The 136,932-nt window shown below is 39.0% G+C and overlaps 5 protein-coding genes and 2 pseudogenes across 7 annotated transcripts; 3 read left to right on the forward strand and 4 right to left on the reverse strand.

The window, feature by feature from the left end:
* The first annotated feature begins 2,446 nt into the window (after positions 1–2,446).
* On the forward strand, positions 2,447–16,074 carry fam169b (family with sequence similarity 169 member B). Of its 3 annotated transcripts, XM_088339205.1 has the most exons (9): positions 2,477–2,529; positions 5,226–5,306; positions 5,371–5,500; positions 8,741–8,843; positions 8,926–9,011; positions 11,207–11,369; positions 13,692–13,874; positions 15,680–15,825; positions 15,898–16,074. In XM_088339205.1, the coding sequence occupies exons 3-8, from the start codon at positions 5,381–5,383 to the stop codon at positions 15,823–15,825; spliced, it is 801 nt and encodes a 266-aa protein (XP_088195331.1). In that variant the 5' UTR covers positions 2,477–2,529; positions 5,226–5,306; positions 5,371–5,380; the 3' UTR covers positions 15,898–16,074. The 3 variants fall into 3 exon arrangements, with proteins under 3 accessions (XP_088195330.1, XP_088195332.1, XP_088195331.1); XM_088339204.1 differs by lacking the exon at positions 5,226–5,306 and having other exon boundaries at positions 2,447–2,529; XM_088339206.1 differs by lacking the exons at positions 5,226–5,306; positions 8,741–8,843; positions 8,926–9,011 and having other exon boundaries at positions 2,447–2,529.
* Positions 16,075–18,985: 2,911 nt separating this feature from the next.
* On the forward strand, positions 18,986–26,663 carry arpin (actin related protein 2/3 complex inhibitor). The gene is made up of 6 exons (XM_088339207.1): positions 18,986–19,132; positions 20,062–20,137; positions 21,252–21,384; positions 21,482–21,688; positions 24,274–24,437; positions 24,536–26,663. Exons 1-6 carry the CDS (start codon positions 19,041–19,043, stop codon positions 24,542–24,544), a joined length of 681 nt encoding a protein of 226 aa, XP_088195333.1. The 5' UTR covers positions 18,986–19,040; the 3' UTR covers positions 24,545–26,663.
* A 2,597-nt stretch (positions 26,664–29,260) lies between these two features.
* Positions 29,261–78,050, reverse strand: anpeplb (alanyl aminopeptidase, membrane like b). Its single transcript, XM_088339705.1, has 21 exons — positions 77,449–78,050; positions 76,273–76,415; positions 76,050–76,183; positions 72,575–72,695; positions 70,946–71,100; positions 63,911–64,024; positions 58,807–58,950; positions 57,727–57,792; positions 49,614–49,683; positions 49,391–49,520; positions 45,466–45,545; positions 43,337–43,467; positions 37,538–37,593; positions 37,289–37,436; positions 37,084–37,154; positions 36,982–36,996; positions 34,690–34,806; positions 34,446–34,613; positions 31,666–31,806; positions 31,258–31,321; positions 29,261–29,990 (listed from the first exon to the last, which is right to left on the reverse strand). Exons 1-21 carry the CDS (start codon positions 78,048–78,050, stop codon positions 29,838–29,840), a joined length of 2,823 nt encoding a protein of 940 aa, XP_088195831.1. The 3' UTR covers positions 29,261–29,837.
* A 3,497-nt stretch (positions 78,051–81,547) lies between these two features.
* On the reverse strand, positions 81,548–88,419 carry LOC148362302 (uncharacterized). Its single transcript, XM_088339208.1, has 3 exons — positions 88,160–88,419; positions 84,759–85,381; positions 81,548–82,248 (listed from the first exon to the last, which is right to left on the reverse strand). Exons 2-3 carry the CDS (start codon positions 85,287–85,289, stop codon positions 81,661–81,663), a joined length of 1,119 nt encoding a protein of 372 aa, XP_088195334.1. The 5' UTR covers positions 85,290–85,381; positions 88,160–88,419; the 3' UTR covers positions 81,548–81,660.
* A 4,811-nt stretch (positions 88,420–93,230) lies between these two features.
* Positions 93,231–93,438, reverse strand: LOC148362303 (U2 spliceosomal RNA; annotated as a pseudogene).
* Positions 93,439–93,898: 460 nt separating this feature from the next.
* LOC148362304 (U2 spliceosomal RNA) lies at positions 93,899–94,032 on the reverse strand (annotated as a pseudogene).
* Positions 94,033–94,643: 611 nt separating this feature from the next.
* Positions 94,644–124,506, forward strand: chka (choline kinase alpha). Its single transcript, XM_088339707.1, has 12 exons — positions 94,644–95,147; positions 99,288–99,396; positions 102,922–102,975; positions 107,440–107,553; positions 108,588–108,721; positions 111,192–111,296; positions 112,562–112,620; positions 112,717–112,804; positions 117,655–117,763; positions 117,854–117,960; positions 120,056–120,137; positions 123,076–124,506. The coding sequence occupies exons 1-12, from the start codon at positions 94,912–94,914 to the stop codon at positions 123,133–123,135; spliced, it is 1,257 nt and encodes a 418-aa protein (XP_088195833.1). The 5' UTR covers positions 94,644–94,911; the 3' UTR covers positions 123,136–124,506.
* Positions 124,507–136,932: the final 12,426 nt, after the last annotated feature.

Genomic DNA, 136,932 nt, shown 5'->3' on the forward strand with positions numbered 1-136,932 from the left:
AAGATTACAGGTGGGGTGTGTCATTTGAGGTCTTCTTAAGAAGTCGAAAGTTAAATATTTTCTCTACTATGTGTTGACAATGCCCAAGTGAGTACAAAAAGCCCTTATGATTTATTTTCTATTGCATCGATCTGCTCTTATTTTACTTTAATCATCCTTGTTCGGGGTGGAACATATTAGGTTCAAGGAAAGATGTAATGATCGTCCCTGCATGTTTTCTTTTTCTTGTTTTACCCCTATTTGACATTAGACCAAGAAACTGTCACGGTTGCCCATGGCTGCGGATCGTTGACAGATTAGCTTCCCTCCTATTTAAGCTCAGTGCTCTCACTCACCCTTTGTCAGTCCGTCAATGAACCTCTGCACCCGCAAGACGTGTGTTTTGACTCTGTCCGGTATCCTGTTTGTCGATCCTGTCCAGTATCGATCCTGTCTGTTTTGTTCTGTTTTGATATCGGTCTCCGGTGTCTAGTGTCTGGTATCGTTCCCGTCTATCTCGTCCTGTCTGATATCTGTCTCCAGTCTCCTGTATCTGTTATCAATCCAGTCAGTCCCATTCTGTCCAGTATCAACACAATCTGTCCGGTATGGGCTCGTGTAACTGGTATCGATCTTGTTGGTCTCTGGCTTCCTGTTGTTCCATGCCGGACTTCTGTCTTTCTTCTTCCGCCCAGCGATCGCCGTATCATTGTTTTATTGTTAATGCGCATGACTGCCCCATTCCCGTGAAATAAAGCTTGTGTGACAAACGTTACGCATCTGGGTCCTCCTCCTGTTCCGGTTCTTGACACAAACATGGTGAAAGTAAGAACATGCCTGCTTTTAGTAGAGTCCAAATGCCAACACAAACCCCCAAAAAGATGGGAAGAAAAAAGAAAACGCCTTTATTTCAGCTCGTCGAAGAAATGTTTTCGTTCATGAACAATTTTTTTCTGAAGCTCTGTGTATCTGATCAGAGATCATACATTTTAGCTCCATTGCTCTTTTTTTGTAATATTCCAGGCATTCCTGTGCATCTTAGACACCTAGCTGGCACAAGCAGACAGGAAACCCACAGAGGGGAATAATAGATGTAGCGTTGTGATACCTGATTTTATCCTCATTAACTCAGCTTTCTGAAACATAACGCACAAAGGAATCGGGGGGAAGGGGGGAAGGTGGGTCTGAAAAGCAAATGGTCTTCCTCTTATTTGCCAGCTCAATTTAATTCACCAGATGTAGTTTCACTGAGGCCAGTGCCTTTAACTAAAGTAGAAATGAGAATGAAGCTAGCATCGGCAGCTTGTTAGCCACATACATCAGTAATATCTGAATAATCTTAAACAGGATTATTCTCCAGAAACAGCTTTTGTCGAGCTAAACATGCAAAAAAAAAACACACAAAAAAAACATTATCAAAAAAGGGTGGGACCTAACATTGCACTATCCCTCTTTTCGCCCCCACCCGACCAACTACCCAAGGCCCTGGTATCACCCAGGCACGCCACGACGTACGAGAAAATCTGTACGGAAAAAGGCAAATTTGTTAATTATGGGTACCATCCGGTATACACCGACTATCACGATACGGCAAATCAATCAAGTCAAACGACTTCGCCGCAGAAGCCTGTATCTCAGTATCGTTTTTTTTTCGTTGCAAACGAAGCGAGCGGTTTGATGTAGTGAAAGGAAGTCCGTCTCTTTTTAGAGAACCCGCTTTTTCGGCTCAACTCATTAAAGAGACCCGGCTCTCAAACGGCTCACTTGCTTTGATGCATTATATTACGAATTATTATGTTGTATAAAGAAGTTAAGAAAAAAAAGGAAGTCTAAAATGAGAAAAAAAAAATGGTTTGTGGTTATCCCTTCAATCAGTATATTACCAACAATAATTTGATGCAGGAAATGAATTCATAATTTGAATAAGAAAATGAATTATTCTACTTAATTATATTTGCATGTATTTTTTCCTTCTACAGTGAACGTCCAAGCTACTTAATTTTTGAACTTTATTTTATAATAAACCTCATTCATGTCGAGCAACTCAGGATCTCACAACAAAATGTTAACTAACAAAATATATGATATAACGAAACACATGTACAATATAACATGTTAAACTACATAAATAAAAACCTTTGAAAATAAATGGTGTAAGATTATTTTGTATTTTGTAAGGGAAAATATGACAGTTTGTAAGGGCATGGAGCCATGGAGGTTGACAGGTATGCTGATCTAAAAAAATTAAATCCAACACAATATTAACCTTTTTTATAATCAATAAATGCAATGTAAAGAACACGGAATCCATGGAAAAAAATGCACATTAACCAATCATAAGAGACAAAAAGCGTCTCAAAGGGAACCAACCAGCCTTTGATTGTTGGTGAGCCTGCTCCAGTCGCTTACTTCCAAGAGCCAGCTTATAGAGCCGTTTAGTTCGCGAATGACAGAACCCTAGTAATGACGTCACTAAACCGAGGGATCCGAACACCGAAAGATCCAGCTCCGTATTCTGTGTGAAGGAAGTCCGACCCAGCGGAGCAACAGGTGGATTACACATTACGCGTTACTTATCTTGCTATTCATTTTGTTGTTGTTGTTTGTCAAAAAGTGGTTACTCAATAAGATTGCAAAAAAAGTTTGACAACAAATGCATACCTGTCAACCTCACCCAATTGCTCCCCTAGTTATGATCGCACATCGCCTCAATAAGCGATAATAAACCTTATAAACACAACGCGGCACCTATCTACTCATATCTAGACAGACTATGTAGAATACTGCGAAAATATTAGCAATCTACGATGACGTTCTCGTCTGTTACCAGCAGTGTTGGGCGCGTTACGGGAAAAATTTTTTACCAGCTACCGATTCTAGTTACTTCATTTAAAAAGTAATTCTGTTACACCTCGGGTTATTGAAACCCAAAGTAGTTTTTTTACTCTGAAATTAACTATCTCTTTACCAAATTGCATTGAAGCCGAACACACATAACTGCTTAAAAATAGCCACATAATAAAGAAAATACCTCGGTTCTCGACCATAATCCGTTCCAGAACCCTGTTGGAAAACCGATTTGTTCGATCACCGAAATCGTTTTTCCCATTAAAAATAATGTAAATCGTTTTAATCCGTTCCAACACCCTGAATGTTTACCTTGAATGTTTAACGTAAACATAAAGCTAACCAAGGGTAATCGTACGTTTGCTTTATCGTAATCTTCCGTACAAAAGATTCCCCTAGCAAGAATTCCTCGAAATTTTTGGTCGTACACCGATTTGTTCGAACTGAGGGGCGTTCGAAAACCGAGGTTCCACTGTAGAAGAAAACATGTACACCAACATTTGGGAGCGGTGAAGCCTTCATATTGGTGTGCGGTAATCTTAAGCAATTGCAAACAAACTCTTAGCCGAGTCACTCCATATCTATTTTGTCTATGGGCTTCAAACCACTCGAAGATTTACTCTTACATTGCTGATTACTATCCAAGACGTTTTCTTTTTTTCTCTAAACTTGGTGTATTGCTAAAATAATTTTACAAAATTCAAATCACTTTTACCGTAAATTCTGTGTTTACAGTTTCCCCATTGATAACCTGTTAATTTATTGTTCCTGTATAAGCAACACCTCTTCCCCACGCACTGCCTACTTTTCGCTGCTGGTGACACAACCAAACTTATTGATTTAAGATGTGTCTTTGATTTCAGTATTTTATGTTTATACTGGTAAATACAGCATTGGCGTGATTATATACTGTATGGTAGGGAGAATATCAGTTGGGAAAAATTATTTCCCACTGAGCTTGAGACAGTGCCACAGTAACTGTATTGAGTTGTACTTAGTAGATCAATATAAAAATACCGACTGTTTTTGGACAATGTGATGCTAGCATACGAAGGGTTCTTTAATTTGTCCAAAGCGAGGGGAGAACAGGTACCAATTCGATTTTGTTGTAATTAGTGAACTGTTTTTAATAAGTAGCGGGGTAACGCACCATGTCGTAACCACGTTTGAGTAACAAATTTTCATAAATGACGCATTATAATCAGGGTTGGGTAGGGTTATTTTAACTGGATTACTTTCAATTACTTTTGGATTACTCCAATACCAAATATGATAATAAAAGACAAAAGAAACTAAATTGGAATAAAATGACTAAATTTTGTGCCGGCTTGGGGAGTAACGGAATACATGGAACGGCAAAAATGATGTTGGCAAGCTGTTAGGATTTATTTTCATTTTGTTTCTGTCGCATTTTATGTTAGTTTTGCCGGAGATCAAAGAGATCAAAGCCAGGAGAGAAAGCTTACCACGCGTTGTGAGTCATAATTGTATTCGTATTTAGTTTATTTTGTCTTTTATTAGCATATTTGGTATTGGAGTAATCCAAAAGTAATTGAAAGTAATCCAGTTAAAGTAACCCTACCCAACCCTGATTGAAATACTCATTACATAGAAAAAGCGTTTGTAATGCGTTACTCCCAACACTACCTACCAGTGACCACAACGATCCAAAATGGAGCCGAAATGGGCAAGGAGAAATCTGTAACAAAAAAAAAACGAGTCTTATTGAAAGACATGTTTCCTGTAACCAATTTTTTAAAAATGGCATACACGATTTGAAATGATCCACAAATGTCTAAAATACGGGTAAACCGTATAAACCACAGGTGTCAAACAGGCGGCCCGCGGGCCAGGCACGCTAAGGGATTGAATTCGGCCCGCAAGACAACACTCAGAGAAGCGCAAGAGAAAAACAAGCTGCAGGTTGAAATATGTCAACTTGATGTTGCCAAAGCCAGGTGCCTTTCACAACGACACTGTACTTGTATTTATTTCTCTCTCTCTCTCTCTCTTTTCCACCCCTTTTCTCCCACTCTCTGTCTCTGTCTCTTTCACTCTCTGTGTTTCTCTTTCTCTTCCTTTGTTGCTCTTTGTCTCTTTCTCTTTGTGTCTTTTTAAGTTCTTTTGCTCTAACTTTTTCCCTTTTCTCTCTTTTCTCTTTCTGTCTTCAAACCCTTTGCACTTTCTTTTCTCTTTTCTCTCCTTCTGTCTTTCTATTTCTCTTTGGATTTCTTTCTTTCTCTCCCTTTCTTTTCCCCCTCTCTCATGACTTTTTATCTTTGGTTTCCCACGCTCTCTCCCTCTCTCTCTATTTTTCTTTCTTTGTCCCACCCTCTCTCCTTTTCCCTCCCTCTTTCTCTTATTTCTTTATCTCTTTTTCTTTCTCTTTAATCTACTAGTCCGGCCCTCGTGAGAATGTTTGTTATATCGTGTGGCCCCCGAGTTAAAGTGAGTTTGACACCCCTGGTATAAACTGACAGGTATGCAAATGGTTGGGTGTCTGTTTTAACAAACCTACGTCAAAGTTATTAATGTCATTTTTAGAGACAGGACGATGTTCCCGATAGACCTCCCAAACTTGAATGAAACTGACCTAAGGTCCACGTCTGAAAAATATCTTCTGACGCTGGAGTCCAGACCAGAAGACAACGATCACGTCTTCAGAACTTCGAAGGTTTGGAACATAATTACCGTAATCTTCTAGGTAATAAGTTCTAGAAAGTGTTATTGATAACATTTTGTAACCAATGTTCCCTGTAATTTTCCACGGGTCTGAGCGTTCACACAAAGTCGGTGAGCAACGCTTGAAACAACAGTGAGCAACCATAATCCCAAGTGTGGCAAGATAATTCATTATCAAACATGTCCAAAACTTGACATCAAGTTACATTTTGCTGAGTTTCCGGCAATGCAAAATTATTTTTCTCTTTGGAATGAATTGACTCATGTTTTATTGCAAAGGTTGTTCGGCCTACAAACGTCGTTTGTTCTTACAATTCTTTCACAAGATATCCATTTCTTTTTATTTCCTGATATATTTTGTCGCATAATATTAACATTTTGGGGGGTTATTTCGTCGGTTGTAAGATACAGAACTGTACTTAATCACATTTTTTAGTGGAAGTACAATGTTGGCAACAAGATTCACATGATATAATTGGAAATTATTTGAATGCAACACAAACTTTTTCTTCTTTTTTCTGTGTTTTTTTTTAATTCCTTTAAAAAAAAATCTCATTGTGCTTATTTTTGCCGAGCTGTTACTTGTTTCTTTTTGTCCTCTATTTACTTTTTTCCTACATTTCTTTCTTTTCTTTTTTTCTGGCTTTTTTCTAAATGTTTCCTTCTTTTTTTCTCTTCCTTTTGTTTCTTTTTTTCTCAGCTTTTCACTACTTTTTCATTTTTTTCTTTATTGTTCTATTCCCCCCTTCCTTTAAGTTATTTTGTGCATAATTTTACATAATATTTGGTCATGTTGGGATTAAAGAAGCAAAAACAACCTGTAGAGCCGTTTAGGACCCGAAAGAGCCGGCTCCTTTTAGTGAGCCGAGCCAAAGAAGGCGGTTCTCGACAAACTCTACTAACTTTACTCAACTTCGTTCGACTTCAAAATACCGCATTTAGGACACAACATCAGGGGAACCCGTCAATTTTTACCTTCATGCACTGTAACTTTGACTTGAGTCGCTTCTTAATTAGTAATTTTGAGCCCTCATTTTTGTGCCCTGGCTAGATTTTCTTGTGCGCTGAGAATGTGCGAGCAGTGCGCAATCGCGCAGCTTAGAGGGAACACTGTTTGTAACACAAATATCGTTACAAAATGATGCATTACTCCAGAGCAGGATAGTCAGGAGTCAAACGAGCTTGCCTTGCGTGTAGCTCAGGTTCGCAGACGATCTGACGAATGTTGACAGGAAGGCGGGGGTTTGAAAAGAGGTCAACAGCCAATCAGGGTCCGTGGCTTTTGCCGCCAACGGGGCAGACTCAGGTGCCCCGCATCAGTAATCATGACAATACAATGTCTTCTATTCTTTTACTGTCACTCCTGTGGAAAACAATTAAAACAATAAGAGAGCTGGGCATGTTTATATCTCCCTACTTAATACAATTGAATAAGTACGGTGGCAGAGTCTCTAAACAGAGTACGAGAATGTTATTTTCCTGTTATTCTCCCTACCATATATACTCACATCTAAGCCGTATTTAAAACTATAAAATAAAATACCGAAATCAGAGAGCGTCAGAACCAGAAGAATGGTAGATCCAAACGCGTAACGTTTCACACAAAAGTTTATTGGGGTATCGAGGAAACAAACGGCAGCGATCCGGTGTTCGCTGGACAAGAGGAGCAAGCAGCTCACAGGATCGGAGCGTGATCGGAATGCGGAAGTGAGTGGATTTGTTGGGGCGGGAGATCGGAGCGTGGTCAAATGGGCAAAAGGGGTCAATAGCCGGAGCTGGAGATCAGAGCATAGTCAGTGGTCAAAAACGGGTCAATAGCACGGGAAATCAGAAACAGACGAGTAGGATACAGATGAAGATGGGACAGACGGAAGCCAGAGTCAAAGTGATTGCCTTGCGTATGCGGAGGTTCGATGACGGACTGACAAGGAGTGACTGGAGTACTGAGTAGTAATAGTAGGGGAATCAATCAGGCAACTAGCAGCAGCTGGCGCCAAACTAGCTGGCACAGGTGAGGACAATCATGACAGAGAGTCCGTTAACATGCACATATTGGTGTGTGTCACCAGTAACAAATGGTAGGCAGCGTGGCTTATACAGGAAAAACAAACCAATGGGAAATCAACTTGCGCACAGAGTTTGTGGTAAAAGAGAGCTGAATTGAGTTCTTTTTATTTGAAAAATTATTATTATTTTTTAATAGATAGATAGATAGATAGATACTTTATTTATCCCCGCAGGGAAATTCACAGTACACAATGCCTGAAGGAAGAAAAGAAGAGAAGAAAACATCTTGGATCTTTATCCAGTTTATTAGAGGGAATTATTCTATCGTTTTGAAGACAAAATGGATATGGAGTGTCAGGACCAGAACGGAAACAGGACCCAATTGCGTTACGTTTCTCACAAGTTTCATCAAAGGAAAGAGGAAGGGCTGCGCCCAAGAGCCGGAGTTCGCTAAGCGCGGGAAGCAGATCGCTCTGAATGCGGAAGTAGAACTTCCGTGGCAAGCGATGGCGGTGTCGGGAACGGAAAAACGGGTCAGTAGCCGGGACAGGAGAGCAAAAACATGGTCGGGGTCATAAGCGAGTTGTAATCCAGGAAAGGAGAGTAGACGTGGTCGGGGACAAAAAGAGGTCGAAAGCCGGGACGGCAGAGTAGACGTGGTCAGGATCAAAAACGGGTCGAAGCCCGGAGCAAAAAACAGGTGGGAGTCATGGTCGAAAAAGGCTTGCCTAGTGTTAACTGAGGTTCGCAGACGGACTGACAAAAGGCGACAGATAGGAGTGTATTTAAATAGGGACAGGGAGCCAATCAAAGTCCGAGGCAGTTGGCGGCAAAAGAGCGGGCACAGGTGATTCACATTGGTAATCATGACAGGCTGTGTTCGTTTACAAGCTCTCAAAATTGCACAAGCCAAAAAATAAGAAAGCTACACCACTTCCACTGGTTAATGTACACATTTTCTTCTATTTCTTTTATTATGTGGCTATTTTAAGCAGTTTTAGGGGGTTGGCTTCAATGTGAGTACCGGTATATACAGTAATTTGTAACTAAATTGTTACTATCAGAGTAATGCGCTACTATTGGGTTTCGATAATGTTGAGGTTTAAATGAAGTAACTAGTAACTGTAACTAATTACTTTTTTCAGTCATGCGCCTGACATTCGTGTGATCATAGAGTTATAAATTTTTTTTTTTTATTAAATGAATACTGTTTTGTTCCTCCTAGTTTCAAATAACAGCAAGTCACATCAAATGGTTGGAGATCTTTGCCAATGACCAAGCTAGATGTTCAGTATTGACACTTAATCCACCTAATGACTCAACTCAAGGTTTGATTTCACTTTCACAAAAGTATATCAACAAATGTACTCACGCATCCTCGGACACTCCATGTTCTCTTTCTCGTTCTAGTGGCGGCCTTGTACTTGCATGGAAGTTGGTGGTGTGTGAATGATGTTTTACGAACGTCCTCCAAAACAAGAGTTGACCTGCTTCCAGTAATCCTCTTTATGTTGTAGAGATTTTATGGACTTTATCCACAGAAAAGAAAATACTCTACTGTCTCGGAAAAATAGATTGTGAAAAAAAATTGTATTCTCTGTAATGCATGTAAAATAGTAAATGTGTTACATTCTGGATTCATTACAAATTAACTGAAATATTGCAGGCCTGTTATCATTTTGGTATTGCTGATTATAGCTTACAGCCTACTTATTTGTATACTTTTCCATGATATTTTGAGATGAGATGTTTTGCCATTTTCCGAGACAGTATTGTGTAGGATACTGAGGAATAGTTTGTATAAAAACTAAACCTAAAGCTTCATTTTGATTTTGGGAAAATATATTATCTTAACAGCATATCAAAACTGAAAACATCTTCAAAAGGTTTCCTATTTAGTGACCACGACATCCACAAAAGTACAATCTATATGTGTAACCCAATCATGTGTTTACACAAGTTGCTCAAACTCGTGGCCCTGGGGCCAATTACGGCATTTAGGATAATAATTTAAGGCCCCCCACCTTGTAAGTTAAAAAGGAACAGTATGTATTATTAAGCGCCTCCTGGTGGTAAGAAAAAAAACATTGATTTAAAAAAAACAAAAAAACAATACTGATTTGAAAAATAGGTAAAATAAATGAACTGTGATATAAAAGCGCAGGTTATAAAATACTTGTAGGTCGAGAAATTTTCATTCATTTTACATACCTTTACCCTTACATGACATACCGTAAATTCCGGACTATAAGCCACTACTTTTTTCCCAAATGTTCAGCCCTGCGGCTTATTCAGTGAAGCGGCCAATTTATGTCATTTTTCTAACGGCCACCAGCGCCACTCGAGTACAAAAGGTAAAATTTAGACCGGTGGAATTGTGCGCCGAGGTAGACTGCATCCTCTTAGTTTATGTTCGATTTGTCCGTATGACAGAGGACAGAGGTTTGTTCCGATTATGAGGAAGACGCCCTTGATGGCGACAGTTATGAGGAGAAAGACGAGGACAGTTTACCGTGAATTTCGCAATTGCGGTACGACTTTTATTAACAGCTACGCTTTGTGCGTTGCGAGCGTGTTAGGAGTAGCGTGGTGGTACCTTTCACAGGCACGGTTTGGGATGAAAGTTAGATTATTATTATTAAAGCTTTGAAAACTCTCTCGGTGTACAGTCATTCTTTGTAAATATGTGTAACCATGTATAATATGTATTTGCAACTGTATATTTTTGTAATGTATTTATTTTAGAGACTTATTGTGATATGTTTTCTACGAGAGAATCAAAAAGAAGGGGCGGAGCAAGCGCGGGCTGACGGGAAGTGGGGTAAAGCCGAGTTAAATCTCTTTGTTGTTGCAGCGGACAATAGTGGATATATATTTTTCCCACCCTTAACTTTGGAAATATACATTTTTTTTCGTTGGATTACTTTCAACGGGACCTGGACTTTAAAGGTTTGCATTCAATTCTAACTACCGGTATCATTTTCTGTTCATGTTGCCTATAGTGGTGGATGGATTGTGTACTATATTTGCAGTTACAATCGCGGCACCTAAAGTCAGGTTTGGGATAAACTTGCGACTGTGTTACATGTTTAAATGTTGGCGCTTGCGGCCTATATACAGGTACGGCTTGTGTAAAGACAAAACCAATAATGTCCGCAAAATGTGGTGCATGCGGCTTATAATCAGGTGCACTCCATAGTCCGGATTTTATGGTAATCGTCCGAAATCTTCTGCAACAGGTACCAGATAAAATACCCTGGCCAGAAAAATTGTGCATTATAAGTCCGTAGTTTTTGTTCTTCCTTGTGCTTTTTAGCAGTCTCTTTCAGCTGCAGTACACCATACAGTGACCTCTAGTGGTGATATAATACGGACTGCCTCTTTAATGTAACTGCAGCCCATGCAAATTATGGATTCATTTATTACTGATTGATTGTTTTCTTTATTAACTCTAAAGGATTTTTGTTTTTTTACCTATTTTGTGTAGCATTTTTAAAAAGATATTTGCAAGCAGGGGAATTTTTAATGCAGTTTTCTTGTCAAAAACCCTCACCATGGCCAGGCTCCGTAGGGCTCCAAGTAAATTGAGTTTAAGGCCCCTGGTTTACACCAACAAGAAAACAGATTATATTACTACTCGATGACATGTTTTCGCTGCGTTTTTAATTTTATTTTTGGTATCTTTTTCCAGGTGCAGTCGCTTATGGAAAGGCTGATTATGTTTCTGCTAAGTCAGGTAGTGGAAAAGCCCTCACAGGATGAAGCCCTCTTCTCCCTGCACCCTCGCACAGAGAGCGCCAAATTGCTGTGGAAAGATGGCCAAGCAGTCGGCTTTTACACTGTCAAACACAAAGGTCAGGGGTGAAATGTACTCTATGTGGTTTGCAATGTATTTATTCCCCTTCCAGCATTTGTGATCCATAAATTAATAATGTAACATTTGACAATATCGAAAGAATACAAACCCCTTCCTGTGTTTGTAAACAAGTGTTGAGGCAGAATTCAGTCAGTTTATACCAGCCAATCGATGGAAAATATTGTCGATCGTATCAAAACTCCACTTGGAGCATCCTTTCATCCAATAATTATTTATTATTATTCAGCCAGTATCAACCATCAACATGATATCTACCGGAAATCATTTTGTCACGCGAAGCTATCGACGTGACTCGTCGCCTTCGATCGGCGCCGGGTTTTTAGACCCAACTGCTGTGTTGGGAGTCATTAGGTGACCAGACCCCCCAATTCCAACCCTTAATGCCGAGCGCCAAGCAGGGAGGCAATGGGTACCAATGTTGTAAGTCTTAGGTATGACTCGGCCGAGGCTTGAACCAGCGACCTCCCAGTCTCGGAGCGGGCGCCCTACCATCTTGGCTACCGAGCTGGTTAAAAGGAAATAAAAAAAATCCAGAGAATAAATATCAATATTAAACCCAAGACCCCTAAAAAGCCCAACCAGTTCAGTTGTTGATAGTAGGTAGGTGTGATCTCAAATGAGCACAAAGTATGCAAAAGCAGCAAGATATCACTTTCTTTTAGCGAGTATAGAAACAGAAAGTGAGTTTGTTTGATTGGTGATACTAATAGATTGTGCGAGCCACTTTATAGAGCTTAGTTGTTTGACTTTTTTGGCTCATATTCAACACTGTTCCTTACTGAGTAAGTAAGGAGTTAAATACACTTTTATGCCAGCAAGTTGAATGGACATAAAAAACGTTTCAGAGGACCAGTTCATATTTACACAAGCTTGGTGCTGAAAGAAGTTGAAAGCTTTAGGCACTTGGGTTGTGATGTGGCTGCAGTCGGTGGAATGGAGTGTGAGGTATTGCACGGAGTGAATCGAGGAAGCAAGGTTTTGGGTGCTTTGAGGAGAGTGATGAGTAACAAGAGTATGCGTATGGATGTAAAGAGAGGACTGTATGAGAGTGTGATTGTGCCAACTGTGTTGTATGGTGCAGAGACATGGAGCCAGAACGCAGATTTGAGAAGGAAATTAAAGATTTTTGAGATAAATTGTCTGAGGAGTATTTTAGTAGTGACAAGATCGGATAGATTGAGAATTGAAATTGTGAGAGACAGAACTGGAGTAGTAGTGGAACTGCGCAATCGTTTGGATAAGAAAGTACTCGGTTGGTTTGGACACATGGAGAGGATGGATGAGGAGCGAATGTTGAAGAGGATCTACAGAACAGGAGTAAATGGAAGGAGACCAAGAGGGAGAACGTGATTGACATGGATGGATGGTGTTATGAGTGCACTGGAGGAAGGAGGTCTCAATGTAGTGGAAGCTAAAGCCCTTGTTGGTGATAGGAATGAGTGGAAAGGTGTTGTGAAAGGATAGTGGGATGTTTGGACACGTTCTAAGGGATAGGCAGGGCACCGGTATGATGTGGCAGGGGTAAACCAGCGAAAGCTGTCGGGCCCTGCTGTTGAACAGAAGAGTGTGTTGCGTCACCCTGACCCGAGTAATATGGCCGCTTTCTTGTGTCCCGTTTCATCTGGAGGGACGTAAGCATGACCAACTTGGGTGCCGAGGTGCTTAACTTGTTTGGGTGTTTGGGCATTTGGGTTGGCCATGGTCAAATTTTTTGTGTTTTTTGCTACTTTTTCCTTTGTTTTTGTCTTGCTGTCGGTCACCCCTCTCGAGGGATATGACATGAGTAGATAGATAGATAGATAGATAGATACCTCATACATAAGTTGAACTTTATAAGAATTTACTTTATTTGGCTTTGACCCATTTAAATACATTTGTCAGTGTTGGGATAAATAAATGATGATGATGACAATTATTTAAAAAAAATATTATTAACAACAATCAAAAAACCCTGGAGTGGTGCTGAAACTGAGGATTACAGAAGAACTAAAAATGATCCAAGAGAGTTAGCTGAACAAAAATGTCCTTTAATGGGTTTGGGATGGGCACAGGTGTGTGATAATTGGACACACCTGTGCACGGTTCAAAACCCAAGTTGGGGCCCTCTGGTGGTGGGAGGTATGCCAGACCCTAACAGGTAACGATGGAAAGTAAAGATGGCTATTCATTAGTTAAGTGAGCCCAAAGGAGCAAGCAGCTAATCTTAGAAAACATGATTATTGTCAACATGCTCTCCTGTATTGCTAATCCGGTCAACACCCCACCACTCCTCTGTACCTTAATCTGTATGATGGTCCAGGAACTTTGTGTGATAGCTGGAGCAGCCGATGCTACTTGCTGCCCGTGTTGGATACTGTGCTGGTGAGGAAAAGCTGGAGGAGAAGAGGACTGGGACTAAAGATGCTGACTGACTTCTGTTCGTCCTTCCCGAATGACGAGGTGCTCGGAATCAGCGTACCACTTTCAGCCAGCATGGTTGCAGGTTAGAGCCATTTCCATGGTTATGCACAACAATTTAAATTTCAGGAGAATACAAACGCTCACCTACTTACGACCATTCGACTTAAGTAAATCGGTAGATACAAACTTTTTTTTTCGGGTTGTCGAAATATATCTCAACTTTGCTATAAGCTAGAATTTGTGTTGTGTGCACCTTTTTCTGAGTACAGGACATTACTGTAGTGCTTCTTTCCGCCAGTAATGGCGCATAGTGGCGCTGTGAGAGGTCACCCAGCATCCACCCAAAGAGGAAATTTGCTTCCTCTTCCTAGTTCGTGTGTAAACATACAGTGCTACGTGTACTGACCGCACTCAGAACTTTGATGTTTTTATTGTTTAATATCTTGTGCATCCATTCAATATGGTTGGTGTAAAGTATAAAGTAAAGGCGAAATGAAAGTGGAATAAGAAAGCTTGATGCGGTTGAGAAAATGGTCGGAACGCTTTTTTCGGACACTTTTTACCACGGTGGAGGATCTCTCGAAGCACATCTTCCAAAAGTAAGTTACACTTAACTTTATTTATGTGATTAGAGCATATTATTAAATAAAATGTTTTTTTTTTAGTACAAAACAATACAGGTTACTTATACAAGCCTTAAAAAGTCTTATACAAACCTTAAACATACAAAATATAGCACTGAAGCAACAAATTCAACTTACGAACAATCATCCGGAACCTATCTCGTTCGTAAGTCGGGCAGGGTCTGTCACCACAAACAATTATATAGACAGTTTTATTTCAATATTTGACTCCAAAAATAAGGTGATTACAAGTTAAAACTATATGATATAGGTCACTTACGCTTTGAGACTGGGAGGTCGCTGGTTCGCGCCTCGACCGAGACATACCTAATTGGTATAATGGCGGCGCCCTCTGGCTGCGGCTGCACCGACTCGCTACAACGGGTCAGGTGTATCGACATTTCGTTCTGTGTACATTGTTACAAAGAATGACAATACAAAGGAAATTATTATTATTATTATTATTATTAAGTTATATTTTTTTAATGCATAATACATCTTTTCTCTGCAGTTTTACTACTGTTCTCAACATTTACACAGCACAATGCGTACAATGATGTATCTTGGACTGCATGTGTTGTAAAAAAATGGGCCGTTTCTATTTACCATATTAGTTCTGTATAGCGCACTCGTGTAAAACATACACCTCTAACTTTAGGTTAAGACTCGGTATACATTTTAGTTTTACTTTTTCAAACTAAGCATTGTAAGCGACTGTTGACTTTGTGCAGCTATGATGAAACCATTCATTGACTATGTAAACTATAAACAGAATACCAAAGTAAAATTCCAAATATTTATTTACTCAATTTCCTTCAAAGTGTGAATCATCATTAGATACACCAAAGAGTTGTTTCACTCATCGAGCTTTTTTTGTTTTTTTATAGCTTTTAGGACAAATTTCTGTTTTCTCCATTCTGGTACGGTGAATTTTTGGCTCAATTTCCATGAATTTAAGTATGATCTGCAACTTTTGAGCTTGTTAGTGGCATCATATGCAGAACATTTCCTCTTCGCAGGCCTGGTACCAATATACAATCGAAAATAAGAAGACTGAATTGTGAATTTGTGCAAAACGGCAATGCTTAACTCACGTTTTAGTGTGTGGGAGGAAAGAAATGAAGCGGCACCTCGCCTCTGCACATGAGCCATCGAAAATGACTGGGTCAAGAGATACAATTGCATTCAATCGTTTGTGATTTTTATCAGTAATATTTCGAGTGATCAATCGATGGAATTTTCAATAAATGAACGTTATGTAAAGTGTGTAGGCGCTTCATGCAACTGAACGAGGATCAGAGGGATCGCCTGTATGAGGTCGAGGCTCCAGGGTCGTGGCCTCAACGACGGAACATCTGGCTCAAGATCCAGCTATCCCAGTATCGGCGCAACAGAGATGAAGTTAGCTGAGTAAGAATGTTTTTTTTTAATCCAAGCCTCATTTTGTATGAATTGATAGTATCTAATACTTTACTTTTTTAGTTGAAGCCTATCCCAGTTGAACATGAGCAAGAGCTGGGCCGCTTTTTAGATGAGTTGCCTGTCCTTGCTGGCTGCTCCTTGGGGAGTTTGGTTCTCACTTTACAAAGGTTTACTTATCTAAATATAAGAAATGCACTGATACTGTGTATTTTTACCAGAAGTCAATAAAAATGCTTTGCAATAAAATGTTGATGTGAAAATTATATTGACATGCCTACAGGAACTTTGATTCAATAACACGTTTACTCTTATTTTAAGATATCAAAGTGAATACCATTAATGGTGTTATGTTTTGTGATCACAAATATTCATGATTAATTATAAAACTATTTTTTAAAAATCTAAAACGTTGCTATACTCATTTACAAAGTTCAAAGTTTAAAAAAAAAATGATTCGTCTGTCTGTCTGTCTCTCTATCTGTCTGTCTCTCTAACTCTCTAACCCTACCTACCTACCTACCCTGGTCATATCCCTCAAGAGGGGTGACTGACAGCAAGACAAACACAATACCAAAGAAAATAAAAAGGGTAAAAGTAGCAAAAAACACACCCAAAATTTTGTGGACCCTGGCCAACCTAAATGCCCAAACACCCAAACAAGTTAGGCACCTTGGCACCCAAGTTGGTCATGCTTTCGTTTCTCCAGATGAAACCGGACACAAGAAAGCGGCCATGTCACTTGGGTCAGGGTGACACAACACACTCTTTTGTTCCACAGCAGGGCCCGACAGCTTTCACTGGTTTACCCCTGCCGCATCATACAGGTGCCCTGCCCATCCCTTAAAACGCGTCTCAACATCCCACTATCCTTTTACAACATCTCTCCACTCATTCCTATCACCAACAAGAGCTCTAGCTTCCACTAGATTTAGACCTCTTTCCTGTAGTGCACTGCTAGACTTTGATAGCAGACTCAATTGGGACTTTTTTCAATTTCAAAATAAAACTTGTACTGTATACAAATTTCGAATTTGAAAAACAGGATATTGCATACATTATTATAATTTCTATGATTTTTTTCCCCATCATTTTTATTCTTATTTCAAAATGTTTGAATACTATCTACTATCTATTTACAAGTACACTGTTTTTACATCAGGAGTCGCCAACCTTTTACAAGCTGGGAGCTACTTCATGTAACTTATTAGCGCAAAAGGCATCCGTTTTGATATGCTATTGTATAGACGTAGGAGGGCTCTTGTCAGGAAGCACTGTACAGGAGACCCCTCCGCATCTGCTAGACCCCTCGACCACAGAGTCCCCTGTCACACAATCCTGGTGGGGGAAGCAGGTTCTGGATTAGGAGGGAGAAGTTTAGCTGGGGACCAGGAGAAGATGGGCAGTGACTGGCCATCACTGCCGACCGGCCATCTCAAGGGCGTTGTCGTTGAAGGCTACAGACACTTTTTTTTTTGACTGGAAGAAGTAACACTAATTTGTGTATGGAATAATTTGTATAACAACTTATCATGTTATTACTATGTTTTAAAATATGGTATTACCAGGTTAATTTTTGAAAATATGGTTAAATAAACTCGACCACTAAAAAAGCCATTTTACTACAAAATAACAATGACACAGAACTGGTGTGATATTTTCGGAACAGGTCTATGGGCACCTAAGTTGTAATAAAAAGGCCCCCCTCAGTGCCTACCGATAGACACGCTCGGCCCACCCAGAGAAAATTTGATGTAGTAATGAGGGCAGTCTAGGCAGTGCATATGCTATCCCAATAGGATCATCCCATTCAGATACTGTGTATGTCAGCAAACACTAGCATTCACTCTCCAGTGTCCTAGAGGACTCAGTGTCAGCTCATTACCAACTGACATCACCTTTCTTACCTGCGTGACTATGTCAATGTTGTCTTGCAAGTTAGCGTGTATTTTGGAATAACATGAATGAATCCGTGAGAGAAGGTGAGCGTATATGCTAGCTTCCATATATTTGAAACAATGCATATATGTTGTCAGTGGAACAACATAAGGAAGAAAAGTGTCCAAATCAGAGGACATGTCTACCTCCACTTAGAGTAGGTTAAATTTTGAGAAATTCCGTTCTCTTTTTAGAGAAGCTGCTTTTTCAGCTCGACTTGGCTCACTTGGGCTCCCAAACGGCACTTCAGATTTTTTGTTGTTGCTTGATTCCGTATATTACCAATTATTATTTAACATTATGCATAATAAATAAAGAAAACATTGTAAAGGGAAACAAAAGGAGAGGAAAAACAGAGGGAAATAAAGAAATTTTAAAAAATTAAAAAAATCTTTGAGAGAAAAAAAAAAAAAAGTAAAGATCAAGAAAAAAAGCTAAGCAAATGAAACAAAAGAAGAAGAAAAAGAAAAGGGGGAAATTAATAAAATAAGTAGAAAAGAAAGAAGTAACAAAGTACAGGGGGAAAATGAAACAGAAAAAAAGACAGGAAATAGAAATACAAAGAAGAAATAAAAGCAGGAAAAATACAAAAAAGCAAGAAGAAAAAAAGAAAAAGGACAGGTTTGTTAATCAGTAAATTGCCAATAATAATGTAATATTATTAATGTAAAGTAATATTATTGACAAAAGTATTGAATACATTATTTAAATGTATTATTCTACAAAATTATAAAAGCAATAAATCATTTGAACTTTGAACCTTTCTACACAAAGCAACCTTAAAGTCAAGCAACTAGAATCCCTGCGCGGCACAACAATACGTCATTTTCAAATATTGACTTTTCATTGTAACAATAAATAAACTACTAAATACAAGAATGAATAAAATGATTATTGTAATAATAATACATTTAAAAACCTCAATGTTTAAGTTCCCCATCCTTGGACCGATATATGAAGGTGTACGGTGGTCGGAGGATCCTTTAAACTACTCTCAATTCAGATTTATTTGCTGATTATAAAATTATTCTCGCACAAAATTTAAGAAATCAAAGTTTTGATAAAACACAATGCAATATTATCGGTAGTCTTTTCTGGATTTGTAAATGCTTTCATTGGATCATAGCATCGTATTCAGCTCTACTGCGGCATGTGCAGTTCAACAAAACAAACGTACTTTTTTAGATGGTTGGAACCGGAAATGTGAGTTTTAGGGAAAACATTGCTAACGAGATTTGTTGGAATACGCTCCCGAAAAACAGTGTAAAATGAGTCGAATCTATAATAACAGCGCTTTAAAAAACAAACCAGTACACAATGAGACATTTTGCAGTGTGTGGTCACCCAGCTCACATGAAAGGTTGGTCTAAAGTCTAAACAATAAGATGGGCTGCATAATTTTGTAACTCTTGATTCAGTACGTACACTTCTGTTGGTAGGGACTAACGACTGTAGTTTGCTGGCGTATTTCTGTGATGTTGTTTATACTTCTGGTTTATGGAGTTTTTTCTTGTGCAAACCTGGTAAACAAAAAGTCTGGGTCTTAAAATAAATTTATATTCGTGTTGCATTATTTTATTGGCCTCTAGGGGGCGCGCGTGCATAGTATAACTAACACATCACGCAAAGCAAGGAATTTGACAATACCGTCAATAATATTCTTGGATTTTTTTACAATGGCTATTGTGTTCTATTAGTGCAAATACAGTGGGACTTCGCGGTTCCACGTTCGCGGGTTCAGAGCTTCGCGGGTCTAAAAAAATAATAATACTAAAAGAAAATGATATTCATCTCATCTCATTAGCTACAACGCTTATCCTCAGTAGGGTCGCGGGGGTGCTGGAGCCTTTTTTAAAAAAAATTTAAGCATTTTGTAAGGGGCGTCGCTACTTCACAGATTTTCACTTTTTGTGGGTGGTTTTGGTCCCCATTAACCGGGTCTAAAAAATAATAACAATAAAATAGAATGAATAAAAAATAAATAAAAATGTTTCTCTTTAAGCATTTTTGAAGGGGCGTCGCTACTTCACAGATTTTCACTTTTTGTGGGTGGTTTTGGTCCCCATTAACCGGGTCTAAAAAATAATAACAATAAAATAGAATGAATAAAAAATAAATAAAAATGTTTCTCTTTAAGCATTTTTGAAGGGGCGTCGCTACTTCGCAGATTTTCACTTTTCGCGGGTGGTTTTGGTCCCCATTAACCGCGATAACCGAGGGATTACTGTACACGTAAATAGAAATACTGTTTTTGTATTGTAACGTTTTTTGTTTCTGTTTTTTTCACAGTGGTCCTGGAGTTCTTGTTGAAGGAGTGCTTATTGATTTTTCAAGACATGCACTGACTGATGTAAAAAATCAGAAGGTACTTAACACTTTTGTCAAAAATATTTATTCTAACTTGTAAATTACACAATTAGGACTGCAACTAAAGATTATTTTACTACTCGATCAATCTGAGGATTAATGTTTTTGTTGAATGGATGTATCGGTTTAAAAAAACGCAGTTATTAATTTCCTCTTCTTTATTCATATGTTGAGATTTTGTGGAAATAAGAAAATAGTTCACAAAACAGAACATTCTACAATATTAAATAATAAGAAAAAAATCTGTTGTCAAATAACAAACAAAATATATACAAATGAATGTTATACACCTGCAAATATATAGGTATTTTTTTTAACAAGTGAAAGAAAAGGTATCTGTGGTTTAAGGGACATGAGCTTTTGGAACAAGGAATCATTTCACAGCTTGCAAGAGGCACACTTATTTGTTTTGTGAAGCCTGGAATGCTCCCACGCTTCACTGACTTTGGTCAAACTGTTTTCTATATGTCCGTCATGTTTCATGAGTTAAGAGTACTTTAGCAATAAAAGTGGCACCTAAGTTCGCACTCCACCTCACTCTGTTATGATCGCCTCCTCGCGTGTGACGTCATTGGCTCAGTGACGCACAAATTGCGCGAGACAACGAATGACAATGAACTAATTCATTGCCAACACTTTGATTTATTGATTTTAATCGATTTTATCGATTCGTTGTTGCAGCCCTACACATAGTGCGTGTATACAAAATTGTGAAATACACAACAACAGCAAAAACTGGGCTGCAAACATTTTATTTTTAGATTTTGTTGGCAATAGAAAGTATCTTCTTATACCCTTTAGTGCTTTTGTGGTCCAGATGGCTTTCAGAGAAACCCCAAAATGAAAAAGATTCGCGCGTCAAGCTGTTTTACGTACGAGTCCATCATAAACCACAATGTTATTGACACACAGGCAGACATAGGCTGAAAAGAGTTGGGGCAACTATCTAGCCAATCTTAATGCAGAACACAATGCACGATGAAAATCCGGAAAGTAGCGAAATTGTGTAAAGCAAACCAAGATACAGCGGGAGATAACTGTACCGCAAAATATTACACATTGAATCAACATTGTAATATCTAACGGAAATAAATACGTTTTTTGGGGAACAGCTTCGCTACTACGTGCTGTACATCAAACCCGGACGTATTCATCGGCGGAAGTACGACCCCAATGGGAAGGAGATTGAACCAAACTTCAGTGACAATAGAAAGGTCAACACGGGCTTCCTAATGTCTTCCTACAGTAAGTACAAAAGAATCAACAGAAACAAATTCAATTAAGAGTCAACTCTGTAAAAAATGGAACTCTAATATCTGTGTTCACATGCATTTCCATGTAGAAGTGGAGGCTAAAGGTGAGTCGGACATCCTGACCGAAGAACAGCTCTCTGCCCTGATTCGTAAAGCCGAGCTAGTGAAGATAACTGACAAGCACAGACCTGTCGGAACGTGGGCCTTCTGGTATCCCGAGAGCGAGATGGACAAAATAGAACTGGAGACTGAAACAGAAATTCGACTGAAGACTAAAGGAAACAGCCCCTTTATATGTGAGTTCATGGCTTGATTGCAATGTTATTGTCATTATTTGACCCTTTTTTGTAAGCTCTACATGGAAAGACCTCCAACTAAAGGGACAATTTGTATTATTCGACCACTAGATGTCACTGTTATGTGTAGTGCGACCAAAAACAAGTGCTTCAAAGCAAAAAGAATAATACAAACTAAAGTGGCTCTGTGAATAAACATATTTTCTTATTATTTTGCCAAGCCTTTTACAAGGTTTTCAGTTTTTGGGAGTACCCGCAGCAGCAAGATTTTTTGCTTTAGGAGTTTAATTAATGACGTTTCTTTTATCACTAGGAAGTCCTAAATAATACACAATGTCCATTTTATACAGTGAGCACGCATAGTATTCAGACTCCTTATTTTCTGTCGTTGCAGCCATTTTCTGAAATATAAAAAAAATCTCCTTTTTTAAATGTACTCTAAGCACCCCTTTTTAACAAAAAGCAAACATATTTGTAAATTTATCAAGAAACTTAAAAATCACATCAGTACTAACAAATATGATGAATTATTATGATTTATGAGTTTTATCCACCATTATATACAGTGGGACCCTGGTTATCGCGGTTAATGGGGACCAAAACCACCCGCGATAAGTGAAAATCCGCGAAATAGCTGCACACCTATCAAAAAAAAAAAAAATTTTTTTTTTTTTAATTTTTTTAATTTTTATTTTTTAGATCCGGTTAATGAGGAACAAAACCACCCGCACAAAGTGAAAATCTGCGAAGTAGTGACGACCCTTCAAAAATAAAAAACGAAAAAAAAAACCATCTCATCTCATTATCTGCACCGCTTATCCTTATTAGGGTAGCGGGGGGGCTGGAGCCCATCCCAGCCATCTCCGGGCAGTGGGCAGAGGACACCCTGAACTGGTTGCCAGCCAATCGCAGCTGCAAATCACATTAGTTCTCACAGCTAGCTGCGTTCTTCATCGACGCACGAGCCGAGTGATCCACTGCTTAGAGTCGTACACCTGGGCGATTTTACGTCTGCCCGGGACGATCTGAGACAAATTCACGACAGGGTTTTTACTTGCGCCACACCGCGGGTGCCGTTCGGTCGCATCCGAGAGCGAGCCCCTAACCCGCAGCGCGGGTACTTTTGGGCGCGATACGCACGACACCGACACAGTTACGGGGGTCCCGCGCATGTCCGCCGCCTTTCACCCGCCGCGCGCGGACGGCCGTTTGTCGTCGCGCCGCGCTACTGGGGTCGTCGGACAAGCGGGCTCCCCCCAGTTACGGGGGTAGCCCGATCACGCCCGCCGCCCTTCTCGCGTCGCGCCGTGTGACGCCGCGTCGCGCCGTGTGACGCCGCGTCCGCAGAACTCGCTGACTTTTTTTTTTTAAACCATTACAGACCGCGAGAACCGCGAAGTAGCGAGGTCCCACTGTATTTTATCATTATGTTTGTATTATTATCGTTTGGCCTGATGGGCCGTAAGTGGCCCCAGGGCTGTAGTTACCCACCCCTGCCTTAAGGTGTCACATTGAGTATAATTAAGTCCAACTAGGAGCATTTCAAGGGAAAAGAGGAGAAATGGACAACTTGTGAGTTAAATTTTAAACTTAATGCCAAGAGTCTGAATATGTAGTTGCCATAACTCATAAATCAGTTTTCAGAAGCATTCTCCCTGAGTGCCAAAACATAAAAATAGATTTTTTTATTTTTATTTAAAAATATATTTATTATAAAGTGTTTGGCGCAGCTCATCAGTAAGTATCAAGCCTCTGGAAATAATTTCAGTATGATAAATCACAAACCATTTAAAGGAGTGGCTTTGATCAGATCTCAGTTCACACATTGAGGAAGCCCCCACTTCCCAGTTTTGCTTCCTGTATCCAGCGATTGAAGTGTGTTGGCGGCCCCATATGGTGCAGTGTGTGAAAAAGCGAAAATATAGATAAGTCATGTTTATTTGTATAACCTTAAATCACAAACAGAGCTTTTTTCTTTATAAAAAAGATGACAAAGTCCCTATGTCATCGTTGTGGTAGGAAGGTTTGACGCTCCTTGCACGTTCGCAGAAACGCAATTGCCATTGTGACCGAAATCGTGTGATCACATTTACCGGAAACATCGGGCCCTGAAAATTTCTTGCAAAGCGCATGCATCGTTCATGCATAAGTTCAGAGTTCTTGCAGTAAAATGTTGTTTTATTTTGAATGCAAAGCCCTCCCATGTTTATGGAAAGCATTGTTTAGATGTAAGAGATATCACAAATGGAAAAAAAGCACCAAAGTAAGCCGTTTTTCCTCTTCTTTTTTTTTTTTCAATATTTTCAAGAAACTTAGCAATGTTCAACTGGTGTTTACTAAACAATGATAAAAGCTAGAAACATATTTTCTTCCAATAAAAAATAAGGATTGAAGCTTTTGGTATGTCCTATGCTCATATAAAGTACCTAAATAACTGCATTTTTTAAAGCAAAATATGGCCGACACCGGCTCCTCCAATTTGAGAAAAACATCCGGCATTGAATGAGTTAACTAGAAAAAAATCCTGACAATGACACCGCTACTAAATACTTCACATTCCCACCGTCTTTGTTCCATCTCTACAGTCTCCTTAGCAAAAGTAGACAACGGCACAGTGTCCAAATGTAACTTTGCCGGAGACCAAAAGACCGGAGCATCTTGGACAGACAAGATAATGGCCAACAAAGCTGGCGCAGATGTTGGCCAGAAACCTGCAGGAGAAGGAGAGGGATCTCAGGAAGATGAATGGGTAAGAAATAACCTTGATCAGATTGTCAGACATTGATACAAAATGAGGCACGGGAAAATGGAACTTTTTATGACCATCCCTGTTCTATTCTTTCTCAGGATGACTAAAGAGAAGACTTTCAGCAGGTTTGATTTATTGGCTCTTCTCCATAAGGGACCCTGTCGACTTCCTCTGTTTTTTTCGGATCATATTTCTTCAGCACAGGCATATACATGTAAAATGTGTTCTCACCTTTGAGGATAGTAACTTGATACAAATTGTAATTCAGTTGCCTTCCAAATGACTGACTACGAAAAGAACGTGTTTCTCTGAAAGTATCCATCTAGTTACCGTAAATTCCGGACTATAGAGCGCACCTGATTATAAGCCGCACCCACCACATTTTAAGAGGATATCCGCTTTTGTACTTACACAAGCCGCACCCGTATATAAGCCGCATGCGCCCACATTAAAACATGTAGCACAAAATTAACCCAAACCCGACTTTAAGTCCTGCGATTGTAGCTGAATTTAAAGTACACAGTCCTAAAACCACAGCCGGCAGAATGAACGGAAAATGATACAGGTACTTAATGTTTGATGCAGACCTGCAGAGTCCAGGTACATGTTGAAACTAATCCAAGGAAAAAAAGTCTATATTTCCAAAGGTAAGGGTGGGAAAAATATATATCCACTATTGTCAGCCGCAACAACAGGCCTCACTCACCTTTACCCCACTTCCCGTCAGCCCGCGTTTGCTCCGCCCCTTCTTTTTGATTCGCCCTTGGAAAACATCAGAATAAGTCTCTAAAATAAATACATTACAAAAATATACAGTTGCAAATACATATTATACATGGTTACTCATATTGACAAAGAAAGACGGTACACCGAGAGAGTTTTCAAAGCTTTAATAATAATATTATAACTTTCATCCCAAACCGTGCCTGTGAAGGGTAGCAAAACGCTACTAGCAACATGCTCGCAACGCAGTAAACGGGCCTGTTTACAAAATCATACCGTACATGTAGAAATCACGGTAAACCGTCCTCATCTTCCTACTTATGACTGATGTCATCAAAGTCGTCTTCCTTCAGTATGGAAAAGAGACTTTGTCATATTGACGTCGTCCCACGCTCCCTTATTCAAAAACACGCTCGCAAAGTAAAGTTTACGTGCAGTAGCTCTGTTTCTTTCTTTATCGGACTGCTCGATTGCGTTTAGTTTGAAAGCTGCGTCATGTGCCTTTCTTTTAGCAATTTGCATGATGAGGATATGTCTGCGCTAATTTAATTGGTGCACAAGCTAAGAGGTTGCAGTCTTCCTCGGCGCATATATTCCACAGGTCTAAATCTTACATTTTGTACTCAAGCGCCGCTGGCGGCTGTTAGAAAAATTACATAAATTGGCCGCATCACTGAATAAGCCGCAGGTTTGAACGTTGGGGGAAAAAAGTAGCGGCTTATAGTCCGGAATTTACGGTACATAATGCCGTATATACTTGCATAGAGGCCTCCCCCTAAACAGAAAAATGGCCACATAGCAAAAATAATAGAATGAAATGAAATGAAATAATCTGCATTTATATAGCGCTTTTCAAGTCAAGATTTCCCAAAGCGCTTTACATTGTGCTTCACATTTCCCAATAGCGGCCGTGCAGCCATGTAAGGCGCTAATCTGCATATTGGGGGTATTAGGGGTTCAGTGTCTTACCCAAGGACACTTCGACATGTAACACGGAGGAGCCGGGATTCGAACTGCGATCTCTTGATCCCAAGACGAGCGCTCTACCTCCTGAGCCACTGCCGCCCCCAAGAAGAAAATCATGTACACTAAGCAGTGAAGCCTTCATATTTCGTGGCTTGTGTAATCCTGAGAGCTTATAAAAAATGACTGAGCCAAGACACTCCATATCAACTTTGTCTCGAGCTTCAAACCACTCGAAGATCTCCATTTCTGGGTACTGTTGAATGTGTTTTCTTTTTTTCTCAGCGTGGTGTATTGCAATTATTTTATAAATAAAAATACCAAATTTCAGCGCACTTTTACTGTAAATTCTGCTCACGTTTGCCCTATTGATTTCCCGTTGGTTTGTTGTTCTTGTATAAGCCACCCCCGATTTCGGTATTTTATAGTTGTAAATTTGGCTTAGATTCAAGTGATTCAGCTTATTTCATCCTACAGAAGTCTGTGTTTAATTTGCACCAGAATCCAAAGTATTTACTTAAACGCCTTATATTCAGTCCACTAGGAAAATACGAGAATGTGTTTGGAATGTTATATTTGTGTTTATCTTAGGTTTTTTTATGTTTATGGTTTTCTACGAGAAACTATATAAATTAATTACAATGAGAGCTAATAAATCCGGAATATAAACAAGAATACAAATGTATCGAAGTCATGTGAAGCGGCGGATGGATTAATCTCATCTCATCTCATCATTATCCTCATTAGGGTCGCAGGGGGGCTGGAGCCCATCCCAGCCATCTCCAGGCAGTGGGCAGGGGACACCCTGAACTGGTTGCCAGCCAATCGCAGGGCACACAGGGACAGACAACTCATTCGCTCATTCACACCTAGGGACAATTTGGACCGGCCAATTCACCTGAAATGCATGTTTTTGGAATGTGGGAGGAAACCGGAGTGCCCGGAGGAAACCCACGCAAGCACGGGGAGAACATACAAACTCCGCACAGGAAGTCTGGAGCTGGATTTGAACCCACGACAGGTTCCCATGACATGAACTGTGCCGCACAAGCGCTAACCACTGCGCTGCCGTGCTGCCCTGGATGGATTAATGTCACGTTTAAATAAACTAGGCCAATTCATATCTGCAAGATTTTTTTTTTACAAAGCATGTCCACAATACTATGCTAAATATTCTCAAATTCTGATTGACCCAGTAAACTTAATAAAGGCAAGAATTCACTATTTTCAAGGAACTACTAAATCTATGAGATGAAGAACTAGCATAATTGCAATTACGCACAGCAAATGAGTTGAAATGGAAAGTTTGGGACATGCTTTGTGTTAGGAATTAAATATTAATATGTACCGTTTACCAAATTGTTCGAATTAGTTATCGGACCCCATTAACCAAACACAACCTACATTCACATAACAATGCGCGCTCGTTTTTTGTTGGAAAAGATGAACAAGAGACCGGCATTTCCACACGGGGGCAGATTTAATTTCTTAAACAATTTAACTAAGTGAACTATGGTCGAATTAGTGTCGTTGGAGTCTCTGGGAAACCCTCTCTTCAAGTCCTCTCGCTTCTCCTCTCCGCCCATGTCTTTCCGCAAGATGGTGCCCCGGCTCCTCCCATGGGCGCGCCAATGAAGCCCCCTGGGCTCCACCATCTCTGAGAAGAGCGCCGCGATGTCTGGAAAAACTCAAAACAGCGGGGAGCATTTCTCAAAAAAATGCCTGCCGTCCTCTGTCATCAGGGCCCCTCCGCGTCTGGAAGCGCTGATTATTTTATCAGCCTCACGTCCCGTTCCCGCCATTCCTGTAAACAATATTCTCCACTAGGTTGCACTGACCTCGCACCACAGCCCCGCCAGTGAATATCTTTTGCGTTAAATGTAATTTGTATTCGATCGTACAAAATCCTTTTATAGTCAAATGTATAAAATCCTTCGTGTGCCATTTGTGTTACTATTTACTCAAGACTGAACAATGCGCAGGACCAAAGAAACGGCAAAGAAATTAATAAGTTGTCTCTTAAAGACACAGCATCTTTAAGAGCAGGGACAACTGCACAGTAGGCAAATAATCATATGCATTTCTATTGAAATATTTGTGCAGAAACATACAAAATACGACAAAAGCATATGGGTTGAAAGGTATGTTTATTTTACAACCGTTCATTCATTTATTTTCCAGCTCTTGTCGGTGAATACTCCCCACATTTCCCGCCTTACAAGACCACAAACAGATATTACAAAGACACTTTTTAAATAAAAGTACATACTTGCTTTTAAAAGCCATAAAATACCTGTTGATATTTTTTCCTAATAATAAAATATTGTAAACAAAAGGACTGATATTAAAATACCTGTATTTTCATTGGTAATACATATGGATACTTGTTTTTCTAGTAAAATGATCTGTAATATATCATTTATTTATTTTAGATAAGTGTACTCTGTTATTAATATTAAACACTTTCAGAGGAGATGCCAGGACATCATTTTGACTATTATACCTGACTGTTGTTGGTTATTTTGACTATATTGCACTTACATCCTCATCACTATCTGCCAATTGTGTTGTACAGACGCTGGCCTACTTATGACAATCATTCGCAAGTTGAATTTGTATAAGTAAACTATTGTTTTGTACTAAAAAATAATCATTTTATAAAATAATATGCTCCATAAAGATACATAAAGTTAAGTTTAACTTACTTTTGGAAGATGAGCTTCAACAGTTAGGCGACTTACTCCTCCATTGTAAAACCTGGCCGAAAAAAATGAATCCAACTATTTTCTCAACCGCATCAAGCTTTCCTATTCCACTTTAATTTGAAAAGAAACGTCTCGCCTCTCTTTCACACTTCTCACCAACCATATTGAATGGATGCACAAAATATCAATAAAAATGTCAAAGTTCTTAGCGCGCTGGAGATACAGTATAGAATGTTTACACACGAACTAGGAAGAGGAAGCAGTTTTCTTCTTCGGGGTGGATGCTGGGTGACCTCACAGCGCCACCACACGCCAACAGAGGCGGAAAGAAGCACTACAGTAATGTCTTGTACTCTGAAAAGGTGCACATAATACAAAATGTAACCGGATATTTTCCGACATCCTGAAATAAATGTTTGTATCTACCGTTTTTCGTGAGTCGAATAGTCGTAAGTAGGGGAGTGTCTGTATAACCATGTTTTTGTAACCTAGAAGATTTAATTAAAACCAATTCCGTAACAGAGGTTTCGGCTCTGTCTTTTTCGCATGTTCAAAACCCATTGATGTCTTCACTCCTTATTTTAAGTGTCTACTAACTATAAACATATTTTCTTAATTTACTCCATCAAAAATCATAATGGGAAATGTTTGTTATTATGATTTATTCCGAGAATAACACTTAAAATGAAAAAAATGTAATTCAACTTCAGCCAGGGATTATTTCTTTACTTGAAGAGATGATTATTTTTCAACATATCGTCCTCAATTTGCAACCACTTAGAAGGACACATTCTGAATAAATATTCGTCATTGTTTTTAACAGAAAAGAGCATATTTCGGTTGGTATTGGAATGTGCATTTCATCAACATTCCACATTCACCTCAGTAGTCGAGTTTTAGAAAAGTGCATCAGTCATTTAGTCGGTCCATTTAGTTGAACTTGTGTTCTGTCTTTAGGATCAGAAGGTTGCTTTTCCAAGCTTTCACAATGAAACAGAAAGGACAAATACTAAAAGTCATAATCAGTTCTACTTAGAAACCAGTCCAGGACAGTCTCCTTGTTCTCGCTGACCCACTCTATGTTGACCTTGACTTGTTCAATTGCGTGGTCCATAGCCTGGGAAGCAGCACCAAGATCGTGCTTTCTGGCAAAATTCTCCAACTGCAAAGGGGATTAGATTTAAAACAAAAAAATATATATCTTTAATCATTGGGAAACCAAACGGACATTAAAAAAGACCAAAAATGAACAAGGTTGTTCTTCAGCAGGAGTCTCCAACGTGGTGCCAGCAGGAACCAGGGTTCCTCCTACCTAAGGAGAGCTGAGGTGCCCGCAGACCTGTTTTGAAATTAGCTCACCAGTGCTTGGTTTTCAAGTAAAATTATTTAATAGTGGTTGACAGAGACTATTTAATCCTACTTCCAATAATCAACCTGCTAATGACATTGTAATACCATGATAAATTGTCATTTTAGAAATGCATATCTAACTGGGTGCCCTTTGCGCTATTTTGGTGACGAAAATTGCTTTCAGCTTGTAAAAGGTCGGAGACTCTTGTTCTATAGTTTGCCACTCCGTCCAGATTTAAAGTCAAGCCAAAGGTTTACCTGTAAAATGTTCCATGGAGTTACACTCGTCCTTATATGACATTCTGACTAATGTGTTTGTGGAATATGAGTTAAGAAGCAATATACATCTAAGGTTTTTATTTGTGTTTTTTTTATCAGTCTATTCAGTTTTCAATATTGCACACCTGCAATTTCAAGATTTTATAAGATTCCAGTTAGTTATTTTGACTATTATCTCTTACTGTTGTTTGTTGTTTTGATGATTATGCACTGTGTACACTATAAGCCAATCATGTTGCTGTTCTTTGATTTCTACTGTTTAGGGCGGATCTGCTTTTTCTAACCTAGGCGATTTAATGAAAAGGCCTCATGGTAGGGCTTTTAGAACAGTTTGGAATTTCTTATCTGAGGTATGGGTTCCCCTGTTCTCCTTGCAAGTTCAAAAATTTAAAGAAATTAATGGACTTCTTCTTTCCTACTAAACAACAACTTATTATAATCTCATCCTAAAACTTTCCTCCCACTGAAAATCACATCACAGTTGCTCAGCTACACCCAAACATGGCTCAGTTATTATCTTGGGCACATGCATTTATGGTTGTTACCTGAGCAACTAATTCTATCTTAATTCGTCACGAATGTCAAGATGGCCTCGCCTTGATCCGATGGATATTTATTACTCTTTAACTCCGCAAACACAATAATAATGAAAACGTCACGTCTGTTCAATAAATGAGGTCCTTTTTTTACCAGTAGGAGTCACTAAATATCACACAATGTCCCTTTAAATCTTTGAGTATAAAAAAACAATAATGAAAATGTTAATTGAGGGACTCATATGAACTTTGTCAAACACTTACCTCTTCCAGTTCAAATTGGGTCGAAAACCTTCTGCTCACTCCCTCGATCAGCGTGGCTCCATCTCTGATGACGAACAACGATATACAGTTAACAACATCATTGCAATGGTGAAAGTATTCGTTCGTGTCATTCTATTTACTGGAAACAAAATATATCTATCATTTCCGTGTGGCCTTTATGAGCAACAAATCAAGATAAGCACTGATTACCATCGACGACCTTTGTACGGGATGACAGTTATTTTAAACAAGCCACTGTGGTTCATGATCTTTATGAGTTTGTTCAAATAACTGCTCACTTCAGTGTTGGACACAACAGTTTAGAGGGAGGACAAAACGTGATCCCAAATGTGGTTTGTATTTAGAAAAGAAAAACAAACAACCACTGGTGTATTTGAGTGAACCAACCCCTGACTGACGTAGTCCCAATGAGCTCGAATAAAATCCCAGGCCAATCCGTGCCCCGCCACATTCGAGGCGATGTAGTTAATAGTGGAAGACACGTCCATCAGCCGTATCTTCTCGGGGTCCAAGGTGTAGTCCAGGTATCTGCAAGATAAACCAGGCTCTCTTGAGCTCGTCATCTAGGTAGAGTTGACCTTAAGCAAAGGCGTTACCGTTATAAAGATAATATTAAATCTACAGGGTTGTCTCAGAAAATGTTAATTGATAATGGTTTTTATTTATGTTTTTAGTGCACAGAAAGATGTGTTTTATAGCTATTAAGGATTAAGTTGGATGTTCTTGGGAGGCCGGGAACAGATTACCGTATTTTCACCTAAAAGCCTTTATTTTTTTCAAAAGCTGACCGTGCGCCTTATAATACAGTGCGCCTTATATGTGGATCAATATTAAGTCGCAAAGTCTTGCAACTAAGGCAAGCAGCCGCCGACTAGATTTTCCCCCGAAGGCGAAATTGTCCGCGGTGTATGCTGGGATTTATATACCGGCGTTTCATTTCCTAACCAATGTGTCAATCATCATTTGAATCAGTCACTATTGGCTAAAGTTATTCGGAAGTAAAGGAGGCGGATCCTTTTTATCATTTACAGGCTCGCATAGGCCAAAGGGGCGAAACAAAGCCTGCAATTGGCCAAAAAAGATGAATGTGAATCACACGTTGGGTTGCACTACGGCATAAAGAAAACATTTTTTACTATTCTGTATTTGTAAATATTTTACTCTCCTGGATTTACTACACTCACGGTTGTAAGAAGACCATGGTTACGTATCATTATTGAACGTGATGGCTGCAAGAGAACTTAGGTGAGCTATGCCGCTTTATATTTTCCCGGTATCTTGTTTTAGAACGATCTTGATGTTTCTGTGATGAGTCTATTTTTAAACTAAATTCAATTCAAAGTGTTTATTGTCATATGCACAGTAAAGAACCCCGTTTCCCTGCACAATAAAATTCTTACTTTGCTGTCCACACAGTTGCCAGAAAAAAATAAAATGGAAACTAAGAAATGTTTGGCATTTCTTGAATCCCAAGACTGACCTTCCGAATGATATTTGGAACGATGCATTTGAGTGATTGGTGACATCGTACGGACACCGCATCCGCACGTGTCTACGACACGTATTTGCTTCTTTGCAAGCTTTGGGAATGTTAAGGGGGTAATAAGTTTGACTGACCGACGTTCCCATTGTAGCGCCTTATAATCCGGTGCGCCTTATGTATGGAAAATATAGGACCAAAAACTATTTTTTGGGGGTGCGCCCTATAAGCCGGTGCGCCTTACAGTGCGGAAAATACGGTAATTGGTTTTTAGTTATTTAATATTGGGAAAAACTCGCTGGAGGTAAGAGCTATTCTCGATATGACATTGATCTGGGAATTAATTGATCTCGTATGTAGAGGTATCACAGCCTTGTGCTAATATTTGTTATTTTCTGAAGTGCAATTTAAAGTCACACAAACAACATGCTCATGTTTTTCTGTTGTGTCCTCCTTCGTTTCAATTCAGCTCATTCTCCTTTTTTTTCTCAGACACCTTACCACTTTCTTTTCAGAACTCGTGTCAGAAGTTGCCAAAGTCACAAAAAGGAGATGCAATAAAATTTGATTAAATAGATGCGTGTAGAGAATTTTGCTTTATAATTATATTTATTTGGTTCAGAATGAAATTCGGTGGTTAAACTAATTCCCACAGAAATTCGAAATAATCTCATATTCTTTCTAGCATTTGTCATGAAGGAAGCAGTTCTCTAAACATATTTTATTTGTAACTTTAAAATATCGATTTTGTCAGTTCATTGAAAGGTATAATGACTGATCCGTCCTAAAGGAAAATAATATTGACACAAATAACGCACGTGGTTTGATTCTAACAAACTATGTCTTATTTACATGACAAAGAAAATTGAATGAAACAAAAGAATAAAGAATATTGTTGACACAAGCATTAGCGGTGTCAGCAAAGGAGGGAAGGAGGGAAAATTCTGTAACCGGTTAACAGTATTGATCAATAAACCCAGTGTTAAGATAATCAACTCATTTACATGATCAGGAATTATTTTCATAGCGTGTCAGCATGGAATATTTGCCCAAAACACAAAAGACAGGTTTTTACGTTATCTTGCGTTCCGCTGCGAAAAAAGCAGGCCTCTCAGGGGAAATGAGTGGGTGCGGTAGCACATGGCCTCGAAGGAAGCTAGAGAAAACGATCATGAAGCTGTTCTCATCCAGACAATAGGGACATAGAGAACCACAGGCTCTCCAAGCCTTGTGGCTCCAGGGTCAACTGGCCCTTGGTCGCCCATCCTAATCCCAGCCCGCGTGACCTGCCACTGCATTTCTTCATGCACTAAAACATACATTCTGCGGAAAACAGGTACTACACAAGTAAAACCAAGTGCGCGGAATCAAGTGCCTGATGGCGCGAACCGCAAGCTGTAACGAACCGATGTTGGCGGTGAGCGGTCTCTGGTGGTAGCCTCTGGAAATGTTTGTGACTTGGATTTCCCCTGTTATGCGGAAGCAAGCTTTTTTTTCAAATAAAACTCAAATATCGAAATACTCATGTTTATTGGTGCTTGCAAAAAGAGGTACAACTAAATCTCTAGTTCTTCATATCTCAAGCAGCTTGTATGTGAAGGTATCACTCTATTTTTCTGAGACAGCCCTGTATATAGTGATTAATATAAACCCTTTCTAAGTTTAAGCATCAAATTCTTACTGTTACCTGCTTAGAAGCCAAATCTTCTTGGTGCACGACAGAGCTTGGCGAAGCTGTTCTTTCTCAGACATTTTACTACTGGTCTGGAACTTGTTCCAAGCAAACTCCCACTCCTTTCCTCCCCCAGCAGCCAATGCTTGGCAGTAGATGACAGACCGTAGGTTGGGGTGAATGCTAAGTCACACACACATGAAACAATCAGAATTTATCCGACGCTGATATCATATTACTCAACTCAAAGTGTCTATACCTGTTTGTATTTGTGTCGTTGCTGTTCATCCAGTCAGCAAACATTTGTGTAGCGCTATCAATACATTCTTGGAGTCCATTAGAACAAGCAACATCAATAGCCGTGATCTGGTTGTGCCTTGAAAGGAAACATGATGTTCAAATAGATTACTAAGTAAACATTTTATTTAAAGTCCTTACAAGAGGCTTTGAAAACTTGATTTAATACAAAAAATTTCACATTTTCCTAAAAAGATGCTGTGCGTCCATATGAAGGCAAAGGTATGGGCCCTATAGCAAAAAAAATAACCCAATAATTGATCACTCTGAACCACATTATAGGATTCAATCTTCCGACATTTCTTGTTCAAAAGATTCCAAGTATTTCTATTCCTTATTATAAACAAGCATGATGGCCCGGTGTTGCCGGGCTTGGCACTGTCGGGCATTCTACTTGGGCGAGGTCGTCGGGGCCGTGGTTTGTTGAAAAAGGGCGAGCCACTAGGCAAGAGCCTCTTGTACATGACAGTAGATGTTTATCAATTATGTTGGTATTTATTGTCTTGAAACAAAACCTAGCGGCCTAGCTAAAGGCACTCGCAGAGGCCTAAAGAACAACTACAAAAATTTCCATGAAAATTTCGTTTAGCCATGAAGTCTATAAATCTCATATAAACACACACATCGGGATTTATAAAGTAGTTTAGATAGGTTGGATTTCGATATATTAGATGGATTAGATATTATTGTTTTTTAATTATTAGTTGTACACCTTGGTATTGTCTCCTCTTTGCCTTTCCATAATGTGCTCAAGGCATTGGATTAAAAATCGTGTGGCTTAGGACAAGGTCTTCAACTTTTCAAGCTGTGAGCTACTTTTTGTTACTAATAAGCGCAAAGAACATCCAATTTCATATGTGTTCAAAAACATGTCATGTTATTACTATGTTGTTACTTTGTTTTACCAGTTTAATTATTGGAAGTAGGGTTTAATATACTCAGTCACCCTCTAAAAAAATCAGTTGACTAGAAAATGATAAATTACCCAGCACTGGCGAGCTATTTTCAGAACAGATCCATGGGCACCTCAGCTGTACTTAGGGGTCTTTGTTAGAGACCCCTGGTTGAGGACATGTACTGCATTGTTGTGATTGCATGGACATTTGTACTTTAATAAATACATTGATATTTTTGTTTATAGTTTGTTTTTTTGCAACCCACCTGCATGTCTGTGTTTGAACACCAGTCGATTTAAGATTCACAGGCATTCTTCATAGATTAATCAGAGTATTGACAATTGCAGGCACATAATGCAACTATTGTCTTAATCACAACACCATAAGTTACTTTTCTTTAGTAATTATTGACAATATGCAGTGTGTGTATGTTTATGTTTTGTTTTCCTTTATCATGTATTCACTGCAATAAATTGGTGATACGTGAGCCACTATTTGAAACCTTCGGAGCTGAAATTGGCCAAAGGTTATCTTTGGTTCATGTAGTTTCCCTATGTGTATGTGCATTTGTATGTTTGTTTGATTTGTATCCTACTTATTTTTTGTTTGGGATTATGTGAATTAAAACAAAATCATTTTTATGTATCTCTACAGGAAACAAATTGACGGATATATTAATAAATTATCAATACCCTTTTCGGAGCCATCCAATTCAATCAATGTGGCTGCTGTTGTGTAACACACAGTGCACTTAAAAACCCAAACTTTTTACAATAATCAAAATAGCGGTTGCTACATTTTTAAAGGAGATACAACGATGCACTGCTGAAGCAATGTGAAAAATAAAAAATAGCAGCTGGTTACATCACTTTGCAATGTGCAATCAAAATGGCCTGGTGTTGCCGGGTCAATAGAAGATCGGATTCGGCTGCATGGAGTGGTCAGTGGCTGGGAGGTGCAGTACCCAGAGGGGGGTAAAGATCCCATGAAATCAGACCACCCAAAAGCAGATGATCATAGATTTTATAGGTAGTTATTGTTATGTTTTTTACACAAAACCTAGCTAAGGACACTCGCAGAGGCCTTAAGTACAACTGGGTAAATTTCACAAAAATTGGTTCAGCCGTTTTGGGCCTATGATTCTTACACCAATGCATACAGCCCGAACACACATTCAAATCGGGATTTATAAAACAGTTTAGATTTAGATTGGATTAAATAGAAAGGATAGATTTTGGAATGTATATAAAGGAATTCCCTTGAAATATATGTGTACTTATGTATAATTAATAAGGGTGCTAGTCCATGAATATTACGCTGATAAGAGTTCAATTTAATTGCTCTGGGAAAATGCTTACTGTAAGGAGTGGTCCTTTGGAATTTCACAACTGTATGTGACGTTCCCAGTGTTGGCTGTAATGTTGCTGGAGTTGCCTGTGGAATTGTTTGGGTTGTCTGTGAAGTTATTTGAGTTGCCTGTGAAGTTGCTGAAGTATGTATACAAGTTTTTTACTTGTCCCCGAAGATAGGCCTGAAAGGATAAAGGCGACGTGAGGAGTACACCACTGGATCCAAGCATGCTTTGCAAGCACATTTTTGAACAAATCGTTTCATTTATACATTTGAACTGTATTAAACTGCTCCTGGTGTAGTCATGAAACATACCTGCATGGGTCCATACACCTCCGAGCGATCAAACATGAAGGAAATGTACTTGAGATTGTGAACTGCCGACTCCCAGGGTATCTGCGCTTTCTCGTTACGAAGGAACCAGGTTGTGTTTAGAGCCAAAGTCACATCAACAAGATTGGCCCTAAAAGAAAAATGAGGTAATGAGAGAATTAGACTGCATCTGACTGTCTAGAGATGTCAATATTCCAATTAAAAGATAGAAGACAATAATAACATCAGTACCTTGCCAAATTAAATGCATCGTCAATGAGTTGCCCTCTGTTCATCACCGGAATAAGCTAAAGAGTAAAGAATATGGGGAGACAGATTTTGAAAACAATGTGCTTGACAGGTTCAATTCACATTTTAGCTAAAAAATTGCATTCTAAAACATTTATTCAGACATTGTCGGTTCAGAGGCAGACTTAAAGAACACAGTTGAACCTGACAGCAGTGGTGAACCCTTGATTAGGGGCCACACAAGCAAAGCGACCATTATGGATGCACGATAATTATTACGTCAGATTTTTCATCCCAATAGCAAAAAAATAGAAATGCTAGTCGATCCCTTTGAGCCACGCAATTAGTTTGTATATCAATGACAATAATGACAATTCTAATTATAAATTTCGATCCGCTGACACTGCTTGTTAGGAAGATTTTAAGTGCTTATGACCAATGTTCCCTCTAATTTTCCACGGGTCTGAGCGTACAAAGTCAGTGAGCAACGCTTGAAACAACAGTGAGCAACAGAAATCCCAAGTGTGGCAACTAAGTCATTATCAAACAAAACTTGACATCAAGTTACATTTTGCTGAGTTTCCGGCATTGCAAAAACAACTTCACTTTTGAATAATTTGACTAATGTACTATTGCAGAGGTTGTACGGCCGACAAACGTCATTTGTTTTTACAATTCTTTCACAAGATATCCATTTCTTTTTTTTTCCTGATATATTTTGTCGCATAATACTAACATTATTGGGGGCTTATTTACTCGGTTGCAAGATACAGTACTGTACTTAATCACATTTTTAGTGGAAGTACAATGTTGGCAACAAGATTCACTTGATAGAATTGGAAATTATTTGAATGTATCACAAGCATTTTCTTCTTTTTCTGTGTGTTTTTTCTACTTTTTTAAAAATTCCTTTAAAAGAAATCTCATTGTATTTATTTTTTCCTAGCTTTTACTTTTTTCTTTTTGTTCTCTATTTACTTTTTTCCTTTGTTTCTTTATTTTCTTTTTTTCTGGCTTTTTTCTTAATTTTTCTTTCTTTTTTTTCTCTTCCTTTTGTTTCTCGTTTTCTCAGCTTTTCACTACTTTTTCATTTTGGTATTTTTTTCATTTTGTTCTATTCCCCCCTTCCTTTAAGTCATATTGTGCATAATTTTACATAATTTTTGGTCATGTTGGGATGAAAGAAGCAAAAACAACCTGAAGAGCTGTTTAGGACCCGAAAGAGACGATTCCTTTTAGTGAGCCGAGCCGAAGAAACCGGTTCTCGAACAACTCTACTGACTTTACTCAACTTCGTTCTACTTCGACATTGACTTCAAAATACCGCATTTACAACACAGCGTCAGGGGAACCCGTGTAATTTTCCCTTCATGCACTGTAACTTTGACTTAATTCGCTTCTTAATTAGGAATTTTGAGCCCTCATTTTTGTGAGCTGGCTAGATTTTCTTGTGCGCTAAGAATGTGCGGGCAGTGTGCGACTGTGCACGCGCGCAGCTTAGAGAGAACATTGCTTACGATCTTGGTTGTTAAATTGTGATTTTCTAAAGTACTATGGTTGGATCACAGAAACTTACAGCAGGGTTAGGCTTACAGGGTGCACGTCTCAGGGACTTCCCCAACGAGGCCCCTTTACCATCAGGGAAGTGTCTTGTACTCAGTCCAGGTAAAAAAAATAGAGCTCAATGACACTATGAAAATGATTGTCTTAAAGAAATCTGAACTGTGCTCTTACGTTTTCAACTTTTGGAAGAATACAAAATGTATTACCGTTCGTATACGTGTGGGATGACGTTTCATTTATAGACATATCTCAAGAATAATTCTAATACAGTACAGTGGAACTTCGGTTTTCGAACGCCTCTCAGTTCGAACAAATCGGAGTCTGACCAAAAATTTCGAGAAATTCTTGCTTCGCTGTTCAGTCAAAAAATCGGAGTTCGAACGCCGGTAATGAGTGAGTGCGTACGCTAGGGTGCGATGCTGAGCGGCGTACGGGTGTAGATCGCTCTTTTCCTGACCAACTGCTATCGCGTGCGGACGTGCTTCGTTTTGCTTTCGCTTTTAATATAGGTGTACGAAGTGTTTTAACCACTAATTATGCCTCAGAAGAAAGTCAGTGCAAGCAGCAAAGGTGAAAAAAGAAAAGTAGTGCGTACAACTATTGCATTTAAGAAAGAAATAATAGCAAAATATGAAGGCGGTGTGCGAGTGTCTGATCTTGCTAGGGAATACAGCATGGCTTCTACTGACCACCACAAAGGTAAGAAAACCTATTCATAATTCTTTTCTTTATCCTTTTTATTATTTTTACACGTTCATGTTAGCGTAATCTTTCGTACGGAAGATTACGATAACGCGAACGTACGATTAGCCTGGTTTAGCTTCATGTTTACATTAAACATTCAAAGTAAACATTCAGGGTGTTGGAACGGAGCCCAACATTCAGGGTGTTGGGACGCAGCCCCCTTTCCAATGAACCGCTCACCACTTGTTGTGGAGACCCGGGTGCTAAATGACTTGTAAACGACCTGATTCTTTTATTTTTACACGTTCATGTTAGCGTACTGAAGATTACGATAACGCGAACGTACAATTAGCCTGGGTTAGCTTTAGCTTTTATGTTAAACATTCAAAGTAAACATTCAGAGTGTTGGAACGGATTAAAACGATTTACATTATTTTCAATGGGAAAAATGATTTCGGTGATCGAACAAATCGGTTTTCGAACAGGGTTCTAGAACGGATTATAGTCGAGGACCGAGGTTCCACTGTAGTTGATTGGGATTTTATTCCACATGGTAGTGGTTGTCCAATTATTTAGCCATATGGCGTCTCAGATCAAATGATAAATTCATCCCATGTGGAGAAAGGTAAGAGAAAAGGAAAAACAGCAACTCTCAATTTTGCAGCTCAAGTCTCCATAGTCTGGACTGTTGCCAGGCTCTGGGTTTTTTGCTACAAGAGTATTTTTTGCCTGTTATTGTTTTACTGACACTGCTATGTTCAGTCTGAGTTTGAGCAGGGATTTCAAGTAGTGATCATTTTATTCTGATTTTAATATTGGACACCTGCGAAAGAGATTGCATAGGATGCCAGTTCCTTATTATGCGCCGTTGGTTGTTTTAAGACTTAAAAAGTGGTCGGCGGCGCCCTCTGTTGGCTGCGGCTGCATCGGCTCGCTACAACGGGTCAGGTGCAATCGACATTTCGTTCTGTGTACATTGTTACACAGAATGACAATACAAGGAAATTATTATTATTATTATTATTTAACTGTTATGAACTGTTTACATCATTGTCACTATCGCCCAATCATGTCGCTGTTCTTTGATGGCGGATCTGCTTTTGTAACCTAGGAGATTAAAAAGTGTTCAAAAGTTAAAAAAGAAGAGGTTTGCAAAATTTATGTTTTTTATTTGTAAAATATTTTTTGCAATACACCATGCCTAGAGGAAAAAAAGAAAATGCATCGGACAGTACCCAGAAATGGAGAAGGAGATCTTGAAGTTGAAGTTTGCAAGACTTCAAGATTACAAAAGGCAAGAAAAAAGAAAATAGTTCACTGCTTACTCAGGTTGGTGTAAATGTTTTCTTGTATTTCTTTCATTATGTTGCTATTTTATGGCAGTTTTAGGGAGTAAGTTTTGATGAAAGTATTTACGGGAATTTCTAACTAAAAAGTTACTTTCAGAGTAGCACACTACTTTTTGGTGTCAGTAATCTGGGGTGTAACTAAATTCCTTTTTAAATTAATTAGCTGGTAACATAACTAATTACACTGGTACCTCTACTTACAAATGTCTCTACATACAACATTTTAAAGTTACACAGTACATAAACGGGAAAATATTGCCTCTAGTTACAAAGATGTTTCAGGATCTCATCTCATCTCATCTCATTAGCCGTACCGCTTATCCTCATTAGGGTCGCGGGGGGGCTGGAGCCCATCCCAGCCATCTCCGGGCAGGATACAAAGTCAAAAATACAGTACAGTGCGCACTGCCATTTGCCGCTAATGGAGTTCTACCCGGCAACCCAGTGCGTATGCGTGAATCCTGGCATGCTCTTCGTGTCCCCTTCCTGCTATGTCAACAGTCTACTTTATGGTACAGCTATGAAGAGCTACCATTCACAATGGACCCCACAAATGACATGCAGAGAAGTGGACAAGGAGGAAAAAAATGAGACTTTTGCTGGCCATCAAAACAAAGCAGGAGTTAATAGAAAAGTATAAAAAAAAACACACACCGCCATGCAGGAAGCGATCAGAGACGACAAAAAGGAGGATACCGCAATTATTCCATCAGCCCAAAGTAAAGCCATTTTGTCAAAATTTCATGAAGTCTCAGAATTTATGGAAATGAATCAACTAGAAAAGGTGTTGACAGGTCAGGCAAGCGCTCATTTTGATGATGTCTGCCTCATGCAATTTCCACGGATTGTCAAAAGCCAGCAAGAGCTGACGTCATTGGATCAGTTTTTCAAGAAACACGAGGCAAAAACACTGCTGAGGACCAGTAGAAAAACAGAGGCCAGTTAAAAGGTAAATTTATATTTTATTATTTCCTCTATGTTTTTTCTCCATGATTTGCCTCAATTTATATGTTTACTGTGCAGTATTCTAATTTGAATACGTATTTGTTTCTTGTTCTGATGCTCTTATGATTTATTAAAAAATGTATAATACTTTTGCGGAGCTTGGAACGGGTGAGCACATTTACATTCAAAAAGGCGTCCGTACTTACAAATGTTTCAGGTTACAAAGCGACTAGATTGAATTAGATTCTTAAGTAAAGGTACCACTGTACTTTTTCAGTCACACGCCCAACACTGGCCCATAGTGAGAATAAACGGTTCAGAAAATTAATGAGTGAATCTGATTTTTGTGCGATGTTACGAAGACACTCAAATATTCCACGTTTTACAAGGTGGATTTTCACTCGGAGTCTAATTTAAGGCATAATGAGATTTTTATGCGTGTGTAGATGGCAGCATGCTCGAAATTACCAACAAAAATCAATTTCGTCTGTGTACAGAGTTGTTTACGTCACATGTTTTCAGATCATATGACCATTCATGAGATTCAATTTGTATGTTTACTGTGCAGTATTCTAACTTGAATGGCAATTACTAGGACGAGCACATATTTCGTAGCGTGCCAAAAGAAATCGCAAAATGAGGTCTGCGTGGCATAAATTGTGAGCTCTATATTTCTGGACGACAGCGTCAGGGAAACCATCCTGTGGAGAATAGTGCCATATTGCATCACAGACATTAAAAGTTGTCTTTTTGTGTTGTTATTGGTGGTTTGACCAATTTGCATTTGCTTGTCACTGTTACTCGAGCATTAAAGAAAACTTCAGCAGCCTGACACTGATCCCTAAGATACAGAAAGGGAAGCGTAGCGTTGTGGATGGATAACTTCTACTGCATTTCAATTTGAATGGATAAATTGAGGACTTGATTTGTGGGCAAAAATTTAAAATATAGTGAATATTTTGTTGATATAATAATAAAGTATTGTCAAACTTCCTGTTATGTATTATACGAATAAACATGGAATAATATCTTTGAAGGGCGTCATAAATGCTTCCAAACATCACTCCAGTGTTTTGTAGTTAGAGCACATGCATTGTAAAAAAGAGCAGCTTGCTGTTTTCCAAGACTAAGCCACAGCGTTAAAACCACATTGTTTAAAACGTGCAAAAAAGTAGTGGCTTGTGGTCCGGAATTAACAGTAAATGTACTCAATGCCTCCTGGTAGTTATACAACTCGATTTACTTGTGACTTAGTACCGACCTCTGGGTTTGAATCCAGCTGAAAGAGGAGCCGATTCCAATTCTCTTCATCGTAGTTGACTCGGTAATAGCCGGTACAATTGACATTTGCCAGAATCCACTCTCCGTGCTTGGAAATGAATGGGTCTTTAGCTGATCCCAAGGAAATGTTGTAACGGATTGAAATGAGAAAAAAATCAAGAAAATACAAGAGTGATGTAGTAGAGTACATAGAATACTGTAAAAAGTTATAGTCATTTAAACATCATAAAACAGGTCAATGTGCTGTTAATTTATAGTCTGTCAGCAATAATAATAAATTGAAAGCTGTGTTCAAACTAGTCCTTGGAAATAGAACATAGGCTTTAATTATACAGACAATTATTTGGGATTTATATACATTCTAAAACAGTGGTGGACAAACTATGGAGCGCAGGTCAAATGAGACCTATGAGGCTTTTAAATCCGGCCCGGCGATGCAAATGGTCAGAAAATAATGACAATGAATTTTATGTATATATATATATATATATATATATATATATAGCGGCGCAGTGGTTAGCGCATGTGCGGCACAGTTCATGTCTTGGGAACCTCCTGCGTGGGTTCAAATCCAGCTCCAGAATTTCTGTCCGGAGTTTGTATGTTCTCCCCGTGCTTGCGTGGGTTTCCTCCGGGCACTCCGGTTTCCTCCCACATTCCAAAAACATGCATTTCAGGTGAATTGGCCGGTCCAAATTGTCCCTAGGTGTGAATGAGCGAGTGAGTTGTCTGTCCCCGTGTGCCCTGCGATTGGCTGGCAACCAGTTCAGGGTGTCCCCTGCCCACTGCCCGATGATTGCTGGGATGGGCTCCAGCACCCCCGCGACCCTACTGAGGATAAGCGGTGCAGCTAATGAGATGAGATGATATATATATATATATATATATATATATATATATATATATAGTAGGGTCGCGGGGGTGATGGAGCCCATCCCAGCAATCATCGGGCAGTGGGCAGGGGACACCCTGAACTGGTTGCCAGCCAATCGCAGGGCACACAGGGACAGACACTCACTTGCTCATTCACACCTAGGGACAATTTGGACCGGCCAATTCACCTGAAATGCATGTTTTTGGAATGTGGGAGGAAACCGGAGTGCCCGGAGGAAACCCATGCAAGCACGGGGAGAACATACAAACTCCGCACAGGGAGTCCGGTAGCTGGATTTGAACCCACACTGGAGGTTACCAAGACCTTAGAACTGTGCCTGTATATATATATATATATATATATATATATATATACTCATAGAAAATTTCGTTTTTATTAGACGTCCCCATTGGGTGTCTACTCCCAAAATAGCACTACAGAAATGCTACAAAATTACTCCAGAACTAAATATCAAATTAAGTGCTTAAAACGGGGACCTAAAATTGTATTTTTCTTTCAATCTCAAAGGAAAAAAAACAAACTACAGAAATAAAACAAAAAGAATACTACATTGCAGAAATACTACTATAGAAACACAGCAAAATTACGACAAAACAATATAGCAAATTTAAAGCTTGATACGGGGATCTAAAATATTATTTTGTTTTAATCATGAAAAGAAAACTTACAACAGAAATACATTTACAGTAATACTACAATACATACATACTACAAAAAAAATACATCTACAGTAATACTACTCAAATAATAGTACGGAAATACTACAAAAATATGAAAATACTAAAACATTACAAAAATAAATATACATTACTACTACAAAAGCACTACGGAAATACCACAAAAATCATATGGAAACACGAAAAAGTCCCACCACAGGAATACTACAAAAATTCAACTATAGTGATCGTACAAAACTAAATATCAAATTTACTAAGGACCTAATATAATATTTTGCCTAAATTGTGAGTGTTTTAAAGCCAATTTGACGAGAATAATCTTTAATATATATATATATATATATATATATACATGAAACATAACATGTAGATGTCAGCATGTATATTTATTCATAAATGCCAAAATTGATGGGTCTCTGGGACCTTTCTCTTGGGCGATTTTGTTACTTTAATGCAGCCTAAGACTCATATGTTTTACAATTGCTTTTGAGACTTTGATTAAAAGAGAAAAAATGGAACTCGATGTTGATCTCTTACCTGCACTTCTGCTGTTCAACCAGATGAGATCAGTTCCCGATGTGTTTGACATCACTCGGATGGGGATATGCCACAAATAGCTGAAAAAAAGAGGGTTTTCTTTATCATACTGAGTCAAAATACATTCTGGTATACAATGTCTCATCTCATGTCATTAGCTGCACCGCTTATCCTCAGTAGGGTCGCGGGGGTGCTGGAGCCCATCCCAGCAATCATCAGGCAGTGGGCAGGGGACACCCTGAACTGGTTGCCAGCCAATCAAGGGCACACAGGGACAGACAACTCGCTCGCTCATTCACACCTAGGGACAATTTGGACCAGGCAATCCACCTGAAATGCATGTCTTTGGAATGTGGGAGGAAACCGGAGTGCCCGGAGGAAACCCACGCAAGCACGGGGAGAACATACAAACTCCGCACAGGAAGTCTGGTAGCTGGATTTGAACCCACACAGGAGGTTCCCAAGACCTTAGAACTGTGCCGCCCACGCGCTAACCACTGCACCGCCGTGCTGCCCGGTATACAATGTATTTTTTTCAAATATCAATGGTTCAATTGAGATTTTGTGATAGCCCAACACAGTATCGTTTGCACATTAAATAACAAGTTTTAAACATTTTTTCTAATCTACACTACTGTTCACAGGTTTGTGGTCGCTTAGAAATGTGATAAGAGGATTGGGTTATTTTTTCAATGAAGATAACATAAAACTAATCAAGTATGTAACCCATACATTTACTTAGTGGTAAATTACTACTTTAGCTGCAAATGTTTTTTTTTTAACGCAATATCTACATTGGTGTATGAAGGCTCGTTCCCAGCAACGGCATCAGCACTGCGTTCGATTGCTACATTGTGTTTGCTCTTGTAGTCAAAGGCTAATTGATAATTAGAAAACCCTTGTGCAATGGTGTTAACCCGGCTGTGAACAGTTTAGTTGACTAGAGAACCGACAAAACAGCTAAAGAACCTACAAAACCACCACCATGTGGAAAAACGGAGCTAGTCGAGTATCTGGAACATCACATTTTTGGGTGTAATTTAACTTTCAGAATGTTCAGAAAAAGAGAACTTTTGCGTGAAACTCGGCAGTCCATTCTTGGTCTAGGGATGAAGGCTATTTTTTGGGAGAAATTGCCACTGAAGATATCCTACAACAATGTGTACTACTCCCTTCAAAAAACAGCAGAGACAGGCTCTAACGAGAGTAGCAAGGAGTAGTAAGATGTCAAGTACATCATTTCTCAAATTAGAGACTCTAAATGCCTTATAGGTGTAGAGCAAATAGGCCCAGCACAAAAATGACTTCCACCTTCTTTGTTTCGGGTGGCTCGCTTTAGAATGGATGGAACGACGGCGTCCCCTTTTGGAAAGTACCCGAACGTATCAATTAACTATGTACTAATGAAATCTGGTAAGATGAAGGTTTGAATGTAATAAAACATCCAAAGGTATGTATTCATACAATAATGTTCTTACCGTACGAAATTATGACGATTGGAGGGGCATTCTCAAGTACAGAACATTACACAGACTTATCACTTCTTTGGCCTTTTAACAAGTTTAGCAACTTCAAACACCGTCATCCGATCCTGGTGGTCTCAAAAATCTAAGACCACGCCCATAGAGGCATGATCTGGTCGAGGGGCAGTGGTCCATATAAAAAGATTTGTCTCGGCTCATTGAATCCATTTACTTTGGATTAGTAATTCATATCAGAACTCAAATAACTCAAAGTACTAACTTTTTTTTTTTTATCAGTGTAGTAAATTTTAGGAATCTTCAGGGAAAAAAAGATTTATGGTGGAGCACAAGCAAAACCTAGAGGAAGATTTGTTTGCTGATTGTCGTAAAGAATCAATTGTTTTAATCTTAACAATTTTCAAAATTAAAGCCAGAAAGATCCCTACACAGCTCCACAACTAGCAGGTTGGTTAAATAGTACCTGCAAAACCCCAGTGTCAACATCTACAGTGAAGAGGTGATACCCAGATGCTGGCCTTCAAGGCAGAGTGGCAAAAAAAAGCCATATTTGAGACTGGCCAATAAAACTAAGAGATTAATACAGGCAAAAGAACACAAACAAATAAAAGTGTGACTTTTTCATGGAAAACACAAAATCGTCTGGGTGACCCCAAACTTTTGAACGGTAGTGTAATACTATTTATATTACTTTTCCCCCCCAAAAACGAGAAAAGTACTTGAAGTTAGAAAAAAAATTCTGATATAGCTGAAACATATCATTTTATCCTTTTTTACTTAATTGTTGGAATAAATCACATATAATTTAAAAAGAACAAAACTACCGGCCAACAGAACAAGAACTTTGAGTATCATTTTATTGAGTTGATACGTTTATTTCTGCTTGTTTACATTTTTACAAGTGGACACCAGAAAAGTAGATGCTAGAGTGGTACTTTATTTGGACTACTATCACTGTTATTCATTATTTTTTACTATTTTGCAATTTTTGCAACAGTGGCCCACTCGACCAATCATGTTGCTGTTCTTTGATTCCACACCTTTTTAGGGATGATTGGAATTTTCTTATCTGAGGTCTTTGCAACAGATTAAATTTTTCTTATCTGAGGCTTGTTTGTACAGTTCTCTCATGTTCTCCTTGCAAGTTCAACATTAATTGATGTCTTCCCTCCTTTTATTGAGTGTCTACTAAACTAAAAACTTATCACAAGTAGAAACAATTATCCCCTCAGGTTTGTAAATGAACTTTGTGAGACAGTACCGTGTAACTGTAAAGTTTACCTACCGTAAATTCCGGACTATAAGCCGCTACTTTTTCCCCAAACTTTCAACCCCGCGGCTTATTCAGTGATGCGGCCAATTTATGTAATTTTTCTAACGGCCGCCAGCGGTGCTCGAGTACAAAAGGTAAGATTTAGACCGGTGGAATATATGCGCCGAGGAAGACTGCAACTTCACTAAAACTGGCCGCATGCGAAAGGCAACTTTTTCGGACAAAGTCGAGGACGGTTTACCGTGATTTTTACAAGTACGGTATGTTTTTTTAACAGACCCGTTTACTGTGTTGCGAGCGGGTGTTGCTAGCGTGTTGCTACCATTAACTGCCCTGTCAGGCACCGTTTGGGATGAAAGTTATATTATTATTATTATTAAAGGTTTGAAAACTCTCTCGGTGTACCGTCTTTCTTTGTAAATATGCATAACCCATGTGTAATATGTATTTGCAACTGTATATTTTTGTAATGTATTAATTTGAGACACTTATTCTGATATGTTTTGCGAAAAAGAGGGGCGGAGCAAAGGCGGGCTGACGGGAAGTGGGGTAAAGTTGAGTGAGACCTGTTGTCGCGGCGGACAACAGTGGATATATATTTTTCCCACCCCTACCTTTGGAAATATAGACTTTTTTTCCTTGGATTAGTTTCAACGGGTACCCGTACTCTGCAGGTCTGCATCAAACCTTAAGTATCGGAATCATTTTCCGTTCCTTTTGCCGGCTGTGATTTTTGGACTGTGTACTTCAATGAAGGACATTTAGTTTCAACCGCGGGACTTGAAGTCGGGTCTGGATCAATTTAATGTTTGTGTTACCATTTTTTAAGGTGGGCGCATGCGGCTTATATCCAGGTGCGGCTTGTGTATGTACAAAATCGGTTTTCCTCTGAAAATGTGGTGGGTGCGGCTTATAATCAGGTGCGCTCTATAGTCCAGAATTTACGGTAATGTTAATTTTCAAACCACAATACCAGAGACACTGGTTTTCATCGATAGTTGCCCTCGGTTCGGGAAGTTACATATTATTTTGTATCATATGTTCCAAATTTCTATTTTTTAAATACAATTTTCAGTGTTGGTGGTGGTCTCTATGCTGGGTTGTCGGTCAAACCCCACCACTCACGTATATTAACAATAATAAAATAGCCAGGAAATGTAATACAACATACCGAGAGTCCAAAGAACTGTTGAAAAGGAATTGCCTCTGGGTGATCTTTCCATTTGTAGTGTTGATGGTAATGACAGGATATCCATTTTGATTCGTCCATGTACCCATCACCGTGGCGACATTGGTGTGACCTCCATCCTCAACAACAGCCTTAAAGGCATGGGAAATAATTAAAAAGTTGATTTTCGTTCTACGTGAAGGCTAACTGTTGTTATTTTGTGAACTTGCCTTTCGTATCTCGCCCCAAAGGTCATTCTGGTCAGCATTTCCAAATTTGAAGGAACTGAGGTAGTTCTTAAAAGAAGAACAAAATCAACTTGTTTTGCTTCTGTGTTCTTTCTGGAGTTGTTTACATGATAAATAGAAATCAGTAAATTGCAAGAGGGCAGTGTTCATTTGACCTGTGAAAAGTGATGGGTCCTAGGGACTCGCATGCTCAAAAATCTATGGGTCCCAACAGAGATCTATGGGTCCCCAAAATTTTGTGTGCTCCATGCCCTTACAAACTGTCGTATTTTCCCTTACGAAATACAAAAAAATCTTTTTTTTTTTCCAAACATGTTTATTTATGTAGTTTAACATGTTGTATTGTACATGTGTTTCCTTATATCACAGGTGTCAAACAGGCGGCCCGCGGGCCATATCAGGCCCGCTAAGGGATTGATTCCGGCCCGCGAGACAACACTCAGAGAAGCGCAAGAGAAAAACAAGCTGCTGGTTGAAATATGTCAACTTGATGTTGCCAAAGCCAGGTGCCTCGAACAAAGACACTGTACTTGTATTTAATTTCTCTCTCTCTCTCTCTCTCTCTCTCTCTCTCTCTCTCTCTCTCTCTCTCTCTGTCTCTCTCTGTCTCTCTCTCTCTCCCTCCCCCCCTCTTGATTTCTTGTATTTATCATGTTTATGGTTTATATTGGCTGAATAAATAAATACAATACAAAATAAATTTCCACCCCTTTTCTCCCACTCTCTGTCTCTGTCTCTTTCACTCTCTGTGTCTCTTTTTCTCTTCCTTTGTTGCTCTTTGTTTCTTTCTCTCTCTGTGTCTTTTTAACTTCTTTTGGTCTGACTTCCTTTTTTCCTTTTCTCTCTTTTCTCTTTCTCCTACCATTCACGCTTTCTTTTCTCTCTTTCTGTCTTTCTATTTCTCTTTGGATTTCTTTCTTTTCCCCCTCTCTCATGACTTTTTATCTTTTGCTTCTCACGCTCTCTCCGTCTATCTCTTTTTCTTTCTTTGTCCCGCCCTCTCTCCTTTCCCCTCCCTCTTTCTCTTATTACTTTATCTCTCTTTTTCTTTCTCTTTAATCTACTAGTCCGGCCCCCGACAGAATGTTTGTTCTATCGTGTGGCCCCCGGGTTAAAATGAGTTTGACTTATAAGGCTTATATCATATATATTGTTAATGAACATTTTCTTGTGAGACACTGAGTTGCTCGACATGAATGAGGTTTGTTATAAAAAAAAGTTCAAAAATGAAGTAGCTTGGACGTTCACTGTAGAAGGAAAAAATACATGCAAATATAATTAAGTAGAATACAGTGGGACCTCGCTAATTCGCGGTTCACCGTTCGCGGGTTCAGAGCTTCGCGGGTCTAAAAAATAATAATAATAAAAGAAAATAATATTTTTATTTATTTGTTTTAAGCATTTTTGAAGGGGCGTCGCTACTTCGCAGATTTTCACTTTTCGCGGGTGGTTTTGGTCCTTATTAACCGTGATAACCGAGGGATTACTGTAATACATTTTCTTATTCAAATTATTAATTCATTTTCTGCATTAAATTATTGTTGGTACTATACTGATTAAAAGGGATCACCACAAACCTGTCTTTTTTTTTTTTTTTTTAACTTTTTATTTCTCACACCCATTTTTGACAGAGGTTTGATTCCCCCATCTTACATCAACACAAAATATATACACTTGACACACTCATAAATAACAGAAGGAACAACAAAGAACAAAAAATGTTATTAATAGAAAATAAGAATAAATGCTCATACAATAAATCCATACAAAAAGAAATATATATATATATATATATATATATATATATATATACATATAAATTAATACATCAAAATATACACCCAAAAAAAACAACAACAAAAAAACAAAAAAAAAAAAAAACAAAAAAAAAAAAAAAAACACATAATAATTAGGGGGAGGTGTTTAGACATCAAGTAAAATTTGTGTGATAGGCTTCCATCTTTTCTCAAATTGGTCAAGTTTCAGTTGAAGTCTTGCAGTGATTTTTTCCATAATGTACATTTGCTTTAATTTGTCTCTCCATTGTTTTATGTCAGGCGGTTGTGGTTTCAGCCAGGACACTGTGATCATTTTCTTTGCTACCAGAAGCATTACCCTTAGTATATATTTCTGTTGACCAGATAGTAATTCTTCTGGCAAAATTCCTATTATGTAAGCCTTTGGGTCCAACCGCAACTCCCAGCCAGTGATTAATTTTATTTCTCTCTGGATACTTCTCCAAAAATTTGATATTACAGGGCAATTCCAGAAAATATGCGTAAAGTCTCCGACCCCCCCACAGTTACGCCAACATAGATTCGAGGTATTTTTATACTTTGAAGTGATAGAGGGTGTATAGAAGAATCGCATTTTTACTTTCCATTCAAACTCCCTCCATGTCGGGCTGTTGGTTATTTTGTGTCCCTCTTTCAATGTTTTTTCCCATTCGTTGTCTTTTATCGCTACATTAGTTTCTTGTTCCCATTTTTCCTTAACTGCCATGTCCTCATTACTGAGGTCCATTCTCAGGGCTTTATATAGTTTTGATATAACCCCCTTTATTGATTGTCCTTTTGTATACGATATTAATAATTGCTCTACCTTAGTCGGCTCCTTACATATTTTCCCCCATTCCTCGTGTTTCTGGAGGTAATGTCTTAGTTGCAAATATTTGTAGAAATCATTTCTGGGTAGGTCAAATTCTTGTTGGAGTTGTTCAAATGATTTCATTGCCTGTGCTTCCAATACTTGGGTAATCAACATCAGTCCTTTTTGGGCCCATTTTTGAAACCCTACCTCCATAACCCCAGGTTTAAAGTCTGGATTTTTCGCTATTTTGGTAGCCCTATTCACAGATCTTGATATTTTTAATTTTTTTTGTATTGTTGACCAAGTTTTAATAGTTCCCTTAATCCATTCATTCTGGATTTTTAATTTATTCCACCTCGTGACTGATATGTATGGTAACGATTCCACAGGCATATTTGGACAAGATCGCTGCTCCATGTCCACCCATATCGTATCTTTGTCTGTAGTAATCCACAAGATGAGTGCTTTAATTTGAGCTGCCCAATAGTAATATTTAATATTGGGTAGGTCTAGGCCCCCCTTTTCTTTAGGAGCTAACAGGGTTTTGTATTTTATTCTAGGTTTCTTGTTTTGCCAAAGGAATTTTGCTATCAACTTATTTAACATTTTAAATGTGGATGCCGGGATCAGAATTGGAAGGGATTGAAACAGAAACAATAGTCTTGGTAATATGTTCATTCTGATTGTTTCTATCCTGCCGATAAGACTTAAGGGCAAAATTTCCCATTTTTCCAAATCTTTCCTTATTTCTTTTATCAACATTCCATAATTTGCATCAAACAGCTGTGTGGTATGTGGTGTAATGGTCACCCCCAAATATTTAAACCCTTTATTTGTCCATTTAAAATCAAATCTTTCACTCACATCTGTTGGACATTTTCCTGATATCATCATTGCTATTGATTTGCTCTCATTATTTGAATACCCAGCTACTTCTCCATATATTTTAAGGCTCTCCAACAGTGGTGGTATTGATAACGAAGGTTCCTCCAGCATTACCAACAGGTCGTCTGCAAACAATGATATTTTATGTTCTGTTCCTCCTTCATCCAATATCCCCCTTATTTGCTCATTTTGTCTAATTGATTCTGCGAGTGGTTCTATGCTTATTGCAAACAAGAGTGGGCTTAAACAATCCCCTTGCCGGACTCCTCTTTTGATTTCAAAGAAATCTGAACAGTGACCATTTACTCTAAGGCGAGATTTAGGATTTTTATAGATTATTTTCACCCATTCAACAAATATTGGAGGGAAGCCAAAGGCTATAAGTGATTGATGTAAGAAGCTCCATTTCACCCCATCGAAAGCTTTTTGTGCATCCAAGCTCAGTAACATCGAGGGTTGGGTCTTAGATTTTGTGCTCGTAATTATGTTTAGTATCCTCCTAATATTGTTTGCACCCTGCCTTCCCGGAATAAACCCTGTTTGATCATTTCTAATTAATTTCGCTATAAATTTCTGCATTCTTTTTGCAAGTATGCTTGTAAGAATTTTTAGATCATTACAAAGTAAACTAACTGGTCTATAGCTTTCACACAATATTGGGTCTTTTCCTTCTTTGTGCAGGACTGTTATGATGGCTTCCGACCATGCTTTGGGGGGATCTCCTTTTGTTAGAGAATACCTATCTATCTATCTAAATACTTTCTGCAGTACTGGTATTAATTCTTCCTTAAAGCTTTTGTAGAACACCCCCGGGAATCCGTCCGTTCCTGGTGATTTATTTATTTTTAAGTTATTTATTGTGTCTTGTATTTCCTGTTTTGTAATGGGGCGAATAATTTCTAATGTATCCCCTCCTGTTAGTGTCGGTAAATGTAGTTTTCCTAAAAAGTTTTGTGCCGTGTAGCTATCTAAGTCATTTTCTGAGTCCTTGTATAATTCTTTATAATAATCTGCAAATGCTTCTGCTATACCTTTGGGTTTTACTAAACATTGTTTAGAGATAGGATGTTTTATTTGTGATATAATTCTATCTGTTTGGGCCTTTTTAAGTTGGAAGGCGAGCAGTCGACTGGCTCTATTGCCCATTTCATAGTATCTCTGGTTCACAAAGCGCAGAGCCCCTTCTGCTTTATTTGTCAAAAGTTCATCTAATTTGCTTCTGGTTATTTTTAATACCTGTAATCTGGATTCACTTGGTGTTTTTTTATGTTCTTCTTCTAGTTCCTTAATCTTATCCTCCAATTCCTTCTGATCCTTTAAGCGTATTCGTTTCAGCCGGGACGATATTTCAATTAATTTCCCCCTTATTACAGCTTTCCCTCCTTCCCATAATATTGATGGAGAAACCTCATTGTTGTCATTGATTTGGAAATATTCTTTTATACACCGTTTTATTTCCTGTACTACGTTTTTATCTGAGAGGAGAGATACATTCATCCTCCAATACCTAAAATGGGGTTCATTGTCTAAACTTAGTTTCAAAGTAATTGGAGAATGGTCACTTATAGTAATATTCTCTATACCACACTCTACTACTGTATGCATATGTTGTCTTGAAATGTAAAAGTAATCAATTCTCGAATAGCTGCCATGCGGGTTTGAATAGAAAGTATAGTCTTTAGTTTGGGGATTCTTCTCTCTCCATGGATCTATCAATCCCAATTCTTTAGTTATGTTATTCAACATCCTCGACCTCTTTGTGTTTGTTCCATGTACTGAAGGATACTTGTCCACTTTGCAATTCTGTACAGTGTTAAAGTCACCTCCTATAAGTAACATTCCCTTCGCACAGTTGGTTATTACTTTAGCTAATACTTGAAAAAATGTCCCCTTTTCCTCAACTGGTGCATAAACATTCATTATTGATATTTCCCAACCGGCCATTGACCCTATAATCATTATATATCGCCCCAGATTGTCCTTCACTTCTTTTTCGACTTTAAACGCCACCCCTTTTCCAAGTAAAATTGCTACTCCCCTCCTTTTACCATAGGATGCGTAGAACACCTGGTTCACCCATTCTCTTTTTAGCTTCTTATGTTCAATCTCGGTCAAATGTGTCTCTTGTAATAAGGCTATTGAGCTCTGCAATGTCTTGAGTTGATTCAATATCTTCTTTCTCTTGATGGGGTGGTTTAGCCCATGTACATTATATGAAACAATATTTAGATTGCTCATGCTTTGTATTGAGTCTCACTGATTTTTGAAGCATACAGAAACACTACATTAATTACTAACACCTCCATTGACAAAACAAACCAAATTACTAACAAACATATTGACAAGCACACATAATTTCTCACCAAAAAGAAAAAAAACACACCCAAAAAACAAAAACCCATGTCTTCCAAGAGTCCAATTGGAGAGTTGTCTTTATTCATTTTCTCCTTTTATACTTGCTTTTCTTCTTAACTTCTTTAAACAACATAATCATTCGTAATATAATGCATCAAAGCAAGTGAGCAGTTTGAGAGCCGGCTCTCTTTAATGAGTTGAGCCGAAAAAGCCGGTTCTCTAAAAAGACTTTCACTTCACAACTCGAACTGGAGATCGGCGTGCAGACGAAAACTCGAACCGTGAGACCAAAACAACAATGGCGGATCTGCCTGACGAAAAGTTTGGAGTGCGGTAAATCTTTGTTAAAAAATGATAATGACAATTTCGTCAAAAAAGTTGCGTCCCGGGGACGCACCTTGATTTGACACGATGCGTCCCCAGCAAAAATAATGCGTCTAGGACGCAGGGACGCGGCCAAACGAGAACACTGAAGAGGGTATGACTTTTCCAGCTTTTTGTAGGAGTTGGACATATGGCCAGAAAATATACAATCTATTTAGAGAAAAAACAAGACACAAAAGTCCTACATGACTAAGATTAAGTTGCTCTTTTTTTCCATAGCCAATGTTTTTGTCCAATGATACTGCAAGAAATAAGTAACACTGTACCGCCTTCGTGCAGATTGACTAATTCGGAAAAGATGAAATACTCAATCTAGCAAACACAGTACTTATGTTTGTGGTTAGTAACTGAAATTTGTATACTTAAATAGTAAATTAATTAAAATTATTTTCTCTTCATTGATAAAACCCCGTGTCATACATTTTACGATATATAAAGCCTACATTTCATTTGAACTCTTGATCATTCAATGCTTATTAACTCCTAAGTAAAAAATCAATACCAATTTCTAAACATTTATAATTGAAACAAATTACACCTTTCATTGAAAAAAATTGGAGTTCTCCATTTTGTTACTGCAGCATGAGCAATGTGACGTTCGTTATCACATGCTGCAATTGCCCACGAAACGACGGGGTAGCCCAACAAATACAGTTTACTGAATACTCTTACCTGTAATCTACCAGTACTACCTCTGTGATCCACCCGTAGATCACGATCTACTTAATGAGCACCCCTGATCTAGAGTATAAATGTTTGGCTTCAGATGTTCTGCAATGTTGTAGCTTGCATTTATGTAGAATTCTTTTTTTTTTTTTTACTTGATTACATTATTGAATAATTCTAAGGAACTGGATGACTACTTTTTGTAGATTTCAACACATTACAGATGCTCCCCTACTTACGACCATTCGACTTACGTAAAATGGTAGATACGAATATTTTTTTCGGGATGTCGAAAAATATCCGGACATCACTGTAAGTTAGATTTCGTATTGCGTGCACCTTTTTACGAGTACAGAGCAGTACTGTAGTGCTTCTTTTCGCCACTACCGGCGTGTGGCGCTGTGAGAAGTCACCCATTATCCACCCCGAAGAAGAAATCTGCTTCCTCTTCCTAGTTCGTGTGTAAACATACTGTACTGTATATCCAGCGTGCTAAGAACTTTGACATTTTTATTGTTTAATATCTTGTGCATCAGTTTGATATGGTTGGTGTAGAGTGTAAAGAAGAGGTGAGCCGTTTATTTTAAAATACAAGCGGAAAAAGAAAGCTTGATGCGGTTGAGAAAATGGTTGGATTCCTTTTTTTCTGCAACTTTCTTCCACGGAGGAGGAAGGCGCCTAACTCTTGAAGCTCATCTTCCTAAAGTAAGTTTAACTTAACTTTATAGAGCATATTATTTTATGAAATGTTTATTTTTTTAGTGCTAAACAGTACAAGTTAATTATATAAACAAACATACAAAATACAGCACTGAAGCAACTTACGAACAAATTTAACTTCAACAATCGGCCGGAACCTTTTGTAAGTAGGGCAGCGTCTTTATACAACATTGAAAAGCAGCAATTGAGTCGCTCTCAGTTTACAAGGAATGGACTACAACATAGTTCCATTTTGTGGAAGGCACAGCAAGAATAATGAGCCATTATCATAAAAAAATACTGACAATTAGCTACATTTACTTTTAATAGCATCTCACTTCCGATTGTTGTGGTGAGAAACACTGCATGTTGATATGTACTGTACATTTTTGATTGCCCTTTTGTGACACCTTTTAAATTTTACTGTTGGTCCAACTCATTTTTTAAGAAGTAATGAACATTTTTTTTCCATACGAAATTGGAAAATACAAATATGTGTGGGTCAACTCTTACTTTCATTCCTTTGTCAAAGATGTTTTGCTCCACAGCATCCGCCAGCATCCTCAGCACAGATGATCCCTATGGAAATACAGTGGAACCTCACAGTTTGCAGTTCAGAGCTTCGCGGGTCTAAAAAATATACCTTACCTCCTCAATAAAAGCATTTATTGACTTGCACCATTGAGCGCGAGCTTATGTCAACTGAGGACACGGTGTGGACACTCTTATTGTGGAGGGGAGGGGGAGGCCCTGACACAACGCTTAGTCATGGTGAGTTACTGCTTCGCTCACCCCCCCCTCTTTTAACTCCTCCCACCTCACCCCCTTCTTATGTGGCGCTCAGTTTATCATGGAGGAACTCGGCGACGCAAGTATATTCTCTTCTGTCACATTTCATCTCAAGTTTGACTTTATTATACCAAAAGCAAGCAGTTGTTTGTATTACCTAAACATGTCTAATTGTGTGTGGTTTTGTGTATTTGTTGTAAAAGCCGTTCGATGCCGCTAGCTAAAGTATGTTGTTATTGTCAGAGGGTAGCTCTTTCACTTTCATTAAAATGAACACAGACCATTTTTTTAACTGTTGTTTCCCAAAACGCTTTACAAACACTCATCAAATATCACATTTTCACTGTTTTTATTTTCAATATGTAACCGGTAGTGTTAACAAGCGAAATAAACTGCGATTGCTGCATGTGGTTGAGAGCGGTTAATATAATCATACTGAATGGTTCGTAGTGGTTTCGCCGCAGTCCTATTCCGTGTAAATACAACATATTTTACAGTTTGGTTTTTTTTTTTTTTGTTATAACATGAATTTCACTCTCTCTCTCTCTCGCTACCCGTATTCTATATGGTGTACTGTATACAGGGGGGTATACTGTTTACCTGTGTAGGTTTTTTTAAGCATTTTTGAAGGGGCGCCACTACTTCGCTGATTTTCAGTTTTCACGCGTGGTCTTGGTCCCCATTAACCGCGTTAACCGAGGGATGACTGTATACAGGGTGTTTGAAGGCAGACATCCAAAGTTCGTTTGGTCTTATCCATAAAAGTATACCCAAGTACTCTGTTTATTTCACTTAGTTGAGTACCTTGTAGTAAGATATGACGTCAAACATCTGAGTAATGTTAATGGTGGACTGGACATCGATTTGTGGGACGGAAAGAGGATGTGAAGAAGCCAACGCGTCGTGTTCAAGTGCCAGTTGGAGTTCACGCATGATGTACATTTCTCTCTGCGGGACACAGATAACATCACATAATAATGTCTCAAGGGAAGAATACTACTAGAAGGTAGCATCCTTTCAGAAATCAAATCCAGATTTAGTGACATTTCCATAAACATTCACAACATCTTAATCACTGAATAGATGAATACAAACAATAAAGATATACAGTGGCTTGCGAAACTATTTGGCCCCCTTGAACTTTGTGACATTTTGCCACATTTGGACTTCAAACATAAAGATGTAAAACTGTAATTACTTGTGAAGAATCAACAATAAGTGGGACACAATCATGAAGTGGAACACACTTATTGGATATTTTAAACGTTTTTAACAAATAAAATACAAAAAAGTTGGTGTGTAAAATTATTCAGCTCCATTGAGTTAATACTTTGTAGCGACACCTTTTGCTGCAAGTCGCTTGGGTTATGTCTCTATCAGTTTTGCACATCGAGAAACTGATATTTTTGCCCATTCCTCCTTGCAAAACAACTCGAGCTCAGTGAGGTTGGATGGAAAGCGTTTATGAACAGAGGTTTACAGTTCTTTCTATAGATTCTCAATTGGATTGAGGTCTGGACTTTGACTTGGCCATTGTAACATTCTGATATGTTTGTGGTGCTTTATGTTTTGGATCGTTGTCTTGTTGGAAGATAAATCTCCGTCCCAGTCTCAGGTCTTTTGCGGACTCCAACAGGTTTTATTCGAGAATGGTCCTGTATTTGACTCAATTTATATTCCCATCAATTTTAACCATCTTCCCTGTCCCTGCTGAAGAAAAACAGGCCCAAACCATGATGCTGCCAGCACCATGTTTGACTGTGGGGATGGTGTGTTGAGGGTGATGAGCTGTGCTGCTTTTCACGCCAAACATAACGTCTTGCATTGTTGCCAAAAAGTTCGATTTTGGTCTCATCTGACCAGAGCACCCTCTTCCACATGTTTGATGTGTCTCCCGGGTGGCAAACTTTAAACGACACATTTTATGGATATCTTGAAGAAATGGCTTCCTTCTTGCCACTCTTCCAGTATACGACTGGTTGTTGTCCTATGGAAAGATTCTCCCACCTCAGCTGAAGACCTCTGCAGTTCATCCAGAGTGATCATGGGCCTCCTTGCTGCATCTCTGATCAGTTTTCCCCTTGTATGAGCTGAAAGTTTAGGGGGACAGCCCGATCTTGGTAGATTTGCGGTGGTCTGATACTCCTTTTATTTCAATATTATTGCTTGCACAGTTCTCCTTGGGATGTTTAAAGCTTGGGAAATCTTTTTGTATCCAAATCCATTTTTAAACTTCTCCACAACCGTATCTTGGACATGCCTGGTGTGTTCCTTGTTCTTCTTGATGCTATCTGTGCTTTAAACAGACCTCTGAGACTATCACAGCGCAGATGCATTCATACAGATACTTGATTACACACAGGTGGATTCCATCGTTAGTCATTTAGATCAACATTGAATCATTCAGAGATCCTCACTGAACTTCTGTATAAATTTGCACACCCACTTTTTTGTTTTTTATTTGTTAAAAAAGTTTAAAATATCCAATAAAGTGTGTTCCACTTCATGATTGTGTCCCACTTTTTGTTGATGCTTCACAAGAAATTACAGTTTTATATCTTGATGTTTGAAGTCTGAAATGGTCACAAAGTTCAAGGGGGCCAAATAGTTTCGCAAGCCACTGTATACACAGTACCTTTTAAAAGTTTTTGGTCCCTCACAAATGTCTTTAGGGAAAACACAGTTTATTTCAATGAAGACAGACACCCATTTCTAGTGTTCTAATAGTACATTGTGTTTGCTAATTGTGTTAGCAAGCTAGTAGATGATTAGAATACCCTTGTGCAATGATGCTAACACAGTTGGAAACAGTGAAGCTAGTTAAAGAAGCAATCAACCTGACCTTCATCTGAGCTTGTCGAATATCTGGAGCAAGCTTGGGCACTCCAGTCCTTGAGGGTCATACCAGGTCCTGCATGATTTTTGAGGTTGCTCTTCTCCAATACAGGTTATTCCAATCGCAAGGATTATTAACTGGCTCCTGCCAGCTTGCTTATGATAATTTGTATCCCCTGAGTTGAAGAAGAGAGACCTCCATGTAGAAAATGCGGCCCTCTAGAACCAGAGTACCAAGGTCTGAACTGGAGCATCACATAAAACGTTCAGAATGGCCAGAAAGATAACTTTCCATTACTCCGTTCTGTGGTTTTATGTAGAGTCCTCATTTTCTTTTTTCAATTTTTACATGTTTTCATTTCCAGATTTTTTTTTACAATGATCAGGAAGCCTTGCACTGCTTGTGATGCATATTAAGAATAAATAAATGACAACAACAACAACTTGACAGTCTATTAGTGTTTCAGGAAACTAAAGCTACTCCATGTGAGAAAATGCCAAGAAACTGAAGATCACCTACAACCAATGTTCCCTCTAATTTTCCTTACGGATCTGAGCGTTCACACAAAGTCGGTGAGCAACGCTTGAAACAACAGTGAGCCACCATAACCCCAAGTGTGGCAAGATAATTAATTATCAAACATGTCCGAAACTTGACATCAAGTTACATTTTGCTGAGTTTCCGGCAATGCAAAATTATTTTTCTCTTTTGAATGAATTGACTCATGTACTATTGCAAAGGTTGTACGGTCTACAAACGTCGTTTGTTCTTACAATTCTTTCACAAGATATCCATTTCTTTTTATTTCCTGATATATTTTGTCGCATAATATTAACATTTTTGGGGGCTTATTTAGTCGGTTGTAAGATACAGAACTGTACTCAATCACGTTTTTTAGTGGCAACAAGATTCACTTGATATAATTGGAAATTATTTGAATGCAACACAAACTTTTTCTTCTTTTTTCCGTTTTTTTACTTTTTTTAAAAATTCTTTTTAAAAAAGTCTCATTGTGTTTATTTTTTCTGAGCTGTTACTTTTTTATTTTTGTTCTCTATTTACTTTTTTCCTACATTTCTTTCTTTTCTTTTTTTCTGTCTTTTTTCTAAATTTTTCCTTCTTTTTTCCTCTTCCTTTTGTTTCTTTATTTCTCAGCTTTTCACTACTTTTTCATTTTGGTATTTTTTTCTTTTTTGTTCTATTCCCCCTTCCTTTAAGTCATTTTGTGCATAATTTTACTTAATATTTTGGTCATGTTGGGACTAAAGAAGCAAAAACAACCTGAAGAGCTGTTTAGGACCCGAAAGAGCCGGTTCCTTTTTAGTGAGCCGAGCCGAAGAAGCCGGTTCTCGACATATTCTACTAACTTTACTCAACTTCGTTCGACTTCAAAATACCGCATTTAGGACACAACGTCAGGGGAACCCGTGTATTTTTACCTTCATGCACTGTAACTGTGACTTAAGTCGCTTCTTAATAAGTAATTTTGAGCCCTCATTTTTGTGTGCTGGCTAGATTTTCTTGTGCGCTGAGAATGTGCGAGTAGTGCGCAAATGCGCACGCGCGCAGCTTAGAGGGAACACTGCCTACAACAGTGTGTACTACTTCCTTCAGAAAAGGGCTCTAACCAGTGTAAAAAGAAAAGTAGCAAAATGTCAAGTACTGATACGTTATTTCTCAGACTGTGGACTCTAGATACCTCACATGTCCTCGACTATGAGCTTGGTTAACTACTGTAGTACTTGAACAACACCAGTGTCAACATCTACTGTTAAAAGGCAACTTCAAGAGGCTGGTCCTCAAGGCAGAGTGGCAAAGAAAAAGCCATACATATCGGAGACTGGCCAAAAAAAGGGAAGCAATTCATATGGTCTTCAGAACACAGACATTGGACAACTCATTTGAGAAATAAAAGTGTGACTTTTTCATGGAAAACACAAAATTTTAAAGGTGACCAATGTTCCCTCTAATTTTCCACGGGTCTGAGCGTTCACACAAAGTCTTTTTTTTCTGGCTTTTTTTCTGAAATGTTCCTTCTTTTTTCTCTTCCTCTTGTTTCTTTTTTTTGTCAGCTTTTCACTACTTTTTCATTTTGGTATTTTTTTTCCTTTTTTGTTCTATTCCCCCTTCCTTGAGGTCATTTTGTGCATAATTTTACATAATATTTGGTCATATAGGGATGAAAGAAGCAAAAACAACCTGAAGAGCCGTTTAGGCCCCGAAAGAGCTGGTTCCTTTTAGTGAGCCGAGCCAAAGAAGCCGGTTCTCGAAAAACTCTACTGACTTTACTCAACTTCGTTCTATTTCGACCTTGACTTCAAAATACCGCATTTAGAACACAACGTCAGGGGAACCCGTGTATTTTTACCTTCATGCACTGTAACTTTGACTTAATTCGCTTCTTAATTAGCAATTTTGAGCCCTGATTTTTGTGAACTGGCTAGATTTTCTTGTCCGCGGAAAAGCTCTGGGTAGTGTGCAATTGCACACACACGCAGCTCAGAGGGAACATTGCGCTGGATAGATTTTCTTGTGCGCTGAGAATTTGCCCTCAATGCGCGATTGCGCACGTACGCAGCTTAGAGGGAGCATTGTAGGTGACCTCAAGCTTTTGAACAATAGTGTATAAATCGAAACACACACACGAACACAAACACAGACCTTTCGCATTCTTTCACACCGACTACAGACGCGAACACGATTTTAAGTCCAGCAAAGTAGACAAGTGTATGTCTAAAAAAAACGTTAAAAGAAAAAAATATAATAGGTCAGATTAACAAATCAATCGCTTAACCAATCTAAAACAATCGTGAGTAATGGACCCTTAAGACTGTTGTCTTACTTTTCTGGATTTTAAAACCAAAAATGATCACTGTGCAGTGCACTCGTTGCAAATTTTGTGCTGAACTGAATACACTGTTGTAGAAAACTTGGAAATAATCACAAATATCTAATTTGTCAGTGTGATTTCAGCTGTATAATGACACAATAGTAGGGGTTCAAAAACACTTACCCAATCAACCCAAACTCTTGGTATATTAGTCGGCATATTACGCTCAACATACAACTTACAACTTTAAATGTGGGTTCAACGTCGTCCATTGCCAATGTTGACATGTAGGTGGCAAAGCCTTCACTTAGCCAAACTTCATTCCACCATTTCATTGTCACAAGATTTCCAAACCACTGTGAACAAAATGAGACAGAATAATAAATGCCAAAATTCAGAAATGAAATGATCTGCATTTATATAGCGCTTTTCAAGTCAATGACTTCCCAAAGTGCTCCACATTTCCCAATAGCGGGCTTGCAGCCATGTAAGGTGCTAACCTGCTTATTGGGAGTATTAGGGGTATTAAGGGTTCAGTGTCTTACCCAAGGACACGTCGACATGTAACACGGACAAGCCGGGATTCGAACTGGGATCCCTTGATCCCAAGACGAGCCCTCTACCTCCTGAGCTACTGCCGCCTCATCAGATAGATAGATAGATAGATAGATAGATAGATAGATACTTTATTCATCCCCGTAGGGAAATTCACACTTCCAGCAGTCTACCCCGTTGTTTATTAACAGATGAACATGATGCCCTAGGGGTGCTTGTAGCGGAGTGGATGACGTCACGCCAGTCCAAAAGTTCGACATCCCTGCGGCAGATGTAAAACTTTTCTTTGTGAAAATCCAGGGATACACCACCTCGTGTTAGCAAGTCCGCCTCCTCTCCGATTCCCCCCGGCTTTCGTGTCTCTGTTTAGCGGCGTTGAAGCCGGATAGCTCCGGGTAGCTCCGGGTGGCTACACGTTAGCGTCCGGAATGCTAAACGTGAGCCACGTTTCTGCAAAACACAGCAACTGCGCTCCCTGTGCGCTTCGATGTTTTCCACTAGCACTCGATGATCTTATTTGGTCGTGAGTTCGCATTTACCATGATTACGGATGGTACCGAAGACTTATAACGCCGCTAGCCGGCTCTTCTTCCACGATAGGCCCCTTCATCACACCAGCACGAGAATTCTTCAGGGCAAGGAGTTGAAATTCCTTGAATACACGCATTTTTTGTGCGCTAAAACCCATGTCCCATAGGATAGAAGTAATCCGTAGTGTAGTTGTCAAAGAGGGAAGAAAAAACACCGAAGATAGGAGCAGACAATAAAACAAGAGTGCAGCTGCTGGAAAAGGCAGCCGCTCGTGGCAGCGCCGCTTTAGCATCATCATTGCACATTCTTTACATAGTATAGGAAAATGTTACAGACCAACAAAAAAGAAGAACAGTGGTTTTATTGTTTAGGTACGTTAGAGAATTTGCACATGGGCATAGTATATCTATTCATATGAATTAAGATTTTACTCATGTGGCAACTAAGGGCGGATCAATCAAAATATGGGTATTATCGCTACTGAGCAAGTACTTGGATCGGATTGATATGATTGAGCTGGGATCGATACTATCTTCCTAGCACGATAATAATGTTGTTAGTGGATTGGAAGCCAATCAATTATACATTCTAACTTTCAAATTGGATCCAATTCTGTTTACACTTTATTTGCACAGCTGACTTTATTTTTACTATATTGTGCAATGGAAGGTACCTCAGTTCTCTTTTTGACATTGATATACAGAATTTGTATTTTCGTTACATAGTTGTTTTTTTTTGGCTTTGCCTCTGCTGACTTGTTCTAAAACAGTTGTTGTCGTGGAGGTCTTTTATTTTGTATTATTTACACTATTTGCATTCTCTGGCGTTATTTTCAAAGCATTGTGCTATATTAGGTAAAGTTGGCATGTTGTCATTGTTATATACTGTAAATTCCGGACTATAAGCCGCTACTTTTTCCCCAAACTTTCAACCCTGCGGCTTATTCAGTGATGCGGCCAATTTATGCGCTCGAGTACAAAAGGTAAGATTTAGACTGGTGGAATATATGCGCAGAGGAAGACTGCAACTTCACAAAAAACTGGCCGCATGCGAAAGGCAACTTTTTCGCAAGTCTGCCAGTGGATCCTGACAACGTGGGGCAGCATCAAAAAATCCACCATCACCAGCGGGTTTTGAAAAGCCGGTCTGCTGCGTGACGGAGAGAAGAGCACACTAGCGACAGTGACCGCGCGAGTCAGGCCGCGGGAGCTTGGGACGACGTCTATATGACACAGTTTCTTTCCGACACTGAGGAAGACGACTTTGATGGCTTCAGTTCTAAGGAGGAAGATGAGGACGGTTTACCGTGATTTTTACAAGTACGGTATGTTTTTTTAACAGACCCGTTTACTGTGTTGCGAGCGGGTGTTGCTAGCGTGTTGCTACCATTAACTGCTCTGTCAGGCACCGTTTGGGATGAAAGTTATATTATTATTATTATTAAAGCTTTGAAAACTCTCTCGGTGTACCGTCTTTCTTTGTAAATATGTGTAACCCATGTATAATATGTATTTGCAACTGTATATTTTTGTAATGTATTTATTTGAGACACTTATTCTGATATGTTTTGCAAATTAAAAAAGAGGGGTGGAGCAAACACGGGCTGACGGGAAGTGGAGTAAAGGTGAGACGTGTTTGTGGACGCGGCCAACAATAGTGGATATATATTTTTCCCACCCTTACCTTTGGAAATAAAGACTTTTTTTCCTTTGATTAGTTTCAATTGGTACCCGGACTCTGCAGATCTGCATCAAACCTTAAGTACGGGTATCATTTTCCGTACATTTTGCTGGCTGTGATTTTTGGACTGTGTACTTCAATGAAGGACATTTAGTTTCAACCGCGGGACTTGAGGTCGGGTGTGGATCAATTTAATATATGTGTGACAAATTTTTTAACGTAGCTTTATGCTGCTTATATACAGGTGCGGCTTGTGTATGTACAAAATCGGGTTTCCTCTGAAAATGTGGTGGGTGCGGCTTATAATCAGGTGCGCTCTATAGTCCGGAATTTACGGTATATTTTTTGTTACGTTATTGGTACTTTGGGTTTTACTCTATTAACTTTTGTTTTGAAACAGTTGTAATAGAAATATTTACATTTATTTTTCATACTGTTAATATTTGCATTATAGTTATCTAAAAAACAAACATTTTCAGTGCCTACAATCTTCTAGTTGGAGTGGGACATATTGCTACACATACACATACCGAGTTTATCACAAATGTAAATGACTAACTCAAGGGGAGGGGTTTAGTTATTCAATGTTCATGACATTATCAAGCAAAATGTATCAAATCAGTATGAATCGGTACTATCCTTTGTGTACTTGGATCGGATCGATACGAAAATTCCCAGTATCGCCCTCCCCTAGTGGCTGCAGTAATATATTCTACTTTTTATTCTAGTGTTATTTTAGTTAAGAATAAAGTGAGCAAAAAGGCCTGCAGCTGGTACAAATTGTGTGTGTTGTAATATGGAAATGTGTCACTGCATATATATATATATATATATATATATATATACTGGACTGTCTCAGAAAATTAGAATATTGTGATAAAGTTCTTTATTTTCTGTAATGCAATTAAAAAAACAAAAATGTCATACATTCTGGATTCATTACACATCAACTGAACTATTTCAAGCCTTTTATTATTTGAATATTGCTGATTTTGGCTTACAGCTGAAAAAAACTCAAAAATCCTATCTCAAAATATTAGAATACTTCCTCAGACCAAGTAAAAAAATAATTTTATAACAGCAAAACTAAATCAAACATTTGAAAATGTCCATTGATGCACTCAGTACTTGGCTGGGAATCCTTTTGCACGGATTACTGCATCAATCCGGCGTGGCATGGAGGCATTTAGCCTGTGGCATTGCTGAGGTGTTATTGATGCCCAGGATGCTTCGATAGCGGCCTTCAGCTCATTTGCATTTGTAGGTCTGGTGTCTTTCATCTTCTTCTTAACTATACCCCACAAATTCTCGATGGGGTTCAGGTCAGGGGAATTAGCAGGCCAATCAAGGACAGTGATGCCATGGTCAGTGCACCAGTTACTGGTGGTTTTGGCACTGTGGGCAGGTGCCAGATCATGCTGGAAAATGAAATCCTCATCTCCATAGAGCTTTTCAGCAGATGGAAGCATGTAGTGCTCTAAAATCTCTTGGTACACAGTTGCATTTACTCTGGACTTGATGAAACAAAGTGGACCAACACCAGCAGCTGACATGGCTCCCCAAACCATTGCTGACTGTGGGAACTTCACACTGGATTTCAAGCAACTTGGATTTTGCTCTTCTCCAGCCTTTCTCCAGACTCTGGCGCCTTGACTCCCAAATGAAATTCAAAAATTGCTTTCGTCTGAAAAGAGGACTTTGGACCACTCTGCAACTATCCAGTGCTTCTTCTCCATAGCCCAAGTCAGACGCTTCTTCCGTTGTCTTGAGTTCAGAAGTGGCTTGACTATGGGAATACGGCTATTGTAGCCCATTTCCCGGACACGTCTGTGAACTGTGGCTTTTGATACCTGGACTCCAGCTTCAGCCCACTGTCTTTGAAGCTCCCCCAAATTCTGGAAGCGGCTCTTCGTCACAATTTTGTTAAGGCTGCGGTCATCTCTCTTGGTTGCGCAGCGTTTCCGGCCACATTTTTCCCTTCCAACAGACTTTTTGTGGATATGCTTTGAAACTGCACTCTGTGAACAGCCTGCTCTTTGAGAATTTTCCTTTTGTGTCTTACCCTCCTGATGGAGGGTATCAATGATGGTCCTATGGACAGCAGTCTTCCCCATACTTGTGATTTAGTTTACTGAACCAAGCTGAGTGTTTTTAAGGCTCAGGAAACCCTCGCAAGGTGTTTCGAGTTAATTAGATGATTCAGGTGATTAGTTGAATAGCCTACTTGTATACTTTTTCATGATATTCTAATATTTTGAGATAGGATTTTTGAGTTTTCTTAAGCTGTAAGCCAAATTCAGCAATATTAAAATAATAAAAGGCTTGAAATAGTTCAGTTGATGTGTAATGAATCCAGAATGTATGACATTTTTGTTTTTTTAATTGCATTACAGAAAATAAAGAACTTTATCACAATATTCTCATTTTCTGAGACAGTCCAGTATATATATATATATATATATATATATATATATATATATATATATATATATACATATGAGTATTTGAACACCCTGCTATTTTGCCATTTCTCCCACTTAGGAATCATGGAGGTGTTTGAAATTTTCATCGTAGGTGCATGTCCACTGTGAGAGAGATAAACTAAAAACAAAAATCCCAAAATCATAATGTATGATTTTTTTGAACATTTTTCGCCCATTAGAAGTCCACTTGCTCTCAGATGCACCTGTTTGAGGTCATTAGCTGCGTAAAGACACCTGTCCACCCCATACAATCATTAAGAATTTGACTTGTAACATGGCGAAGAACAAAGGGCTGTCCAAAGACACCAGAGACAAAATTGTACACCCACACGGCTGGAAAGGGAGACGGAGCAATTGCCAAGCAGCTTGGTGAAAACAGGTCCACTGTTGAAGCAATCATTAGATAATGGAAGAAGCTAAACATGACGGTCAATCTCTATCGGAGGGGAGACCTATGCAAGATATTACCTCGTGGGGTCTCAAAGAAGTTTGCATATGACCATTTGGATGATCCAGAGAAGTCTTGGGAGAAAGTCTTGTTGTCAAATGATACCAAAATAGAACTTTTTGGTCATAATTCTACTAAGTATGTTTGGATGAAGAAGAATGAATAGCATGATCCGAAGAACACCATCCCTATTGTGAAGTGTAGGGGTGGTAGCATCAGGCTTAGGGGTTTTTCTGCACATGGGACCGGACGAGTGCACTGCATTAAAGAGAGGATGACTGGGGCTGTGTATTGTGAAATTTTGGGGAACAACCTCCCTCCCTTAGTCAGAACATTGAAGATGGGTCATGGCTGGGTCATCCAACACGACAACTACCCTAAGCACATAGCCAGAAAAACCAAAAAGTGGCTCTTTTAGAAGCATATCAAGGTTCTAGCATGGCCCAGCCAGTCCCCAGACCTGAACCCAATCAAAAACTTTTCTCAGCGGCAGCCCAGAAACCTGACTGATCTAGAGAAGATCTGTGTGGAGGAGTGGGCCAAGATCCCTCCTGCAGTGTGTGCAAACCTGGTGAAAAACTACAGGAAACGTTTGACCTCTGTAATAGCAAACAAAGGCTACTGGACCAAATATTAACGTTCATTCCAAGATGGCGGCGCGTGCAAACGCTGCGGCTTCACAGGCTCCAGTTTGTCTTTTGTTCATAACATCCACAACATCCCCGAGGGATATACAGAGACCACCGGATCTCCCTGGGCGATCTGCCTGCCAACAACGACGGAGCAAAAGGAAAAGGCTGCCAGTCGGGTCTGTTTATGGACTGTACTTCCCAAATCCATTCAATACGTGGACTGAGCAATTCGGGAAAAACACTGGACTGTGTGTACAGTAAGATCAAACATCCAGTTTGATCCCCCCATCTCTGTTTGTCCCTCACCCCCCTCATCACACCCCCCCCCCCCCCCCCTCCGGAGGAAGCAAAGCCTATTTACAACAAAGACAGTTAAAACATGTTTTTGTTCCTTTATCTCTTTGTTCTTTATCCTCACTGTAAAATGTGGAACTGGAGTCGTCCAATTTCGTTGTCACGATATATCCCATGTTGTAACAATGACAATAAGGCATATTCTATTCTATTCTATTCTATTTTCTCAGGTGTTTAAATACTTATTTCCAGCTATATCGCACAAATAAATATTTTTTAAAAATCATCGGCATTTCTGGATTTTTATTTTTATTTTATCCCTCTCACAGTGGTCATGCACCTACGATGAAAATTTCAGACCCCTCCATGATTTCTAAGTGGGAGAAATAGCAAAATAGCAGGGTGTTCAAATACTAATTTTCTTCACTGTAAATTCAGCTTTTAACTATTTAAATAATTGACTATCCTCATTATCCTATGCCTTAGAGTCCAGTGCGCCTTATGTATGAAAAAAATGAGAAAAGACCGTTTTTTGGGGTGTGTGCCTTATCATGTGCCTTGCTTTAAAGAAAAATAGGCACTTCAAGAGGACCTAATGAAAAAATGGACGTTTATCAGCTTTCAAAAATCCTTTATTGTATTTTTTTTACTAACCTGGTGTGCCAGTTCATGTGAAATGACATGAGAGATTGTTTCCTTGTGCAAAAGGGACGACACGCCCTCCTCATACAGCAAGGATCCCTGTTGATATGTGACCAGCCCCCAGTTTTCCATCGCTACAGACAATAAATCTGGCACCGCAACTTGATCTGGGGGAATGATTAAGCACAAGCCAACGCCACACTGTAAGTTTCAGAAAGGTTTTACGCTCAGATTTATTTAGAATTTCAAAAAAACATACGTTTTCATATTTTTGAAGATGTGTTTTGAATGACTGTACTATATATAATAACAGTTCAGCATGAGACAGCACAGCAAACATTTATTTAACATTCTACTTATTTTACAGCCCTCACTTTCAATACAGATTTTATGACACCTTGCTAAAAGAAAAGCAATTACGGGAGACAAATTAAGCAAATGTTTACAATAGAACCAAGGTTGGGTAGGGTTACTTTAACTGGATTACTTTCAATTACTTTTGGATTACTCCAATACCAAACATGCTAATAAAAGACAAAATAAACTAAATATGAATACAATTACTAAATTTTGTGCAGGCTTGGGGAGTAACGGAACACATGGAACGGCAAAAATGATGTTGGCAAGCTGTTTGGATTTATTTTCATTTTGTTTCTGTCGCATTTTATGTTAGTTTTGCCGGAGATCAAAGAGATCAAAGCCAGGAGAGAAAGCTTACCACGTATTGTGAGTCATCATTTTATTCATATTTAGTTTATTTTGTCTTTTATTTATTATTTTATTGGTATTCGGAGTAATCCAAAAGTAATTAAAAGTAATCAAGTTAAAGTAACCCTACCCAACCCTGAATAGAACTACTCGGGTCACTAAGATTACACACATGCACGATATTAAAGCACAGTTGTTAAAGGGACAGTGTGTATTATTTAGACTCTCCTAGTGTAAAAAAAAACTTTGTTCACTTCTAAAAAAAAACATTTGATTTAAATAATAAGCAAAAAAAACATGAAGTATCTTTCAAACATGCATTTTTTTTAATACACAAGGGTCGCAAATAAGCATTTATTATAAGTAACATGCGGGATATTATCTGCATTTTTTTTCTAATATAGCGATTTTCAAGTCAATGAAGACTTTCCAAAGCGCTTTACACTGTGCTTCACATTTTTACCCATTCACACACACACTCACACACCAATAGCGGCCGTGCTTATTGGGGGCATTAGGGGCATTCAGTGTCTTACCCAAGGACACTTTGACATGTAACACGGAGGGGCTGGGATTTGAACTGCGATCTCTTGATCCCAAGACGAGCGCTCTACCTCCTGAGCTACTGCCGCCCAGTAGCTCAGGAGGTAGATATGACATAACCATCTGTCATCTTGCGGTTACCAATGCCCGAAAACCTCAAAAAGGCTAGGTAAAAATGGTGCCTCTTGGTCACTTTGAGTTTGAGTAGTTTGTATTCTTCCTCGCGCCTTCTAGCCCTCTTTTTCGGTTGCACTACAGCGTACATCGGCATCTAGTGTTCAAATAATATACACTGTCCATTTAAACTAGGCGAAATTTGAATACTACAAAGTATATACCGTATACCTTCCAACAATAATTTGTATTCACGGAGACATTCTTATTACTTACCAAGTTTTTTTAGAAGGTAATTCATTTCAAAGTAATTTTCATAGTACTTGAGAATTTTCTGTGTAACATTTGCTGCATATCGAGTGTATCCAGCATCAGTGGCCTGTGGCCGAGCAAATATCTGCATGAGAAAGTAACAGACGGGAAAGATTTATTGGCATTTTAAAACTAAAACGTTTACATAGAAAGCCAGAGGTATAGATTCACATCAGAGGTAAGATCTTAAGCCCGAGCTTGAGCACGAAGCAAACCAAATTGAATTTTGGGCTGGATCGGGACTACAATGTCAATCGACCGAGTCAGGCCGGGCTTCTTTCTCGTTGCCTATTTTTTTAAATTATCCACCCATCATTGTTCTTCTTTGTCTCTCTGTTTCCCTGTGCTCGATTCCTATGGAAAGACTGCTGCTGTGATCTATGGCCCGATTCTCAACCCGCCAAATAGCTTTAAAAATTTCCCGTCAACTCTTAAAAAAAAATTCATCAATGACTAAAAATTGTTAATGCAACCTCTCCAGTCACCGAAATATCAAATATGCACATGCTTATACTGTCTTGTTTAACTTGAGTTTCTTTACAAAACACAGGCTCGAATTTATAAACATGAATCAGCTCTCCTACTTCCAAGTACTTACAAATAATATATGAAATCTCGGGTTTGCTTCGGTGCTCGGTCGTGCGAATCAAGTTAATAAAAATATATAAAAAAGAAAAAAGAGGACAGATGAACTCAAGGGCGGAAATCCTGCAAATCTTTGAGTTTCTTTGCCTTAAGACACGTGATTCATATGACCAGGATTTATACTAAACTCCTATAGAGTTCACTTACGAACTAATCGTTTTAATAACCTGTTTTGGAAAAGGAAAACATCCTGACAGATTAATTTGGGATATTAATCTCTGGCTGATATGAGAGTCAAGGAAGATCCAGGTTTGATATCAACAGGAGGCCCCCAGTTACCGCGGGGAGAAAAACGGAATGACTCCTCTTTCTCACCGTGGCCCAGTGACGCGATTGTTTTTATTTAGAAGAAGTCAAGCAGTTGTAAAAACATACCATGATGAGTTTCCTGTACCCTTCAAAATAAAGACTGAAAGTATGCGTGTTTTTAAACAGAATCATATAAAAGAGTAGAAAAATAGAGAACAGGTAATAAAAAACAGTATGAAAGCAAGTATATTCCATCAGAGCCATTTGTAACGTGAGTAATTGAGAAAATGACAGATAACTAGATGTAATATACCTTACACTCCAAAACATGCAAGACATACAGCCCTCAAGAACCCAGATAATTCCTGTAGTAAAGTATTACATAATTACATAATTAAGAGTTTTTAGGAACGTGTGCGTTTTACAATGTATAAACTCCAAGAGGGGCCGATATTTTTGCAATGCCTACTTTTGAATGTTTTATTTGTTAACTCAATACAAAAAGTTGAATAAATTTGTTTTTTTTCACATGTTATTGATCCTTAGATACATTTTTGAGTTCGAAGCCTTATATATGGCAAAATGTCAAAAAGTTTTTGGGGTGGGGGGCAATACTTTTGCAAGGCCTCGTAACAGTAATCCCTCGCTATAACGCTGTTCACCTTTTACTGTCTCGCTGCTTCACTGATTTTCATTGTGTCCTGCATTCCTACAGAGCAGGAGTGGGCAAACTTTTTAATTGGTGGGTCAGTTAAAAATAAAATTGGCAAAAAGGGTTAGAAGAAAAACAAAATATTGATTGCATTTTTTTTTACGATCTACCTATTGAGTCTACAGTCTGATATCTGGGCAACACATGAGGAAAAAGGATAATTTAAGCATGTTCCATTTATTTCATATTGTGGCTGCTATCTCAAAATCATGTATCTCATTTGAGGCTTTTTTTGTGAAAATTCTATTCATGCAAAAAAAATGATAGAAGTTTTTTTTTTAGAATTGCATCCATAAATAAAAATACCGACATCTATATTTAATATTTCTTATTTACGAATTCTATATATAGACCATTTAATCAAATTGCTTTTGAAATGCTCCAAATAAATACAAAGTACTGGTAATAAAAATGTCTCTTTTTAACCCTCTTATTACCACGGGGGCACCGGTGCCCCAGTTAGACAAGCACTATTTAAATTACCGTAACTCTCCGACAGTTCTTAACATATTATCAAATTCAATCGAATAGTTCTCCGAAACACTCTCTAGGCAGCAGCAACTTCCTACAATGGTATCTCACAGGCATCCATGTGTGGCAATAGACCAATCACAGGCAAGAAATGACACTGCCGGGGCATGATAAGTAATGCATTTTGTTAAGCATTTTTGGGATACACAACCAAAAAAAAACATTTGAATCCTTTGAACATTACTTTATTAGTTTTGATTGTTAAAGGGGCAATGAATTGCGAGACTGATTGGGCATGTATAATAAGGGTCTCTGTCTCCAGGAATTTCACCACCTACCACACAGGCCCATAAAACGCCTAGTCATGGTGAAAAATAGTTGACAATATATGGTCAACTAAGAGAGCAAGACTCAAAAACTTTTTTGTATCTATTTATAACAGTTCAAATTTCCAGTTTGTCTTAAGTGTGTATTTCCATGTCAGTCTCTATTTCATTATAACATTGAAAAAAATCGTCTATTTTTCATTTTGTTTTTCGTTTTAAACTATTATTCCATCGTCTTAACACATATTTATGGTAGATATGATATATTGAAAGTTTGTGTTTTTCGTAAAAAAGGGCCAAAAGTAATTACTCATGACATAATTTCCGACTCTTTCATGGTCAAAATAACAAAAAGATTTCAGGCGGCCTGTGCGATACTTGGTCAATAAAGGGTTAAGCACTAAATCTTATAATGTTTATAATGTGCATTGCAAACTTACGATGCAACAGATATAGCTCAGAAGTGTTTTCTTTTTTATTAAATTTGATAAATCTCATGATTGATAGAACAATTACCTGATTAAAAAATAGCAGGTAAAGATAAATGTAGCCAGCTTTTTCAATGTCCGTGACACTGGGTACCAAATAATCACATTTTTATTAAAGTACTTTTTCTTACCCTTTTATACATATCATCATATTTTTAACATTTGGTGGGCCGGACTAAAAATCGTAGCGTCGTTAAGCTTGAGGAAAAAGTGTCATCAGCACAACAGTGAAAAAAATGTGTGTGCGGAAGATGTGACAAAGTGGAAGAATGAATTATCAACAGGATGGGCCCCAGGACGGATCCCTGTGGCACTTTTGCCGTAAAGAGTAGGAATTGTTTTATTTGTTATTTCAACTCAATGTGTTGATTGTGATTTCAAAGAGAGATATAAGATTGTGCAAAAGGCTGCTGTTCAGTTACGTAGAATTAGGATGGGAAAAACTGTAGGAAAAAATATATTTTGGAGGAAGACACTGTCAGTTCTACCCTAAACAAATGGCAATATAAAACATAGAACACTCCAGTCAGTGCAGCAGAAAAACTCACTCGGATATCCACCCTGTCGTGTTTCGATTCGACAAACGTGAACTCTGAAACGGTGAATGCCAACAAGTAGGTTGACATTTTCGGTGTTGGATGAAAACGTGTGAATTCCCACTTGTCGTGAAGTCTTCCATTGTCTAAAGGAAGTTGGACATAAGTTTTAAGAACGCTACATCAAGTTCAAGTATAGCAATACTGTTTTGGTACTCAAACCGTTTTTATTTACCTGCCACCGCTTCATTTCCGAGGGCAGCCATGTTTTCTCGATGAATGATTGTCACATCAAATTCAGCTTTCATATCCGGCTCATCAAAACAAGGAAACACGCTTCTGGCATCTGTTGGCTGCAGATGTGTGCTGGCAAGAAATCTATGAAGGAATATTGTTTTTTCAATAAATGAAGTTTGTTTTACGACGAAGAGACGCTAAATCAGGGGTCGGCAACCTATGACACAGGTGCCAGCAGTGCCACGCGAACGCACAGCAAAATAATAATGATTGTTTTTAAAGCACATTTACCTGAAATTTAAACATTTTCAGTTGCGCCCCGTGTTTTTTTTAGAGGCTTTAGGTTAGCGCCTTTCCACTTCTGCTTCGTGTGTGAGCTTGTGTTTGCGCGGCGCCTCGCAGAGGAGAACTCCGTGTTTTAACCCAGCCAACGAAACACACGCGCACGATAAATGAACGAATCATCACGGCTCCTCGAGCGAAAACATCTCGTTCTTTTCAGCCAGCGTGGACAGTCGAATGAGGCTGTGTGCAGAAAATGACCGTGCTGTTTTGTGCATTATGCCTCGAGAGCGTTGTACCTCGCACAGCAAGTGTTAAACGTCGTTACGAGACAAAACATGAACATGAATTTAAGGATGAGTCCGACATGGCGGAGACATTAAAACGCGCTGTGTCCAGGTACGGCAAACAAACACAGACGCTGAAGACCTTTGTCACTGCTAAAAACACCACCACTGAAGCAAGCTATCGCATTGCAAAGCACAGAAAACGATTTACTGATGGCGAATATTTTTAAGAAGCGTGTGTGTGTGTGTATTTGGACTGGTGTAAAAGGACAGCTCTGTTGGATATTCGAAAAATGCTGTGCGAGGCATTGATCCTGGTGTGGCACACTGATTTACAAGGACATTTGAAAGTGGCACTCCACACCAAAATGGTTGCTGACCCCTGCGCTAAATAATACACACTTTCCCTTTAAATCTCACTTTCAAAATGGTTATGGTAGCACGCTGAATGAGATCAAGATAATTTTTTCCTTAAGATAACTTGCGATTGGGTAGTTTATGCAAGATCGGTATTCTGTAGTTTTTTTCTATTCCTTTCGAGTCAACTACTGCTAATTATATTTTAAAACTTACACCGAAGCAGATTTCAAGTCCTCAACACTTACCTCTCTGTGTTTTTATTGTCTCCAGAATGGGGAACACCTTTATATGTGCTTACATACAAGGCCTGAAGATTTTGCGAGAGCTCTCCTCGGAAAGCCAGAAACAAGCTGTAGTTCTTTTCCACCTCCAGCGCATCCATCAATTGGATCTCTAAAAAATCTCTGTGATCCGCATGAGCTTTCATGTATGATACATCAATCCTCTTTTTTGTCATTTCGTTCTTCACCACCGGAGAAAAAAGCCTCAGGTCTCGGCTGTGGAGGTAAATGCTCCAAGTCCTCTCAACGCAACGGAAATATACCGTTGAGTTACCATTGAACAGCAAACTCTGGTTTGGAGTGGTGACATTGACTTCTTCAATGATTCTGGAGTAGAGGTCAAGATGAAGGAAGATTTTGTAGTTCTCAGGCACCAAATTAGTCGGTAAACGAAAGACAGGCACAGGCGCCACAGTGGTTGTCGGGATGGTCGGACGTGGCGTCGGGTTCATGGTCGCAATCTGACTTTTATAACAGATGACCATAGTGACGATGCTCCCGATGACGGAGACAGTCAGGATGCCGAAGGCAATGGCAAAGGCCATGGATGTCGAGGTCTTGGGCATAGTGCCTGCCGTGCCGGAGGTCTTGTTTTGGCGAAGCTTCGTCTCACCGATCTTCGTACTTGTATAACTCTGATCTGCAAAACCTATCGGCATCCCAGTAGCCGCCCACTCATAAATAGGGCCGGGCCCGACCATCTCGAGTCTGCTTTCGGAATAATCATTAACCTGGACATTGCATAGGGAGCAAAGACTAAGTGATTCAATACAGAGATTATAAATGTCTTGCGGTGGGCTGTACTCATACATCTGGAGGTGGTGACTGTGGTCCAGCCACAAACTCAAGGGTTTGGGCATGGACAGAGGGGACGTGTCTTTACCAAAATCAAGCAATTAAGGTTTTGTCTTCAATAATATTATGTGGTCACTTTTTAAAATGTACCATGTCCCAACCAATGCAAGGACCAAACCTCCACCCTTGCACAAACTCCTACTTATCAACTTACCGTAAAAAAATATTGAAATGAAATGATCTGCATTTATATTGCGCTTTTCAAGTCAATGACTTCCCAAAACGTTTTACAATGTGCTCCACATTTCCCAATAGAAGCCTTGCAGCCATGTAAGGCGCTAACCTGCTTATTGGGGGCATTAGGGGTTCAGTGTCTTACCCAAGGACACTTGGACATGTAACACGGACGAGCCGGGATTCGAACTGGGATCCCTTGATCCCAAGACGAGCACTCTACCTCCTGAGCTACTGCCGCCTCTTTTATTCAGTGATGCGGCCAATTTATGTCATTTTTCTAACGGCCGCCAGCGGCGCTCGAGTGTTGCTACCATTAACTGCCCTGTCAAAGCTATATTATAATTATTAAAGCTTTGAAAACTCTCTCGTGTACTGTCTTTCTTTGTAAATATGTGTAACCCATGTATGATATGTATTTGCAACTGTATATTTTTGTAATGTATTTATTTGTATTTAATTTAGACACTTATTCTGATATGTTTTGCACGTGTGAACGAAAAATGAGGGGCAGAACAAACGCGGGGTGCCGGGTTTAAGTGGGGACCGCTAAAGGTGAGGGACAGACAAGGAAAGAAGAGAGGGTAAAAAGTTGGTTAAAGAAAAAGGAGTTGCGTCAGTAAATGTGTTCATCTGATATATTTTTCCCACCCTTACCTTTGGAAATATACACTTTCCTTGGATTACTTTCAACGGGACCCGGACTCTGCAGGTCTGCATCAAATCTTAAGTACCGGTATCATTTTCCGTTCATTTTGCCAGCTGTGATTTTTGGACTGTGGACTTTAATGAAGGAAATTTAGTTTCAATCGCGGGACTTGAAGTCGGGTTTGGGTTAATTTTGTGTTTGTGTTACATGTTTAAATGTGGGCGCATGCGGCTTATATACATGTGCGGCTTGTGTATGTACAAAATCAGTTTACCTCTTAAAATGTGGTGGGTGCGGCTTATAATCAGGTGCGCTCTATAGTCCGGAATTTACGGTATATGTTTCACCCGTATTTGACATTTCTGACCATATTCCCTGTGGCCTAGCCTAATAACAATAATGAAAATAATCTCAAATCCATTGTGCAAACAAAAGACAGCAGGGGATCATTATTACATAGGAAAAGGCATTAGATTTGATCTCATCATCACACTGTTTTTACTCATGGTACTACATTGTACATTGTTGCTTTGGTGGAACACTTTCCCCGTAATACTCGATTACATTGTAATGGTTGTTTATACAACATGGCACTGTGAGTAAAAATAGTTTAACAATGACATAAAACCCTATGTTATTGAATTTTCACCAATAATCATAGTTAGCTTGTGGCCAGGATTGGGCACTCTCAATGTAGGGATCCGGGTTTGATTCCCACTGCATCCAGTGCTGACCAAATGAAGTCAGCGATAGTTGATGACTGATGAACCATTGCTCAACTACAGTGATAACGTCCACCTTTATTTATTATATTTTTGGCCGGAAAAAAAGTGCTTAAAAAAAGTGCGTTAATACACAAATAAATTTAATATACGGGAAAACTAAGTCGTTTTTTTTCTTGGTGCTGGTCCTACAGCACACATGCTACAGTATCCTGCAACCTTGGTAGGAAAAAGCGATTAGGGAAATGAATATATTTAGTAAAAATTGTTTGGATAAAAATGTACTCATCTAAATTAAGTTAAAATGATACTTTAAAGAATTGCTAATTTGGCTGATGTTATTCGGGTTTGCATGAAAAAGACGCTATTCAACCTATTAGTGTTATTCACTACCATCTAGGGCTGTAACAACTAATCGATTAGATAAATTAAAATCGATTTAATATTAAAAGCATTAGCAACTCATTATATCATCAAATGGTTGAATCACGTGATATATGAGCCACTAAGTACGTTAAAACAATGCAAATAAGAGTGCACACAATTGTGTTGTGATGCTGAGAGTTGCAGTACCACTTTGGTCTGGCAGAGAGCGCCAAAACAGTTTTATAAAAGGTTATCTGGCATTTTTCATTTTATTGAAGTTTACCAACAAAATTGGCATGAAAGTTTCAACATTGACTGTTTCATCATGGAAAGAAGTTAACCATTTTTAAAGGAACAGAAAGTGCTGTAGAAGTACAGAGGAAAAGAAATCTGAAAAGAAGTAAATAAAATTAAAAACAGTAAAAAGGGAAATAATAATAATGAGATGTTTAACTCTAGACAAGGGGCAGATTCTGAAGCATTTATATATCATTTTTATATACGGAACATTTATCATATTTAAAGATTTAACCCCCCAAAGAAACAAATTTGTTAAACCAAATTTTGAAAAGTGGGTTTACATTTCTGATATATTTTTTGTGGATAGAAAAAAAATCGAACGCATAAAAAAATGGAATGCTCTTTCTTTGATTTGTTTGATAAGTTTAAATATAATTTGCTCTTTGGATCAGGTGAGATCCCTTAAGGATCTCATCTCATCTCATTAGCTACACCGCTTATCCTCAGTAGGGTCGCGGGGTGCTGGAGCCCATCCCAGCAATCATCAGGCAGTGGGCAGGGGACACCCTGAACTGGTTGCGAGCCAATCGCAGGGCACACGGGGACAGACAACTCACTCGCTCATTCACACCTAGGGACAATTTGGACCGGCCAATTCACCTGAAATGCATGTTTTTGGAATGTGGGAGGAAACCGGAGTGCCCGGAGGAAACCCACGCAAGCACGGGGAGAACATACAAACTCCGCACAGGAAGTCTGGAGCTGGATTTGAACCCACGACAGGAGGTTCCCAAGACCTTAGAACTGTGCCGCACACGCGCTTACCACTGCGCCGCCGTGCTGCCCCTTAAGGATCAAACCTTATTCATATGAGTGTGGTTACTGATGCTCATTTCCATCAAAGGTTTATAACATTTTATTTTCCTGATGTTTTCGCAGTTGCAAGCAAATAAGTCCCACATCGATTTTCTCTGTGATTGCTCCAGGCAACATGGTGCATTTAGGGTACTTTTACAAATTAAGGAACTTATAAAAGTCTAAAATACTATGGCATTGCTAATAATCATACGGCCATACACGGTGCAGTTTATTCAAGTTATTAATTTCCTATGAGCAGATTTAAAAAAGAAAAATGACATCCGAGGAATAAAACTACATTCAGTTAATTGGTCACCAAAGCCAGCTGTCCAGATGCTGGACACAATAACAGCAGTCTTCTAGGATGGCGGAAAGTTCCCCGTAGATATTTTCTCTCCACGCAGGAAGGAGTCTCTCATTGTTGAGGGTCTGGAGTTTTGGCGTTCCTTCCTGAAGGACATGGTAGAAACAGGGCCAACGGCTCTGGATCCTCAGCCTGGTGCGCCTATCCAATGTGATTCCTCGAACGGTCTTCTTGGCTCGGAGCTCACGCAAAGCAGGAAGTTTTAGACCAGAAAAGACCAGACCTCTGCTGGGTGAAACGTCTAAGAACTCCAAGGAAAGCGACTCCAGGGTATAAGAAATGCCGAGGTTCCTTAGTGGCACCAAGATGTGTAAGGTCAGGGATTTTAAGTTGGGTAGCGAAGTTGTTAGGGTCTGCAATGTGGATGGAGTCACTCCTTTGAAGACCCAGAAGTATTTAAGCTCCAAAACTTTGAGGTGCTTGAACTGGATGAGCAGAGACACAGACAAATCCGACCAGTCAAAGGGTAACCTCATCTTGGTGATACGAGGACAGCATTGAGTCAGTCTGGTAAACAGCTCCTGGAAATTGGTCACCTGTCAAAATAAAATCGATTTATTAGGGATAAATATGCAAAATTTGCCAGTTTACCGTAAGCTCACAGACTGTACTGAAAAATGAAGCATTTCAAGGGAGAATGTCATATACGACGGTACCGAGGCGGCAGTGGCTCAGGAGGTAGAGCGCTCGTCTTGGGATCAAGAGATCGCAGGTCGAATCCTGGCTCCTCCGTGTACATGTCGAAGTGTCCCTGGGTAAGACACTGAACCCCTAATACCCCCAATAAGCAGGTTAGCGCCTTACATGGCTGCACAGCCGCTATTGGGAAATGTGAAACACACTGTAAAGTGCTTTGGGAAGTCTTGACTTGAAAAGCGCTATATAAATGCAGATCACTTCATTTCATTTCATTTTACGACGGTACCTCTTTAAACGAGCACCTCTAAACAGGAGAATTTCGGTGTACGAGTTTTTTATTTAATATAAATCTTACTTGCTATACGAATGAAAATCCCATTCAAGTCCTAGAGGCTACCACTCGAGACCGCTCACCGCCAGTATCGGCTCGTCTTGTTTGCTCATGCAAACTTCCACTGGCAAAAAAAAAAGTGCTGTCATTTGTTTGTGTGTATATGTTCAGTTTAAGTTATAGTAACTTTAAAAAAATTGTTAAGCGTCGTACAAAATTTGAACGACCAAAATCGTATTAAATACTGGAAAAACATATACATTGACAGGTATGGTATCTCTGAGACTCCTCCGTGCAACCGCAACCCCACCCCTGCACACATTTGTTACGGTGCATTATATAAAACCTGCCTTTTATTTTGTTAATATCATCTATCTCATTACTGTATTTTTTTGTCTGTGTAAATGTTATTTGAATGTGTTTTTAGTGTAATTGGATACTTTTGGGAAGATGCGAGTGGACAAATTGGTGTGTATGTACGTATGCATGTAAATATCGGAGCCATTGTGGGAGGTGGCTTGTCAACAACACATTCCTGTCACTTTATGAGAGATTGATTCAGAAGAGGGGATTTCCAGCCACTCCCTCAACCCAACCGATGTGTTGCAACACCTGTCACCGGGAGTCATTAGGGAACCAAACCCCCCAATTCCAACCCCTAATGCCGAACGCCAAGCAGGGATGCAACGGGTCCCAATGATGAAAAAAAAGTTATGAATCGGCAGAGGCTCGAACCGGCAACCTCCCAGTCTATGGGCAGACACCCTACCCCCAAGGTCAAAATTTGGTATGTAATATTTTCTTCGCGGAAAATCCATTCGCTACACAAGCGATGTGAGCTACGAGCACAATTCTGGATCAGATTAAGATTGTAATAAAATGAATCCAAAAGCATACACACACAAAGTATATTTTATCGCAGATTGCTATTTTTTTTTCAAACGATAATTGTTAGCACATTTTATTGTTGCGATATTTAAAACACTGTTCCCCTTGGATATTGTTTATTTTCTTCAACCCTTTTACAGAAACCTGTCCTTTAAATGTATATACATTTTTTGCAACACCAATGAGATATGTGCCAATGCTTTTACCTCCATTTTTGTTCATTTTTTAAAACTTTTTTTGTCATTCATGATCATGTTTACAAAGGAAACAAAAGTAAAAAAAGTAAAAAAAATGACAAAAAATAGGATACCATGACTTTTTTCCACAAGCATGGTATGTAAAATGAAAAACTTGGTAAAATATACAAAGTACATTTTGTCCAGTATATTGCAGTATATATCAAAAATAAGAACCAGTTTGTCTTTTTTTATAAAGACACACCCCTAATTCAAAAACTTAAATAACACCAAGACAGCAAATCCAACTGCTAGACTCTAAATGCGCTAAAACATAATAAACTGGAACAAATTTGTTTTTAAATGTAAAAACTACAATACATTTATAAAAAAATACCGAAAATGCCCAGAAAAACATTGGCTGCTCTCTGCCTAGTTTTGGAGGACATTGTGGTTCCACAACAGATATTATCAAGAACTTCTCTCACACCGACCACCACTTCTTTGACCTATTGCCGTCTGATAGGCACTACATTTCCCTCAATACAAGGACAAATGAGCTCAGAGACAGTTTCTACCCCAGGGCCATCACCACCCGAAACTAAAATGCAGAACTGTGAAAAATTAATATCTTGCCAGGTGTATGGTATTGATGCTAAATATTTTTGCACTACTATTTACTGCACTATTGTGATGCTGCACTGCTTTTCATTGCAATATTATTATAAAATAAATTTCACTTTGGCCACTCTCTAACCAGCACCTAGTAAATATTTTGCCTATTTACCCTGATACTATTTTATCTTAATTTATTCTTTTTGGCCTTAATTACCACTTTATCTTGTTTATCCGGCAGTGCCATGTCTAGTCTTGTGCAAACAATGTCAACTACGTGGACGATAAAGACTATTTTCGTCTATTCTTATCTATAAATCATGCAAACCCTGACTGTGGGTGACTATCCATCTGTTTAATGTGTCTTCAAACATACAATTCCAAAAAGTGCTGTTACCTGCTCCATCTTGGTGATGCTGTCCTGGTGAGAACTGGAGCTGGAGTGCACCCTGAGATCAAGAGGTTCAAGAAGTGTAAAAGTCCAGTTGAGGCCCAGGTGACTAAGATCACTGCAGTGGACATTATCCAAAAGGTGTCTTAGAAGGTCACCCCACTTATTGCAGCGATCCCCTAGATCAAAGCTGGCCTTCAGTGTGAGAAGGCTAGCTCGGCGCGAGATGAGATGGTGAGTATAGAGGTGAACCCATGATTTCCATCTCTCAAACTCACGATTAGAAACAAGTAGTCCCTCTTGGCCCAGATGAAAGACGCCTCGACGGGAATAGTCGGCAACCCGCCACAGCTTCCATGAGCGAACGAGGCAACTCCAGCTCAAGCAAACCAGAGCGCAGCTACATTTATCCACCTCGTTCAGGAAAGACAACACATGTAGCTGGCACTCCACCGGTAGGAAGTTAAAGGTGAAGTAGTCATCCGCTACTTTGCGTCGGCTGCTCACAGGAACCAAGGTCGTCTTGCGCGGAGACATGTCGCCCGAACAGAACAGCAAACAACGTCGGATGTCGGGTTCTCCACCAGGACGTCTTGCGGTCTGGCGAGACCACAAATCAGTCCCTTCAGCTAAACGACAAGGAGAAAAAAAAGGGGAAACCGGGAGATAAATGCAGTTTTTCATAACATCCATATGCCAGTGGCAAAGTATGTAAAGTCAGTGGATAATTTCATTAATCCATTCGGTTACACAATAAAAAACAAGATTATTTTGAAAATTATAATTTTAAATTACAGAAGTTATTTGAAAAAAAAAATAGGCCATAGCGAGGGTTTTAATGTTTTTAATGGATTTATAAGTCAGTTGAATTTCTGGCTCTTTCTGCCTTGATAGGCAGGGGGATCTAACTGATTTTCAATCACAATCACCTCCTTTCCTGAGACAACTTCTGGCATTCATAGCCATGAGTTTGCAAACCGAAAATGTTCCAAGTGTTTATTGTGGTCTGACAAAATAACACTTATATTTAACCCCTGTCCTCAATGTAGTCGTTTTTAGTGTACTGTGATTTTTTGCTACAATGCAGTTTACTTTTCAGTTTCACTACTTCGCATAGTTGAATCATGCACTGTGTTCTGCTTTCAGGTTGGCTAAAGAGCCCCGAAGAAAGTGGTTATTGGTCATAAATAAATAAATATTTACAGTAAACAGTACTTTTCTTCTGAGGAGGCGGCATTAGCTCAGGAGGTGGAATGCTCGTCTTGGGATCAAGAGATCGCAGGTTGGAATCCTGGCTCCTCCGTGTTACATGTCAAAGTGTCCTTGGGTAAGACACTGAACCCCAATAAGAAGGTTGGCGGCTTGCATGGCTGCACGGCCGCTATTGGTGTATGAGTGTGTGTGAATGGGTAAATGTGAAGCACATTTGTAAGGCGCTTTGGGAAGTCTTCATTAACTGGAAAAGTGTTATATAAAATGCAGATCATTTCATTTCATTCTTTGTTAAAAAAAATGCTTGTACCTCTAAAAGGGTTTTGATTTATTATTTCAATGCATTGTGAAGTATTTAATTAAATAACAATTGTTGAAAAAAAAAAAAAAAATCCTAACACGGGGTTATTCTGAAACCTAACCCCTGCTATAAACAAGGGATCACTGTATTTCCGCAAAAGGGGTTTTCGACTTGTGGCGCGTTGTGAAAGCCTTGATCACTCATCACTCCATCCATTCATTCATTTTCTACACCAGAGTCGCGAGGATGCTGGAGCCCATTCCAGCCATGATTGGGCAGTGGGCAGGGGATACCCTGAACTGGTTGCCAGCCAGACGCAGGGCACACAGACACAGACAACTCACTCGTTCATTCAAACCTAGGGAGAATTTAGACCGGTCAATTAACCTGATATGCATGTTTTTAAAGAGTGGGAGGAAACTGGAGTTCCCGGAGAAAACCCACGGAGGCACGGGGAGAACATGCAAACTCTACACGGGGAGGCTCCGCACCGTGGGGCTGCACACTAACCACCCAGCCGCAGTGCCGTCCTTCATCACTCCATTTGAGACCCAATGAGATTTGAACCGACATCACAACATAGTCTACAATCAAAAACGCTTTAGTTGTCTTCCTGTGCTTTATTGGGTGGTTATAATGGCAAATGCATACCTGTCAACCTGTACGTTTTTACCGTATAAAGTACGTTCATTATGCATTTTAAGACGTGTACGACGTACAAGAAAATCTGTACGGAAAAACGCAAATTTGTCAATTATGGGTACCATCCGGTATACACCGACTATGACGAAACGGCAAATCAATAAAGTCAAGCGAGTTTGCCGCGGTAGCCTGTATCCCGGTATCGTTTTTTTTCCCCGTTGCAGATGAAGCGAGCGGTTTGATGCTACTGTGTGCATGCATCTGCCGCCTCGGATTTCCTCGGAAGTCTGTCTCTTTTTAGAGAACCGGCTTTTTTGGCTCAAATCATTAAAGAGAGCCGGCTCTCAAACGGCTCACTTGCTTTGATGCATTATATTACAAATTATTATGTTGTATAAAAAAAGTTAAGAAAAAAAGGAGGTATAAAAGGAGAAAATGAAAAAAGACAGGTCAGGTCAAGTCAAGTCACATTTATTTATATAGCCCTTAATCACAAAAATGTCCCAAAGGACTGCACAGGATTACAATTACAAAATTACACAATTACCTGATCTTAAACCCTAACAGGTTTGTGGTTATCCATTTAATCAGTATATTACCAACAATAATTGAATGCAGACAACAAATTAATAATTTGAATAACAAAATGTATTATTCTACTTAATTATATTTGCAGGTATTTTTTCCTTCTACAGTGAACGTCCAAGCGACTTCATTTTTGAACTTTTTCTTATAATAAACCTCATTCATGTCGAGCAACTCAGTATCTCACAACAAAATGTTAATTAACAATATATACAACGAAACACATGTACAATATAACATGGTAAACTACATAAATAAACATGTTTGGAAAAAAAAAATTGGTGTAAGATTATTTTGTATTTTGTAAGGGAAAATACAACATTTTGTAAGGGCATGGAGCCCTGGAGGTTGACAGGTATACAAATGGACACAGGAATGTGCAATTGAGGATACTGAGCATTATTTTGATTATTTTTTTCCCCAAACAGATTATGAAACATTTGTAAATGTTTTCCACCAACAGTTACTACATTGTAACACCTGCTAATTTTAGAATTTTTGAGAAAATGTATCTCGTTTTAAGTAATTTTCCAAGACAAACCCCATCCGTCCCGTTTACTGCGGTTCTTTTTTAGTTAATATGTATCTCCTTTAATTCTTTACAGAAACTTTTAACTATTGTGTTTATTTCCAATCTATTATATTGTAGAAGACAGACCATATTTACCTTTTGGTCCAAATGGCTCAGCACCGTCGATCCTAGCTAACTTGCTAATGGCTAAAACAAATAGGCAACAACCTCGTTCGTTAGTGACGCTATTTATGACCACATTCGGTAGCTAAATTGAGGCAATTCAAGCCTCGTGGGCAATAAAAAAGCCCTAAATAAGTGCGGTTTTTCTAATTCCTTCCTATGACAATATGTGCCACAACAGCTGACTTTTGTTGTTTTTTGTGTAGCGAAGGATGTATACGTCATCAAAAGCCGCCGCGTTGCACTGGGACAATTGGAGCCTTAGAGGGCGCGCTTGGCTCATAATTTAATGGGAAAGTTAAGTTAGCGTTAACAAATCGGTACAGTCTACACTCGGAACGTGAGCACACTTGCGACCAATTACTGTAACGTAACATCCGCATTTAAGTCACGATTCAAGTCGTTAGTGTAGGTTTTAGACCAGGGGATGGTATAATAATAGTATGTAATAATAGTCTGTGGTTTGCAATAACCTGTGCAGCCCTTTGAGACTCTCTGTGATAAAGGGCTATACAAATAAAAACGACTTGACTTGACTCGTTAGAAGAAAGAAAGAAAGAAAGAAAGAAAGAAAGAAAGAAAGAAAGAAAGAAAGAAAGAAAGAAAGAAAGAATGAAGAGAGAGTCAAGTTAAGTCATGTTAACTTGTATAGCCCTTAATCACAAGGAGTCTCAAAGAGGTGCACAGACTACTGCAAACTACGGACTATTATTACACCTTCCGATCAAAAACCCACATGAGGGCAAGGAAAAACTCAAAAACCTCAACATGAGGAAAATGAAAAAACCTTAAGACGGGACCGCACGTGAGGTAATCCCCCTTGCAGGATGACCATGTCCCAATAAACAGTAGAAGGAAGGAAGGAAGGAAGGAAGGAAGGAAGGAAGGAAGGAAGGAAGGAAGGAAGGAAGGAAGGGAGGGAGGGAGGGAGGGAGGAAGGGAGGGAGGAAGGAAGGAAGGAAGGAAGGAAGGAAGGAAGGAAGGAAGGAAGGAAGGAAGGAAGGAAGGAAGGAAGGAAGGAAGGAAGGAAGGAAGGAAGGAAGGAAGGAAGGAAGGAAGGAAGGAAGGAAGGACGGAAGACAAGTAGGGCAGAATGAAGGAAGACGGGCAGGGCAGAAGGAAGGAAGGAAGGAAGGAGGGAAGACAGGCAGGGCAGAAAGAAGGAAGGAAGACAGGGAGGGCAGATTGAAGGAAGGAAGACAGGGGGGGGCAGAATGACGCAAGGAAGGAAGACAGGCAGGGCAGAAGGAAGGAAGACAGACAGGGAGGGCAGAATGAAGGAAGGAAGGAAGGAAGACAGGCAGGCAGGGCAGAAAGAAGGAAGGAAGACAGGGAGGGCAGATCGAAGGAAGGAAGACAGGGGGGGGGCAGAATGAAGGAAGGAAGGAAGACAGGCAGGGCAGAAGGAAGGAAGACAGGGAGGGCAGAATGAAGGAAGGAAGGAAGACAGGCAGGGCAGAAAGAATGAAGGAAGACAGGCAGGGCAGAAGGAAGGAAGAAAGGGAGGGCAAAATAAAGTAAGGAAGGAAGACAGGGAGGGCAGAATGAAGGAAGGACGTAAGACAGGCAGGGCAGAAGGAGGGAAGGAAGAAAGGCAGGGCAGAAGGAAAGAAGGAAGGAAGGAAGACAGGGAGGGCAGAATGAAGGAAGGAAGGAGGACAGGCAGGGCAGAATGAAGGAAGGAAGGAAGACAGGGAGGGCAGAATGAAGGAATAGAGAAAACTATTTGAACTATTAATGAAATGATTGTATAAAATCATATTTATTATAATAATATGAGGGCAGCACGGCGGCGCAGTGGTTACCGCGTGTGCGGCACAGTTCTAAGGTCTTGGGAACCTCTTGTGTGGGTTCAAATCCAGCTACCGGCCTTCCTGTGCGGAGTTTGTATGTTCTCCCCGTGCTTGCGTGGGTTTCCTCCGGGCACTCCGGTTTCCTCCCACATTTTAAAGACATGCATTTCAGGTGGATTGGCGGGTCCAAATTGTCCCTCGGTGTGAATGAGCAAGCGAGTTGTCTGTCCCTGTGTGCCCTGCGATTGGCTGGCAACCAGTTCAGGGTGTCCCCTGCCCACTGCCCGATGATTGCTGGGATGGGCTCCAGCACCCCCGCGACCCTACTTGAGGATAAGCGGTGCAGCTAATGAGATGAGATGAGATAATAATATGAAATATTACATGTATGTAGAGTGGATTCATGAATACATGACAAAAATTTGACAGGTCTTTCTTCCTTGTGTCTTGCGGATATATTGCAGGATTTGATACAGAGAACTTTTTTTTGCTTTTTGCCCAAAAAAAGTGTCCACCCCTGTTGCAAATATTTTTCTAGTAATCCTGACATTGTGTTTTTTTAATTTTATATTTCTTGTTTAAGTATTTCAGTAGATGTTTATCCGTGGGTGCCACGTCTAATCTAGATGTAAACAATGTTCTCTACTCTGTTATCAATGTCAATAAAGACAACTCTATTTCTTATTTGAGCTATGTTTGAAAAGGCCGATGACTCACATCAAAATTAAATCACCTTGTCAGATAAGAATTGATGATTTAATCATGTGTAGTTTATTTTTCTCCCTTTTTTCTGATAATATTTTTGCAGCCCGGCCAAATATTAACATTAGTAATGATAACAATAACACAAACAAAATGTATAATTATTAGAATACTAAATTTACTTTGTGATGACTAGACCACAAGGAATCTGGATGACATTGAAAAAGGCATCCTGTTTTTACACATGGTACTCATTGTACAACATCGTTTTAGCTGAACTCTTTCCCATAATGCTCAATTCCAACAATTTACAATTTGGTATCATCTGGTAAAAAAAATGTGATGGTGAGATAAAATAGAATGCATTTTCCGATGTCATCTACATTTGTATTGGTGTAGTGGTTAGGATTCGGCACTCTTGCCCCCGTGATCCAGGTTTGATTCCTGTTGCATCCAGAAAATTTTGTTCGCGGTATTTGTCATTTGATATTGGTATTAAGGTAATATATTTCCATAAAACCTCGTGGCATACATCCACTTATGAGTTTTTGGGGTGGATAAAAAAATACGTGAATACTGTACACAATATGGTACCACCTAATTAAGGCAACTTTTTGTTCTTTCTTTGCAGTCCAGTAACCAAACAACCCAAGCCCCAGTATCCTTCTGCAGCCTGGTGGTTGTTACCACCGGTGCAAAGCTTTGCATTTCACACCCAGGCCTTTAGTGATGTATGGTTCGTGAACAAACCGGCTCTATGAGCTGACTCTCCACCAATCATGAGCCAATTCCCTTCAACAGTGTTCTCGTTTGCCCGTGTCCCCGCGTCCTAGACGCATAATTTTTGCTGGGGGCGCGACGCATAGTCTCAAATCTGCGTGCGTCCCCGGGACGCAACCTTTTTGCCACAAAATTGTCATTATTACCGGATTCCTTTTTTTTAACAAATATTTACTGCACTCCAAACTTTTCTTCAGGCAGATCCGCCATTGTTGTTTTGGTCTCGCAGTTCGAGTTTTCGTCCGCACGCCGATCTCGACCAACAAGATCTCGTTGTGTAGTGAAAGGAAGTCCGTCTTTTTTTAGAGAACCGGCTTTTTTGGCTCAACTCATTAAAAAGAGCCGGCTCTCAAACGGCTCACTTGCTTTGATGATTGATATTACGAATTATGTTGTATAAAGAAGTTAAGAAAAAAAAGGAAGTATAAAAGGAGAAAATAAAAAAAAGACAGGTTTGTGGTTATCCCTTTAATCGGTATATTACCAACAATAATTTGAGGCAGAAAATGAATTCATAATTTGATGATTAAAACTAAATGAATAAATAGATTTATATTATATATTTATCGCCGATTTACGACTTCAACCTCGATAACACTAAATTTTGGGGACCCACAGATCTCTGTTGGGACCCATAAATTTTTGTGCATGCGAGTCCCTGGGACCCATCACTTTTCAGAGGTAAAATGAACACTGCTTCAAGATACATTTTTTTCCTCTTGCTATTGGTCAATATGCACATTTTTTTCAGGGATTCCATGTTATTGTATTCAAATTTCTTAAGTATTAAAAATGTATTGTATTTTATCCTTTTTGGTACATCTGTAAATATTTGAATTTATGTCTCCTGTGTTTTTTTGAGAACAATTGTTTTACATAACAAAGGTAATGTTTGCCTTTTACAGTTTAATTGTTGTTGCACTGAAAAGTCAATACTTATATTTAAAAAATGTGTGTGTTTTTCAGAAATTAAGAGTTGCTTGACATTTTCATTAATTACTCATGGACAAAAATATTCATGTCACAAGACTCAGATATTTTTTTAGGCCAGCATAGAATGCCTTGCAGGCCCGGACGGCCCACCACTGATTTAGCACAACCACACTGAGACCTAAGCTCAGGTGGCCCTCAAGAAAGTCGAGTTTGAGACCCTTGCTTTGATTTGTTCGTAATACTGTATAATGCATCAAAGCAAGTGAGTCGATTGAGAGCCGGCTTACTTTAATGAGTTGAGCCGAAAAAGCCGGTTCTCTAAAAAGAGACCGACTTCCTTTTACTGCATAACTCACATCATTATACTATGATGACTATTTTGCACCAAATGCATATTGCACAAACCCTACAATACCAAACTGTATGTAACATCCTACATTCCGACATTTCTTGGGTAAAATGTGTGTAAATTATAACTATAACCTTATCCTCCTTGTTTTATAACCTTCTCTTCTCTGTTCCTTTATCTTCTTGGGTTTTTTACCTCACTGTGAATGTGTGACACTGGAGTGTCATGCCCAATTTCGTTGTCACAATATGTCAACGCATTTTGTAACAATGACAATAAAGGTATATTCTATTCTATTCTATTCTCTATCTATTCTATTCTATAACTGGGGGATTTTGTAAGGTTTATTGTTCTATATTATTTATCAATTATCCATTATCCGTAATCGGTCAAATCATAATACGCTACAAAGCCAAGGGGCCGAGACACTTGCTCACAGCCAAGAGGCCGAGTCAAGGTCCTAGCCACAGAGCCATGCAGCGATCACTGCGAATGCACCGTTCCCGGAGGTACTGCAATACCGGGCCGATGCGTGGAGTGGACAGAGCAAGCTCTTATTCCATCTCCGGATTGCAAAAATCCAACTTACAGCATTGCTGTATTTTAATAAAGCGCAACCGTAGAACACAGCCGCCACAGTTTGAATCCTGCAGCAGGGTTATTCTTAGATCTTAGCCAAAAGGCCGAGAACCGTGAATTACCACATGAAATCTGAGGCGGCAAACGCATGCGCACAGTAGCATCAAACCGTTCGCTTCATTTGCAACGACAAAAAACGATACCGAGATAGAGGATGCCTGATACTGATTAAAGAGATAACCACAAACCTGTCTTTTTTCATTTTTTCCTTTTATACTTCCTTTTTTTCTTAACTTCTTTATACAAGAATAATGATTCGTAATATAATGCATCAAAGAAAGTGAGCCGTTTGTCAGCCGGCTCTCTTTAATGAGTTGAGCCGAAAAAGCTGGTTCTCTAAAAAGAGACGGGGGGGTTTTGGGGTTTTTAAGGGTTATTGTTCTATCTTCGTTATTCATTATCCATTATCCGTTATCGGTCAGTTCATAATACGCTACAAACCCTAGGAGCCGGGACACTTACTCTCAGCCAAAAGGCCAAGCTAAGGTCCTAGCCCTAAAGCCTTGCTGCGATCATTGCGAATGCACCGTTCCCGGAGGTACTGCAATACCGGGCCAATGCGTGGAGTGGACAGAGCAAGCTCTTATTCCATCTCCGAAATGCAAAAATCAAAGATCATGGCAAGAGGTACGGCCAAAAGGCCAAGCTAGTCCTGACCGACACATCATCAAATGGCCAAGCTAAGGACCTAGCATCAAAGCCTTGCTTAAAGGCCAAATTAAGGTCCTAGCAATAAAGCGTTACTGCGATCATTGCGAATGCACCGAAAGATTTATTCGAAAAAGAGACAGACTTCCTTTCACTACATAACTACCACATCAAATCCGAGGCGGCAGATTTATGCGCACAGTAGCATCAAATTGCTCGCTTCGTTTGCAACGAAAAAAGACAATACCGAGATAGAGGCTACCGCGGCGAACTCGTTTGACTTGATTGATCTGCCGTTTCGTGATAGTCGGTGTATACCGGATGGTACCCATCATTGACAAATTTGCGTATAGATTTTCTTGTACGTCGTACACGTCTTCAAATGCATAATAAACGTACTTTGTACGGCAAAATCGTACAGGTTGACAGGTATGCGTGGGGTAGACGGTCGCGTTTCGTGTGTTACGTGACGCGTGATAGAAGTGGACGACGGAAGTCAGGTTTGTTTTGGTCCAGCCTCCAATTGGTATCCCGCTGACCTGCGCTCCGGCCGACCAATCCGTAAAGGAGATTGGCGTATCTGCGTCACGTGACTATAAAATCACCGCCTCTCCATTTTGGCTTTAAGCCCACACGACACAAGCATCTCACTTCTTTCTCAGGCTGCATTTATCCGCGTGAGGCAAGAGCTCGCTTATAAAACTCAAACGTTACATTTGATTTTTGTCGCAGTTATAATTAAGTGATACGTGACCACCTACTACTTGAAAATAATTTCGACAGCGAATCAACGGAACCTGGTCTATTAGAGAAGAAACGCACTGAATACTTGATTTGGGCCGTTTTTAAATTGGATTTTTTTTTGGTTGAAATATCTCAAAATGAAGACGAAATTTATGAACGGGGTTTCTTCTTCCCCCTCTATGTCGCTGGGTTTGCTGGTGACCGAGAACGCTCTGCAGGTTCAGCCCGGTTCTCAAGAAGACTGTAAAGAGCTAGTCCGCCCTGAGATTCCTGACCAGGAGACTCGGCTTAATGCTTATCTCTGGTGCAAGGAATTCCTCAATGGTAGTTGGAAAACGTTGGCAGAGGACGACTTCCAGATCAGCGTTATAAGGTAAATCATGTTTTTTCCCTAGTCGTTGCTTGATTTTTATGGATGCTACTCAAGGTGCGTTGTGCACATAGTCGGAGAAAGTCGTCTTCTAACATAGAACGGTATGTAACAGTATTTTAATTTAAATTGTGTTTGATAACGTAGTGAACATAGTTTACAACGAGATTATGCATGGCCCTCCAGGATAAATACGTAATAAAGGATTAAAAGAGATGATCAAGTCATGTTTATTTGTATAGCCCTTAATCACAAAGTGTCTCAAAGGGCTGCACAGAACACAGACTATTGCAAACCACAGACTATTATGACACCAAATTGTTCAAACGTCATATTGTTAGAAAATGATATAACCAAACTTCACATTGTTTATTTGCTGTTAAAAGTGTCAATAAAATTGTTCAAACAACAACAAAAAACATCCCCCTGATCTAAAACCTACATGAGGGCAAATAATACACAGATATTGTCAACATCAGCTTATTCATATGCTATAGAATATAAGCATGTTTTAAGCTTAGATTTAAACATTTCCACTGAGGTTGCAGATCGAATCTCAGGGGGAAGAGCATTCCACAGCACCGGGGCCCGAATGGAGAACGCTCTTGAACCTGCAGATCTCTTCTTGCCTCTTGGGATCACTAGTAGACCAGAATTTTAAGAGCGAAGGCTCCGGACCGGAAGATAGGGGGAAATTAAATCTGAAAGATATGAGGGAGCAAGATGATCAAGATTTAAAAGAATGTCAGGATAAATAGGCATAACTATTTACTGCAGAGGGATCCAACATTCTTAATATGAGGCGTGGAATATATATGTTGGCTTGGAGAGGGATGAGTGCCACCAGGGTGTATTTGCCCAAGACACACCACAGGAAAATGGCCTAGTGGTTAAGGGATACAAACAAACAAAACTTTTTTTTTTACTAATTAGTGCAAAAGGCACGCATTTCTAAACTAACAGCATAGCATGTTATATCTGTGTTGTGAATATGTTATCAACAGTGTGATTATTGGAAGTAGGGATAAATATACTCAATAACCCACTCAAAAAAATCATTTTACTAGATAATCGCAATGACCCAGCACTGATTAGCTATTTTCAGAACAGGTTTGCGGGCATTGGGAACCTCAGCTGTCCTTCTTGGGTATCCTGGTGCCCACAGCCACCATGTTTTAGACCCCTGATTTATTGGGTATTGCTTGGCGACTGGCCTAAGTTGTGATCACATTATAATAGCAGTGCAATTAAAATAGTGCAATGGTTTTTAAGTCAAGTCAAGCTATGTTTATTTGTGTAGCCCTCAATCACAAAGAGTCTCAAAGGGCTGCACAGGTTATTGCAAACGACAGACTATTATTACAGACTATTATTACACCATTCCCTGGTCTAAAACCTACACGAGGGCAAGGAAAAACTCAAAAACCTCAACATGGGGAAAATGAAGAAAGTTTGAGGGGGGACCGCACATGTGGTAATCCCCCTTCCAGGCTGACCAGGCTGCAATGGATGTTGCAATAACAAATAATACACAGATATTGTCAACCAAAAATATAGGTTATTCATATGCTATAGAGTAGAAGTGTGTTTTAAGCTCAGATTTAAACATTGCCACTGAGGTGGCAGATCGAATCTCAGGGGAAAGAGCATTCCACAGCACCGTGGCCCGAATGGAGAACGCTCTCGAACCTGCGGATCTCTTCTTGTCTTTTGGGATTACTAGTAGACCAGCACTTTCAGAGCGAAGGCTACCGGACCGGGACATAGGGCGAAATTGAATATGAAAGATATGAGGGAGCAAGTCCATGGATGATTTTGTATACTACCAACAGAACATTAAAATCACATCTTAAGCCAACAGGGAGCCAATACAGGTTAGCTAAAATCAGGGTCATGTGATCAAACTTTCCTGTCTTAGTTAAAAGCCTCGCTGCAGCATTTTGTACCAGCTGAAGGCTCTTGATTTTGGACTTCGGGAGACCAGAGAATAGTGTATTACAGTAATCGAGACGGGAGGTAACAAACGCGTGAATTATTATCCCTGCATCCGACTGAGACAGCATAGGGCAAATTTTAGCAATGTTGCGAAGATGGAAAAAAGCTGTTCTAGTAATATTCTTAACGTGTGTTTGAAAGGACTGATCGGGGTCAAATATGACACTTAAATTTTTGACCGAGTCACTCTGGGTGATATTACATTTGTCAATGTTCATAACAGTTTTTGAGAACAAGTCACGGCATTTAGATGGACCAATAACTAACTAACATTTCGGTCTAACATGTTTACACTTGAGTGCCATGTTTTATCTCGTTGCATACAACGTTACACCACATTAATAATATAATAATAATAATAATTTCCTTGTATTGTCATTCTGTGTAACAATGTACACAGAACGAAATGTCGATTGCACCTGACCCGTTGTAGCGAGCCGATGCAGCCGCAGCCAACAGAGGGCGCCGCCGACCACTTTTTAAGTCTTAGGAATGACTCGGCCGGGGCGCGAACCACCGACCTCCCAGTCTCAAAGCGGGCGCCTTACCATCTAGGCTACTGAGCTGGTACATTAACATCATTAACGATAATGACTATTATATTCTAAAAAACCCAAGTTAATAAATAAGATATAAACACCCATTTGTCTATACACAACGAATATATATATATATTTTTTCAATCAAGTGCGCTTGATAGTCCTGGGGAAGAAATTGTCTATGAACCTGTTTGTCCATTACTAAACCCCTTCCAATGGCCCGCCCATAGAGACGGGTGTGGCGGTATCGCAAACCAGAATTGTCCGCCTGACTGGGAGGAGAGCAGCTAATGATTTTCTGGGCTGTTTCAGTTACCCATTGTATGTTTTATTTCTGTTTATGTTCATGGTGTTTGTGCCACATTAATGACAATATAGAACATGGGCCATGTAGTATCTTCTTTTTGACTTGGATAAAACTCATTGGGTTCCTATCTCAGTAGCCTAGATGGTAGTGTGCCCGCTTTGAGACTGGGAGGTCGCTGGTTCGCGCCTCGGCCGAGACATACCTAATTGGTATAATGGCGGCGCCCTCTGTTGGCTGCGGCTGCATCGACTCGCTACAACGGGTCAGGTGTATCGACATTTCGTTCTGTGTACATTGTTACAAAGAATGACAATACAAAGGAAATTATTATTATTATTATTATTAAATGAGTGTGGCATCTTTATTGTAGAGTATACATTTAGTTTCTTAAAGTAATAGAAAAATCAGCTAGCTCAAGTTTCTAACTAGCTGCATACATTTTCATTTTTAGCCATTCACGCTGCAACCGATGACAATCCAAAAACGTTTTTAGATATAATTGAAATGTTTTGTTATGAATGGATTTGTTGTATCAAATATTAGTACTCCCTCTGCATTTCAATATTTCGCAAGGGACCTTATATAATCCTGTCCTCCGGTAAGTTTCAAAGGATTGTTTTTGTACGATAACTACTGCAGCTGAGTGCCTTACCTGCGATATTTGGCTATTCAGGTGTGCATTTGAATAATGAACCAGTTGAATGAAAAAGTTTTGGCACCCTTGATCATTTTCAAGATTTTTCAGTTAACTACATCTTTTGACAGACAAACACGGTGAAACAAAGTGACATTTGAGATGTGAAATGAAGTTTATATGATTTACAGAAAGAGTGCATTAATGCCTATGAACAATAAATCAAATAAACTTAATTTTCACTTCTTAATTATCACTGTGTTTTTACATTACATATTACATTATATATATAACTGAAATTGCTGATCCAAACAACCAATATGTTATAAAGGAAAAATCTTGAAAAGGATCGGGGAACGACTGTATATACAGAAGACGAATACACATTTTGGTTGATAATGAGCTAGAAGTCGGATTTAATTTCAAGACCATAAAAATGTTGCCAATAAATCAATGGAGTTTAATAAGCCTGGTTTGTATGTTTTTTGAACAACCCAATGAGCGGCGCTTAAATTAGCTAATGCTAGCGGCTGTGTTAGAGGGTCTTTGGGCAAATATAAGGAGGCTACTGAAACTCATGGGGGCAAGTGCATACTGTTCTATCTGGTTTGTTCCCATTGCTCCAACCTAACCTCATGATTATACTGACTTATATGTCTGTCTTCCAGGGGCGGTCTGAGTAACAAGCTCTTCCTCTGCGGCCTCCCAGACAGTGTGGACACTGTTGGGGATGAGCCGAGGAGCATTCTGCTGCGCCTTTATGGTGCCATTCTGCAGGTGGGTAGTCCTTCTAATATTGAAATGTTTTTTTCATCTTCTTGGTGTCATTTCCCTGGACAAGTAAATGAACTTCACAAGAATGTGTTACCAGCTTGAGTGTTGGGTGGAACATTTTCTGACTGAAGAGTTAATCATAAATGTAATCCAACACACATATTTTGTTTATTCAAATTGGCATGAATGTTCAGTTGTCTGCTTTTGGGGCAACAGTTTTCTTGTTACCAAAATCAGACAAGAATCTGTTTTGTCTGTGTGTTTACGCACATTGTCCATAGTCATGCGTAGTGATGTGCCCCCCACGGCTGTACATGCATGTGTTCTTTGCCGTAGGCTTCCCAAAGGAGCATGCCTTGGGCACTCTTGTTCCCTGTTGAACCCGCCAAAAAACACGGTACAGTATGAGATATCTGAAATCTCAGACTAATACAAAGTTGTACTACACACTAATGCAGCACAACCTGATTGCCAATACTACAAAGTTGGAGAAAGATGGTTTTAAGTTCCTCTGCTTTACATTTAGGCAGTTACCCGGAACAACTTTTGAATTTTTTGAAGCTTTGGATTACTGTGGTCGTTTTCCACATTAGTTTCTTTTTTTTTTGCTGAGCAAACTATTGTAATTGAAAACAGCGTAAATTTCCCATCAGTAAAGGTCAAAAGAGCGTGTTTAAGGCGTGTTCTATGTATTTTGACTAGCTGTAGTAGCCGTAGTTGTGAAATCTCTGTTTTATGATCTTCTGCGCCTCATAATTGCATTCTTAGTGATGAAATGTGCACATAAAGGTTTCTCTCACTTTACGTTTACAATAAGGAAATAAGAGATTAGAAAATCGCCGATACATTATTCAGCTTTTGTAAAAGCATGTAAACATGCAGAGTATTCTAAATATGCTGTTATCCCGACTGCGAGTAGCCAGACTAAGAGGTTTTGGTTATTCTGTACATATTTTAAATTATTCACCCTATCTATGGCTTACTCGCTAAACAAGCCTTATTTGTTAATTTTTCTTTTGGTCAGATTTTTACCAAATGCCATGTAACTATTATAACTCTTGTCATAATTCGTGTAAACAGATTATTTTGATTCCTTCAAAAACGTGAATTCCTCAGTCTAATCAAGGGCATTCCTCCATGAACAAACAAAACAACATGAAAAATCAGTAGAGATAACATTCTGTTGAAGTTAAGCGGCTTTACCAGTTGCCTGTGACTTTGGCTCTACTGCATGAACCCATTCTATAACTAGTGTAATTTTTTTTCTTTACGTGGCACTGATGACGTAATATCAGTCACAGTGACCTGCAGAAACATTTTGGGGTAGCAAGTGGTTAGAAGGGCATTGTGCAGACATGCAAGTCCTCATAAGTCTGAATTTAAACAGTTTTGAAATTCATATTATGTCAAATATACTGTAACTTTGATATGATACATGAGTGACTGTATTTATCTGAGGATAAAAAGCAACAATCTTTACATAAAAAAGAACTCAAGGTTTGAGTGCGTATGATAAACAAGGGCTGGGGTGACACGCCTAAATAAATTACGTAAATCTAATTCTGTATTTGCGCAATGATCCATCTGTCAAAATTATCGCTGACCACAATGGCAAAACATTGCGTGGTCGATCTATAATAAATATGATAATTCTCGATGGCTGTTGCACACAGGCGAGGTGCCTCTTCATTTCGTTTCTCGCCTCACCCAGACTGAAATGTGAGTTAAGCGTTGCTGTTTTGCGCAATTACCAATATCTACACTTATAAGGTTTCAATCTAGTGCCCTCCGCGTTTATATTGATGTATCGGTGACTGTAAGATGGCAATTCAGGGTATGAAGAAGAAACATTTTGCACATAACGCATCCTTCAAACTCGAAGTTGTTGATCATTATAATTTTCTGAAGTTCAAAGAAATCAAACAGCTAGCTGAAATGCACTGTACTAGAGACGAATTAAAAGAAAAAACAGAAAATCATCCTCAAAAGATATTAATATCACCAAAATAGTACGCAGAGGGAGACAAGAAAGGGAAGAAATTAAGGAAATAGATATTTCTGCCATCCATCATCAGCAAGTTATCCATTCATTTTGCTCATTTTAGAGTTGTTATTAAGTGAATTTATCTAAATTTTCTGAAATAGCAAATGCCAGATACTTTTTGTATTTTTTATTTTTTTATTTTAGTTAGAAATAATATTTTTTTTTATCATGACAAAAATAATTCTAAAAATTGCTAAGTTTATCCGCCATCAGCCGAAGCAAATTAATTACTTATTTTCCAAAAAAATGTATACAAAGTCAAACCAGATAGCTGGCGTTTAGCCATGGTGCGGAGGTTGAGGGTTCCATTTCTGCTGCCGCCGCCTCCCCGTGCAGAGTTTGCATGTTCTCCCCGTGCCTGGCTGGGTTTCCTCCAGGCAATTCAGTCTCCTCCCACATTCCCAAAACATGCATGGCAGGCTGATTGGCAGAGACAAATTGTCCCTATGCGTAGATGAGCGTGTGATTTGTCTGGCTGGCAACCAGTTTAGGGTGGTCCCTACCCAGTACCTGAAGTTGGCGTGGATGGGCTCTAGCACCCCCACGACCCAAGTGAGGATAAGTTGTGCAGAGAATGGATAGTTATACCAGAAAGAAAATCCTTACCAAATTATATTTTTAATTATTACAGTTGTTACTTTTGGAGCAAAATTAATTAAAAACATAGTGAAATAAGTCAAACCATATGGAAATGGACAAGATCTATTCATTTTAAAATCAGTAGTACCCCAATTTTGGCTCAATATCAGGTATGTCGTCTTACAAAGCAGGTTGTGGGTTTGTTACCAAGTTATTGTAAGTGGGGCAGGTTTGAGCGTTAATCTACAGCGATGCAGTACCAATACCATCCCCACACTTTTTGTAAAAAGCCTTTTATTAATTATATTCGTCTGAAACCCGGTGATACCCATTGAGAACACTCCCAAAAAACATTTGAAACCAATAAAAATGCTTTTTGTTCCACCCAAAAACTATTTGTTGCGATTGCATTTGATAGACTGTGCTTAGTTAATAACTGTTCCATGTGCGCGCTAATGGGTTTAATCTAAACCTGACTTTTATTGCTCATTATGACAGTGAGGAGAGATGCTGTGTCCTTCACCAAAGTAACCACAGCCAGCTTTTGCATCACAGTGTCTCATTTAAGCAATTACTCATGTTTGATCAATGCAATAATTAAGGAAGTTTTATTTCATTGCCACAGTGCACAGCTGCCAATATTGAACAAACCATACTTTGACCTAAATGGCGTTTCTCAGCAGTGAAAATATGTTAGTGGAATAATAGGAAATTCATAAAACAGTGTTCTACATTTTTTAATCGTAGCATTATGCATAAATGTAGCCAATTTATGGGTGTGCGTGTAGGTTACGTCTGTTTTTCAAGTCACATTGTTTTGTCTGCGCCATAGGCATTGCTCGGTTTGCTCATGGATGGCTTTTCAAGTATTCATGGATAGTTTTTCCTTTTTCTTGTGTTGATAGATGTCCTGTAATAAAGGGGACTCCCAAGAGTCAACCGCAGAGAATCACTTTCAAGTAAGTAAAGGATAATGGCGCCAATCAATGTGAAGCATATCCCTTTGATTCTTGAAAAGGCCATTCAACCCTCATGTCTGAAATCATTTTTTTCCTGTGGTTCTTGATACTTCTCTTTGTGTGTAGGTTTTTTTCAGTTTTGAGTGAGTAGCTCAAAAACGACATTCTGATCATTGAAAAAGATGCATAGCTGAGTAGACTTTTAAGAGTTTTTTGTCATTTTAAAATGCCAATTCCTAGAAAAAACACTGTCAACACAGTGCTTTGCTCCAATTGAATGTATGCGAATTCTTTTATATTCTCGAACTCAAACCAAAATTTAGTTATCAGAGTAAAAACCTCGTGAGATTTGACGGGATCTTCTAAATAATGTAATATATCAGCAGCAGAAAGATTTATTCTACCCCAGAATTAATTCTTTGTATCCTATTGTCTTGACATACTGTATAGCTGATTCTAGTGGTTCAAAGAAAATTGGGAATAAAGAAAGTGTAGGTAACATTGCCAAAATCTATTTTAAATTAGTCATTTGGACTTAAATCTGTGTGTGCGTGGTATTTGGTGAGTTTGCAGTATGGAAATCTAACTCTGGTTTTGCTTTGTTACTAATACCCAGCTATTAAAAAGTACCATATTTTCACGCCAATAAGGTGCACACAAAAGTCTCCAAAATTTTCTTCAAATTGTAGTGGGTAGTGTGCCCTGTCTCCCATGCAGAGTGGTGGATGGAGACCAGGAGACTAAGCAGCTGCTGCGAGAGAATAAAAAAAGAATGAATCCAAGGTTCGCATGGTGAAGGAAGCTGTTTATCTGCGTGGTTTACATTTTAATCAATACTTAAATAACCCGCAACCAAACTCAGTTTTGCTACCCCTGTGTTTTGAAATACGCACATTTGTATGTTTTTCTGTGTTGTCCCGAAAAATTACCCAACCCAAAGATTTCAACCCTAGTGCTTTGCCAGGCAAATAAGTGATTCTTGTTAACAAGGGGTCTTGCTTCCTGATGAAAATAACCACAGAAATAACTTTATTGTATACGATAAGGCATCAACATTGCAATGTACCAGCTCAGTAGCCTAGATGGTAAGGCGCCCGCTTTGAGACTGGGAGGTCGCTGGTTCGCGCCTCGGCCGAGTCATACCTAAGACTTATAACATTGGTAAAATGGCGGCGCCCTCTGTTGGCTGCGGCTGCATTGGCTCGCTACAACGGGTCAGGTGTATCGACATTTCGTTCTTACAAAGAATGACAATACAAAGGAAATTATTATTATTATTATTATAAAGGTTAGATATACACAGATCACAGATGGGTAATGGGGGCCAGAACCACCTGGTAAAAGTGAAATTTTACAAAATGAAGGCGCCCAAGGCTCAAACTTACCTCGAGATGATGTCCTAGCTGACTAAAACTATACAAATTTAACAAAATAATAACTGCAGATCTACAGTTAATCACAAAAAACACAGAATTGTAGTTGATTGGATGATCTTTATAGTCAACATACAAAAGTACAAGATTGAAGGGCTTCTCCTTTCAGTGATGAAGAGAGCGGCTGGGTTGGTGACTAGCATTGGGAATCAAGTTGAGCCTGATCTCCGTGATGATTAAAATACAACCGTCTCGGAAGTAGCAATATTCCCCAAGTTGTAGCTCCAGGTCATCTGTTTCATGGGTAATGGATCTGGCATTGGTGAGGCTTAAGAAAGTTGTAAGCCTAGCTTTAGCAGTGTGTTGCCTTATCTCCCCACGCCGTCTAAGTCGCTTCCTGAACCGGTAATAATCATTCGAGCACCTGCTGGTCATCACTATTTATTTGCGCTCTTCTGACTTTCGTCTGAGTCTGGTTTAATTAATGTATTTATTTTTAATGTAACAAGCCACTAAAATTACTAGTTGTCGACATACTCCGAAAAACCTTCTACATTTCTGTGTGATCTAACTTAGATGACTCACTGTTTGTAGCACTTGCAGTGAATATTTCAGTTAGGTACAAATCTTCAGAGTCTAACTTTTCAAGAGACCAAAACTGTCCATATTTTCTAAATGGTTCAAGAACAGCATTCGATTTCTTTGGGTGCGTCTTGGATTGGGTTTTAGGAGAATTATATAGAAGGGTTAATGCCTCTAATTTATTAAAATTGAAAAAGTAAACTATCAGGATATTTATCGTAAAATGTGTTGTTTTTTTAAAACCTTTTTTTTTTTTTTGATATAACAATTGCAGTAAGTGGTCCTTTTGTCACATTATGTCAACTTAACTCAAGTTGGCATCAGTTTAACAGACAACTATTGATAATATTCGGCATGACCTAATGTTGGGAACAATGAGTGGATGACTCATGAGTGCAAGCCAAATGAATGAGCTCAGTTGAAGACAGCACTTTGAGGCACCGGTAAGCCTCACAATGACCTCCTAGTCACAATGAGTGCAAGCCAAATGAATGAGCTCAGTTGAAGACAGCACTTTGAGGCACCCGTAAGCCTCACAATGACCTCCTAGTCACAATGACCCCTTCACTTTGTCATTGTGAATCACAGCCTATTCCATCGTGTGATTGAAATAAACATTTGAGGGCAGACTCTCTACACTAAGATAGTATACAGTATTATCCTTAGCTGAGCATTTTCCTTCGTTAGAAACCCAGTAATGACCACATTGAAGTCTTTTGCAGCCATATCAGACTGCTTCCGGACATTGTACTGTATCTGCTTGTACTTAGTTGGCGATGGTTCTTAAATGTTGACACACTGTATGTAGACCATGGCCTTTGCATCATAAAACAAACTTAGACATTGTATTTTAGACTTTGGCAGGTTTATTTGACCCAAATTCAGTGACTTTTGTATTCTCTTTTCCTATGTCAGTTTGTAGACACATGGTTTTGAACAGACGGGTATTGAGGTGGCTGGTGAAGCTGTCACTAGCCTGCAGTGGACATGCTGATATCAAACCAGATTCTATATGAGCATTCAGAATAGAATTTTCAGGCTTGAAAATACTAAATGAAAGAGGCAGGCTACCTGATGAGTTCCTTTCAGTTCAACACCCAACGTCTAACGTGTATTGATGATTAAAATTCAGACTGACTTTCAAAGTCAGTGACTGACTTTGAAAGCTTCGTGTAGAACACCTAAAAGCTTAGAAAAAGAACAAAATGAACAAACACACAGATACAGGACTGATGCAAAATTCTAGAATATTATGATCTATTGTGAAATGATTTCTTTTCTGTAATGCGAGTAAAACAAAATTACCAATTATCCTGGATTCATTAAAGATTCACTAAAATATTGCATATTTTGATATCCTAATATTTTAAGATCATATATTTGAGTGTATGCCTTGATCATCAATATTAAATCAATAAGACTAATATTTCAGATAATTGATAAATAATCCAGAAATGATTTTTTTTTTTTGTATCTTGATGCATAGAGTTGGAAGGTGTAACTATATGCATAGTAAGAAGATTATGAGATATTAGATAATATACGCCAGAGATTTTAAACATGTGACAAGGGCTGCATAAGTTTATTACATAAGATCGAGGAGCTTAACTCTGCGGTGGCAACAATAAGAATGCAGTTTTTTTTTTTCAGGAGTGTAGATGTTTTGACTGTTTTTTTCTGCTGAGAATGCTCATTCCGCCGAAAAGCCCAAGGTTTATCCCATACAACAGAAACATATTTGAACAGATTAGTTGGAATAAGTTTTCGAACCAATAACTTTTTTGATATATATACCTTGTATGGAGCATTTTGCAACTTGTTTATAGTCAGTGGTGGGTCCAAATTTTCTTCATCTTTGTTAGGTAACTGAGACATACTTAAACTATTGTGAAATACTTCAATACACGCAGGGTCGGATTTATCATTTTTCTGAACCAAACAACCGTAGGTCACGGGAGTACTTATAAAAGATAATAACCTCAATGTCTTTTGGTGATTGTGTCTAATCGCTAGTTTTTGTAATAAGAGACATTATGAGGGATCTTTTCGCATTAAGTTTTTTTTGTTTGTTTTAGGGTTCTTATACCTCAACTGCTGTGTTAAGAATTTTGTCTTATGAATAGTATATCCTCTAGCTTTATTTTTGTTTTTTGTAATTCAGTCCTTGATATTTTTAGTCTTAATCTACCGTTACTTTTTTATTAAGATGAATAAAATGAGATTTTACGACTAACTACTGTGTTCCCACTTTCCCAGAGGAAAGACGGAGATACGCTTGGAGAGTATTCATTATTTTGAAAAAGTATGCCCACACTTTCCTTATTATCTTATCAAACTTGACGTCTTTAAACAGTGATGCCTTAAAGAGCCAAGTAAGCAGTGGTTTAGTATTAAATTGTGAATGGTGATCTTGCCCAGTAAATGAGCCATCGTATTGACCGCTTCCGTTCAGAATTCTGTGTGCATTAAGTGTTAATGTGTTTTTTTACATTTGTTTCATGTATTTCAGGGGGCAGAGGCTATGGTCCTGGAGAGTGTGATGTTTGCAATCCTGGCAGAGAGAGAACTGGGTCCAAAACTCTACGGTATTTTTCCTCAGGGACGACTGGAGCAATATATGCCTGTAAGTTCCAATTGTTTTTTTTTTTTAAACATTTATTTCATTGCTGATTGTAGTGGGTCATGCTTGCTGGTTTTACACTTTTATGTTAGCATTGCAGCACATTTGTTGATTCTAAAATATTTTTACCCCAAAAAATAATTCTGTGTTTTTAGGAACCCCCACTAGTCTAAACCTTTCTATCTTTCACGTTGATCATGTGGCTCAAGTGGGCAGCGATTTTGCTACATGCTGTGTGACCTTTGAAAACAACATCAAAGTTGTTCAGGGCTCCAGTAATATGACCAATCATGACTCATTTTCAGAAAACTGGCAAACAGTAATAGTGCGTTATTTTTCATTCACAGTATGTTATTGAATGGCCACCCCTTGATATTTTTTCTTAACTAGTAAACAACAAACACAGCACTTTTCTACAACTAATAAGGGCGCTATACAACAGGTTGACTTCCAATTTATCGATGTACTGTAAATGAGTCAAGCAGTATTTGATCTGGTTTGCTGGTAAAAAAAAACACGTTGGTTATATGTACATTTTAAATTTTACCGCCTCAAATGCACAAGAATTGATGACTGTTTTGCTCTATGATATCACAGAAAAGTATGATGTTTTTTTTAATCATCACAGAGAGAGAGAGAGAGAGAGAGAGCTAAGCCCAGTATTTTGGATAGCTCCTTTTATGAAATGAAATGAAATGATCTGCATTTATATAGCGCTTTTCAAGCCAATTACTTCCCAAAGCGCTTTACATTGTGCTTCACATTTCCCAATAGCGGCCGTGATCTGTGCAGCCATGTAAGGCGCTAACCTGCTTATTGGGGGCTCAGTGTCTTACCCAAGGACACTTCGACATGTAACACGGACAAGCCGGGATTCGAACTGGGATCCCTTAATCCTAAAACGATCGCTCTACCTCCTGAGCTACTGCCGCCCCGTCTCAACCTTTTTTGATCCCGCTATATTTTAGTATTTGGTGCATATAAAAGAGAGAATCAAATATGATTGTCTGTAAGGAAAACATACATTGTTTTGACAGAGCCGCAAGCTGGAAACATGTGAGTTGAGTGACCCAAGCATTTCTGCAGAGGTTGCAGAAAAAATGGCTAAGTTTCACGGAATGAGGATGCCATTCAACAAGGAGCCCAAATGGTTGTTCAGAACTATGGATAAGTAAGTTACCGACTTTTCTTGGCCAAGATTCCGGCAGAATTGTTTTTATTTTGAGAAGTTGCAATCATAATCCTTTCTCTTCACAGATTATGTTTAAATTCTTTTAAATGGTTTCCTGACATAAATAACTTTCGAGGACAATTAAATGCATGAACTGAAAGGACAATGCAGGGGTCTACATGGGTGATAACATATCAAATGCTCACAGCAAAACCGTCATTATCGGAGACCTCACTGCCCGAGTGGTAAAATTTTAACTGACATGAACGTTTTTTAACATTTGCCCGAGATCAACTTGGTCAATGAATATTTCAATGGACAAAAAAGGTGAACCACTGAAACAAAAAGTCCTTCAAAATCATTCACCATTCATGACAATAAACAACACAAACATATCTAGGTTTCATTTTACGAACAAAGTTTAGTGAGAAGTTTTGTATTGTAACCCTAAAATAAGAGAAACACTGAGTTTTCCATTCCAAAAAGCACCGTAACGCAGACCAGAGAAAGTAGGGTAACTCATTAGGTTTTATAATGAAAGGTAACGTGATATCTTCCCAAGTTACAGCAGCATACCTACCGTCTTTTCAAAACCTAATGTGCTCGAGTATCTTATTTATCAATTAACCTTAAGTTTTTCTTTGTCTTCGCCCCTGTTCTGCCACGCACACGATTTGATTCCCTAGTTCATTCAGTTGGGGAGATATAGCATGGCGTGACATTGATCAAAAAGTGCATTTTATTCATGCGCAATTTAATAAATCCACTCTGCAGATTTCCCATGCATAATTTGGAGGCTGACTCGTTGAATTGAGGTCACATTAACGTCGTCATTACCAAGCACCGGTTATCCAGTTAAAATTACACTGACTTGAATTGACTCACTCCAATTTGCGCCCCCGAAACCACAAAGTCACTGTATTCTATCTCAGGGTGGTGTAACTCGGAATTCTGTGTTAGAGTCAGTGCTTAAATCTCCATTGTGAATTGTTCTTCTGCAATCGGAGGGTATTCACTCACTTTTGGACTGTGCCGTCAAAAGAGCTGTGTGAACGGAATCAATAAATGTAGGTCACAGTGCTCAGCTTTTGGTGATCTGACAGTCAGATCACGAGAAAGTTGACGTTTATATGGAACATCTTGTGCATTGTAGCTTAAACCGTGTCTGAAAATTTGAATGTAGCCATTGAAAGGTGAACCATTAAATACTAAATGTCGATGACAGATCGTTTATAAGATTAATCGTTTCAATACTCTTAAACTAACATGTTCGACCTTTGGCCACTAGGACATGAAAACAGGGATGTTATATCGAGTATTTTGGAAGAAATGTGAAACTCGACATTTTTTTTTTACTTCAATTTGACCTCTGCTTTGCTCAATTCCACAAATTTTTACCTTTGTTTATCATGCCTGGACCCTATTTATCTGGGATGATCAGATCAGTGGGCTTTCTGCCAATTCAGTTGGGACCCCTTGGGCTAAAGTTTCCTCACACTGTCCTTATAATGAAGTACTTATCAGACCCAGCAGCCACTATAAAGCAGATATATCAACTTTCTCTCTTTGTATGAAGATGTGTCCTTGAAATATTTACCTAAAACATCTAAGACTGTGATATTAATTCAATTGTATTTGTCACACTATGAGGCTTTAGCTGAAACTTTATTAGGAAATTGTTAAATAGTATTCCAATATTTGTACCAACATGAAAGCTGTACACTGATATTATTTGTAACAAAGGCTAAGGTGATATAACAAGTATTGCATGCATGTCCAATAGTTTTCCGATATTGCATAATTCCAGAGCGGAACTTTGAAAAAATGTTCCCTCTAACTACACATCCTGCCTTCTCTTTATTTGTCAACCCAGTTTTTGTGTTTATACAATCAGCAAACACAGACTGCACTACTTTTTTCCACCCTAAAGTCAACATTCCCCACTTTTAAAGATAACACGTCCCGATTGCGATAAGTTCTTATGACATACCTACGTTGGAATTGACCTAAAATCTTGTCAAGTAGAAGTTTGCTAGGATTACGTTGCTTTTTTACTGTCCGTGTGTCGTGACAAAGTCCATCATTCCGGTACACTTTTCTCTGTGGAAAGTTCCAAAATACGGTTTTATGACATGCAATGTAGTTGTTGTAGTGGTGTTGAACAGAATGCAACAGAATACATTTCATAAATGATTGACAGTAATACAAAACTAAAACAAATGTTAATAATGCTATTCCATATTTGTTAGAAATACATCACGCCGCAGTATGTTCATTAAGGTTATGGTTTCACTAGGGATGCCTCATTACGACGGTTTCACTCCTGAGACAACGGTCATATTGCAGCCCTGGGTATCGCCAATACTAATATTGATCCAATACAATATCATAAATGTATTTCTACATTTCACTCAAACTACCTTCTTTACACCAGGAGTGAATGCACTTGTCTTCTTGCATTTGTTTTCAGGTATTTAAGCCAAGTCATGAGGCTCAACTTCACTCGAGAATCTCAGTTGCGCCATTTCAACCGCTTGCTGAGCTACAACCTGCTACAGGAGATGGATTGGCTGAAGTATGTTGTTCTTAGCCTGATGTTGTTACATGAGAGAAAATCCTTCCTTTAAGTAGATGTCAATTCGAGAAAGAGCACTGCTGTGTTAAATAACTAAACTAACACAAGGAGGAAAAAATGGAGTATATCAACTGGGTAATTTCAATCGCCTGGGGTTAGGAGTGCAGGACAGTTTTTGATGCGTCACGATTTTGACTTGAACCAATATTTACCAATCCATAAACGTCCAAATTTCGATTATTAAAATGTCACAAAACACTGAACTAAGGAGCAAAATGTTATTTCCCACAGGACCTTTTCAGCGGACAGCTTCTCATTCAAGTGCAAATGTGTCGAACAGTTCTCCTTCTGCAACGTTAATTGCAGAACATGAGATAAAAGCATCACTTCATGCCAGCTGTGTCGCACTAAAATATCACCCACAGAGGTGTACGGGTGAAGGCCATCCGGAGTGTATTTACCGCACCATTGGAATTTTTTTATCAATCAGAAACTAGCTTCGCCATAAAGTGTACATGCTCAGGTAGGCGATAGCAATCAGCTTTATTTGACCCAAAATAAGGGTAAGACATATTTGGTACATGCATGTCTCCTAATTAAATCAATTGTTACCGTAGCTGTTTTTTTATTGCAGGTCATTGGAAAATGATGGTTTGCACAAAAAATACAAAATACCAGCTGTTTTTACATATGTTTAAACACGCTACAGCTTTATTTTATGATACAAGCAACATTTAAGAAAGAAATTCACAAACTCAGAGTAACATTTTTATAGATAAATAGATAAAATACATCCGAACAAAAAAGAAAGAAAAGGAAGGAAGGAAGGAAGGAAGGAAGGAGGGAGAAATGAAGAAGGGAAGGAAGGAAGGAAGGGGAATAAGGAAAGGAGGGAAAGGAGAAAAGATGGAAGGAAAAAAACGAAGTGAAATCATAATTACTGGTATAGCCCTTAATCACAAAATGTCTCAAAAGTAAGACAGACAGACAGACCGACAAAAGTCAAGTCACATTTACTTGTATAGACCTTAATCACAAAATGTCTATAAAGAAAGGAGAAAGACGCTCTCATCTCATGTTTGCCATTCCCCAAAACGAAACCCCTTTGCGAAACGGACCTCAGAGACTACGTTATACTGCATTATGGCTTTATATTTTCCGGTCTGAAGTTAACAATTACAACTTTTATTACGTTTGTTGCCAGTCAGTAGTATAAAACAATCTTCAAGTTTGTTGTCTGCTGACCTTCTTGTGTCCATGCTCAGGTGTATGCTGGAGTCCATCAACTCACCGGTGGTGTTTTGTCACAATGACTGTCAAGAAGGTATAATTCTGCAATTTGTACACTATATAAGATGACAAACCGACCAAAATGTAAAACAATTGTGGTTTTTTTTTTCACCTTTTCTTTTTGCTTCAGGAAACATCTTGCTACTTAAGGACCACCAACAGTCGGACAAACAGAAGCTGATGCTCATTGACTTTGAGTATAGCAGCTATAATTATAGGTATGTGTACACACTCTCCCCTCATTATACAGTAAAAACAAGAGATGCAAGTGTCTAGTTGCAACAGAATTTGATCAATTTCCCTGCCATACACTATACGGTTGTTGCACCATAAACTATCATGGCACAACAGCTCTGTTTATGTCACTGACATTGATTTGAAACAAATCGATAAACGTACATGTGCCAATGCATGTGACAGGATGTTTATCGTCAATCTTTCCAAGAGGTGTAATGTGCCTGAAACACTTTAACATGAGTCTATCAAAGTTCAAATAACTCCCTCTCAGTCTCCAACTTCTCTTTTCCACATCATATTTAAAAGATTAGAACCCTTTTTATATCTGTCAACCCTTGATGACTAAAACATGTAAAGGTCAATTATATTTTCCCTCTCAATCGTATTTTTTTGGGGAGGTTCGGGGTATGGGGCAGAATTTTATTAAATTACTGTTCTATCAGATGCTTGAATGTCAATCTTCAATTTATAATACGCTATCAGAAGTAATCATGGAAACAAACTAATCCACAAGTGCAACCAAATCTCGGATGGGAGCGTAATCTCATATTGTAGAAGAAACGGAAGATCGATAAATGCACTCACTCATGGTTAGTTAAGCACACACTCAAAACAGCGTCCATTGCAGCGAAGCATCGCAGCATGTTCCTGGAGACTTGTCCAAAAAAGCAACTGCCCAATTGATAGTGGCCGAAAACTTGCTGCTAAAGTGGATGTAATGCTTAGTTCTCTATAGAACTGATGGTTCAGCTATGTGTTTCCAATAGAACTGGAAGTGCAGCTAAGGAGCGAAAATACCAGTAACTTTTCTAATCATAGGGCAAAAAAAATCCCATGTTGAGTAAAAAGTATATGAGTATATCTATATGATCATGTTCAACTATTCTAGCAACATTTTCAATAAAATATGACAAAATTGTATAAGGTTCACAGGTATGCGTTTCATATTTCTTGGAATAAAAATCTGCTGACTGATACGCAGATCCCTTGTGCTTTTAGTCTGTGTGTTACGGATCCCAGACTACAATGTGTACCACCAGAGGCAGTTTTAGGTTCAGAGCTTTGGGGGTGCTGAGCACCCAGAGTGTCCGGCTGATTGAAAGAAATATTATTTTTTTGCCATTTAAATAAGTAATAAATAATAAAATAATAAATAAAAAGTCTACCTCTGTTTTTTCAAACACAAGCTGCTTTTACTACCAAAAAGATAAGAATTCAGTATCAGAAAAATCCGTTTCAATTCATAACTTTTTTTAACAGTAAATTGATTATAGAAAATGTCTACAAAATGTGACGATAACGTGGTCCACCGATAAGGAGAAAATACCAAATTTTCAGAATATGTCTTAATTTTTATTCTGAATTGAATGTTTTTAAGAGATTAGTGCTTGGTATCAAATGGACTGAATCATATTTCTGTTTTGTTTTACTTTTCTTAATCTAGTATTTTTCATCATATTCAAGCCTAGTCAATCTTTTATTGAGGATTTTTTTTTTAAATGTTATAACTTTTGGGGTGCATGAGAATCCCCCAAAACAGGCTGGTTACGCCCATGGGTACCACACAACAATATTGATTTAATAGTAGTCGAGACCTCACGCACTGGTTTTCTTGGAAATATCGAAATGTTGTGTTGGAATGAGGCTGCTGAGCCACGCGTGTTGTTTACATTTACCGATCTGATTTCTTCACAAAAATCAATTACAAACATTCTCCATCAACACGTCAAATATAAAAAACTGTAGTAATAAACGAACCAACCCATTTCCCTTGTAAAGTTTCTCAAGTTCATATAGTGTATTTGATCCCATCCGAGGTATTCAATAAAATAACCCTAATAAAATTTGTCTTCAGTTTCAAAATAGCTTTCTTCAAATACCATTAGAGATAAGATTGGGCCAAAAAAAAGCTAGCCCAACCCGATGCGGCCCTTGGGTATAAAAGCCCGAACCAGCCCGTGACCGATTAACTTAATTTGAGTGACTCAAAGTTAACAAGAATTTTCACATTTTATTAGTTAACAGGAACGGTTATTTTGGCTGGAGCAAGCCGCTCTTTTTACCGGCTCTGGTCGGATCCAATTCGCTCAGTCTTTCGTTGTTTCTCGAGGGGATTCACAGTACTTTTATGTCCTTTCTCATACTGAAACTCCTTTTCCGACTAAAGATTTGGATTTAAGCTTACGAATTTTGCGAAGTTCTTCCAACAAACAGCTCCAGTTTTTTATGGTGCATTGGTGGTAAATTATTACACACTGTCACTTGCTATGTTATTTTTAGGATGACCCAGACTTCTCCTTGAGAGCATATTTATCGTTGTCGACGGAATAGCTTGGTGAACAACGAATAGCAGAGAGACAATGGTTATATTTTCTCACACAGTCCTTTTGTCCTATCCTCCAGCTGCCCTCCCCATTCAGCCGGCTAGCTACTTATATGCTATTCTCGTGGATCATCCTACACAAAAATGATACAAAACACACCAACGACCTGAAAACTTTCAGCTCCCACTCTGTTGGACTATCGAGCAGAATGTGTCTCAAAATGCTCATGCCCTTTACTTTTTGCATACAGCATCCTGTATTTTTGTCCACAGACACATTACCTATTTAGTAGCAAAAAGCCGAGAGAATAAAGCCGTGGTGTCATCAAATCCTCAGTCCTAGTTTCTTAATTAATGCTCCCCATGTAAATACCATCAAGTGAAACAAATAATAGCAAATGATGACATCATGGGACGGGAAATCATTATTTAGCAAAGGCTTTCACTGATTGATGTCCCTTTATTAAATTGCAATCAAAGTATATGAATAGTAGACATTTCTATTTTGTGTCAAAAGATGAATAGGTCAGGTCAAATTTTTGTTTATGTTGTTTGCTTAAAAACACTCTGGGTAGAGCTATTTCTGCTTAAACCTACTCACTTTCTAATTAAGCGAAATAATTGGACAGATGTAATTATTTTTTATTAATGCTGTCATTCTAGAATAAGAGTTAAGAAGCAAAAACCACCCATTTGAATAGTTTCCTTGGGGCAGACATATTGAGAGTTGGTGCCGAGGAATGGACGTTGACATTTTCACCTTCAGTTGCTAATGATCATAAGTGGTCATTTTTGGGTTGACTTCCAAAAATACATCTTAGATTTGTTATTTAATTCCAATAACTTTGCAAATTCATAAATATCTTCACATATGCTTTAGCCTCTTGGTGGTTTTGAGGGTTTCTCTCTGTGTTCTCTCTTGTTTTGGGCCTTTGTGCATCCATCCATTCTTTTCTATTTATTTGGGGTTGGGTCACGGGCGTAATTTCAACCAATTGCATCCGGGGTCTTGTTCTTTCGGTCACAACCCATAGTTTGTGAGCAAAGGTGAAGGTAGGACTGGTAATCGAGAACTTTGCCTTTAGGCTCAGCTCCTTCTTGACCACGGCAAACCGGTACAAGGTCCAGATGATGCCATTCAGTCCTGCCCTTGGGTCAGGATCTCACTCTGACAGGGCATGCCACCCTCTTCCAGATGAGAACCGTGGTATCAAACTTATGTAGAAGTGCTGATCTTCAATTCAGCCGCTTCACACTCGGCTGTGAGTAGCTTCAATGAGAGTGGAAGATTACGAGTTGAGAAAGCCAATAGCGCCATAGCATCTGCAATAGTGAGGCCCCACATCGAATCCCTTCTATGGTAGTGCAGTGCTTAGAAATGTTGTCCATAAGGGTAAAAACCTGTTTGTTGACTTTGAATTATTTTGCTCACATAATTTTTATCTTCACAATGGTTAGATTTTTACATGCAGAATGCTCTCTCATCTGGCGTTTTCATAAGATCAAACAATAACCTGAGATCAAACACAAGAGTAATCGCAAACGCCCACCATCTAGCTCTGACATTTTTGCTTACTTGAAGAAGATTTGACTAAATAAAGTTGGGATTTGTGCGATTTTTTTATTGTAATACCAAGTAGATCTGAAAACAGAATCTGTTCCGTTTACTGTACAACAAAACATAGGAAACAACAGTGCCGTTCCACTGGTTTTGGAAAGGATTACTTACAGTACACCTGCTGTGCTTCTGTTGATGTTTCTAGCGATAAGCCACAGGGCTTCCGTGCAGGGAATCTTAACAACAAAGAGATAACTCGTCAGAAAAACAAAATATTTTTTGCACTCCTTGAATGGTGAAACAAAAACATGGAAATGTGCTTTTATTTATCCATTATTTTTGGTTTAGTAACAACGTTTGAAACCAGGGTTGGGTAGGGTTACTTTAACTTGATTACTTTCAATTACTTTTGGATTACTCCAATAGCAAATATGCTAATAAAAGACAAAATAAACTAAATATGAATAAAATTATGACTCACAACACGTGGTAAGCTTTCTCTCCTGGCTTTGATCTCTTTGATCTCCGGCAAAACTAACATCAAATGCGACAGAAACAAAATGAAAATAAATCCAAACAAGTTTGCCAACATCATTTTTTGCCGTTCCATGTATTCCGTAACTCCCCAAGCCTGTACAAAATTTAGTAATTGTATTCATATTTAGTTTCTTTTGTCTCTTATCAGCATATTTGGTATTGGAGTAATCCAAAAGTAATTGAAAGTAATCAAGTTAAAGTCATCCTACCCAACCCTGTTTGAAACACATTTTGTTTATTCCCTGCTATAATAGAGGACTGCAGTAATGTGTTTAAACCTGACTGACAACTGACAAACTGATCGAATTCATCAGTTTTACCTATTGTGTTTGAGGAGTTTACCAAAATTATTGTCATGTGTTACATAAAAAATATTTAAATTAACTAATGTATTTTTTCCCATTTTTTTGAAGGGGATTTGACATTGGCAACCACTTCTGTGAGTGGATGTATGATTACAACTATGACGAGTTTCCTTTTTTTAAAGTGAATTCTCAGGCTTATCCGTCCAAGGCTCAGCAGGTGTGTAAGCTCAAGTCAAACGTTTTATTCCCTAAACTTTTGGCATCAAAAACTCTCTTCACTAATCAAACTTGCAATGTCTCTGTTCAGCTCCACTTTATTGAAAATTACCTACGTGCATCTGATGAAGGATTTAGCACTTTAAATCACGAGGACCAAAAGAAAATGAAGGAGGAGGTCTGGATGGAGGTCAACAGGTAAGTGAATTGATATGTTTACATGCAGGGGAATAGTCCGATTGAGAATAGAATTTGGGTTTTTGGACCAAGTCCGAAATAATCGTTTTCATGAGTAGGTAACCCCATATTCATGGCCAAACGTATCAACTGTAAGGGTGCGAAGCATGAGCAACATTATTACAGAAATAGTCATTGTTTACACATTTTGACATTGAATATGTATTTTATTATTATTATTATTATTCATGTCACTCACCACCATCAACAAAGTCTAATAATAAAACATGCACAAAATGAATTTTATCCATCTATCTATCTACCCTGGTCATATCCCTCGAGATGGGTGACGGACAGCAAGACAAACGCAAGACAAACACATACACAATAAACAAAGAAAATAAAAAAAGGGAAAAGTAGCAAAAAACACACACAAAAAGATTTGAGGACCATGGCCGACCCAAATGCCCAAACACCCAAACAAGTTAAGCACCTCGGCACCCAAGTTGGTCATGCTTTCGTCCATCCAGATGAAACGGGACACGAGAAAGCGGCCAATAAAATATTGCAAAATATTTACAATAGTCTGTGGAAAATATAGTCTTTGGTCCTATATTTTCCATACATAAGGCGCACCAGACTACCCCCCTTAACATTCCGTGTGGGGGTACCCGTGCGGTTCAGGGTGACACAACACACTCTTCTGTTCAACAACAGGGCCCAACAGCTTTCACTGGTTTACCCCTGCCGCATCTTACAGGTGCCCAGCCCATCCCTTAGAACACGTCTAAACATCCCGCTATCCTTTCACATCACCTCTCCACTCATTCCTATCACCTATTACTGTGGTGAGGGGACCTCTCCTTCTGGGAGGTGTGAGAATTCTTCCACCGTGGTCCGCTGCATTTCGTAAGAGGCAACTAAAGTGGAGGGAGCGAGGGGACTGGGGATCCTCTCCTCTCTATCTTTACTCCCTAAGAGATAGCCTTAGGGCAAGGCAAAGATAGAGGGGCGGAGGATCCAAAGTCCCTCGCTACCCTCACTTATAGTTGCACTATTACGAAGGATGCAGCGGACACGGTGGAAGAAAGAGGAGATCGGAAGGATGATGACTAAAAGGAAGGTTGATGTGTTAGCCTTGAGTTAAACAAAGACAAAATGAATTAATAATTTAAAACATCTACTACTATATTATAATAGCTGTTTGTCACTTTGTAGTAAACACTTAACTAATTTATACTTGTAACTTTATACTAATGTTTTCATATCAGGGGATATTGTAATAATAATTTATAGTCTGTAATATTCCATGGTCTGTGATTAAGGGCTATGACATAAACCTGTCAAGCAACTGTCAAGTGACAGAAGATCCCATTAAAACACTGAACAGAGTGTGTTAAATTAAAAAATATTTAAGTTTCAGGACCACAACCAGTAAACTATGAAATACGAAATTATCTTTAATTTTTTTTACGTATGAAAAATACAAACTAAAAGAGAAGCAGGAGATCCCTGAGAAAGACGCCAAATATAGAATTAAATATATACAGATGTACAAAAATTACATTCTGAAATACAAAACAATTTTAACTTTTTGTATAATAATTAGATTGATGAGAAATTAGAAATAGAAGACTATAGAAAAGCACACAATGAAGACTGGACTTCTAAAATGACTTGGTCATGGCTGATATTCCCCAACAATGCAAATTTGTCACTTTTCTTGTTTGATGTGTGTTCAAAAAAATAAACAAATATATAAATATTTTTTTTCGCCGCTCCCACTTCAGTTTGTTTATCGTGGTGAATTGGTTCAGGTGTAAAACTACATTCACTCAGCTGTTAAGATAAAGCATTTTTTCACATTCAATTCCAAACTTTCTATTTTTGTAAATGTGTATAGAAAGGATCATTATCATACGTTATTATCATATGTGGGTTACGCGACTAATGTAGGCTTAATAGTAAAGCATAGCACTGTAAAACAAAGCAAAAATTTGGAGTTAACATCCTTTTACTGATCCAGTCTGACTTAGAACCGAAAGTCCGTATCTCGCCCTAGAGCCAAACTGAATTTGACTTGCATGACCCATGTGTTCTTTGCTCTGGACAACAGGTTCGCCCTCGCATCCCACTTCTTTTGGGGATTGTGGTCTATCATCCAGGCTCGTCTGTCCACCATCAAGTTCGGATATCTGGTGAGAAACGTGATTTACCGTATTTTCCGCACTATAAGGCGCACCGGGTTATGGGGCGCGCCCCCAAAAAATAGTTTTTGGTCCTATATTTTCCATACATAAGGCGCACCAGACTACCCCCTTAACATTCCGAAAGCTTGCAAAGAAGCAAATACGTGTCTCAGACATGTACGGAAACAGTGTCTGTACGATGTCACCAAACACTCAAATGCATCGTTCCAAATATCATTCGGAAGGTTAAAGTCTTGGGTTTCCAGAAATGCCAAACATTTCTTAGTTTCCATTTTATTTTTTGCTGGCAACGGTGTGGACAGCAAAGTAAGAATTTTATTGTGCAGGGAAACAGGGTTCTTTACTGTGCATATGACAATAAACACTTGGAATTGAGTTTAATTCACTCAACTCATCACAGCAACATCAAGATCGTTCTAAAACAAGATACCGGGAAAATATAAAGCCGCATAGCTCACCTAAGTTCTCTTGCAGCCATCACGTTCAATAATGATACATAACCTTGGTCTTCTTACAAGCGTGAGTGTATTAAATCCAGGAGAGAAAAATATTTACAAATACAGAATATTAGAAAATGTTTTCTCTATGCCGTAGTGCAACCCAACGTGTAATTCACATTCATCTTTTTCAGCCAATTGCAGGCTTTGTTTCGCCCCTTTAGCCTATGTGAGCCTGTAAATGATAAAAAAGGATCCGCCCCCTTTACCGTCGAATAACTTTAGCCAATAGTGACTGATTCAAATGATGATTGACACATTGGTTAGGAAATGAAACACCGGTATATAAATCCCAGCATACACCGCAGCCTTCGGGGGAAAATCTAGTCGGCGGCTGCTTGCCTTAGTTGCAAGACTTTGCAACTTAATATTGATCCATATATAAGGCGCACTGAATTATAAGGCGCATGGTCAGCTTTTGAAAAAAATAAAGGCTTCTTGTAGTGCGGAAAATACGGTACACTTTTATTAGGCAAAAACTCTGCAAAATAAACAGCGGATAGAATTGGTTCTTACGTTTTATTAGTTGGAAACCAGTCGGCAAAGGTCATGTCAAGTTGCCTTGACACGCCACCATGTCAAAGTGTTTGCAGCCAGCTTCTGTTTGAGGTCTAATGTTCATCAGTTTGTCGAATTTGTGAGTCAGCTGTTGCAGTTGTTGTTAGATCGCTTCAAGTCGTCTAAAGATGATCTTTAGGAACGACATGGAACGCTTCGGTTGTGTTACGAGTTCCGCGAATTGGCCGCTCCGAAAGCGGATGAGGTCAGCTTTGGGTAACTTGTACCGAAGCGTTCGTGTAGCGGGTGGGAGACGCATTCGTCGGCCATGTGGCCGTCCACAGGACACCACGTGGAGGTTGCGTTCCTTGTCCTGCAGCTGTTGCAGTTGATGGTCTGGATCATAGGTGTTAAACAGGCGGCCCGCGGGCCAGATCAGGCCCGCTAAGGGATTGAATCCGGCCCGCGAGACAACACTCAAAGAAGCGCAAGAGAGAAATGAGCTGCAAGTTGAAAAATGTCAACTTGATGTTGCCAAAGCCAGGGTTCTCAAACAAAGACACTGTACTTGTATTTATTTTCTCTCTCTCTCTCTCTCTCTCTCTCTCTCTCTCTCTCTCTCTCTCTCTCTCTCTCTCTCTCTCTCTCTCCCACCCCTTTCCTCCCGCTCTCTGTCTCTGTCTCTTTCACTCTCTGTCTCTCTTTCTCTTCTTCTGTTGCTCTTTGTCTCTTTCTCTCTGTGTCTTTTTAACTTCTTTTCCTCTAACTTCCTTTTTTCCTTTTCTCTTTTTCTCTTCCTACACTTGGCGCTTTCTTTTCTCTTTTATCTCCTTATGTCTTTCTATTTCTCTTTGGATTTGTTTCTTCCGCTCACTTTCTTTCCTCCTCTCTCATGACCTCTCTTTTTATCCCCTTTGTTTCTCACGCTCTCTCCCTCTCTCTCTTTTTCTTTCTTTGTCCCACCCTCTCTCCTTTTCCCTCTCTCTCTCTCTTATTTCTTGATCTCTCCTTTTCTTTATCTTTAATCTACTAGTCCGGCCCCCGACAGAATGTGTGTTCTATCATGTGGCCCCCGAGTTAAAATGAGTTTGACACCCCTGGTCTATATGGCAAAAATGGGCATGACCTGAATCTAGATGCCAAGTTTCTGAGCGTTAAACGGACAGTGTGTGTGGAGGTAGCATAATAGCTGATTACATATTATCAGGACAGAAACATGATAAGAAAGTTGGTTTTGTGTAATGCCAATTAACTTTTATTGATTTATTTTGGGGGTTTTCAGCAAACTTTACTCACTGAACAAGATTTTTGAAAATGTAATCCTAAATAAAGACGTGCATCAATGTCAGAACCAGAACAGATACAGGACCCAATCGCGAGACGTTCTCACACAAGCTTTTTATTTTATGGGAAATGGGGAGTCATGCACGTTAGGATGCCGGCCTGGCGTGGAAGGACAGGACGCCAGAGACCGACGAGATCGATAACAAATCAGGGTAACGAAAATAAACAGTTTTGTTTTGTGCATAATTTTACATAATATTTGGTCATGTTGGGATTAAAGAAGCAAAAACAACCCGAAGAGCCGTTAAGGACCCGAAAGAGCCGGTTCCTTTTAGTGAGCCGAGCCGAAGAAGCCGGTTCTCCGACAAACTCTACTAACTTTACTCAACTTCGTTCTCCTTCGACTCGACTTCAAAATACCGCATTTAGGACACAAGGTCAGGGGAACCCGTGTATTTTTACCTTCATGCACTGTAACTTTGACTTAAGTCGCTTCTTAATTAGTAATTTTGAGCCCTCATTTTTGTGCGCTGGCTAGATTTTCTTGTGCGCTGAGAATGTGCGAGCAGTGCGCAATTGCGCACGCGCGCAGCTTAGAGGGAACACTTCCCCTGATCTAATTTTTTTGCCAATGTGTTTTCTCACAGGAATACGCCATGTACAGATTTGAAGCCTACTTCCGTCACAAGAAAACCTGGGCTGTCTAACGGAGCCACAAAAACGGGACAGCGTTCTCAGCCGGGAGAGGTCATAAGAGCTGCTACTAAATTTCCTCCCTTTCCAATGTGTTGGTAGCGGTGCCAAACAAAATGGCGCTCGCCTCCACCCCAATTTCACTTTCGAGTGCTCGCCTGACCGTTCATCTTGTCGCGGTTATCTTATAAGATATAACTGGAGCGAGCCGCAAAAAATGATTTGGGTTGAAGCTAAATGGAGGGTTTAGCATTGCATCAATGTATTTACATTGCTCATTCTGCGGGAAAGAGCCAACATGTGAACTTGTTGTGGTAGATTCCTGCTTACCTAAGCATCCAACTACCTAACTATATTATATCTAAACTAAACATCCAAGTACCAGTTAACTGGCCCTCACTGTTACTAATGCTCCTGCAGGTGTGATTATAACTTGACAGAATCCTGTTTGCTTTGAATGGCGCAGTTTGCCAAATGACTTCAGCCAGGGGAAGGGATTACTGTAAATTCCGGACTACAAGCCACTACTTTTTGCTACGTTTTAAACTCTGTGGCTTTCAATGCGGTGCGGCTTATTCTTTTGTTTTTCCTGCGGCGGCAGAGAGGAAAATGGCGAGCTGCTCTTTTCTACAACGCATGCACTATAAATACAAAAATCATGGTGTCCACTGGAAACAGTTCTGACACCTTGCCAACATTCTTCATATACGCAACTGCAGCAAAACACAAGGCTTGACCCTACGTTACTTCTTTGAATATAACATACGATATTTTTACTTTTTCACTCAATTTATACATCCAAATTGAGCATCAAATTCAGGTCGCTGAAGTTCTTTTAAATCCTCGAGGATCGATAACAAGCCAATGCAATTTTGGTCAAATACCACGGCAAGCAGCAATGACGACAAAAAAAGACGTTTCCGTGTTGCAATCTGGCACTATTTTCCACGGTATTGTTGCCCCAATGCTGTCCCCTGGAAATACAAGACTCACATTTTACGCAACGCAACCCTCATTCACATTCTTTTTCAGCGCAGAAGTATTTATCTGCTCTTGTTTGTAATCACCATCTTGAATAGTTAAAAGGATTTGGAAAAAAACATGAAGTAAATTACTCAGAGCAGAGCAGATAACGATGCAGCTGAAAATGGCGTCAGATGTGCGCCAGGCTATTAATATTAGAAATGGACGTAAATTAGTTTATTGTTATGGCTGCTAAAGCTTGTGGCTTTAAATCCATTTCAGCTCGTGCAACGACAAAAAATGAGTTTCTTTCTTGAATTTGAGCAGGCTGCTTATAATCAGGCGGACTCTGTAGTCTGGAATTTACGGTAATTGTTTGGGATACTTGTCTGAAATAAACCCGAACCACTGGTCTAACCTGAGCCACTTGTTTTAAAGAATCCTTCAATGTGATCCTGTGAATTCTGTTGGTTTTACTTCATTGTTGAGTCGCGTTTCAAATTGTGTGATGAACACATAAGGGACCTAAACAACTCAACTGATTTGCTTGAATGTCCAGTGTTGCACTTTAAGGACCCCAGTAAAAGACAAAACTCGATGCGCGTACTTCAGTGTTGAACTTAGATCCTGTTTGTTTTTGATTCGACGTGCAATTTTGTCTCCATTTATACTTGACAACTATCCTTCTCTCTGAACTTTGTGTATACGCTAGTTACAATTTCAGAGGCAACGGGTTTAAACGTGTGTTTGTGAAATGATGAGCCGGAGTGTATACGTTTATTGCATTTCATAGAACGTTTTCACAATTTTGAAAGAAACCATCTAGCTTGGGGTTGGAATACAGTACCTTGCAAAAGTATTGACCCCCCAAGTCCTTTTTAACAAATTGCCATATTTCCCGCTTCAAACTTGTAGATAAAAAATGAAATATTATACAGTGGAACCTCGGTTCTCGACCATAATCCGTTCCAGAACCCTGTTCGAAAACCGATTTGTTCAATCACCGAAATCGTTATTCCCATTAAAAGTAATGTAAAATCGTTTTAATCCTTTCCAACACCCTGAATGTTTACCATGAACGTAAACATGAAGCTAACCCAGGCTAATCGTACGTTCGCGTTAGCGTAATCTTCCGTACGAAAGATTACGCTAACATGAACGTGTAAAAATTAAAAAAGTCTTATGAATAGGATTTATTACCTTTTTGGTGGACGGTTGGGAGAGAAAAATCATCAAAAGTTTTTCAACCTCTTCCAAAACTTGCGGCAGTTGCTTGCTTATAGCGCTAACTTCCTTAGCCGCGTCACTCGATTTCACAGCCTCCTTATTCTTTACTATCGTACTGATAGTAGATTTAGCCATGCTGTATTCATAGCAAGATCGGAAATTCGTACACTTTTTTCATATTTAGCTATTATGTCTTTCTTAAAGGCAATAGTTGGACGAACATCTTGTCTTTTTTCACCTGTCCTGCTTGCACCGACCTTCTTCGGAGGCATAATTAGGGGCTAAAACACCCGTACGCCGCTCAGCATCGCACCCTAGCGTACCGGCATTCGAACTCCGATTTTTTGACCGAACAGCGAAGCAAGAATTTCTCAAAATTTTTGGTCGAACACCGATTTGTCCGAACTGAGGTTCCACTGTATATGAAACAACAACATGTGATAGACAATCTTGAAAAGAAACTAATTGTATTCAACATTTTACATTGTGCTTACAAAAAAAATGTAGGTGCAGCAAAAAAATTGTCTTTTGATTTAATACTTTCATTTTGAGTTTTTCTCTTGTTCTCGTGTAGGTTTCATTCAGATCAGGAGATGTTGTAATAGTGGTCTGTGCAGCCCTTTCAGAGTCTTTGTGATTAAGGGGTTATACAAATAAATCAAACTTGACCTGACTACTTTGTACAACCTCCTTTTGCTGTGATCAAGTTTTTTAGAGGTATGTCTCTATAAGTTTTACACATCCTGAGACATAAATATTTGCCCATTCTTCTTTCCAAAAAAACTCATGTTCCTTAAGGTTTGATGGCTGTGTTTTGTGCATAGCATTCTCAAGATCTTTCCACAAATGCTCCATAGTATTGAGGTCTTGACTTGCCATTCTAGCACCTTTATATTGTTAGATAGATAGATGGATAGATAGATAGATACTTCATTCATCCCCGTAGGAAAATTCACATTTCAAGCAGTCTCCTTTGTTGTTTTTTTAAGAGATTAACAAGATGCCCTCTGGGTGCTTTGTTGTAATTTAGCCACAGCGGAGTGGATGACGTCACACGCTAGTCCAAAAGTTCGACGTCCCTTCAGCAAATGGAAATCTTTGCGCCCAGGGATACACCACTTCGTGGTAGCGAGTCCACCTCCTCTCCGCTTCCCGCAGGCTTTCGTGTCTCTGTCTAACAGCGGTGAAGCTGGATAGCTCCGGGTAGCTACATGTTAGCGTCCGGGATGCTAGACGTGAGCCACGTTTACGTAAAACACAGCAAACTGCACTCCCTGTGCACTTGATGTTTTTCACCAGCACAGCCAGTTCGTCGGTCTTATTTGGTAGAGAGTTCACATTTACCATGATTACGGACGGTACTGAAGACTTATAACGCCGCTTAGCTAGCTACGGCTCTTCATCCACGATAGGCCCCCTCATCACGCCGGCATGAGAACTCTTTAGGGCAAGGAGTTGATTCCTCGAATAAACGCATTTTTTTGCGTTAAAACCCATAACCATAGGATAGAAAGTAATCCAAAGTGTAGTTGTCAAACAGGACGAAGAACACCGAAGATAGAAAACAATAAATCACAAAAAGTGCGAATTAACACAGAGCCTCTGGAAAGGCTGCCGCTTGCGGCGGCGCCGCTTTGCTCTTGTGTTAGTTTCAAACCACTCTGCTGTAGATTTTGCTTTATGTTTAGGGACGATGTCCTGTCGAAATGTAAATCTGCCGTTTGACCTGACCATTCTTGGGTCTCTTGCAGACTCCCAACAGATTTTCTGCCAGGATCAGTCTGTATTTTGCTCTATCCATCTTCCCGGCAACTCTCCCTGTCCCTGCTGAAGAAAAGCATGATGCTGCCACCACCATGTTAGTCAGTGGGGTAATGTGCAGTATTACTCTTACGCCAAACCTGACGCTTTGCATTCAGCCTAAAAGTTTTGGTCTCATCTGACCTCAGCACCTTGTTCCTCATGTTATTTTTGTCTCCCTTGTGGCTTCTTGCAAACTCTAACAGGCATTTTTATGGTACTCTTGCCAAAATTGCTTTCTTTTTGCCACTCTTCCATGTCTTATGCACAGATTGTCCCACTTCAACTGTGTATGCCTGCAGGTCGTCCAACGTGGTCATGGCCCTCTTGGTTGCTTGTCTGATTCGTTTTATTCTTATTTGGGACAGTTTAGAGCGACGGGCAGGTCTTGGTAGGTTTGCAGTGGTTTTGTGCTCCCTCCATTTTGATATTATTCCTCACACAGTTCTCCTCGAGATGCGTAAATATTGCAAAATATTCTTGTATCCTATTCCTGCTTTGAACGTTTCCACTTTTCCAGACCTGCTTGGTGTGTTCTTTAGTCTTCATAATACTATCCGTTCTCCAGTGTCTCCTTTCACAGACATCTGAGCCCATCACAAGGCAGCTGCCTATAAATGTGACTTAATGACACACAGTTGCACTCTTTTGGGAACTTCTGGGATCAGTTGGCTGAGCGGAGAGAACAGAGGCCAATATTCTTGCAATAGCCACTTATTAGTTTTTCGTTGTGAATACAATTTAAAATGTTGAAATAATTGTGTCTCACATGTTGTTGATTCTTAGAAAACATTCTTAGTTTTTGAGCTCCAAGTTTGAAGCCTGAAAAGTGGCAATATGATTTTGGGAAGCATGCTCTTTAGGCACTGTATGTATAGAATGATAACGAGAAAGTACTGCTCCTAAAAGTATGTTCATTTGGTTCCCCTCTTGTCCCCAGTGTCTCCAACATTCAAACAGTAGGCAAAAACGCTATTTTTACTTTTCATACATTTGATGCCTTTTATAACAATTTTATGTATGTATAAAATGACACAAAAAACTAATTCTGGTGTTCTTGGTAAATACCAATAACAGAAATAAATCAACAAAGGCCGTCTTTAGCTGAATTATTCATAAAGAGATAACATTTTTCCTTTTTAAATGTCTTGGAAAACTCCCAAATTGTTGCTTTTTTTAACGGAAATTGAAAAGCGATATTGTGTACAATTTAGTGATTTCTACTGGTAAAAAGAAAACATAACAAAAACTTGATTTAATTAAAAAATAAAATAAAACGGCGTCCCTTTATATTTTCACATACCAGCCCAAAACCGGTACTGGTTCATCCCTTTATGGGCAAAAGCCTTCACCACGCTAGTGCTTTCTTTTAAAAATAACTCATTTATGACTCTTTTTTTCCTGTGATTTTTTTATTTTTCATACAGTATGTATACCTTTTTTTCTTTGTCAAAATTGTGAAGTTTCAATTGATTTATGTACACCCTTTCCATATTTTCTTTATCGTTTTGTTAAAAATATATATTTGTGTGGTTATCCGTGAACTTTGTATACTGTAAAATCCGGACTATAAAGCGCACCTGATTATAAGCCGCACGCACCACATTTTGCAGACATTATTGGTTTTCTCCTTACACAAGCTGCACTTGTATATAAACCGCATGCGCTAACATTCAAACATGTAACACAGTCACAAGTTTATCCCAAACCTGACTTTAGGTGCCACAATTGTAACTCCAAATATAGTACACAATCCATCCACCACAATCGGCTACATGAACGGAAAATGATACCGGTAGTTAGAATTTAATGCAAACCTTTAAAGTCCAGGTCCCGTTGAAAGTAATCCAACAAAAAAAATGTATATTTCCAAAGTTAAGGGTGGGAAAAATATATATCCACTATTGTCCGCTGCAACAACAAAGAGATTTAACTCAGCTTTACCCCACTTCCCGTCAGCCCGCGTTTGCTCCGCCCCTTCTTTTTGATTCGCTCGTAGAAAACATATCACAATAAGTCTCTAATATAAATACATTACAAAAATATACAGTTGCAAATACATATTCTACATGGTTACACATATTTACAAAGAAAGACGGTACACCGAGAGAGTTTTCAAAGCTTTAATAATAATAATATAACTTTCATCCCAAACCGTGCCTGTGAAAGGTACCACCACGCTACTCCTAACACGCTCGCAAGGCACAAAGCGTAGCTGTTAAAAAAAGCCGTACCGCAATTGCGAAATTCACGGTAAACCGTCCTCGTCTTTCTCCTCATAACTGTCGCCATCAAGGGCGTCTTCCTCATAATCGGAACAAACCTCTGTCCTCTGTCATACGGACAATTCGAACATAAACTAAGAAGGATGCAGTCTACCTCGGCGCACAATTCCACCGGTCTATATTTGACCTTTTGTACTCGAGCGGCGCTGGTGGCCGTTAGAAAAATCACAAAAAATGGCCGCTTCACTGAATAAGCCGCAGGGCTGAACATTTGGGAAAAAAGTAGCGGCTTATAGTCCGGAATTTACGGTATTTATGTTCCCACCTGAAACATTATGGAATAACACACTAACATCTTGCAAATGATTATGTAATGTGAGCTGCTCTACTTGTAATGTTCACTTTTAACACAATCAGCATCACGGGTCTATTCATGAATCCTGCTTTTAAAAGAAATACTGGAATATAGATAGCATGAACCTCTTCTCTTGTAATTCTGCTTTGCACAAATAAAGATAAAAGGAAACACCATTAAAATGTGTTTTTTTTGCCTTGGAGTCTGAAAATGTGTCCATTTGAAATTAGCTTGCTAGTACAAATGGGTGCCTCTGTTATTAGTTGAGCATCTAATAAAACTAGATTTCTGGGCAGCACGGCGGCGCAGTGGTTGGCGCGTGTGCGGCACAGTTCTGAAGTCATACTGTGTGGAGTTTGCAAGTTCTCCCTGTGCTTGGGTGGGATTCCTCCGGGCCCTCCGGTTTCCTCCCACATACCAAAAACATGCATGTCAGGTTAATTGGCCGGTCCAAATTGTCCCTAGGTGTGAATGAGCAAGTGAGTTGTGCCTTATGACTGGCTGGCAACCGATTCAGGGTGTCCCCTGCCCACTGCCCGAGGATGGCTCGGATGGGCTCCTACACTCCCGCGACCCTACTGAGGATAAGCGGTGCAGATAATGGATGGATAAAACTAGATTTCCTATTGCGACTCAATCGTTAGAATAGAATAGAATATACCTTTATTGTCATTGTTACAACATGGGATATATTGTGACAACAAAATTGGACGTGGCACCCCAGTTCCACATTTTACAGTGAGGATATAAGGAAAACAAAGAGATAAAGGTACAAAGAAGATGTTTGTACTGTCCTTGTTGCATAGGATTCTTTTCCTCCGGAGGGGGGTGTATGAGGGGGTGAGGGACAGACAGAGATGGCCGGATCCAACTAGATGTTTGATCTTACTGTACACAAGGTCCAGTGTTTTTTTTCCCCTAATTGCTCAGTCCACGAATTGAATGAATTTGGGAAGTACAGTCCTTAAGCATGCCTGATTAAAGTCGCCGGCGACGATAAAAGCCCCGTCGGGGTGTGCGAGCTGCTGTTTATTGATAGCACTTGATAAAACTTGTGAGAAACGTAACGCAATTGGGTCCTGTTTGCGTTCTGGTCCTGACACTTAGGTTGTATCTGGTACCATCCGAGGAGGAGAAACAGACTTTCCCCTTTAATGGAATGCAGCATTAGTGTGACAAAAACAGAAGAAAAATACTTGTCGTGAAAGCACCTGTGCCCAAGAAATGCTATCAATGAAATAAACTTTAGGTATAATGGCCCAAACTGCAGGCAGAAAGGTATATTTCGGTCCCCAGACCTCCCACCATATCTACTTTGTTTTACCTCGAAAGGAATGCAAAGCCAGGGTGAGAAAACACAACATGGGGGAAGGGATCAAGGCCACTAACCAGAACTTGTGGGCTTGAGGTTTCTTTTGCCATCTCAATGTAAAGTCAAAGCAAATAAAAAGTCTGGAAATATAAATATATCGATTTGTGCGTATGATGATGTGCAGATTGTACTTCCTCGCTTAAGTGTTCATGAGAAGTAAGCAACTAAAGGATTAGTTTGTATTTCTCAGTTAATACGCAAACGGCCGGGGGTTGGGGAATGCAGCGTGGAGGAATGTTTTCATGGACAAAAGAGGTCTGCAGACTAAATGGTTGCGAGGAGCAGTTATCCAGACCTGAAGCTTGTTTACGTCCCTTCCTGCCACCTGCAACTGTGCAGCATTATCAAATGTACGCAGGATTTCACATGATGACGCAAACTGTCAGGGTTGGGTAGGGTTACTTTAACTTGATTACTTTCAATTACTTTTGGATTACTCCAATTCCAAATATGCTAATAAAAGACAAAAAAAACTAAATATGAATAAAATGACTAAATTTTGTGCAGGCTTGGGGAGTAACGGAATACATGGAACGGCAAAAATGATGTTGGCAAGCTGTTTGGATTTATTTTCATTTTGTTTCAGTCGCATTTTATGTTACTTTTGCCGGAGATCAAAGCCAGGAGAGAAAGCTTACCATGTGTTGTGAGTCATCATTTTATTCATATTTAGTTTCTTATTCTTTTATTAGCTTATTTGGTATTGGAGTAGTCCAAAAGTAATTGAAAGTAATCCAGTTAAAGTAACCCTACCCAACCCTGCAAACTGTTGATTTCCTGAACCACATATGTCAAAGTCAAGGTCCAGGGGCCAAATGAGGTCTGCAAGAAGAACTTCTACGAGCCTCAAATGATCGTGATACATTCTTTCAAGGTTCGGGAGTGTAGCGTACAGTACCATGAAAAAGTATTTCCCCCCCTTCCTGATTTCTGTGTTTTTTGCCTATGCAACTATGCTTATAAAAGACAAAATAAACTAAATATAAATAAAATGATGACTCACATAAAAACAGGGACCTCATATATTATTAAGCCTTCCTTCTGAAAATAAAAAAAAAGTATAAAAATACTACATAAATACTACTACAGGAATACTATATTACAAAATACTACAGAATTATTTACTACAAAAGGACAACTATAGTCCCTGCAATTGGCTGGCAACCAGTTCAGGGTGTCCCCTGCCCACTGCCCGGAGATGGCTGGGATGGGCTCCAGCATCCCCGCGACCCTAATGAGGATAAGCGGTACGGCTGATGAGATGAGATGAGATGACAACTATAGTAATATTACAAAAATACTAAAGAAATATGACAAAATACTACGATAGGAAATACTACAATAATTCTACAAAACTACAACAAAAATACTGCTTTGGAAATACATCAATTACACAATACTAACGTGGTAAAAAACTACTAGAGAAATATTACTACCCCAAAAAACTACTACAAGAGGATTATAATAGAAACTACAAATTACACCTATAGTGATACAGTACTACAGAAATTCTCCTATGGAAATATCACAAAAATAAAACTACAAGTAACACTGTACTACAAAAATACTACAAATATACACCAGAGTTAGTACAAATATACTAAAAAAACCAATACAGTAATACTACAAAAATACTATAATCATGAAACTACTGTAATAATACAAAAATACTACAGATATACAACCAAAAATTTACTTTTGAAATATCACAAAAGTACTACAGAAAAAAAATACTACTATGGAAATACAAAAAAAAATAAACTACAGTAATAGTATATTACAAAATACTACTACAAAATGATTTACTCCAAAATAACGACAAATTACATATTAATGCTACATAATAATATTACAAAAATACTAAAGAAATATGCCAAAAACACTCCGATGGAAACACTACAAAAATTCTACAAAAAAACTACATAATACTGCTTTGGAAATACATCAATTATACTTCTACTAAAACACAGTACATATATGCTACAAAAATACGATATACATGAAACTACTGTACTAATACAAAAATACTACAGATAAACAACCAAAAATTTACTTTCGAAATACAACAAAAGTACTACAGAAATACTACTATGGGAATACTTCATAAAAAATACTTCAGAAATACTACAAAAACAGTTCAAAAATATAACTACAGTAACACTAGAAAAAACAACAGAACTTTAATAAAACTCAGACTAAAAAAAACTACAGTTATACTTGAAAACTAAAAATCGAATGAAGTGCTTAAAACAGGGACCTAATATACTATTTTGCTGTAATTGTGGTCGTTTCAAAACCAATTTGATGAAACTAATGTATTTCAAAAGAAGTATAACATGTAACATGCGGCCCCCGACTCCAAATAGTTGAGTTCTCGTTGGTATGCAAATTATCAAGTAATAGGGGGCCCCAAATCTAATTTTTCTCAGGGCCCCAGGAAGGCTTAGGTCGGTCCTGGATCCGCATCTGCCACACTGGAGGTTTTTTTAATAGTATGACCTGCCCGTTTAAGGTCCAACCCCAGCATCTCGATTGGATTTCATTTGGCCTCTCCGGAACCTTCTTTTTTTTTTTTTTTTTTTTAAGGAGCCATTCAAACTGCTTTTTGTACTTCTCTGGGTTGTCTGAAAACTTTCTGATTGTTAATTATGCAAAACCACATAAATCAGGATGGGGGGCAAATTACTCTATCAGGGCATCGTACACTAATCAAAACAAAATATGAATTTTGCAATTTGATCAGGAATTCTTCTTATAAATAATGTGTAAGTTGTTATCGTCCCATTTGAGTTAAATAAACAATTTCAATTTACAATACCTACGTTCCCTCCGACGATATTTGACTTAAAAGTAATAAAACGAGCTTTTTTAGAGTGGTATTTGTTTTCATGGCTCAGCCGCCGCATTACAGATAAGAAAAGGGCGCTCTCTAGCGGGCTACTGTCAAATGGCCAGTGAATAAAGACGCATTTAATCGTGTGCAGGGTTGGGTAGGGTCACTTTAACTTGATTACTTTTAATTACTTTTTGATTACTCCAACACCAAATATGCTAATAAAAGACAAAAGAAACTAAATATGAACAAAATGATGACTCACAACACGTGGTAAGCTTTCTCTCTTGGCTTTGATCTCTTTGATCCCCGGCAAAACTAACATAAAACAGACAGAAACAAAATGAAATAAATCCAAACAGCTTGCCAACATCATTTATGCCGTTCCATGTATTCCGTTACTCCCAAAGCCTGCACAAAATTGAATAATTTTATTCATATTTAGTTTCTTTGGTCTTTTATTAGCATATTTGGTATTGGAGTAATCCAAAAGTAATTGAAAGTAATCAAGTTAAAGTAACCCTACCCAACCCTGATCATGTGGCACCAATGAGGAAGGTACGTGCAACAGTGCAAAAACGGGAAAAACGAGGACACTTAGTAGTACTTTAAATTGATATTTCACTAAAATGATGCATAGGCGCTAAACCAGTCTCCAAGTCATTAATAACAAAGAGTCTCAAAGGGCTGCACAGATCAAAGACTAATGCAAACTACGGACTATTATGACACCATCCCCTCATCTAAAACCTACATGAGGGCAAATAATACACATATTATCAACATAAAATATATGTTATTCATATACTATAGAATAGAAGTGTGTTTTAAGCTTAGAATTAAACATTTTTACTGAGGTTGCAGATCGAATCTCAGGGGGGAGAGCATTCCACAGTACCGGGGCCCAAATGGAGAACGCTCTCGTACCTGCGGATCTCTTCTTGGCTCTTGGGATCACTAGTAGACCAGGGTTTTCAGAGTGAAGGCTACGGACCGTAACATAGGGGGAAATTAAATCTGAAAGATATGAGGGAGCAAGTCCATGCATGATTTTGTATAAAACCAACAGAACCTTAAAATCACATCTTAAGCTAAAAGGGAGCCAATGCAGGTTAGCTAAAATCGGGGTAATCTGATCAAACTTGCTTGTCTTAGTTAAAAGCTTTGCTGCAGCATTTTGTACCAGCTGAAGGCTCTTGATATTGGACTTCGGGAGACCGGAGAGTAGTACATTACAGTAATCGAGACGGGAGGTAACAAACGCACTAATTATAATCTACGCATCCGAGACAGCATAGGGCGAATTTGAGCAATTTTGCGAAAATGGAAAAAAGCTGTTCTAGTAATATTAACGTGTGTTTGAAAAGACTTTTTTGACTGAGTCACTCTGGGTGATATTACATTTGTCAATGTTCAGATCAGTTTTTGAGAACAAGTCACAGCATTTACATACACCAGCTCGGTAGCCTAGATGGTAGGGCGCCCGCTCCGAGACTGGGAGGTCGCTGGTTCAAGCCTCGGCCGATTCATACCTAAGACTTACAACATTGGTACCCATTGCCTCCCTGCTTGGCATTAAGGGTTGGAATTGGGGGGTTTGGTCTCCTAATGACTCCCAACAGAGCAGTTGGGTCTAAAAACCCGACGCCGATCGAAGGCGACGAGTCGCGTCGATAGCTTCGCGTGACAAAATGATTTCCGGTAGATATCATGTCGATGGTTGATACTGGCTGAATAATAATAAATACAAATACATACTACATGGACCAATAACTAACATTTCAGTCATTTCAGAGTTAAGGCGCAAGAAGTTGAGTGACATCCATTCTTTTATCTCAGTGAGGCAGGCCTCAGAATTTCCACAATTTAGTGTGGCAGATTCCTCCATCAGAAGATATAGTTGAGTGTCATCTGCGTAGCAATGGAAACTGATATCATACTTGCGAATAATTTCACCTCATGGAAGCATGTAAATGCTGAAAAGAAGGGGGCCAAGTACTGAACCCTGCGGAACACCACAGGTAACACTAAAGGGCTCAGATGTCATTTCACCATATTTAAAACAGTGCGTCCTATCTGAGAGGTAGGATCTGAATCATAAGAGGACAATAGACAGAGGGGCAATGGAAAATTTGGCGACAAGCCAAGGGCCGGACTCTTAGAATGTTTACACTTTCTATGGACTTTGCTTGCTAATGAATTGTTGATTTATTCAGTTCATTTTTTCGTTTGAAAATGTATCAGCCGGTGTCGACATATTTCTCATAAGGCTGCAAACAGAAAGGAGTAAATTGGTCTTTAGTAATATTGTATTTAATATGCCATTGGTATGTTATTTTTATTGTTAATACTTGATAAGTTTAACAATTTACTGGACTAGTCGAACAACAGAAAAGCATGCACAATCCCCATAAAGTGCATCACTGTCTCATTTAACATTTATAATTAAGTAGTGCAGATTTTTCCTCCCTTGTTTTCTGTTTTTTCTCTCATTACAGAAAGTGAATGCAGCATTTGTCCCATTGCTTGATGCGTGACAGAAGGGAATTTCCACTTATAATGTATTTAAGGTATTATAGTACTTTTTAGGACTGTTTTTCTCCTTAAAGGAACGCTCCGTAATGGTTGACCACTGGATGTCACTGTATTGTGTGGCGCAACCAAAAATGAGTGCTACCAAGCACAAGGTAGAATACAAACACATTCAAAGTGACCGAACCACACACTTTTGTTTTTCGTTTTGTCGACCAACCTTTCACAAGATTTTTATGGGAAAATGGCGACTTTACAATTCAGTGGACATCAAATGAGGAAAGAAGACAACATCTTTCATTCTGTACTGTTAACGTACACCTGCTCTGCTTTCCCTCTGCATCTCACTCAGAAGAGTTTGTCTCCACAGCACCCATCATCATGCCACCTAAATGATTCACCTACCGGACCATTTGTTTTCTTTACCTATCTTTCTTTCCCACAAAAATAAAACATAGGATAATTTCAAATCTAACTGTATTTTATTAGTTCTCTCTCTCTGAT

This window comes from Urocampus carinirostris, chromosome 7 (genome assembly GCF_059441175.1).
Source record: "Urocampus carinirostris isolate Australia breed hairy pipefish chromosome 7, RoL_Ucar_1.0, whole genome shotgun sequence".
Taxonomy (NCBI): Eukaryota; Metazoa; Chordata; class Actinopteri; order Syngnathiformes; family Syngnathidae; genus Urocampus; species Urocampus carinirostris.

Excerpts from the sequence above, each read along its gene's own strand:
- fam169b (XM_088339204.1), top strand. The coding sequence starts at position 5,381 with ATGTTCCCGATAGACCTCCCAAACTTGAATGAAACTGACCTAAGGTCC. Across the intron at positions 5,501-8,740 it reads ACGTCTTCAGAACTTCGAAG|TTTCAAATAACAGCAAGTCA; the intron begins GTTTGGAACATA and ends TGTTCCTCCTAG. Across the intron at positions 13,875-15,679 it reads TTCAGCCAGCATGGTTGCAG|TGTGTAGGCGCTTCATGCAA; the intron begins GTTAGAGCCATT and ends CGTTATGTAAAG.
- arpin (XM_088339207.1), top strand. The coding sequence starts at position 19,041 with ATGAGTCGAATCTATAATAACAGCGCTTTAAAAAACAAACCAGTACAC. Across the intron at positions 19,133-20,061 it reads TCACCCAGCTCACATGAAAG|TGGTCCTGGAGTTCTTGTTG; the intron begins GTTGGTCTAAAG and ends TTTTTTTCACAG. Across the intron at positions 21,385-21,481 it reads CTTCCTAATGTCTTCCTACA|AAGTGGAGGCTAAAGGTGAG; the intron begins GTAAGTACAAAA and ends ATTTCCATGTAG.
- anpeplb (XM_088339705.1), bottom strand. The coding sequence starts at position 78,050 with ATGCCCAAGACCTCGACATCCATGGCCTTTGCCATTGCCTTCGGCATC. Across the intron at positions 76,416-77,448 it reads GACAATAAAAACACAGAGAG|ATTTCTTGCCAGCACACATC; the intron begins GTAAGTGTTGAG and ends ATTCCTTCATAG. Across the intron at positions 45,546-49,390 it reads AACAGTTCTTTGGACTCTCG|CTATTTGTGGCATATCCCCA; the intron begins GTATGTTGTATT and ends TCTTTTTTTCAG.
- LOC148362302 (XM_088339208.1), bottom strand. The coding sequence starts at position 85,289 with ATGTCTCCGCGCAAGACGACCTTGGTTCCTGTGAGCAGCCGACGCAAA. Across the intron at positions 82,249-84,758 it reads GCATCACCAAGATGGAGCAG|GTGACCAATTTCCAGGAGCT; the intron begins GTAACAGCACTT and ends TTATTTTGACAG.
- chka (XM_088339707.1), top strand. The coding sequence starts at position 94,912 with ATGAAGACGAAATTTATGAACGGGGTTTCTTCTTCCCCCTCTATGTCG. Across the intron at positions 95,148-99,287 it reads TTCCAGATCAGCGTTATAAG|GGGCGGTCTGAGTAACAAGC; the intron begins GTAAATCATGTT and ends TCTGTCTTCCAG. Across the intron at positions 117,764-117,853 it reads ATCCGTCCAAGGCTCAGCAG|CTCCACTTTATTGAAAATTA; the intron begins GTGTGTAAGCTC and ends GTCTCTGTTCAG.